The sequence below is a fragment of the Schistocerca nitens genome, chromosome 8 (assembly GCF_023898315.1).
Source record: "Schistocerca nitens isolate TAMUIC-IGC-003100 chromosome 8, iqSchNite1.1, whole genome shotgun sequence".
NCBI classification, from domain to species: domain Eukaryota; kingdom Metazoa; phylum Arthropoda; class Insecta; order Orthoptera; family Acrididae; genus Schistocerca; species Schistocerca nitens.
The window spans coordinates 285,656,492-285,800,670 of NC_064621.1; the positions used below are offsets into that span (position 1 = coordinate 285,656,492).

Genomic DNA, 144,179 nt, shown 5'->3' on the forward strand with positions numbered 1-144,179 from the left:
CCAAATTTTTTAACATGGTACACATACCGATCAACATTATTGTGACACTCCTTACCCATGTGTGACTTTTCAGGGTGCATTCAGCTCTGACTTCACATTTATGGATGCCATTGTGTGACCGCATCAAACTGCTCAGTTAGAGGAGCTCTTGGAATGAGAGAACATTCAGCAAATGGACTGGCCTGCACATTCTCCCAACTTAAGTCCCCTCGAGCACATGTTGGATGTATTGGGGACATGTATTGCAGCATGTACCCATGCACCAAAGACCACCCAGCAGTTGTTTTAATTCAATAATGCCTTTAGTATCATTGAGGTTGCTGGTTGTAACTCTGTGTTCATTGAATCATCAGGTTTGGGCACATATATTGTTTATATATGTAATTACTTTCCCTCATAAATGGGTTACCAAAGAACCTGCTCAACGTAACTTGTGGTAAATGTATTTAGTATATCACAAGAATCTTGGTCCCTGCCTTCGATTCAAAGTGCATATGTTTCCTAATCTACATCTACTAGAGTGAAGTATTCCTTATTAATCTCACATGATTAGGGAAAATACAATATTTGCCAATATTTATTTGTCAGTATTGCACCACTTCAATACTTCACGTGCATAGTCTATACAAATATATGGTTACAATTTTGGGCCTGCCTCAATGATTATCTTCACTAATATTATCTAGCATCATGACTCTTTATTTATTTAGAGTTTACTGTGTTCTCCACTGCATTAAATATGTTACCACTCATGGTATTCAACCCTTCTTGTTGGTACTAATTCTGTTCAGAATTTATGAAATTGGCATCATTTATTTCTGGTGTTGGCCAACTTTCTATACAAAGCATTGAGTGCATGTTACTAACATGAAATCAATAACTGAGAATAGTTGTGAGAGTGGGAACTTAACCTACCTCATTCACTTGAAGAGATATATCCCAAATAAGGTGAAATATGAGCCCTACTTAAGCCAAAAATCAACAGCTTTTTAGCACAGCCTACATTAATTCCATCCTAAAGCCTGTAAAGATTCTATAATATAGAAGAAACATGTAAAGAATGGAATATTAGTAAATTATCCATGCAAGAAACAAGATTGCCAGATGAGGGCACCATGTATTTTGGAAATTAGACTGTTGAAAACCAAAATATACATAAGAATCTTTCAAAATACTCTGCACATTGGGAAACTAAGAAAATACTGGATGACAAAAACTGCATGGATGTATCCATTATATAAGAAAAAACAGAACTGATTATAATAATTTATGATTTCTAAAAACAAAGATGATGTGACTTACCAAACGAAAGCGCTGGCACGTCGATAGACACACAAACAAACACAAACATACACACAAAATTCAAGCTTTCGCAACAAACTGTTGCCTCATCAGGAAAGAGGGAAGGAGAGGGAAAGACGAAAGGATGTGGGTTTTAAGGGAGAGGGTAAGGAGTCATTCCAATCCCGGGAGCGGAAAGACTTACCTTAGGGGGAAAAAAGGACGGGTATACACTCGCACACACACACATATCCATCCACACATATACAGACACAAGCAGACATGTGTGGATGGATATGTGTGTGTGTGCGAGTGTATACCCGTCCTTTTTTTCCCCTAAGGTAAGTCTTTCCGCTCCCGGGATTGGAATGACTCCTTACCCTCTCCCTTAAAACCCACATCCTTTCGTCTTTCCCTCTCCTTCCCTCTTTCCTGATGAGGCAACAGTTTGTTGCGAAAGCTTGAATTTTGTGTGTATGTTTGTGTTTGTTTGTGTGTCTATCGACGTGCCAGCGCTTTTGTTTGGTAAGTCACATCATCTTTGTTTTTAGATATATTTTTCCCACGTGGAATGTTTCCCTCTATTAATTTATATCATTAATTTATGATTTCTCTTCTTCCTGAGCTATCCAAAATTCTATCTCAATGTCTCCTGGGCAAGTACAACAGCTTGGATACAAAACTGGTGAATATCAGGCAGATCTAAGACAAAAAAAATTTTATCCAAAACAAATTTTAGTTTTGAACCTAACAGTATAGTATAGCTTATTTTTTCATACCTCATATTTTACAATGATATTAGACACAACCTCTATGAACTACAGATCTTGCCATTGGTAGGGTGGCTTGTGTGCTGATAGCCATACTCCAGATCTAACCACAACAGAGGGCTATCTGTTGAGAGGCTAAACAAACATGTGGCTTCTGAAGAGGGGCAGCAGCCTTTACAGAAGTTGCAGGAGCACCAGTCTTGATGTTTGAGTGATCTGGCCTCACTGTGATAGTACTATGAATGGCTGAGGGGAGACTACAACTGTAATTTTTCCCAAGGGCATGTAGCTATACTTCATGGTTAAATGATGATGGCATTCTTTTGGGAAAATATTCTGGAGGTAAAATGGTCCCCCACTTGGATCTCCGGGCAGATCTACCCAGAAGCATGTTGTCATAAGGAGAAACAAAACTGGTGTTCTGTGCATGAGAGCATGGAATGTTAGATCCCTTAATTTCACAGGTAGGTTAGAAGATTTAAAAAGGGAAATGGGTAGGTTGAAGTTAGATGTAATGGGACTTAGTGAAGTTTGGTGGCCAGAGGAACGGTACTTCTGGTCAGGTAAATATGGAGTAATAGATACAAAATGAAATAGGGGGAATGCAGGACTAAGTTTAATGATGAATAAGAAAATAGGAATGTGGGTAAGCTACTCTAAACAGCATAATGAATGCATTATCATAGCCAAGGCAGACACAAAACCAACACTCACCACACTAGTACGAGCTCCACTGATGGTGAAGAGGTTGACGAAATGTATGGTGAGATAAAAGAAATTAGTCAGATAGTTAAGGGAGATGAAAATTTAATTGTGATAAAGGACTGGAATTTGATTGTAGGAAAAGGAAAAAAAGGAAATGTTGTAGGTGCATATGGACTAGTGGAAAGGAATGAAAGAGGAAGCCGACTGGTAGAATTTTGCACAGTGCATAATTTAATCATCACTAACTCTTGGTTTAAGAATCATGAAAGAAAGTTGAATACACAGAAAAGACCTGAAGACAACAGAAGATTTCAGATTGATTATATAATGGCAAGACAGAGATTTTAGAACCAGATTTTAAATTGTAAGACATTTCCAGGGACAGATGTGGACTCTGACCACAATTTATTGATTATGATCTGTACATTGAAACTAAAGAAATTGCAAAAAGGTAGGAAATTAATGAAATGGAATCTGGATAAGTTGAAAGAACCAGAGGTAGTTGAGACCTACAGAGGGAGCATTAGGCAGTGACTGACTATAACAAGAAAAAGGAATACAGTAGAAGAAGAATGGGTAGCTTTGAGAAATGAAATAGAGGAGACAGCTGAGGATCAAATAGTTAAAAAGACAAGGCCTAGTAGAAATACATGGATAACACAGGAGATGTTGAATTTAATCATTTAAAGGATAAAATAGAAAAATGCAGCAAATGAAGGAGGCAAAAGAGAGTACAAACATCTAAAAAATGAGACTGACAGCAAGTGCAGAATGGCTAAGCAGGAGTGGCTAGGGGACAAATGTAAGGATTTAGAAGCATATTTCACTAGGGGAAAGATAGATACTGCCTACAGGAAAATTAAAGAAACCTTTGGAGAAACGAGAAGAAACTGTACAAATATCAGGAGCTCAGATGGAAAACCAGTCCTCAGAAAAGAAGGGAAAGCTGAAAGTTGGGAGTACTATATAGAGGGTCAATACAAGGGAGATGAATGTGAAGGCAATATTATAGAAATGGAAGAGGACACTGATGAAAATGAGATGGGAGACAAGATATTGCAAGAAGAATTTGACAGAGCACTGAAAGACCTAAGTCAAAGCAAGGTGCCGAGAGTAGACAATGTTCTGTCAGAACTACTTATAGCCTTAGAAGATCCAACCATGACAAAACTTTTCCATCAAGTGAGCAAGATGTATGCAGCAGGTGAAACACCATCAAAAATAATGTAATAATTCCATTTCCTAAGAAAGCAGTTGCTGATAGGTGTGGATATTACTGAACTAGCAGTTTAATATGTCATAATTACAAAATACTAACACAATTTCTTTACAGAGGAATGGAAAAACTGGTAGAAGCAGACCTCAGGAAGATCAGTTTGGATTCTGGAGAAATGCAGGAACACGCAAGCCAGTACTGCCCCCTATGACTTATCTTAGAAAATAGATTTAGGAAAGTCAATCCTAAGTTTACAGCATTTGTACATAGAGAAAGCTTTCGACAATGTTGACTGGAATTCTCCCTTTGAAATCCTGAAGGTAGTAAGGGTAACATACAGGGAACAAAAGGCTATTTACAAGTTGTAAATAAACCAGGTCAAAGTTATAAGAGTTGAGAGCAGTGAAAGGGAAGCAGTGGTGAAGAAGGAAGTGAGACAGATTTGTAGCCTATCACTAATGTTATTCAATCTGTGCATTGAGCAAGCAGTAAATGAAACCAAAGCAAAATCTGGAGTAGAAATTAAACTACAGGGAGAAGAAATAAAAAACTCTGCGGTTTGTTGATGGCACTGTAATTGTGTCAGAGACAGCAGAGGACTCAGAATGGCAGTTGAATGGAATGGTCAGAGTCCTGAAAAGAGGATAAAACATGGACAGCAATAAAAGCAAAACAAGGATAATGGAATTTAGTCAAATTAAATCAAGTGATGCTGAGGAAATTAAGTAGGAAATGAGATACTGAAAGTAGTAGAGTTTTGTTATTTGGGCAGCAACATAACTGAGAATGACCGAAGTAGAGAGGACATAAAATGTAGACTGGGAATGGTAAAAAAAGTACTATTGAAGAACAGAAATTTTCTAACATCGAATATAAATATAAGTGTTAGGAAATATTTTTTGAAAGTATTTTTATGGAGTATAGTCATGTATGGAAATGAAACATGGATGAGAAACAGTATGGACAGGGAGAGAATAGAAGCTTTTGAAATATGATGCTACAGAAGAATGCTGAAGATTAGATGGGTAGACCAGATAACTAATGAGGGGGTACTGAACAGAACTGAGGAGAAAAGAAATTTGTGGTACACTAGAGTTTTACCAGTCTGACTAGAAGAAGGGATGGGTTGAAAGGGACGTTGTGAGACATCAACAGATCACCAATTTAATATTGGAGGGAAGTGCAGAGGGTAAAAATTGTAGAGAAAGACCAAGAGATGAATACAGTAAACTGATTCAGAAGGACGTAAGTTGCAGTAGTCATTTGGAGATGGAGAGGATTGCACAAGATAGAGTAGCATGGAGACTTGCATCAAGCCAATCTCCACACAATAACAACATTAGACGTGTCATGTTGCCAGTTTTATACAGAATAAACAATGTTTTTAGAAATTTGTCATTGATACATAAAATAGTTATTTTGTAATAATAATGCTAACCAATAATCAATAATAATACACAGTTATGTGTAAACACTAATAGTTTGCATTAAATTATGCAACAGTCTTACAAACATAAGGAATGTCTACAACGTTAGGTGTTTTTGCCATGCTACTGGTACTTCATCTAAGCCTACTGACTTTTCATTTTTTAGTTTTTGAACAGTTTTATTGACTTCATTCTTTGTGGTTGGAAGTAACATTATTGTATTTAGTGCAACATTATTTACAGGTGTTATATTTGTTTGTGGGAATTTTTGCTGTAACTTCTCTGCAATACTTGAAAAATGCTCATTTACATAGTTTGCTAAGTGTTGTGGATCATTTATCACCTTATCCCCCTCCCTTAGCAGTATGTTATTCTGCATTTGTTTGCCTCTCCCTGTTTCCTTTTTTATAACATCCAAGACTGCTATGCTTTTATTCTCTGCATTATATATTATTTTGTCCTTAAATGACTTTTTTTGCATCAGTCAGCACTTTCCTATAGATTTTTTTGTATCTCTGTTAGAAATTTAAGAATTCTGGATCATTGCAAATCTTTTTCATGGATCTGAGGTGTTTAAGTGTTTGGGAGGACTTCTTAATACCTGCTGTTATCTACCTGTTTTTGTGAGATGTTGATACATACATGAATACTTTTGGAAATGCCTTTTCAAAGTTCAATTTAAACAATGTGGAGAATTTAGAGAATTTCATATTCACATTGGTTTCCTTGTACACTTCATCCCAGCTTTGTTTTCTAGTTCTTTTGAAAAATCTTTTATTTTGATTTCTGATAGATGTCGTTTGTAGGCATGTAGTTTAGGGAATGATTTTATGCCTGATTTTACTGTTGTTATTTGACAGAGATGGTCTGATAGTCCAAAATCTTTTGCAGCCACATCACATTTTTCCCTGTCCATATTTGTGGCCACATGGTCAACTACTAATGCAGTCATTGTAGTAACTCTTGTTGCACTATTAACCAATAGGGACATGCCAAAACTTTGAAGGATATTTATGAAGGTAATTACTATTAAAAACAGTCTTGATCACAATTTATTTAACAAGGTGACCGGTTTCAACCACTACTGTGGTCATCTTCAGACCATTGAGTAGGAACCTCTTTCTGTTGAAGAATCACAACAGAAAGAGGTTCCTACTCAATGGTCTGAAGATGACCACAGTAGTGGTTGAAACCGGTCACCTTGTTAAATAAATCGTGATCAAGACTGTTTTTAATAGTAATTATCTATAAGACATTGATCACTGCTGTGCCCATAATGTATTCAAAAGTAATTAGTTTATGAAGGTGTTGCTGGATTCATTTATGATATTAGTGCTGTTAATGTCCCCACACAGAATTACATTGACCTTTGTACTTGGGACTTTATCAAGAACTTCTGTTAATTTATTGAACTAAAGTGTCCACACTACCACTGGAAGATCTATACACACACAAAATGATTAATTTCTTAGTGATATCAAGTCCTGTTAATTCAATAGCTGATGTTTCAAAGTGTTTGTCTTCACTTACTGTATTGAGGTCATGTCTTGATTTGAACTGTGTTCCTTTTCTGATATAAATGCATGATCCTCCACTCCTTGAAGTAGTTCTGCAGTAAGAGTTTGCCCTTTCATACAGTGATAGTACATGTTGGATTTCTGTGTCTCTAAACCAGTGCTCAGTAATACAAACTACTGTGCAGTTCAAAGATTGGAGCTCGACTTCTAATAGTTGTACTTTATTTTTTATTGATTGCATGTTTTTATGGAGAATTTTAAGTCCGTGAAATGCCCCATGTTACTCTTTCCAATGGTCTGTTTTTCCTTGTGACATCTGGTATTTGTGATATTTGAAGTGTTAAAATCTGTCTTGTGATGATTGTTTCAGTATTTATTCAGCTGCTGGAGGTACTCTTTAGGCAGGAGAACCAATTGTCTGGATTTATCCTAAAAAAGACCTACTTTCCCTACCTATGACAACAGGTATTTGACCATGTGTGGCCTGAGATCCACCTCCTATACTTTCATGAATCAGCTGTACCAATCTTCCCTTATCAGTCCTGTTTAGGTGTAGGCCATGCCTAGTGAAACCCATCTGTTGACAGTCCCGATGGTTACCAGAGAAACATGAGCAAAGTTGGCTGTCCTCAGAGCCATCCTGAACCCCACACTGATTCGCCTCACAGCTACATCAATGTATGGTTGATCACAATGCCAGAACAGCTCAACAAAGTGTATGTTGGTGCTATGAGTCAGGGAAGCTATCTTGTCCAGGTCACCACCTATGTCATATGCCCCATCCCTGTCCAAACTGTTTTCCATCCCACCCTCTATCACTACATGGTCCTCTTTTGTAAAGTCCTTACATAAAGACCCTAGGTCCTCTATTACATGACTTAGCCCTTCATTTGGCTTGAAGATACTGGTGGCCTGGTACACTGCCCCTAAACTTTCCTGCAACTGAGAGCCTACACCTTGCCCATGGCTAAAACCTAGCAGTAGCACTTTCTTCTTCCTAAACTTTGTACATGAAGATCTCTGTTCAGAGGAGCTGTATCATTTACTTCACTGTGTCATATTTATCATTAAAAGGAGTATTGTCTCATAAATGTGCAAACTTAGCACAGTTAATATCTAAAATTTTTTGAATTTATTTTTACATGATTCCTGTGGTATTAGTTTTGCTAAGCATTTGAAGCTTTCTTTTGAAGTCTTAAAATTCTTTTACTCTGTAATCTGCTCCTCCCCATATTGGTGTACAGTACAAATGCGTGCATAGTTAAGTCCATAGTACATTTTAGCAATGGTTCTGTGCCCACTATATAGCACAGATTTTCCATTAAGAATGCAGTTCACTTATTTTTTGACAGATTATAACGATAGAGCCTTCCCCAAGACTATAATGAAGAGACTTATACCACTTTTTTTTGTGTGCATCCAGGTGGCTGTCGGACGAGTCAGTGCTTCCCAGGGACTTGTATGTGTGTCTTCATAAATATAAGTTTGCTAAAACACTTGTGAAAGCATATAGAATGTTCTGGAAGGACTTATATTATCATGATTGTCAGGGGATTGTTGTCATTAACAAATTTATGCACAGGTGCTGAGTTAGATGTTTAATCAAGAAATTGAAGTGTTAAATATCTGGTGGCAAATATTAAGAGGCTGTGGAAATGTTGGCATAACTGGTTGACGTCTCTAATTACCTTAATTGCAGTTGATTGGTGGGTTTACACAGTGAACATCATTATCTTGAGAAACTGCTTAAAAGTTATTACAAAGTGATGTATTTTCATTTGTTATCTAATTTTTGTCCTCCTCTGTAATTAATATCCTTTGTAATTACATTTCTACTTAACTCTCCAATTGTTTACATCACACAACTTTCCATTTTTCAGAATTTAAGGCCTTATTTGTAAATTTTACATATGTAGTCGGATAAAGCATAAGATTTGTACTGTCATTGAATGTTAGTAGCTAAATCCAAATTGTAATTAATTACATAACTACAATAATACAAGAGACATTATTGTAATTAAAGCTCAGATTGACTTTTTTTCTGTTTCAGAGTACAGGTAATACTAAAAAATTTATGTAACACAATATTGTATTTTATACTGTATTCGGCTGTAACATCAGTTTCTTTACATTTTGTAAATTTTAATTGTAACATCAAAATTGTACAGAATTAATCATGGGTTATTTTGAAATTTATTGTTAAAATTCTATATAAAGTGATGCAATGAGTCTGCAAATTAGTTGATGAGTAATTGTTTTGTCAGTCAGTCAAAGACATCTGTGCAGTATGTCAGTCAGTGTTTTTGTTAACATGATGAGTATGCAGTTCAGTTGTTAATAAATTTTGTGAAGTTGGAAACTGTTATATTCTTTCATCAGATGAACTCCAGGCAATAGAAAGTTAAGTTAAATGTAACGATGCGAGCAGACCATTATAAGATCTTATCCATGTAGTTTTCCTATGTCAGAAATTTGTCCACCTCTACTCCAAGAAACCTATTACTATGCACATCTTCTAAATCTGCATCCCTGATACTCAGAATAAAGTCCTCTTGGATATTAGATCTGCTTGTTTCACATTTTGTACACATTGTTTCCATCCTGTTGATCAATAAATTTGTTTTCTCTAAAATACCAATCTACCATTCATACATTCTCACTGGCTCTCTTTTCTAAATCCTTAAACAATATGTGTAATGACACTCACAAAGGTGTAGTTCAATGCCTGTGCTTTTTATAATACTGTGGAATTTTTTTAAATTTTACTTACTCCATACTGAAAATGAATATTTCTTTGAGGACTGTGCATAAATTATACATATTTTTCTTATTCGGTCACTCTACTATTTAATTAGCATGAAACATTTAGGAAGTGTGCTGCCACCCTAAGATGCCTTACATTAACATTTCACATGTGTCAGTTTGCATAGGTTGACAATTTTTCATTATTTTATGGTCTGATAATAACATTAATAATAATAACAACAATAATAATAATAACATAATTCTGTGAACCCACTATGCTGTTGTAGCAGGAAGAAATGTGATACTCCAATGTGCCATGTCCCAGATGGCGGATAGGGGGGCCATTACCAACTTCCTGGTGGTCTTGAACGAAATGAAATGGCTCTCACAGACCAAACACACAACAACTTCTACAGTTAACAACTGTAGTTATAACTCAGAGCTTGCACCATACAAGGCTGACCATCTTTGAAAGTCAAACATGGAAGGAAATTTTATAAGTTAAAATGCGTCATTTTGCAATGAACAGTCAAGACCACACTCAGATAAGGTGGACAGTCACTTGAAAGATTACTTAGATGTTTCAGGGCAGCTGAAAATACCCAACACTGACAAAAGATCAAAATTTAGACTCAAGACAGGGTAGATTACATTGCAACACGCAACATAAACACCATCATACAATCAGCGAAACTCAAAATTTTGACAGATAAAATAGACTGCAAAGGGATTCTAATAATTGGATTACAAGAAATGAGAAGCTCTAATCAGGTACCAATAGAATCAAAATGATATAGAATTTATATGGGAATGTCAGGAAAAAGAGTAATGAAGCAATGTCCACAATTCGGAATAGGATTTGTGATCAGTCTCAGAGTAATTGAATCCATAATAGAATTTAAATCACAATCTCACAGGCTATCAACACTAACTATAAAAGCAGAAAATGAAATATACACAATCATAAATGTCCATGCCCTAACTAATGATAAAAACTGTAAGAAAGAACAAAGAGAAGATGTGGATGAATTGTGGGAGCTTTTAGATCAAACAACAACAAACATAAATAGATATCATACCAAAATTTTAATTGGAGATTTTAACACCCAGTTATGAATAGAAGAAAGATATTGAGATGTAATAGGGAAATGGCCAGCACAAAGAAATACAAAGAGGAATGGTATGAGACTGGGGGAATTCAGCAGAAACAATGACTTGATCTAAAAGTCAAGAGAAGACCAAACAAGCTCAAAACGTGGAAACATCCAGGCTGTAAAAAAGGAGAATGGCAAATGGACCATGACTGTATGGACACAAATTACCACAGGGAAATCTACAATGTGAAAGTTCTGAGAGGGACAGATACTGCATCAGATAATTACATGATAAAAATAAATTCATCCCATCGACAAAGAAAAAAATCCCAACCCAAAAAGAAGAGAACCAGTGACTTTAATACACTGATAAGTAATGAGGAATATGAAGAACAAACAAAGAATGTAAAAATAACAGATAATCTAGGTGAAATAGTTCCCCAGATGAAACAAATAGTTGAACAGGTAGCCTAATAAATCCAAGGAAAAAATACCAGTGGTGTAACAATGAGATGATAAAAAGTGGTAAATAGACACCAAGCCAGGTTAAGACATCAGAGTCATAAAACAGAAGAATCACACCAGGAACTCACAGAAAAAAAAGAATATAACTCAAACAATAGTAAGCAGGGTTAAATGCCTGCATCAAAAAGATATACATCTTATGATAGAAACAAATAGTGAGAGAACAAACACAAAGGAGTACTACAATGTTGATGTTAAAGGATAAAAATAGGAAGATGGCCCATGACAGTACAAAAAATACAGAAATTTCAGCAGAAACATGTAGTAAATTGCAAAGATCCCCTGTAACTCCTTCAAATAAACACAGATGCCGCTATTAAAACGCCAGCAGAAAATGTAAATCCACCCATAATCAAGTCTACAAAGTTCTGACAGGGCTCAAAAACCACAAAGCACATGGAGTAGATCAAAAATTTGTGAAACTTTGGAAATATGCAGCAGAAGCAGTGAGGGTATCATTACACCTACGTATAGTGAAAAATACTGCCTTAACATTGAGCTACAGCTATAATCCAGCTATTATACTAAAAAGGGTGTAAATCAAATCCAAACAACTATAGGGGAAATTCCCTTTTGGGTACCACATGTCAAGAATTCTATACAAGCATTATAAAGATCAGCTTGAAGTGGAATTAGGAGAATACCAAGGAGGATTTAGACCTTGCAGAAGGTGCCCAGAACAGATAATCACTTCGAAATTGGTAATGGATTATTAAAAAACAAGAGAAAACAATTCGTAACATTTGTAGACTTCATAAAAGCTTATGATTGTATCCACAGATCTTAAATGACGAAGATACTAAGGGATTTTCGTCTCCATTCCAAATTAATAAAAATTGCAACTTAATTCTAATGAACAGCAAATCTAAAGCAAAGTCCAGAAAGGAAGTGTCTGAGCCATTTATGACAAAAACAGATTTAAGACAGGAAGATGGTTTATTGCTGCTATTTTTCACCTGTGCTCTGAAGTACATGATGAGGGAATGGTATAGGAAAATCCTAAAAACATAAGAATTGGAACCAAGAAAGACCAGTTAAACTTAAATTGCTTGGGATTCGCAGATGACTTAGTGTTACTAGCTAACAAAATTTAAGAAGCCAGAAATCAATAACAGGTCTACAAAATATAACACAAGAAATGGAACCCAGATATCATACAGAAAGATTGAGATAATGGTAACAGATCCACTAGTAATCAACCACAAGATAGTAAGTAACAGGAAAGTAAAAATAGTGAAACATATTAGATACCTAGGAGAAATTATAACATACAACTTGGATGACAAAACTGCACGGTAAGAAAGAACTAACAAAATGATAAAAGCTCAAAAATTAACATGGTCTACATACAAAAAAAAATCTGTCTTTTAAAACTGAATTAATACATTACCAGGCAGTGGCTCAACCAGAGGTGACATAAGGAAGTGAAACCATTTTCAGTCACCCAGAAAAAGAGAATCGACAAAATCTTTAGAGAGAAGAAAAACTAGAACCTGCATTTAAAAAAAAAAAGAAAAAAAGCTGTAAAAGTAGGAGTAGAAGAAGAAGAAGAAGATGATAATAATAATAATAATAATAATAATAATAACTCAATCACATTTTGAAAACAACAGTAATGCTCATAAATATAATACTAGAAAGAAGAATCATTTACACTATTCATCACTCAGCCTTAGTGTGGAAGGACAACAACTGCATCAAGCTGTCTGCGGTGAATGTTTACACATTAAAGAGCCTTGTCAACTCTGGAGATGTATGACAATTAACTGATGTGACACCCATATCAGATCACACATTGTGAACTCTTTGGATTATGAAATTACCTTCTCAGTTACAATAGCAGTGAGCTTACATGAGCATGAACCATTTGATAGAAGATTAATTTTGGCAGACTGACTGCTCACAGTATTGCAGCATTGACAATGCATTAATTCAATGGAAAACAGTAATCTGCTATGCCTTATCCAAGATACAGGCCATGAATCACAGCAGCTAACAGCCAAATGGCACTGAGCACTTGCATACAGCTCCGGAAATGTTGTCATTCCCATCTGCATGGACAACCACCTTCACTTGGCCAAAACAAATAGACAGCTGGTCGGCAACAACATTCCACCTGCTTAAAAAACATGACCACACCACTCTCGGTTTCACACACATTTTGGCAATAAAGTTCACAACTGTAAGACACTCTACGATTATTCAAACAGGAAGAACAATCATCCAACCAATTCAAGTTGCCTGCTGCCTCAACATGTAAGTCCATCTTATCTTCATAGTGCTGGACTGCACATCCTATCAATATTTTCTCATTATCATGAGGTCTAAGGTGAATGTTATTTCAGCTGGTCTATCATGGGCAAGAAAAATTTTATTTGGCTTCCAACTCCACATGGCAAATTATTCACATGTTGTAGGACATGGAGCCACACATCAAACCTTAGACTTTGGTTTAGAAGACAAGTCGTTTTGGAAATTTTTCATCACTGATGTCAACAAACCAATATTAGGGGCTGACTTTCTAAGATGTTTCCACTTCTGTCCTAATTTATCTCTTGGAACTCTTTTTCATCACAGCAACAGATGTTTTTTCAATGGATTATCTGCTCCCCAACATCCAGCATGAAACTAATGACTATGGACATCAGCTTGCAGATTGTCAATTCATTTGACACATACAAACACTATTGACAGAGACTTCAATGCTGCCTCTCATTGACACTGGAATTACAATGTACTATCCAGCAATAGTTCGACATATGACAGGGAACGCTTTGCTTTTGTGAAGAAAACATCACAATATGTGACAAAATTTGCTCATCAACAGACAAGCTTGCTACTGTGCATAGATACCTGAAACAGTTCAATGAGGAGTGGCCTCACCATCCTACTTCTCTCTTCACGAATAAGTCAGTGAGAGGGGAGCAGATGACAGCAGACATTCACATACCACTGGAGCAGCCTGCAACAGCTCCATCAGCTCAGCAAGTACACAAGCACCAGAAGAGGAATGCACTTGACTGACCTGTGTTTTTTCTGCCTCATATAATCCCCACGTGAAGTTCCGTTAGAAAGTTATCAGTAATGGTGCAGTTCATATAATGAACACCACACCAGTTCCTCAAGTCTGGCACAAAGCATGCAGGCTGGCTCCTGACAGACTCCACATGGCTAAGTTGATAATATTGGAGTTATTGCAAGCTGGGATTGTTAGGCACTCCAATAGTCCTTGGGCCTCACCCATGCAGCTCACACCAAAGGAGGACGGGATTTTTAAACTATGTGGTGACCATTGGGCACTCAAGTCCCACACAATACACTTGTCCCAAATACTTTGCACAGTATTTGGCAGGTGCCTCAGTTTTAATGTATTATATTGTAAGAAAGCATTTTTACCAGATCCCTATGAACCCCGACGACATTCAAAAGATAGCAGTCATCATCCCTTTCAGACTGTATGAATTTCTTTATACACCATATGGACTTAAAAATGTAGCACAAACATGGCAACTTGAGTCATCATAAATTATGATAAACGTCAGTAGAGATAATCTCAAGTTACTGTCCTAGGTCATTTGGTTTCCAGCAGTGGTATGTGGTCCACACCTCAACATGCCAAATTGATACAGTGCCTGCTGTAACCACAAACCTTTTATGACTTTCACCGATTTCTCAGCACAATAAATGTTTATTGTAGAAATGTGCATAATCCAGCTACCACACAGGCACCTCTTACATACATGTTAAAAGGCAAGCACACCTCAGGCAAAAAGACTGTTCACTGACCTCCACATCTACATCTACATCTACATTCATACTCCGCAAGCCACCCAACGGTGTGTGGCGGAGGGCACTTTACAGGCCACTGTCATTACCTCCCTTTTCTGTTCCAGTCGCATATGGTTCGCGGGAAGAACGACTGTCTGAAAGCCTCCGTGCGCACTCGAATCTCTCTAATTTTACATTCGTGATCTCCTCGGGAGGTATAAGTAGGGGGAAGCAATATATTCGATACCTCATCCAGAAATGCACCCTCTCGAAACCTGGTGAGCAAGATACACCGCGATGCAGAGTGCCTCTCTTGCAGAGTCTGCCACTGTGATGAAACGCGTCGCTCTTCTTTGGATCTTCTCTATCTCTTCCGTCAACCCGATCTGGTATGGATCCCACAGATGCTACAAACATTTGACAAAATTCAAAGACTGGCTTTCGCAGGGTGTAACCATGGCTACCTGACCACATACTTACCAACTCACTTTCACCACAGATGTGAGTGATTTCATGATTGGTGCTGTCTTCCAATAGTCAATAGCAGGCACACAACAACCACTGTGTTTCTTTTCCTGAAAGATGACAGACTCAAAACGTAAGTGGTTGGCCTACAATAGAGAACTGTTGGTGCTGTACAAAACAATATGGTACTTTCAAGACGTCATTGAGGGCATACCATTGACAGTTTATATGGATCAGTACTTCCCAGTGGATTATATCTGAAATCATGGAAAATATTGTTGTCCTCGGTGCTTCTGCAATTTGAACTTAATTGCACAGTGCACAACTGATGTCCGACATTTGCATGGTGCAGACAATGTTGTAGTTCATTTCCTTTCACATATAAGTGCTCTTTCAGTTGGTACTGATTTTGATACCAGGTGTAGAAGTATGAAACTGGAATTTCCCTATAGATGGTGATAGCCATCAGTGTAGGGCCCATGAGATTGCGTGTGCTGCACCACCTGGTTCCTGTAATGGCTGACAACAAATGTCAAAATGCAGTAACCCAAGTTCCACACATCAGTATCTGTTTCAAACTCATAGAAATGTCAGTTTTTGCACCTACAAACTACGATTTGTGGACAGCATTGGTTTTCTGTTATCTTTTGAAGAAAACGGCTGCAGAATCACATCAATTGCTTGTTGAAGCTTTCAGCGAACATGCTTTTGAGAAAAAATAGTGTTTTGAGTGGATCACAAAATTTAAAAGTGGTGATTTTGATGTGAGAAGCAAAGAGCACTGGAAACCACCAAAAAAGTTCAAATACATTGAATTGCAGGCCTTATTGGATGAAGATGATACTCAAACTCAACAGGAACTCATGGAGTAATTGAATGTGGTGAAGAAAGCCGTTTCTCTTTGGTTGAAAGCTACGGAAAAAGTGCAGAAAGTGGTAAAATTGGTCCCACATGAAGTAAATGAAAGCAAATCGAAAGACCTCTTGTGAAATACTGTTCACCAGATAGAAAAGAAAATCATTTCTCCACCGAATAGTAAAAGGTGATGAAAAATGGATATATTCTGAGAATCCAAGCATTGTAAATTATGGGTGAATCCAAGCAAACTATCGATATCCACTGCAAGACCAAATTACTTTGGAAAGAAGACATTGCTCTGTGTTTGGTGGGTCCAGAAGGATGTCATCTATTATGAGCTGCTAAAACCTGGTGAAACTGTTAATGCTGATCACAACCAACAGCAAATGATCAATTTAAATCAAGCATTATGAGAAAAATGACTGGAATAAGGAAAAAGCCAACACAAAGTCATATTGCTCCAAGGTAACAGCCCATCATACACAGAAAAACTGTTCAGCAAAACAATCGAGGTATTCTGTTGGGAAATACTAGGGCATGCAGCTTATTCTCCAGGCTTGGCTCTGTCCAATTATCATCTATTTGCATCAGTGAGATACTCTCTCACTAAAAAACACTTCAATTCATATGATAATGTACTAAAATGGATCACTGACTGGTTCGCTTCTAAAGAAGAACTGTTTTTTTGGAGTGGCATTCATAGACTGCTGGAGAGGTGGGAGAAATGTGTAAATATAAATGGAGATTATTTTGAATAAATTATTGTTTATGAATTTCAAGCAACATATGTGTGTTTATTGCAACCAAATTCCAGTTTCATAGTTCTACACCTGCTAAGGTTGTGACAGCACAATTAAGAAATGTACAGCAATAGGACCTTCAGCATGTCAACACTATATGATTGTGCATTGAAAGCAGCAAAGTCCCTAGTTCTTCAAATAAAGTAACATCTGATGTCTTCCAAAACCTGCTTTGTCCAGTGGTACCACACACCTCAAGATGAGCCATTTTTGAGAAACTGGGGAGGGGGTTATAGAGAGAGAGAGAGAGTGCACTTAAAAATCATGTAACTGTTCAGCTTGTTGCCATCCATATTTTTCACTGGGAAGATGTACTATTATAAAACTGACTCACCTCACATCATAGCAAGAGGTCACAATTATGATTGATGGACCACAAAGATAATTTATAATAATAGTAATAATAATATACATCCAAACTATCAAACAGTGCCAGTATATCTGGACGGTACATTTGTGACACACATAAAAGAGCTGTGCCTGAAAAATCTTTAAGCATTGAAAAATATTTAACTTTCATCAATAATTCACCCTCAGTAGTCTTATGAATGGCCACCCTCATGTTTGAAAATGGTGTGCAACAGTCACTAGTATGGCTTCACTCATTGGACTTCCTGAAATTCCCTTACGTTGTAAGAGGTGGAGTAGGAAGTGACAACAAGAGACTTATTCTGTTTTGCACACTGGAGCAACTCTTTATCTAAATTCATTAGTAGCACGAAATAATGACCATCTTTCGTGCACCGAAAAAAATTCAAAGATATACTTGTCTCAACCAAAGACCAACTGGGGCTGCAGACACTGGGCATTCACAGTATTGAGTGCAAATGTGGGATGGTATATATTGGGCAGACACAAGGATGTATCTCCCAGCACTGTACTGAGCACATCAGGAACGTACGACTAGGACAGACAAACAAGTCTGCAGTAGCAGAACATAGAATTATCAAGCGACATGCCTTTGAATTAAAAAAAAACGAAGAAGCTGTGCAGCACCAACGGTTTCTGGGACTTGATCTTCAAAGAGGAAGTGGAGATACGTCTGCACAACAATTTAGAAAACAGAGATAGCGGTTTTCAGCTCAGTGCAGCATGGAATCCCACAACTGACAAAATACGTCAGGAATGCTGGTCCACGCTGCGGTCGCCTCCCCCCCCCCCCCCCCACACTCCCCCACAACCGATGCGATATCCCCTTCCAGAGGAACGTGATTAGCCGGCCTACAGTAGTGGATGATGGCCAAGCAGCTATATAGATATGCAGAACACAGCATCCCAACACTTTGCCACAAGATGACGGGTATGAAACTCATTGAAACACTGTGACAAAACGACACCACCACTCAGCTGATAACCCGAGAAGAATTCATCAGTGGAATATGCTGAGAAAGACTGCAATCGCATACATCACACCTCTATGAGGAGGATGTCCAGCACACCTGCAAGATGCTGCAGAATCTACAAATCAAGAAGGGAAGGCTGCTCAGCAGACTAGCCTTCTTGCTAAGGTGTCGGGATAAGGAAGTGATGCCGCAGTTTGCAAACTTGCGGCATCCTGTCAACACGGCGAGTACAAAATGCATATTATGACAGGCTGGTTCAGCCTTAGTATGGAAACACATACGTGTTACCAGAATGGAACTCAACAAATACGCCAAGGCTTTGCCCACTCACCACCTATACCTGGCTTCCACTCTCCTGGCACACACCTGGGCGTGGCTGGATGGCAACACGTACACCAGCTGTGAGCTCCACCAGAAGAAAGCCACCAACAGACAGTGCCAGAAGTTCCTCAGACTTCCGGGCAGATGTCAACAGGAAGAGAAAGCCAGAAATATTAAGACCGTCATCAACCTGACAGAGAGAGCACTGGATGGGCCAACAATCTCCGTGCTGTCGAAAGGCCTGAATTTTGCTCTGACTCCAAGAATGTTACCAAAACTTGACATCATCAGCAACGTAGAACAAGCCATACATGGACTCCCACTGAGAGCAGCTGAGGAAGCAAGGAGGGAGACCAGCAGGGTACTCGAGAAAACAAGAATGCCAAAGAACAACATTACAGCAGAAGAGCGCAAGGCACTGTTGAACCTTCACGATGACATGGGTATAGTGGTCTTAGCAGCAGACAAAGGGAATGTGACTGTCCTACTGAAATCAGAAAATTACTGGCAGAAGATCGACACCTTACTACCAGATCCTGCATACAATGAAGTGGGGAAAGACGCAACTGCTTCTGTTACACGCAAGACCATCAATCTTCTCAACAGAACAGCTCACGACTTGACAGAAACACCATCAGGAAGCTTTACCCTCAAGCACCGGCTCCACCGCAACTGTATGGCCTCCCAAAGATCCATAAGGAGGATGTCCCACTATGTCCTATATTGAACACCATAAATTCTCTAACGTATGGTGTAGTGAAGCACCTAGCACAGCTGTTAAAACCACTTGTGGGTCACTGCCCTCTCCATGTAAAGAACTTGACAAAATTTGTTAAGGTACTCCAAGGGTTATGCCTGGACAAGAAGGATCTACTAGTCAGCTTTGATGTCACTTCTCTTTTCACCAGGGTGCTGCTGGATGATGCCTTAGCTCTACTTGAAGATCACTTCGATGAGGACACACTCAGACTCTTTTGTCTTGTGTTAACCACAACGTACTTCAAATGTGGTGGGAAATTTCATGAACGAACAGATGGTGTTGCAATGGGTTCCTCCCTGGTCCCAAGTATTGCCAACTTGTACATGGAGCACTTTGAAAATGTGGCACTGAACACTGCCCACCGTAAACCAAAGGTGTTCTACAGATACATAGACAACAATTTTGTAGTGTGTCCCCATGGCAAGGAAAAACTACAGGAGTTCCTATGCCATCTGAATGGCATACATGACAGCATCAAATTCACCATGGAGGCAGAAGAGAATGGCTGCCTTTCCTTCTTGGATATTTTGATCAAGAAAAATCTGGACAGTTCATTGGGACACTCGGTCTACAGGAAGAAGATGCACACAGACTTATATCTCATTGCTTGGAGCTGCCACCATCCAGCACAACATAACTCAGTACTGAACACCTTAGCACAAAGAGCCAGATTGATCTGTGACAGCGAGAGTTTGCCACGTGAGTTAGCACATCTGTGGGAAACCTTCCATAAGAGTGGCTACACCAAGAGACAAATAAGACATGCCTTGCGTGCAGACAAGAGGCAGGAAGTGAAACCAGAAGAAGACAAAGCAAAACTTATGGTGTTTCTGCCGTTTGCTGGATTGCCAACAGCCAAGATCGCAAGAATATTAAAGAAGCATGAAATAACGACCATCTTCCATGCACCGAGAAAAGTCAAAGATATATTTGGCACAACCAAAGACCAACTGGGGCTGCAGATGCTGGGTATTTACAGTATTGAGTGCGAATGTGGGATGGAATATATAGGGGAGACACAACAATGTATCTCACAGCACTGTACTGAACACATCAGAAATATAAGACTAGGACAGACAAACAAGTCCGCAGTAGCCGAACATAGCATTATCGAGGGACACACCTTCAAATTCGAAAAAAATGAAGAAGCTGTGCAGAGCCAACAGTTTCTGGGACTCGATCTTCTAAGAGGAAGTGGAGATATGTCTGCACAACAATTTAGTAAACAGGGATAGCGGTTTTTAGCTCAGTGCAGTGTGGAATTCCACAACTGACAAAATACATCAGGAACGCTCCGATCTGAAGGCAGTGGCATCTGCAGTTAGATTGGATAGACACCGAGTCTTGATGCTGGTCTGCGCCACGGCCCTCCCCCCACCACTTCCGACACAGTACTCCCTTCTGGATGAATGTGGTTGACAGGCCTACAATAGCGGACGACTGACAAGCAGCTTGATAGATATGCAGAACACAGCATCCCGACACTTCACCAGAAGATGATGGGTACGAAACTCATTGAAACGTTGGAACAAAATGACGCCACCACTCAGCTGATAACCCGAGAAGAATTCATTAAATAAACCACAATTCACATTGATCAAAAAGGCTCAGTCATGGGTAAACCGGGTGGTGGACTTCAGTTTGTTGGGAGAATACTAGGGAAATGCAATCAGTCTACAAAAGACATTGCTTACAAATCACTCATGGGATGCCTTCTAGAATATTGCTCAAGTGTGTGGAACCCTTACCAAATAGGTTCAAAAAATGGCTCTGAGCACTATGGGACTCAACATCTTAGGTCATAAGTCCCCTAGAACTGAGAACTACTTAAACCTAACTAACCTAAGGACATCACACACACCCATGCCCGAGGCAGGATTCGAACCTGCGACCGTAGCAGTCCCGCGGTTCCGGACTGCAGCGCCAGAACCGCTAGACCACCGCGGCCGGCTTACCAAATAGGACTAATGGGGGTATATTGAATGTTTACCAAGAAGAGCAGCATTAATAGTCACGGGCTTGTTTGTCCCATGGGAAAGTGTTACAGACAAGCTGAAGAAATTGTACTGACAGACTCTTGAAGACAGATTTAAACTATCCTGAAAAGCCTGCTTACAGAGTTTCAAGAACCACTTTTAAATTATGACCCAAGGAACATCCAACAAACCCATATGTATTGTTCCATTGGGATCATGTGGACAAGATTAGAATAATTACAGCATCCACAAAGGCATTCAAACAATCACTCTTCCTGCACTCCATACGTCGGTGGAACGGGAAGATATCCTAATAACTGGTACAATGTGACATACTCCCTCCCAAGCACTTCATGATGGTTTGAAAAATATAGATATATGTGTAGAGATAGGTTGAGTGTGTGGTAGAATACTACTTTATGAGTTGTGGGTAAGGATGTCGCTCATTTTTGGGCATGATGATAGTCAATGCCCAGCTGAAGGACATGGTTTTTCTTAAAGTGTCTACCAGCATTTCTGAGAGTAAAACAAACCTGTGACCACCGCTGCTCCCATTCTTTGTATATGTTGAATATCCCATGTTGAACCACATTCTAGCATGAGTTGCACAAATATTTTACAGGCAGTTTCCTTTGTAGACTGCCTGCATTTTCCCATTACCTTACCAATGAACTGATGTCTTCCACCTGCCTTACCTACAACTCAGGCTATATGATCACCCCATTTCACACCCTGACAAATTTTTAACCACAGGTCATTGATACTGTATTCATAGGGTACATTTAAAACAAGTTGCATGTGTCTGTAAACTTCCCAAGCTCTGATGGGGATCTGTGCAATTTTTTCAGATATTACTTCAATACAGATAACTGAATTTGCTTTGGGTTTTGTGAGAGATCTTTCAATAGACCGTCTACCCTTTTGATAGTAACATGCATTTCACTTAACATCTCTTTTTAGTTCACAATAAGTGTAACAAAATATTCAGAGAAGAAAAAATTAAAAACATAGAAACAACAGTTCCTCTCATGGTCTTTAATACTGACACCTTTCCCTTCAGCAATCAGTGCGAGAACTTTACTATGAGGTGCTACCATCTTGTGAAATCAAAGACTGCTGTTACAAGTGGTTAATTCAAACTTTACACGTAACAGAATGCACCCTGTAACGGCTAGCCCCGGTTACCTCCACAGCTGTTTTTAATCCAAGTGATTTCCCAATAATTTGGAATTTTTAAAAACTGATATTTATTCTTATGCATTGACAAGAAATCAATATGCATGCAAAAATGCAACTATCAAATAACTTATTGTATTATTTTCAATTTTTAAATGTTTTGTATTTAAATTTTCAGTGAATAAACATTGACAGTGCTTGCAAAGAAGTTTTGACTTGCCATTGCAGATTCTAGACAGAACATGCAAAGTTACAGTGGAATGAAGGAATTTTATATTGAGTACTAGTATTATGTAGGACAAAGGTGTAGTAAAACTTTATTCCACAGTCATCACCTACATCTGGAAAATTTTTTTTGTTCAATGTTATAATACTCACCAATTTAATATATTAACAAGTATTTACAAAATAAGTACATATGGGATTACATTACATGTTTTTGTGAATAATTCACATCTTACATAATTATACATTAAGTACAGATGAATTTCAGTTTAAAAAGTTGTTAAATTTGACCTTTCAGTATGTAAATTACAATTTATTAATGTCACAATTCAGCATTTTCCTCTTCAGTAAGTGCATTCTAAGTTTATCACAGATATTATTCATTCAAATCAGAAGAAAACAATTTAATACAGGCGGTCTGAGCTGTAAATGAGGATTTGTCTCTTTGGTACTGTTAATTTGTGCGTATTTCAACAGTTCCCATAGGCCTTTTAATTACACTGGAATGATTTTTGGTTATGACACTTGAAACAGGAAACTTGTCTCCAAGTGTTTGCGTTGATAGTTGGCAGCTGCAAAAATTTAAAAAAAATTAATTAAAAATCCAAAGAAGTGGCTGCAGTACATTGATATAGGCATTAAATGTCACTTTTTTTGGAACACTAACATTTCTGACCAATGTGTTTTTTATTAGCTGTCTTGTCTTGAGATTGCTGGAGAGATTGTTTTGTTGAGAGGAATGCTGTTCACCATGTGACAAAGCAGTTTGGCCCCCACCATCCTACCTTGTCTTTTATAGTCCTAATTACAATAGCTGGGATCAATACTAGTTATTTTTCTTTTCTTGTTGTTATTCTTCCGAAAAATTTTGATGATGGATTCCATTATCTGACCACACAGTATATGAATTTACAAACTAATGTAAATTACTTTCCCCTTTGGAACCTATTAGTTCAGATTATGCAGTTCACTGTTGTGAACATTTTGTATTAATGAACATTTTGTATTAAAAAGTTTTGCTGGTAAATATATGTTTCAAAAGTTTTTGTTCTAGACAGCATCCATAAAAATCTAGTGAGCTAATAAATAGATTCAGAAAAGTTTATTATCTATGAACTGTAGACCAAGTTTTGCTCAGTTCAAAGACATGTTTATTTTATCTCAAACCTAATTAATTCAGGAGATGTAATTACTAAAGATTTCAACTAGCCCAAACTTTCAGCTGGTATTGTGGCAAAACCACTATAAATTTCTGGAATATTTTAACACAATATTGATGGGCTAAATTTTCTGAACCCAGTGACATCAATAACAAATATGTAATTGCCATAATTAAGAACTGCATGACATTTAATATTCAAATTTTAATAATCACTATCGATGCCATACCTAATAGTCAGTAACTCCCATAGTATAAGTATAACTTGGTTCTGTATATTTTAATAGCTACTGCTCACACAGATAATCTGATAAACAAAGTCTGGCAGTAATTATTACATCTATTTAAAAAGGAATAATTTGACCCAGGGAAATTTCAAATAATAATCAAATAACCAAAATCACATAAAATTCTAGCACGCAACAGTATAAGGATAAAATGCATGCAATTCTGTCATTATGCTTCTAGTTCTTCTTGGAGTTAAATCTTGGTCAGTATGTAACTTGCTCCAGAATTTCAGTGTTCTCTACACTGTGTGTTCCACTGTTGTTGTTTGAACAGGCCTCAGGCTTATTCAACAATATGAGCAGTGACTATTACAATCAGCGATAGACTTCTCAAGTAACGTTTGTAAACATGCCACTGTACCTTAATGAACTATTATCATCATTGCGTTTGCTTGTAGACAATTTCTTGATCTGCTACAGGAGACATTACTTTTTGCACCTATTAATTCATGATTCTTATTCTTTTAGTGGAATATAATTTAAAGTTATACATCATATATGAGAACAGAGAGACCTGCACAAACATTTTTGACCTGTAATGGGGCCTGGTTGATAGGAATCAAATTCCATAAATAAATATGTGAAATGATTCTGTGTGAACATTTAAAAGAACTACTGGACTTCTTATTTATTAAGAGATACAGTCCTGTCACAAATGTTTTTAGCTAAAGCACCAGTGTCACAACTACCAAGAGGCAACATTAATCTACAGGTAGGTCCCCCTCTGGTGACCCATTCGAGGAACAATATTAGACTTGATAGAGTGTTTGTTCGTGGACTCGCGAGTACTGCGAACAGTGTGCAGAAGTGAATTTTAATGGAAAGTGACACTAGTGGTATTTACATATGTTTCTTTAGATGAGTAAGGAGGAATACAAAAACTGAAATAGTGTTTATGAACAAGCGAGTGCTGAAAACATAATGTAACAAAGTGGAATATTAGTGGACGTTAACATTGATGAGTTATTGTGTAAGAAACACTTTGCTAAGGCACTTTATATGGGAACTTATGAAACATTCAGGTGAGTGTTAGTGGAGTGTACACTCATGTAGAGAACAAGAATATGACTGAGTAGAATGAACAGTGGCTGGAACTACGTGACAGTTTTGGACGGTAACTGCAACTGGATTGTGAGGCAGAACAACAGAAGAGGACCATGGGAATTATGAATAACCAGAACGGTCTACAGAAGAAGGAATGTTAAATACTGGAGCGTCTGAAAGGGCAATCATCTTGAAAACTGGACAAATCCTGTGTTTGGTGTGCTGTAACATGTGGCACAACAGATGATACCGGACAGTACAAATGAATCTAGTGGTGGCATCACTAAACTCATCTGGTAAATGTATTTAAAAACTATTTCAGTAATTTAATCAGTGTTCAGTTTAACTCTATAAAAATGTCTGATAAGGAAAAAAGTGTCAGTGATAACCAAATTGTTGTTCATGATGAAGGATATTGGTACAATAGTATATTGGTTGTACCTAGTTTTCTCATTAAGTCAGAAATTTTAAACGATACTGAGGTAGGTAATGAAATAAGTTCTGATGACAGTCAAACCAATAGTACAATTTAGAAATAAATTGCAAATGCTTCACCCACTAATGGTAAAAATGTAATTAATATTGAAAGTAGCTATGAATTGATACAACCTTCTAATGTCAAGCAAGAACCTGTCAATGGCTACTTGCTGTTTGGTAAAATTAAACAGAACAAAATGGTGGTCTGGATAATACCACAGAAATAGTAGTAGCTGTGATTAGTAATTACAAATACGGATGAACTGAAAGGAGAATTAAATTCAAAATTGGGTGAAATAAAAGGGAGTATTGGTAGTATGAAGAAAGAGCTGGGGTTTGTGACTGAAAATTTAACAAAATTTGACCAAAGGGTTACTGAAGTAGAAAGTAATTGTGAGAGCTGATTGAGTGAGGCTTGTGCAGGAACAGATTCTAAATTGGAGGAAGAAGCCAATCATTCTAAAGTTATTAAGTATAACAGGACATCCACCTCTACCATGACATTTTCTTAACAGTAGTTGTCGATACCAATATTATTTTTGGAGTTTTTGGAAAGGTCAGTATTAGCTCAGTTGCTTTTCTGAAAACTTTCATATAATTTTATACACAGTGTATTATAGTTAGAGCTAAATTTTATGTAAACTTTTGTAGTCTTGATGTTTTAATCAGTAAGTATTTGTTATGAATGTACAATTAAAATTTTTTTGACACACTTAAAATTTCTATTATTAATTACACAATACTGTTCTGGTTACTATGTTTATTTCTGGATTCGCTTATGAAATAATAATTAAAAGTAATAATGTAACAGAAACTAGTAGAAATTCATTTCCTCTTAAGAAAAATTGTACACCCTTCGCAGTATTGCTATTTCTGCAGTGTGTGAGAGTCATAAGTATGCCTCTGATGTGATCAGATGTATTTTTTTGTATTTTTGTGTGAACAATGTAATTTAGGCTTTGTTAACACGGAAAATCACAAGACTGAGTGGCATACTAAAATGTGACAAAATATATTTATGTAAAAACAAAAATTCCGCAACAACAATCTTCTAATTTATTTAGTTCAGTTATACTGTGAGGACCAGAAATGTGAGAATTTCAGCTTCAAGAATCAGATGCCTAAACAAGTACAACTGGAGCCAAGTCAACATGACAAGCTAAGTAAACTAGAAAGTTTATTTTGTAATCTTTGTCCTCTCAAATTTTTGTAAAAGACTTAGTTTAATGTGGACAATAGCTGCAAAAATGGAAGGAGGGGTGAGATTACATGTGAGGGCATCATCTGTGATTAACTGACTAATAATGAGGTTTTGTTGGTTGCAGAAATTGTTCTATTTTGTTGATTTTTTAACTGTTTGGATGAATCAATTTTCGATCACATGGAGCATCACTGAAGGCTGTCTAAGAAAGGATCTTTATACCAACAGTGATAATGTACTACCATTAATGATGGATTGGATTGAATGAAAGTGAAGAGCACTTTATAACTATAAGCAGGGACATCAAAAAGGAAAGATAAGTACAAACTATCTCTGAAATTAATTTGTTTGTAGACTCATGTGGTTGTCAACAAAATGAATAGGGATGAAAGCAAAAGTGAAGTAGAAATGAAAGCTGCAGGAAACAGTCAGGAAATGTTTGAGCTGAGTGAAACTGTAGTCAGCAAAGAAACAGGAAAGACTGATATTTTGCAGTTAATTTTGGCAAAATTATAGGAAATCAAGAGAGATAACAATAGCAAATTTAGTGCAGTTAATGATTAGTTAACTGAAATAAGAACTGAAAACAATAGCAAAATGGACAGAGCACAAGATCAGATATGTCAACTTAGTAATCAAGTTTAAGAGTTAAAAAATGGGTTGTCAGAGGGGTTAAAATGTGTGAATAAAAGAGTTGATGTTTTAGAAACTAAATTTGTTGTTTTAGAAAATGAGTTCATTGCTGAGTCAGTGAAACAGTGAGAGAGTGTTGATGACATCAGAGTTGAACAGAAGGCTGTTGCGGAAAAATTGTGTGACTCGGGAGCTACAACCCAACAAAATGTCACCAGTTTAAACCAAAAAATCTTAAATGTAGAAAACAATATGCAAACTAATGTAACTGTTTTAGGTCAAAAATTTCAGCAGTTCAGGAAGTTCGTATTAACCAAAATCTGAGTGCAAACAATGGTATTACATAGCCCAACACTCCTATTAAAAGTTTTCCATCAGATAATTTACATCCAGTGGATTTTCTGCACCACTGCAGAGACAGCTTTGTGTCAGGCGTGAAAGACAATCAAAAAATTAAATTTATTAAAAGAGTTCTTGAGGGCAAAGCTCTGTCATGGGTAAATTTAAATTTAAGTCAGTGGGAAACATATCAGAGTTTTGAGAAAAGTTTTTTAAACAAATTTTGGTTGAAAGTAGAACAGGGGAGAATAAAAAATCTGAATTTTTGAATGTCCTAATTACAGGAATAGGGATGACACTTTGAAAGAGTTTTTTAAGAACCACCTTAAAAAATTAGCACATATTGACCAACCATTTGACAAAGTGACCTTGATTGATCCACTTGAAAGGAGATTACCAGAAAGATTGCTAATCACAGAAACAGAGGTAATGGTAACTTCCATCAGGATCAAAGTGTCAATAGAGGAAGAAATTCTGAACAGCAATAGGATAGGAATAATGGGAATAACCACTGGCATTTTAATAGAAGAAACAATCATAGAAGTAACTACTCAGGAAATGGCACTTTGCCTCAATGAAGGTCCACAGTTTTGGGATGAGGAAACATAACAAGCACAGGACCCATAAGTTACACTTGCAATTAGATAGTAATAACAGTGTTTTTGATATGGCACATTTATCTGAAATTGAACAGAAGAAATATCAGATTTCTCATATATATTTTGACGAAACATTTTGGGATACTATGTTTAATTATGGTGTTTTAAGTGCTAATCACAAACCAGAATGTGAGAGTAGTGAGAATTTTGGTGTAGTATGTACTAATGATTTCTTCTCATAGGTGGAAAATAGTGTTGTTGATGTATGTAAATCAGGTGATGACTGTATATTATTTGGACTAGTTGATATTTTTTTTTATGTAGATGTGAATGAGACCTGTGAGGTAACAGAGGTTGCTAAGTCTGAGGCTGGTGGCTTATTGAAAATAAAGGTAGGTAAGGTAAGTGACTTTTATTTGTTGTCTACAACTAATATGTGATCAGAGACAATCAGAATAAAAGAGAATATTTTATTCCATATAAATCTTAATCCAGAGACGAAATTAAAGGCATATTAAATTTTCTGAAAAGGAAGCTATGGACTGCGAAACAAATTCACCGAGGCTGAAGTTTCTCTGTCCACCCTGCAGTCACACTTCCAATAAAAGCTGACTTTAGTGTAATTGTTGTTATACAGTTCTCTCAGGACTTGTAATGATCCAAAGAAACGACAACACTACAAACTTTACTGTAGCATTCTCAAGAAGGTTATAAATAAATCTAAAAGTATGTGCATAAAATCAGAAATTGAAAGCTCAGAAAATAAAATTAAAACTATATGGAATGTAATAAAGAGGGAAACTGGCAGGACAACAGGGAACATGTCTCAGGTAGAGATTAAAACAGGGGACAGTATCATAAAGAAACCTGAGTTGGTTGCAGAAATATTTAATAACCACTTTTTGAGAGCAGCAGAGAAGACAGGCTGTAATGGTTCTATGGAAGAATCATTGTCCCTCCTACAGAAAGCAATTAGCAACAGAATCCCACAGTTATCCTTACCTCCAGTTACTGTAAGCGAAGTCATAAGAGTAATTAGATCATTAAAAAATAAAAATTCTGCTGGTGTGGACAATATTTCTAGTAAAATACTGAAACACTGTTATAAATTTGTTAGTCCCATCTTATGCAACATATACAGTGCATCCCTACAAGATGGGATTGTCCCTGACAGACTTAAGTTGGCTGTAGTGATTCCTCTCTTTAAAAAAGGTGATAGAAGCATTGTTACAAACTATCGCCCAATATCCCTATTAACTACCTTCTCGAAAATTCTAGAAAAACTCATGCTCAGGAGGATTGTAGACAATCTCAACTTCCACAGTATCTTAAGCAAAAATCAGTTTGGTTTTCGTGCCGGTCTTTGTACTGAACAGGAAATATTCTCTTTCAGCAACCAAGTTTTGGAAGCCATTAACAAAAAAATGTCTCCAGTGGGTATTTTTTGTGATCTTACGAAAGCCTTTGACTGTGTAAACCACCAAATTCTTTGGAAAAAGGCAGAATACTATGGTTTAGGTGGTACTGTTGGCTTGTGGCTACAATCATATCTACAGGATCGGAAGCAGACTGTAATGCTAAATGGCTCTTCTGGAGAACCTGCCTCGTCTGAATGGGGCACGATAACATGTGGTGTGCCTCAAGGCTCCGTTTTGGGCCCACTGCTTTTCCTCATCTTTATTAATGATCTTCCTCTTTGTTCTGAGACAAACAGCAAATTTACCCTGTTTGCCGATGATACCACAATTCTAATTGACGATTTGATTGATCATGATCTTGAATAAACTACAAATACTGTTTTTAATGACATCTTAAATTGGTTCTCCTCAAATGGTCTCTCACTCAATGCAGATAAAACTCATTCTATGAGGTTCCATACATCACAAAGTAATCCCGATGAAATTAAGATAAAATGTAGAGATCAACCAATACAGAAAGTTGAAGATACAAAATTCCTGGGTGCTTACATAGACAGTAAATGTAATTGGTCAGTTCACATTCTTCATCTATGTAAAAAACTTAGCTCGGCAACATTTGCATTACGGGTAATTTCTTCAGTGGCTGAAGTTGACACTATTAAGGTTGCCTACTTTGGCTACTTCCACTCATTGATGTCATATGCTATCATATTCTGGGGGAACCAACCACTTGCAAAAAAAGTTTTCACCATCCAAAAAAAAGCAATCAGAATAATGTGTGGGGTCCATCAGAGACACTCTTGCAGGCACTTGTTTCAGAAGATAGGTATCCTAACAACTGCCTCACAGTATATTTTTTCCTTGCTGACCTTTGTGTGCAAAAATTATTCCATCTACCAAGACAACAGTAAATTCCATGGTTATAACACCAGAAACAAAGACAATCTACATTTCGAAATGAAACATCTCACTCTGGTACAAAAAGGAGTTTACTACTCCAGCATTAAGCTGTTCAATGCTCTACCACTACATATCAAATGTGTTCATACAGAACTGCCAAAATTTAAACAAGTTCTCAAAGATTACCTGACAGAGAAATCTTATTATACTGTGGATGAATATCTGAAAGAAAATGTATACCATCACTAAACTTATTGTGTCTATAAGTAGTTCAATTGATTTTATTGTGCATTTGGTCATTAGCACACTTTTTGTAACAACAGATTGGCTGTACATGTATTTACTCTTGTAGGCCTAATATCTGATTTAACTTTGTGCTCTTATCTTTAACCTTTATTTGAAACTCCTTTTTCTGTTAAATGGTTGTTATGTTATCTAGCTGACATTGTATCTGTTACTGTATTTATAGTATGTCTTACTTAAAATATGTACAATTTGCCATTGAATTGCCCTTGTATTTATTGTAAGTTTAAATTGAAACCTGTACAATTTGACACGTTCCATATCCTTGTGATTGACTCACTAACTGGATCTACGGAACAAGAAATAAATAAATAAATAAATAAATAAGTGGTGCATTACCTGCAGAAGTCAGGGTCAAAGAATAATCCTGTGGAACATTCTCTAGTATTTCTACATTTGCAGGAGCATTCATGTGAATCCCACACTTCGATATTCTGCTGACTTTTACATTTCTTTTCTTCATCTGTATTTTGGCATGCACAGGCACATTCATTGGGTACATATTTCTGTAATTTGCTGCAGTCCTAGAAGCACAGAAAATACAATGAATATTTGTTACATCAACTTTAGTTAACAAAAGACAGGCCATTACAAACATGCAAAGGTAATATAGTCTGTTTGGAAAGTGAAGAGTGAGCAGTTAAGTCCCAATTCTCTCAACCACGTCATGTCACAAGGAACACATACAGACAGTTTCACAAAGTTTAAAAGTGTGCCAACACACATGCAGACATGCCTAGGTAATTTTTATTTTCCACTAAAGACATGAACACTATACAGAATTGTTAACTGACATAACAAGTGGAAAAAACACCCATGAATAGAATTCACATAAATTACCACATGCTTTGCACCACTGTCCTACCAGATAGTGATTCTTAATCCTCCTGTATGGCAGTAGTTGTGTTCTGCCAGGAAAGACCACAACTTACTCTTCACAAAAAAAACTATAATGAACATTAAATGTGGAGTTTTTTATTTTATACACAATTGTCACAATTAATGCTACAGTTGAAAATGGGCTCCAAACATTTTCTTTCTGCAAAAGTTAAAATAATATAATGAAATTAGGAGAGTACCTTTGAATAATTTTGTTTCTATTAATGTAACTTAAGCAAAACTTGAGCAGATTCAAGAGTGTTATCCTGCCAACAGAAGGAAAACACTACCCATCACAACATATCTCGCCCTTTATATTGTACCATACTTCTCTCTCTCTCTCTCTCTCTCTCTCTCTCTCTCTCTCTCTCTCTATCTATCTATCTATCTATCTATCTATCTATCTATCTATCTCTCTCTCTCTCTCTCTCTCTCTCTTTCTCCCCCCCCCTCTCTCTCTCTCTATCTCTCTCTACCTAATTATCTCCACTCATTTCTTTTCATCCCATACTGGAGCTACACTGAAGGGCCAAAGAAACTGATGCACCTGCCTAATATCATGTAGGCCCCAGTAAGCATGCAGAACTGCCACAACACAATGTGGCAAGGACTCATGTAATGTCTGAAGAAGTGCTGGAGAAAATAGATGCCATGAATCATACAGGGCAGTCCATAAAACCATAAGAGTGCAAGGGGTGGAATCTCTTCTGAACAGCATGTTGCAAGACATCTCAGATATGCTCAATAATGTTCATGTCTCTGGAGTTTGGGGTCCAGTGGAAATGTTTAAACTCAGAAAAGCATCCCACAGCCACTCTGTAGCAATTCTGGATGTGTGAGCTGTTGCATTGTCCCGCTGGAATTGCTCAAGGCCATCAGAATGCCCAATGGACATGAATGGATGCAGGTGATCAGAAAATATGCTTACATACATGTCACCTGTCAGAATCATATCTAGACATATCAGGGGTCCCATATCACTCCAACTGCACATGCCCCACACCGTTACAGAGCCTCCACCAGCTTGAACAGTCCCTTGCTGACATGCATTCATGTGGTTGTCTCCATACACATACACGTCCAGCTACTCAACACAATTTGAAGTGAGACTCCTATGAGCAGACAACATGTTTCCAGTCATCAACACTTCTATGTCAGTGTTGACAGGCCCAGGCAAGATGCAAAGCTTTGTGTCATGCAGTCATCAAGGGTACACGAGTGGGCCTTCAGCTCCAAAAGTCCATATTGATGATGTTTTGTTGAATGGTTCACTTACTGCCACTTGCTGATGGCCCAGAATTGAAATCTGCAGCAATTTGCAGAAGAGTTGCACTTCTGTCATGCTGAATGATTCCCTTCAGTCATCGTTTGTCTGTTCTTGCAGGATTTTTTCCTGGATGCTGCGATGTTGGAGATTTGATGTTTTACCAGATTCCTGATATTCATGATACACTTGTGAAATGGTCATAAGGGAAAATCCCTGCTTCAGAGCTACCTCAGAGATGCTGTGTCCCATCACTCACATGCTGACTATAAAAGCATGTTCAAACTCCCTTAAATCTTGATAACCTGCCATTGTAACAACAGTAAATGATCTAACAACTACACCAGACACTTGTTGTCTTATATAGGTGGTGCTGACCACAGCACCATATTCTGCCTGTTTATATATATTTGTATTTGAATACGCTTGCCTATACCAGTTTCTTTGGCACTTCAGTGTATATTTATATCAAGACAGATTACAGTCCCTTAAAGTCACTTATTTTACAGATTTCAAATAACAGTATGAATTGGATTTTATTTTATTCATACCTTCTCTTTAATTATACAGCTGCACTTGCATTTAAGGTGCCGTTCCACAGCAACAACTTCTTTACGGTGCTGCTGTAAAAATTTTCCACCTCTGAATTCTGTAATGTAGACCTGTAATGATAGAATATTTATATAGATTTTTATTTGTCAGTGATTACATGTTTGCTGTAAAACAAACTCTTTGTGGGACAAGAGCTATGCAGCATGCTCAGAATACAACAATTGTTTTATTTCTTTGCCACTTGTTTGTGATTAAATTTCAGAAAAAATCAAACAAGTATTCTGTATGTTGCAGTGGAGCAATACTGCATTTCAGAATTTGTTGTTACTTACTTGGCAACTTCAGCTGTGATATGATTTTTTTTTGTACAAACTGTAAGCAAGTAAGATTCAGTCCAAGCTTTCATTTGCTGTAGATTGTATCACATCTGTGTGTGTGTGTGTGTGTGTGTGTGTGTGTGTGTGTGTGTGTGTGTTTTTCCATTAATTTGTATAGATAAGTTATAATCTTAAGTCTTGACATTCTTTTTAATTTTTCACAAATTTTGAACAAGTTCTACCAATGTCCCATACTAAATTCTTTCAGTTTTATTCTAAGTGAGATGGGCGGAGATGACAAACCTCTGGTCACTTGATTTGTACTTGTTGACAAAGGCGGAATATTAAACGGGTCCCATTTCATTACCCTCCAGCAGCTTTAGCTATTTGTGAATTTTTCATTAAAAGTCTTTTTTGTTACTAATTGTCTCAGTTAAAAAGCAGGTCAATTCACTTGAAAAAACAATGCATTAAAAATTTTACGTTCTGGGCCATGTATTTTCCTTTTCTACATTTTTGTGACATTTAACAGAAATTTATAGTTTATGTTAAAGATGCATCTGTGTCAATTTTTGGTCTTTTTTATTTACCATTATCTCATTACGGACAATTATAATTCAGTTAACATAACCAGAAGGAACTTTTTTCTTTTTCACCTGAAAATTTACTATTTCACTGTTTGTTGGTTGACAGCTGAGCAGGCTGTGTCTGCAACACCCTCCACATCTTTCAATCCGCATACATGGTGTGTGAACGACCTCAAATGGATTGTTATTCTGGTAGAGCTGCACTATCTGGAGCTCAGGTTCACACACTGCTAGTTTAGCATGCTGTATTGCCTCTGTAAAAAGAAAATTAATTCCTTAGCATGAATTAAATTCCAAAAATAGAAAACTTGTATAATGAGAGAGAGAGATAGCCTTAATACTATAGTAATAAAACATTATAAATCACTTATTATATTTGGACTCCCTACATTTACATGATTTTATTAAGAAATCAATATTTTTAGTATTTATATAGACAACTGTCACTTCACTATGTATCACCAAAAGAACTGATACTATCTTCATATAGTTAAGGCTAACTGGTCATTGACCTTCTTCTGTGCTGGATTGCCCAAACTCTTATGCGACTCAGTAAGATTGTCTGCGGTGAGTAAAGAGTGTAGTGGACAGGGGCACTAGGAATGTAGTGTGTGGACATTAAGTTGGGAAAGTGAGTCTCACGGAGAGCATGCAAGGGATAAATCCCTGTAGTCACCCTATCCTCTGTGCCTCAGTGGCTCAGATGGATAGAGCATCTGCCATGTAAGCAGGAGATCCCGGGTTCAAGTCCCAGTTGGGGCACACATTTTCAACTGCTCCTGTTGATGTATATCAACGCCTGTCAACAGCTTAGGGTCTTGATTTAATTATCATGTCAAACGGGTACCAGTTGAACCAGCATGTTACGTTAAAATTCAGAGAAGGCCAGAAATTTGAAAGCTGAGAAAACAATGTGTACATGGTCTTAAAGAAACAAGACTCAAGGTTGGATTCTCTAAGGTAGAGAATAAGTTTTCAGAAAGTGAGCCTAAGCTTCCATTTTACCATACAGGTAAGAAATTCCCCACAGTACGTGTACAATAATGCAAAGAAACTTATAAATAGTGCCCAGTGAGTGCCTCTTAGTAGGTATGAAAGAGGAAAGGAGACATAGAGAACATTTTCATTTTGGTGCTTCAGATTTATTTTATCTTGGGCAGTACCAAGTAACTTTCCTTGTGCAGTGAGATTAATGTAACATTGTGCAACAATTCTAAATGGAAGAAAACGTTACTGCCTGATTCTAATTATTAGCTAGACTATTGATTCTAAGGCTTTTATATATTAACATCCAGAAAGACACTCTAGTAGGGCCTAATGTTGTTTGTAAACACATAGATGTAATAAACATGATCAGACCAAGTACTTGATGACCAACTTAAATGCACAACAATGAGGCAATTTGCGTGAAATATATGACAATGACAGAAGTTACAAGGACCTAAGGACAGAACAGAAAGCAGCATTCAATGTTCAGCTGTGGTGAAAAAAAGTTTAAGAAGGTGGTATTGTCATGCATTTTTTGCCTCACAGAAAAAGTGTTAATAACAATGTAATAAAAAAATCTGTCACTTTTTGAAACATTTTGCATTTTACTCACTTGCAAGTTTGTCATCTTCTAAAATTGATTTTCTGTCAACTAAAGGCTTGGCAAGCTCTGTGTCATTTTCAATTTCACTCATCCTCCTCATGAAGCCGAAAAGCATCTGTAAGAAAACAAACACAAAATTGGTGTGATATCTATTTAATTTCAGCAATATGAAATGGATAGGGGGGGGGGGGGGGGGGAGAGATGATCCTATAATCGGGGAACCATTTATTTTCCATCTACTCATATGTTTATAGTAAAGTAGCAAGTTCATCGTGTTTTCTTATTCAGAGCAAGTATATTTTGATGGAGCAGGATCATATTACTTATATCAGTCATGCAGGGCCAGATACTGTTGCTAACAGTGGGATGAAGTGGAAGACAGTCCTATCCAGGCCATGTAATCTTGGTGTAACATGTCAAGCCAAGGTGGTGCTGTTTGCCAATCGCAAGTTCAGGAGTTCACTAAATATTATGAATAGTACTGAGAAAAAGTGTTATGTTTGCAAAAAATTGTATCATTTACTGAGATAATGGGTGTCTTACATGCTGTGTGTCAAAAGTGACGGAAAAATGCAAGGAGAAAACTGTAAGACCCATCAATAACATGAGAAGCAGAGCCAGTCCTTCTTACTATGAATACATGCAAGAAACATGAGAAAACTTTTCTTTGTGTAAAAAAAGTGTGATGAAGGGTATTACATGCTTCAAATGCAAGACAGTGTACCACAGTAGTGGTGTAAGCACTGACTCCAAACAGAAAACCAGGTATGTGCCAAATGTGATGACTTATACCAAAAATTAACAAACATAGATTGCATGTTTTAATTGATGACATCATCTATTTAAAACAAAAAAGAGTATTATTTAAGCAATGAAATGATAGTGGTGTTAAACTGTATGCTTTGTGTAACAAACCAAGTGAACATAGGAAGTAAGTGGACAGTATATCACATCTTGTAATGGACACCTGGAGTCATGAAAATAAAAGCTTTATCAGTAGTATTTGTGGAAAGTGCAAGAAAACAAAAAACAAAAAAAAAAACAAAAAAAAGTGGCATGACCTGTATCAAGTGTGAAGCAAAGTTTCTCTTTTGATGTGGAAAGGTAGATCCATCATTGAAAGTGGACAGAAACTTTGTGATGGAATGGAAATGTAATACACGCAGAAATATATCAAGCAACAGGCCTAATATTCCTTTAAGAAACCAAAATTATGTGCTTAGTGTTGCCAGTGATGAAAGTACTTCTCCACAATCTAATGAAGGGACATGACCAAGAAATGCTGCAGTACAAAATACTCACTAGTGTCAATGAGTTACTGAAAAATCAGATCGCTTGAAGACACATATAAATAAAGTTAAACAGATACCATATGCCACAGCGAAGACTTCTCATTGTTTAGGGGCACTTATGATTTTTGCTGATAGCAATGGACATGGAATGGCCTCACATATTAATGAAGCACCAACTGTGAGATCCATGAGTTTTATTAAGGCTGGGGCCTCCCTATCAGAAATAAGTACACATATACACACAGAAGAAATTGCTAAGTTGTCATCAAACAATTCATAGCCATGGTTGGTGCCTCTAATGATATATACATAAACATGAAACACTCATAGCTTACTGGGAATTAAAGAAGTGGCTGCATCATCTGACTGCTACAAACGTTCTTTTTGTGAACATTCCACTCCATAATAACCTACCATGCTAGTCCTGCATAAACAAGGAATTAATGCTGCTAATGAACGTTTGCCAAGTGCATGTAAACATTTTAAAAATGTCACAACTGTAGACATCAGTGTGGATGGGTCCCAGATTCCACACTATACACTCCATTGGAATGGTCTTGGAAAGCAGCTTGTGTCACAGTAAGTACTTTAAGAAACTAAAAAGATCCATCTTATATCCTATTACAACTAAGATAATGTTAGGCTTCCAAAAATACTCTGATGACAAAAACTTTTCAGGATAGAAACTCCACTGACCAGCCAAGCATATATCATAAACAACATGGCAAGTAATTGAGAGCAGAAAAATCATCAACCAAAACCAGTGCATTCATAGAAAAAAAATCAAAATTTTGTATTTTCTTTCAGAATATGCAAAACTTAAGGAACAAAAGTTCAGAACTACAAATATTTTAGAAAGCCTCACAAGAATTATAGATTTGCTTTGTACTTCTGAGCATTGGGTTTAAGATGGTAAAGCTGCCTATTTTTACTTTACAGGCTTTCAGGTGGTTAATCAATTTTCTAGAACTAACAAAAAGTGAGGTGTCTGTCTAATATTTTCTAGAGATAATGTAGAATGTATTCCATTAATTAAAACCCAGCATATGAATTGTGAAAAGTATTTTGAACATGTCGCTGTAGACATTAAATCTCTTAATTTTTTAGTTATATGCATCTACAGACCACCTGATGGTGACATAACAATTTTCACCTCCAAACTCAACATGTTACTACAACACTAAAGTTCAAAATACCCCAATATAGTTTTCTGTGGAGACTTTAATATGGATTTCTTAATACAATCCACTGCTTCCCAAAAGATAGTCAAAATGTTTGCAATGCTATAACATAATAAATATAAACAACAAACCTACAACAACAACTAATACCAGCTACTCTGAGATATGTTTTTTTTTGTTACTACTGACATGTGCCGTGCTCACACACTAGACAGTATCTCTAATGGTAAATCATATCACAACTGCTTTGTACTGAGTATGACCACACAAGATGAAAATAAGCAGACAGAAGCTTTCCAACACACAAATGAAATACCAACTGGCAACAAAAACAATGTAGCATACCTCACACATCTGCTCCATAAAGTTTACTGGAAGGATGTCTATTGTGATAACAATATTGACAGTAAGGTTCAAGAATTTATGAGTGTCTTGCAACACCGCTATGAAGTGGCATTCCCCTTCAAAGTTGTAGCTAAGCAATAGACATCCAAAATGTGTAATAGTAAATTGCTAAATCAGGAATACAAACCTCTTTCTGAAATAAGAGATTGCTATATGCCTACAGTAAAACTGCAGACAGCAAATTATTCCATGACTATTTCAAACAGTATAAAAGTGTTCTAAACAAGGCAATTCATGAAGCAAAGAAAATGTATAATCGGCAGTTCATCATTAACTTGTAATAAATCAAAAGATATGTGGAAACTGATAAACAAAACAGTTGGCAAAAAAGGCATAACACTCATTAACATGCATTAAAAATGAAGATGGTGTTATCACTGACACTAAACAGTTACGTGAAATATTCAATACTCACTTCATTAACATTGGCAACAAACTCTCTTCTTTAATCAAGATACCTGCATTTATTTGTCACTCAACATCAGTGGTACTCCTACAATCATTTTTTCTAGATCCAGTCACATCAAGTGAAATATGCAATATTACAAAGCAGAAACCACATAAACATTCCTGGTATATTTTATTCCCATTTAAAACAAATCTGACATCCTGTTTGTGACCCACTGTCAAATATAATAAACTAATCCTTATTGTCAGGTCAATTTCTTAGAATTTTTAAAGCAGCTAAAGTTGTTCCTCTGTTTAAAAAAGGTGAAAGGAATGATGTACACAACTACGCACCTGTCTCCATCTTATCAAGCATATCAAAAGTCCTTGAGAAATTAGTACATGACTGTGTTATTAATTTCTTGGAAAGTAATTGCATGCTGAGTCTCCACCAGTTTGACTTTCAGAAAGGGAGATCAATAAATGGAGCACAATATTCATTTAAAATGAAATCTACAGTGCACTCAATGAAAAAGAAACACACACACACACACACACACACACACACACACACACACACACACACGTGCGCACACACAGCAGATGTCTTCCTTGATCTGACAAAAGCTTTTGATTTAGTCAGCCATGAATCACTGTTGGAGAAACTACTACATTATGGAATTGACTGCTTTAGGTCCATCTTTCCGACAGAGTACAGGAAGTAGTAATCACCTCATAAATGTTGAAAGTGCTCAATCAATGGAGCAAGTAGTAAGATGAGGCATTCCCCAAGGTTCCACACTTGGTCCCCTTTTATTTCTCATATTTATCAATGACCTGCTCCAAAGCATTCAGGATTGTCCCACAGTAATATTTGCTGATGACTCCAACATACTGGTTTCTAATCAATGCCCTCATCAACTCAACACCAAAAACTGTAATCTGGTAAAATGGGTAAACAAAACCAAACTTATCATAAATAAAGTTAAAATAATCTATATTGATTTTCACTGAACACAAAAGATATCATCTCTGATAGATATCAGGATAGAGAAATAACCCAAAATGCTTTGTAGTGAGGACAGATGACACACTACAGTTGGACACACATGAAGATAAATTATTGAACAGGATGAGCAGTCTCTGTTATACTTTTAGTATTCTAAGTAATGTCTGTGACATGGAAACACTAAAATATGCCTACTTTGCATTGTTGCACTCAATAATTACTCATTGCTTTCCTTTTTGGAGCTCCTCACACAAGAAGATATTTATTATGCAGAAACTAATAATTAAGGCAATAAAACAAGTGCCCCTATCCTTCACCACTAGACATTTCTTTAAGGAGCTCAATATCTTGCCAGTACCTTGTATCTATATCCAGTGTGTTTCATCCATGAAAAGTTCCACATGTTTACAAAGAATAAAGATGTTTACCACCACAATGGTTCAAATGGCTCTGAGCAGTATGCGACTTAACTTCTGAGGTCATCAGTCGCCTAGAACTTAGAACTAATTAAACCTAACTAACCTAAGGACATCACATACATCCATGCCAGAGGCAGGATTCGAACCTGCGACCGTAGCGGTCGCTCGGCTCCAGACTGTAGCGCCTAGAACCACACGGCCACTCCAGCCGGCACCACCACAATGCTCAGCATTCCAATGGCATATTTATAGTTGATCAATGGCTACGTACATGGCACAGTAGTGCAAGGCACAAGGAAGTTCTTATGCACAAGGAGATACCTGAAAATGTAAAGTCTCGGCAGAAAAGATTCGCATTCAAAATAAAATCAATGATAAAGAAACACTGCTTCTATTCTGGAAAGGAATTTATGAATACTAAGCTAAAATAATTTGTGTGATGTACTTTAATATGTGTGTTACCATTTCAATTGCACTTGACTTATTTGCCTCACTTAACAGATCTAACTGTTGGTTCCTTGTTATGACTTATCGGCACATATGATAACATAATGTAAATATTGTTTACAGGTATTATTCTCTGTAATCTTTATCTGATGACTGTATGTGAATATATTACAAGAGTGATGCCTACCTATGAACTAAGTCTAATATATATAACAGTATATCTTAAAAATGTTTATACTTATGTATGCATGTAACTGAATAGCTCAAAAATGTATATGTTTATGTATGCAGTTAATTTAAATGTGACTTGCCCTATACCTATGTGTTATAACACAATGAGGTCTCTGGGATCAAATCAAATCAAATCAAATCTTTGCTTAAATCATTTTTTTGTTAACCTTGTCAGGCATAACTGTTTCAAGGACACACATAGGGAGTGAAAATTTTCAACTTTATTGAAATCTCCCAGAATACTATACAGCTGCAGGAATACTTAAGGATCCTATTCTCTGGTCACAAGATTCACACCTATCTAGAATCATCCTATCATTACTTTATTTAATGCAACAACATTCTCTTCAGCAACTGATCAGTAAAACAATATCAAAGTTTAAATTATTCACGTCACATTAGGAACCACTTATGTGTGGAAAAGTGACCTGTATAATATTTTATTATAGCCAATTTTAACTTGTAATAATATTGAGACAAATGTCACTAGGTAACTGAAACAGCACTAGATGTGATAGGCATGGTCTAGAGTTTCAGCAAAAATCCACTAGATGTCACTACGAGGGCTGACCTGGAGGATGCAGCCAGCCTTGCGCAATATGGCGTCTGCGCAACAGAAGGCGTATTGTGTTATTGAATTTATTTGTACTCTATCAGTGATTGCAGTTTAACGTGTGTATATGGGGGCTCAAAAACCCTCATGAAACAATTGAACATGAACGTGATTCACCAAAAATTAATGTGTTTTCTGCTGTTTTGCAAAGCAAGGCTTATGGACCCTACTTTTTTTTTGGAAGAAACCATAACAGGACAATGATATCTTGCAATGCTGCGGAACTGGTTATTCCCACAACTTGACTCTGACAATTTCCTCTATCAGCAAGATGGAGCACCACCACACTGGCACAACAACATGCACAATTTCCTCAATGCTGACTTGCCTCAACATTGGATAGGGGTACAGGACCACGAGACCAGGCTTTACACTCTTGGCCTCCTAGGTCCCCTGACTTAACACCATGTGATTTCTTCCTGTGGGGAGATGTTAAACAATGTGTTTGCATTCCTCCCTTACCTTGTGACATTGATGAACTAAAAACCAGAATATCAGCTGCTGTAGCTTCAGTGACAGAAGACACCTTACGCCAAGTTTGGGATGAATTCAGCTATTGGCTAGATGTTGTCCATGCAGCCAGTGGGGGACATATTGAACATTTATGATGGATTGTTATAAACTTTGTGGCATCAGTGTCTCCTTAGAGTTGACAAGACTAAGTGGTGATGGTTGTCCCAGTCAGTATGACATGGAACAGCGCCCGTCGCTCACGACAACGCCACCCTGTAATTAGTAAGAACACACAAACTCCTCACATGGTTTGGTCATATTTCAGATACCATCTTTTGTGATTAATGTCAATATTTTGAAAGAGCAGTGCATCAGAATGTGTAAACTGCTGTTGCTACTTCACAGATAAACATGGCAATTGCACCACTCGATGACGCGATGATTCCCTTGACCTGAAATGATGACCACCAGTTTTCTTTTGTTGTGAGTCCGTGACAGACTTTCAGCTTGTGTGGGCTGGCTAATTGTATTTCTTCTTTTTATTATGCCCAGTTAGGTAATGGATGTTGAATATTAATAGTATTAAGTCTTGAATCTTCAATCCATCACCCAATTCGTGGCCACATTATGGAATTGCGAGGATGTTAAGTTAATAAATTGTTATACTGTCATCAAGAAGTCGCTAGATCATGTGTTCAATAACTACATGACGTAATTCCAGAGATAAAATTTACTTAAGCAATGTTCAGAATGCGTCATAATCTTGGGACAAATCAATGACTGTTCACTGTTAAATAAGCATGAATTCACTTTTCACTTGAGACAGCAAAGGACTTGGAAGAGCAATTTCTGAAGAAGAGAAATTTGTTAACATTGAGTATAGATTTAAGTGTCAGGAAGTCGTTTCTGAAAGTATTTGTATGGAGTGTAGCCATGTATGGAAGTGAAATGTGGACGATAAATAGTTTGGACAAGAAGAGAATAGAAGCTTTTGAAATGTGGTGCTACAGAAGAATGCTGAAGATTAGACGGGTAGATCACATAAATAATGAGGAGGTATTGAATAGGATTGGGGAGAAGAGAAGTTTGTGGCACAACTTGACTAGAAGAAGGGATCAGTTGGTAGGACATGTTCTGAGGCATCAAGGGATCACCAATTTAGTATTGGAGGGCAGCGTGGAGGGTAAAAATTGTAGAGGGAGACCAAGAGATGAATACACTGAGCAGATTCAGAAGGATGTAGGTTGCAGTAGGTACTGGGAGATGAAGAAGCTTGCACAGGATACAGTAGCATGGAGAGCTGCATCAAACCAGTCCCAGGACTGAAGACCACAACAACAACAATAGTCTAATAGTGAATTAATTTTCACTAATACACATGATAATGTCTATTCAATTATGTAGTCAACATGAAGAATTAAATTTTGAATCCAATTTTATTGTTCCTTGTAATTAATTGTCCCTACGCTGAGCACACACACCAATTTCTCACTCAAGGAATTGCTTCCATTTGCATCAGTAATCCTGTCATCGACGACAACTTCTGACAACTCGGTGCAACTGTATGTTCTTCATGAATAAAAATCTCTCAGTGTACATGCCGCGTCAGTTCAGGATAAAACTCCAAGCTTTCGACCACTACCTCCATGGTTGTCATCAGGGCTAAAACTGACTGTCGTGAACTAGCGAGGCTCCCACTTTTATATGCAAAGGATGGCTTCTGATTGGTTGGGATACATCATAGCAACAGCGATATGGCGTGTAGTGAAGTGGTGCCCTCTATTTCCATAGATGTAGTTTCTATCCCACGTTGCTTGCAGCACCATCCATTGAATCAGGAGGTAAAGTGTGGGAAGCTTTTCTCTGCGATTTTTCTTTATCCAGTGCTCTCTTCCAAGTGTTGCTAAGTGCATAGCCATTGTCTTTGTTAAAGTTATTATCGCTAAGTCTAATTTCGACTGCTTCCCGGATCACAGAGTCCCAGTAATTCGATGCATGGGCTATTGCTCTGGTTTTTTCAAATAAAATCTTATGCTTGTTAAGCAGGCTATGTTCAGCCACTGCTGATTTTTATTCAAGAAATACGTCGCGAAAGACTTTGTAGCCGTATGTTCTTCGTGTTTGCGTTTGTCTGTTACCTACTCAAGACTAATAATTGTTTTTATGTCGGCGATCTTCCTTTTTCAATATTCTTGAATGTTCGTGCTTATTCAGTATCACAAAGGCTAAGTCCCATCACAAACCTCACATGATTTAATTTCATCACAAGTCTCCATATCTCATTATCTTGCTAACGATAAAGATGACTATGCTTTAGTATGACTTCTGAATAATGATTCAGTCTATAATGCAAAACTTTCAAACTTCCAATTAGCTTAAAACAATCTAGTAGCAGTTACATGAATGCCGCTATTGCAATAGTACTAGAGAGCAACTAGATAGCAAATGAAGCTAACATTTCCATTTTCGTGTTACATTGTAGTCACATCGAACTTCTATTCGATGCAGCTACAACTCTCTTCTGTGGTAAATATTATCTTTGGCCAATTTACCATATGGACTTTAAACTTTGTTATTAATTATTTTGCAATTATTTCTTTGATGTTTTTGTTGTGTATCCTATCATATTCTTTCATTCAATCTCATATCATGATACATGTTATTATTCACATGACATTCCTGTTGATCAAATTATCACAAGTGTAAATTTTGTTGTCAGTAGCTGCTGTCACTGTCAGGATGACTAATTTTCCTACTTCTTTTACAACAAAGGGTTCTTTATTAGGGTTTCTGTAATTGGGGTGTTATAACTTCTGTCTTTTCTGAGTAATTTAGTATGCAATTTGTTGGAGTTAAGCCTTTCTTCCTAATAAATAATTCTATTTAAAATTGGGTCATTCTTTTTGGAACATCCTGTATTGGAGACATCCCATAACAAATTATAAACAGCTCCAACTAATAGTAATAGCTCCATCTCTGCTAAAATGTACACATAGGTAGGATGTGACTTTTTCCACGTGGAATTTCCCACTGAAGAATATTTTAACATTATGTATAATCACACTAAAACTGATCTATCAATCTAAATTAATTTTGATGCCAATCACAACCCTGACAAGATCATTCAAACATCTTTGATCTAGATTCTTTTCAAAAGAGCTGCTTGAAACATCAACATTCCTCACATGAGCACTGTTTCATGGACTCTTTTAAATATGCACTGCTGGCCAGCTATTCAAAGTGACATTTTGAAACAGATACAATGTGTCATGAACAAATCTGTCAGTTTTAAGACACTGCAGAAATGTTACATTACAAACTTCATCAGGGCAACCTGTGCCTTAAAGGTATTTTGTGTAAATTTCAGTGTTTTTACTGTTTTATATGCCATCAGTGCTGAAAAGTTGAATAACTGTGAAGTGTGAGACATGCTTTCCCTTGTTATAAGACAACATTAATTATGTTATATACTGGTATAGAATGAGTTGTCTTCTGGAGCTCATGAGTCAGCTGATTTAAGCACGAGATTTAAGGGTGAGATGTGCTCATATATTGAAACTTGGTATGTCTGATACTTTGTAAATCTGGTGCATTTAAGGCATAGGTTGTGCTGATGATGTCTGTAATGTAACATTTGTGTAGTACCTTGAAACCGGTAGAGTTGCTTGAGTTACAACTTAAATGTTTTGAAATTAAGTGTCTATACATTTCAGTGTACTCTGTTGCATAAAGTTTAATACTGGCAATATCTGTCTTCACCTTACTGTTCTCAAGTTCTAGAAATCCATATTTAGAAGAGCCCATGAGACAGTGCATGTGAGGAATATTGATGTGTCAGTTAACTCTTTTGTATAATTGCATATAATGTATCATTTTTTAAGGTTCCTGTCATGGTTGTAACTGGTATTGAAATTGGTTGTTAGTGGTTAAGAACCTAATCAGTGAAGTCACCAGCCCCTTGGTCAACAGCATTCATTTGCATTTAGTGATGTCCACCACAAAGTTGATCATTTTATGAAAGCATGTAAGAGTCAAAATTGCACTGATTACATTGATAGCAGAGCTGAGAAGTAACTTAAAGGGAAGTAAAAGTATGTAGGTTAGTGTAGACAAGGGGTCTCTCAGGGCTCATCCGTGGCAAGAAAAACCCTACCATATCTGACTGCACACCAACCCAGTTAAGAAGGGTGTCAAGTGTGACAGAATGAAGAATGCTTTTAACTAGGAAAGTCACAATAGTAAAAGTGAGGATACTAAAAACTTAATGGACATTGGTTGGACCATCAACAATAAAACTCAAAGGGAGAGAAATAATGAGGTCAGCAGGAGCCAGAGGCAGTCTGCTGTGGCTCTGCATGTGATGGGGACCATCATTCATGCAACCATCTCATCACCTCCAATATGTTTTCGGCACAAGAATTGTTGGGAGTAGTAAGTGTCTGGGGATTGTGAGGGTGTAAATAATTATGGACCTTATTATAATCTACTAATGGCACAACCATTAATCACAGCATCTCATCAGTAACAGAGAAAATGAGCTGCATCCAAATTTTGCAATCATTATTTGACAAAATCATAAACTAGTATTGATTTACAAAAGAGAGACATGATATCTTATTCTAAATGCCTTCTTGCTGAGAACTTTACAAACAATAGATGTTGCCTCACATTAACATGAGAAACACAGTTAATCAGCAGACCTATGACTGATTAATGTACAACTGTAAAGGATGATGATAAAGAAAGGCTGCTATGTCCAAGCTCAGGAAAACTATTTCAAAACTAAAGCAGCACATACACAGAAATTCCCAAAAGCTTAAATAATTATGCAGTCCAAATGTAATGTAGGAACAATAAATGTCAAGCAGTGCAGAGAAGGCCTATATGTTGCTGGAATATGGAGATAACAAAAATGTTCAATAGTTGCAGGAACACTGGATCACAGGCTAAATATATGAAATCCAGCCACCGGACTCAAGCTTAGCAGTGTTTGCTTAACATAGCACACTCTAGGACAGAGGTGTATTTCAAGACAGCCCACCTTGAACTTGCAAAGGAACTGCCCCTAAGCCAATCATACACAGAAGCACTGGATGAGATAAAATTAAAGAATATCACAGCCTAAGTGCACAGCTGATGTTCCTGTCTAACACAACTGGGACATCTCAGTGTGCCACCATGCAGGGATGCACACCATGGGTTGAATTCACTTGTCTACAACCAGTCTAGCCTTCACAGGAAGGCTACGCACTGTCTGCCCATTCAGAACAGAAACCAATGTCATTGTGTTGATAATAAGCTGACACTAGCTCAGACCTGACCTCCACACTGGGCTACCCCTCTGCTAATCACTCAACTTGCAGCTCCATCTGTACTGTCCGAGCACCGACATTGGTTTCCCAACTTTCTTTCTTCCTCGCTGGCTCTCCACCAACTGATGTCCTTCCTCCAGCTGCTTTACAGGCAAACTCCAGACTGCATGGATGGCCCTGCTTACAGCACAAGGAACAGCTCCTGCTGCCTGTACAATGGCTCAAGGCTGCCATCCCATTCGGTCTCCAGAATGAAGTGCACAATGTGCTGACACTAACTGTCCAAGACTCAAATACTCTGCTTGGTTCACCTGCAGGTCAATCCAACGCTCATCCAGCTGGTGTAATGGTCAGCCTCTCCTCCCACCAGCCCAAGCTATCTCACATCAACCAGCCCTCTAGGTAGATGCAGTGCCACATATCGTTCAACACTCCTAGCAAGTGGATGGGTATTTGAATGTGCCATAATTCATGCCACATAGTCAAAGCTTTAAAGAGGGGAACAGAATCCACAATTCAATGAAGTGCTACCCATAAAATGGAAAATAGGATATAGCAGGCAAGTGGATTAACTTTATCTAAAAGTAATTAGAACAGCAAAAGAGAGATCACTGCGGCAACTTGCAAATGAGGTAGGATTAAGGCTTGAAGATATCCCAACCAACCCACCCAGCCCTGAAAGAAGTTTAAAGTGTTATGTAAGAAGAACTTTCACAAGGAAACAGAGAGCTAGTGCAACTGTTTGCGAGTTGTCAACTAATGTTAGAGGCAAAGAATCTAGTAGATCATGTTTAGCATGGAGGGCCAGAAGGAAAGAACATTCCACCAGGGTATGAACTACCACCTGTAAGGCTCCACAGCCATAATATGGCAGTGGCTTATTACAGAAAATAAAACAATGAGTTAATCAGGACAGAATGTATGCTCAGATAGCTGAAGTGGATAGGGTAATGACTACTTTAGATAATCAGGAAATCTGAGTTTGAGTCCTGGTCTGGCTTAAATTTTCACTTGTCACCATTGCATTTATTTCGGTGGCCAGTTGCAGCTGTGTTGGAATTTCTCTTTCTCCTTGTATATATGACTGCAGGAGCTTGAATGGTATCTGTTCTTCTGGACATATTTAGAAGAACCAACACATCACATAAAAAAGGTAAATCAATTATGTACATTCCTGGCAACAAATGTTTCTGACCGGCTGGAGGTGGAAAAGCATATCCTGTCCTACCTTTGGTTTTGGAGCTATTAGTGTAAATAATGGTAGTATCTCTGAAGAACTGAGAGGAAAGACACTGGAAGTCCACTGAAACTATGCCCTTGAAACAAACAGGTCATAATAAGTGGTCTGGTTACTGAAAAAGATGGGTGGGTGTGGCTAAACATGGGAAGAACGTAATAAGGAGATAAGGCTGATGTTCCAGCAAAGTGCCTCGAGGCCCATTCAACAGGTAGTCCAACCCAGGCTAGGCATTGGGTGTTACTCTCCTTCATATGCAAGACAAATTGGTAAGTTGGATGACTAGGAAGTTGTTGGTTGGTGACTGCATAAGTAAGCAAGAGTTGGTACTGCCAAAACTGAATAATTTGCCAATGACGCTGTCTGTGGTTTAGTTCAGAAGACACCACTGGTTAGTCCTACTCAAAAATGATGGACTGGGTGCAAAAATTTCTAAGGCAATGGTACCAATGAGTTGTAAACTTGTCTACCATAGCCCCATTGGGAAGAAACTAGGGTGTGGAGGAGAATAGTGTCATCTACACACAAAGAGATGTAGACAAGGAGGCAGAGAGTGTTAAACGTTCACATCGTCCAAGTGCTGAGTTCCCAAGTAGAGATCTGGGTCAGGTTGGATCATAGAAAGAGATAGAAATGCATGTCCCATGGTTTCATGAAAGATAATTGCAAGCGGTGGAAAAGAGTCCAAGTGGAGGCCCTTCAGGTGGCATTCTGCTGAAGCTGCAGATTGGGAGCTATAGAAAATGCAATTTACTGACACAGTGTTGTTGGTGACCAATGGTGCTGCAGAGGCCATTAGCCCATCAATGCTAATGAGGAAGAGAGGAACAATCAGCGTGGAGCCCTGTGAGCTGCATGATGTACCAGTTCCAACCTGAAACAACTGGTGGGATAAAAACTGGCTAATTAATGTGTATGGGGAACCTTGAAAGCAAGTAAAATGTAATAGCATCAAGCTGCAATGTATGGCTTATACAGATAAAAAAAGACTGCAATGAGGTGTTGACATTTAGAAAAAGCTTAAGGGATTGGTGTTTCCAAACTAATCAGCTGGTCAGTTGTGAATCCTTTCCTAAAGCCAGACTGGCCCCATGATTTGAGAAGCCAGCATAATCATTGGGCTGTCATCCTTTCAAGTAGTTGATAGAGGTTGTTGATGAGAAGACTGATTGGTAAGTGTTGACGGACATTGGGTTTTCACCTGGTTTAAGGATTGGTTTGATGATACTATCTAACCACTGCAAAGGGAAAACACCTTTTAGCCAAATATGGTTGAAGACCCATAGTAGATTGAGTCTTTGGTTAACATTCTGATTTTGTATAATCTGATTATGAATTGAATATGGGCCTCGACCTGTATTGTGTGATGAGTCAAGAGCCTGAAGCAGTTACCACTCAGTGAAAGGTTCATTGTATAATTTGGTGAAGTGAGCAGAGAATGAAAGAGGACTGTCTTCATTTTGTCTTATTCATTTTAAAGGTAGCCAAGTAAGAAGAGGAAGCTGACACTGCCATAAACTGGGTCACAAAAACACATGCATTGGTACAAATACCACCCTAGAGGAAGAGACTTGAAACAGTTATCTTTGGTGATCCTAAAGGCTACAGAGCTTGGCCCACACTTGGTATGAGGACACAAATGTTCTTAATGATTAGACTTAATGCTCCTAGGATTTGGTCTTAATGTGTTGAATTAGATAGTGAGCCTTATCACAATGCCACTTAAAAGAGAAGGTGATCTGTGAACAATGTAGGATTGTCATTGTCTTTGGTCTACCATGGCACTGGCTTGTGGTGGAAGGGGTCTGTAGAAAGGGCAATAGTTGATGCGGGTGATCTCATCAGAAACATCTCCCAAAACCTCGTTGATGTTGTCTGACAGATAAGAGGTGATGGTGACAGCAGAGGCATACAATGCCAGTTGCCTCTTGAAGAGGCAAATGTAGCAATTCATCTATCAGGCAGTGACAAGGAAGTAACAGGATCACTGGAAAAAGCTAACCATCACAAAGATCATCGTTTAGCAAACTTTGTAACTAAACCATAAGACTGGGGGTAGAAGATCATTAGCTGAGAAAGTGACAGGGCATTGGGGGGGGGGGGGGGGGGTACTCTTGTGGGAAGGACTGCCATCATTGAGAAGAGAAGAGACAGAGACTGGAAGTAAACTGGTAAATCAGAAAGCTCCTGCCAGATAGAGTGGTATTTCTGCACAACATGTGGTGTGTACTGAAATCCTCAAGTAGCAGAAAAAGGGGAGGGGGGAGAGTTTTTGGTTTAATGTGGTCAATGTGGTCAATGTGGTCATCTCAAGGTTCAAAAGTCCCCTGCCTGGAGGTAAATATTATGAAGAGTGATTGCTGGGATAATCTGCATTCTCACTGCTTTTGCCTCCAATGTAGTATGGAGGGGAATGCAGTCACTGATTATGTGCAAACCAATGTATAGATCCTTCCAGATTCTGTCTTGGTGCCGGCAAAGTTCTGAGAGAATTTATGGTAACCTCATTAGTGAAATGTGTTTGTTGGAGAGTAACACACCATAAAACAAGAGGAAATTAGCTGTCATAGTTCCAGCAGTTGACAGTAATGCCCATTGCAGTTCCATTGGATCATCATGTTGAAGGTATCCTGGATAGGTGCTGAAGACCCAGGAGGATAGGTCAAGCCCCAGAATCAATGTCATCAGTGGCATTGGAACAACCTCAATAAACATTGCTTCATAGTCCAATGGCACGAGTGGAGAGGGAGGGGAGGGCAGCGCCTCCAAGGTCACCGGAGTAGCCTTCTCCTAAAATAAAATTGTCTCTTTCACAGCATTTGATGATCAAGGTTCTTGTAAGGGCTTATCCGCTGTGGGTGGAGGAATGAATAACAGTGGGTATGCTTGGAACCCACAATCTGTGGCTAGCTGATACCTGGCCTCTGATCTGAGGATTTCTGGGAGACAGTTACTGAGAGGGAGCCCTGCCACCAGTAGAAGTAAGAGGAGGAAGCAACTTCTCCAGGAAGATGAGGAATGTGGTTCCCAACAATGGTAGAGCCTATCACCTCCATGGTGAAGTTTATCTGCGTGACTAACAGAGGTCAACCATGAGGCAGTAAATACACCAGGTCCTGCAACTGACCGGGCTGCAGTACTACCAAAAGTTGATATTGCAGAGACTGGGTATTAATGATTGGGATTTTTCTTTTCAAGGTTCAAAATATGAGTCCTATGACCTTCAGTTCTCACATTTTGTGTTTCTTGATTAAAGTAACTTTGAGAGGATAGTCATTCCCACACTTGACATTGACAGGTTGTAGTCCCCATCATGAATTTTCATGAAATGACTCGCCACAATCTCCACGAATATGGTTGCATGTACACTGTGAAGACACATGCCCAAAATGTTGGCATTGAAATCACTGCATTTGGGTGGGAAATATGGCTTAACCTTTCAGTAGTGATATGATTATGACCTTCTCTGGAAGTGAATCCCCTTCAGAGCCGCATATGAATGCATTGGTGGCTACCTCAATCTTTGTCTGGCCTAAATGTATATGAAATACAAAATGTTCATATAGTTCATTGTCTGTTTGCAGGATTAACTTCTGGTAAAAAATTAATCGCTGTACATGTTGAGATTCTTATGGGGTGTGGTGGCAATAGGAACATCAACTTATTCACAAGAGATTAACATCCTAGACTGTGTAAGGCTTGTTGTATTCATTAAGCTGGATCCACTTTGCAATTTTCTGAGGGAAGAGAGTTCACTAAACATGTTTTCAATATACTCCTAAAAAACATGTTACTTAGTAGAGAAAAGATCCTAAAGTGCAAACATGGAACTGTGGGGAGTAACTTTCCACAAATCACTTGGTTTTGTTTTCCATCCATGGCATAACTCAAGAGGAAAAATTGTTATTGTTGCAGGAATCAGCACTAAACTGTGGCCCATATATGGAGACTGCTGGAAACTTGTGGCCACCAGCCAATAACTTTGGTAGTTTCATGGCATCAAATATCTGCCATGATGCCACCAACTCTGAATGAGGGCTTCCCCTTGGCCACCACCCAGCCAAAGCAAAGGCCATCTGGTGTGATAGCATGGGTCCAGAGTTCCAGTGCCCCAAGTGGATAGGCACCTACTTGTTGACATGCAGTGCAGGTGAAAGATCAGACATCAACAGTGTGATCTTTACATAGTCACAGGGCTACCAGGTGACCCCCTCCTTCCTCACACCCCAAATGAGCTGGCTACCATGTTGGGTAGTGGATGATTTTCCATACATGGCCTACTCAGACTGTATAAAATTTCTAAAATCTGGAGGTCGGATCCAGATGAGAGGTCTGAACATAGATTAGATATGTGCTGGAATATTAATAAATGAAGTGGGAAACGCCAGAATCTTCATCCTACAAGCAAGCTAGTTGTAAGCAAGGAATCTGTCCTAGAGAATAGGTCAGAGAATAAAATTGCAGTGTAGAGAATAAATAAGACCTGCAGTCGCTTGAGACCACAGACATCTGTAACAGAGTTATGATCCTTCCCAACCTCTCACCCCCACCCCAGTGGGGGGAATGTCAATATTAATTTATATACATTGATCAGTTTTGGTGTGAAGATACATTGAAGATACATAATGGTAAAAGAAAATTTCTCCAGTGGGTGACTACAGGTAGAAAAACTCCACACTGTCCGTGCATGCATTTGTAGCCAAGAAATTGAATTATTCTTATTAGTTGGAGCTGTTTTATAATGTCAGTCACTTTTCCACATGTAAATGGTTTTTAATCTCACAACACTAAAATAGCATCAGTTGGTATTTTCTGCAACCTATCTAAGGCATTTGACTGTGTGAATCACGATACTCTCCTAGAAAAATTGAAGTTTTATGGGATTGCTGTTCTGTTCAGTCAATGGGTAATGTCATATCCAACCAAAAGAAAGCAGACAATTGTACTTAGTAATTCAACCAATGTAGTCTGGCTTTGTAATTTAGACTGGGGAGAAATCACATAGGGGGTTCCTGAAGGCTCACTCTGAGGTCCAGTATTGTTCTTCACATACGTAAATGTGCAGGGTTGCCAGTTTCCCATCATGTGCCTCCCCAAGTGGCAGATTGGGGAAAGTCTCTCAGATATGGGTGGCATCTGGGAACTGAAATACCTGGGGTAGACCAAAACTAGCAACATGGTCTAGTCTGTACTCCACAGGAGCAGCCAACCAAAGGCATGTGTACTCCACATCAGAGTCCACCTTGATAATCAAACTGCCAATCCAACCAGAAGCAAGAGATGATTATGCTTCTCACTTTAGAGTCATGATGTGTGACAATAAGGTAAAATGTTCCAGAGTTAAACTAACCCAACATTTCTATCTCCAGATCACAGATTGACAGAAACAGAAGAGGAAATTAGAAAAAAACTGACTGGAGCATTGTTGGCCTAAGTTAAGTACATCATTGAATTGAAAACTGCCTTCGACCAAATTCAGGAACTCTCTTCTATTACTGTGGTGAACCAGATGGAAAACTAAATGGACTCAGGATTTTAGTAAATAAAACCATAGCAGGCAAGACAGCAGTATTAGAAGGAACTTCAAACAGAACTGCATGTTTGGTCCTTAAAATATCGTAAATGTATAAAATCCAAACAGTTCAAACTTATGCACCTACTTCTAGTCACTCAGTGAGGAGATAGATTTCTTCTGTGAGTGCCTGAAAGAGACCCGTGAAAAAGGAAGAGACTGTTTTTATAAATTTATAATTGGTGACTTTAATGCCAAAGTTGGCATGTACAAGGATGTTGATTCAGTTATTGGCAGACATTTAACAGATGAAAGAAACGACAGAGGTGAGAGATTGGTTCAGTTTGTAGAATGCATGAAAACACCTGTTACAAATATGTTCTTCAAGAAGCTTCCTAGTCACTAATGGGCTTGGAGGGATCCTAAGTTTAAAGTGAAAATGAAATAGAATTCATCCTTCCCAACAGGCTTCAAAGTGTTAAAGATGTCTCTTTGCTGAACAGATACAAAACAAACAGTGATGATCAATTAATAACAGCAAATTTGGATTGAATTTTTTTAAGTTTGATGGGGCCCATCACGAATTCCTCTACTGTGCCAACCTCTTCATTTCAGAGTAGAACTTGCAACCTACATCCTCAATTATTTGCTGGATGTATTCCAGTCTCTTGTCTTCCTCTACAGTTTTTATCCTCTACAGCTCCCTCTAGTACCATGGAAGTTATTCCCTTATGCCTTAATAGATGTGCTACCATCTTGTCCCTTCTTCTTGTCAGCATTTTCCACATATTCCTTTCCTTGCCGATTCTCCAGAGAATGTCCTCATTCCTTAGCTCATCAGTCCACCTAATTTTCAGCATTCTTCTGTAGCACTACATCCCAAATGCTTTGATTCATTCTGTTCCAGTTTTCCCACAGTCCATGTTTCACTACCATGCAATACTGTGCTCCAAACATACATTCACAGAAATTTGTTCCTCAAATTAAGGTCTCTGTTTGATAACAGTAGGCTTCTCTTGGCCAGGAATGCCCTTTTTGCCAGTACTAGTCTGCTCTTAATGTTCTCCTTTATTTATTTATTTATTTATTGTTCCGTGGGACCACATTAAGGAGAAGTCTCCATGGTCATGGAACGAGTCAATACATGAAATTATAACACAATTGTAGAAACAGATAAAATGAAATATAAGAAACATATTCAGTTGCAGGTTGTAGAAACAGATAAAATGAAATATAAGAAACATATTCAGACGACACGTCGTTAGTTTAAATAAAGAAAATCAAGAATGTAACACTGGAATTTGCTTAATTTTTTAGCTCTTCCAGGAGCCCCTCGACAGAATAGAAGGAGTGAGCCATGAGGAAACTCTTCAGTTTAGACTTAAAAGCGTTTGGGCTACTGCTAAGATTTTTGAGTTCTTGTGGTAGCTTATTGAAAATGGATGCAGCAGAATACTGCATTCCTTTCTGCACAAGAGTCAAGGAAGTGCATTCCACATGCAGATTTGATTTCTGCCTAGTATTAACTGAGTGAAAGCTGCTAACTCTTGGGAATAAGCTAATATTGCTAACAACAAACGACATTAAAGAAAATATATACTGTGAGGGCAATGTCGAAATTCCCAGACTATTGAATAGGGGTCCACAAGAGGTTTTCGAACTTACACCACACATAGCTCGAACAGCCCATTTTTGAGCCAAAAATACCCTTTTTGAATCAGAAGAATTACCCCAAAAAATAATACCATATGACATAAGCGTATGAAAATATGCGAAGTAGACTACTTTTCATGCTGAAATGTCACTTATTTCAGATACTGTTCTAATGGTAAATAAAGCGGCATTTAGTTTCTGAACAAGATCCTGAACATGGGCTTTCCACAGCAGCTTACTATCTATCCGAACGCCTAGGAACTTGAACTGTTCCGTCTCGCTTATAACATGCCCATTCTGTCTGATTAAAATATAAGGTTCTTGTTGAATTGTGAGTTAGAAACTGTAAAAACTGAGTCTTACTGTGATTTAGCATCAAATTATTTTCCACAAGCCACGAACTTATTTCATGAACTACATTATTTGATAATGTTTCAATATTACACACAAGATCCTTCACTACCAAGCTGGTGTCATCAGCAAACAGAAATATTTTTGAATCACCTGTAATACTAGAAGGCATATCATTTATATAAATAAGAAACAGCAGTGGCCCCAGCACCGATCCTTGGGGAACGCCTCATTTAACAGTGCGCCATTGGGACTGAACATCATTACCACTCTCAATATTGCGGAGAATTACCTTCTGCTTTCTGTTCTTAAAGTAAGAGGCGAACCAATTGTAAGCTATTCCCCTTACTCCATAATGTTCCAACTTCTGCAGTAATATTTTGTGGTCAACACACTCAAAAGCCTTCATTAAATCAAAGAAAACACCTAACGTTCGCAACCTTTTATTTAATCTGTCCAAAACCTCACAGAGAAAAGAGACTATAGCATTTTTAGTTGTTAAGCCATTTCTAAAACCAAACTGTACATTTGACAGCAAATTATGTGAATTTAAATGCTGCAGTAACCTCGTATATACAACCCTCTCGATAACTTTAGCAAACACCGATGGCATAGAAATAGGTCTATAATTATCAACATTATCCCTGTCTCCCTTTTTATAAAGTGGCTTCACTACCAAGTACTTTAATCAGTCAGGAAACCGACCACTCCTAAAGGAAAAGTTACAGATATGGCTAAGTACTGGGCTAACATACATGGAATAATACTTCAGTATTCTGCTAGATACCCCGTCATATCCATGAGAGTTCTTGGTCTTTAGTGATTTAATTATTAACTCAATCTCCCTCTTGTCAGTATCATGGAGGAGCATTTCAGGTAACAGTCTCGGAACACTTTTTTCTATGAGCGCTATATGATTCCCTGTTGGGACTAGGTTTCTATTTAGTTCACCTGCTATATTCAGAAAGTGATTATTAAATACTGTACATATATGCGACTTATCAGTAACACGGACATTCCCACTACGCACTGATTCTATATCCTCGACCTGTCTCTGCAGACCAGCCACTTCCTTTACGACTGACCATATGGTTTTAATTTTATCCGGAGACTTAGCTATTCTATCTGCATACCACATACTTTTTGCCTTCCTAATAACTTTTTTAAGCACCTTACAATACTGTTTGTAATGGGCTACTGGATTTAGATTGTGACTGTTTCTAACGTTTTGATATAATTGCCACTTCGTTCTACAAGATATTCTTATACCTCTAGTCAGCCACCCAGGCTGCCTGTTTGTGCTAGTACCCTGTTTTGAACGTTCTAACGGAAAGCAACTTTCAAAGAGCACGAGAAAAGTCTTGAGGAAAGCATTATATTTATCGTCTACTGTATCAGCACTATAAACATCTTGCCACTCTTGTTCCTTGATAAGGAATGATAATTAAATGGACACCCTAGCTGCAAACAGGCATTGATGTACTTCATTGGGGACATGTTGAAAATGTGTGCCCCGACCGGGACTCGAACCCGGGATCTCCTGCTTACATGGCAGACGCTCTATCCATCTGAGCCACCGCGGGCACAGAGGATAGTGCATCTGCAGGGACTTATCCCTTGCACGCTCCCCGTGAGGTCCACATTCCCAACATGTCCACACCACTACATTCGTAGTGCGCCTAATAGCTGTTTGCCCATCATACTCATTACTCGTGGCCGATTAATCTACCAAGTCCCGCATGAGTTTGGGCATAGCGTGTGCGTTCACACAAGAAGGTCAATGGCCGGGAAGCCATATTTTAACTATATATGACGGTAGTATCTGTTCCCGAAAGAACAGTTACCGTGGATGACCATGCAGCTTTGCTAGAAATGAAATGATAATTAAATGGACACCCTAGCTGCAAACAGGCGTTGATGTACTTCATTGGGGACATGTTGAAAATGTGTGCCCCGACCGGGACTCGAACCCGGGATCTCCTGCTTACATGGCAGACGCTCTATCCATCTGAGCCACCGCGGGCACAGAGGATAGTGCGTCTGCAGGGACTTATCCCGTGCACGCTCCCCGTGAGGTCCACATTCCCAACATGTCCACACCACTACATTCGTAGTGCGCCTAATAGATGTTTGCCCATCATACTCATTACTCGTGGAAGATTAATCTACCAAGTCCCGCTCGAGTTCGGGCATAGCGTGTGCGTTCGCACAAGAAGGTCAATGGCCGGGAAGCCATATTTTAACTATATATGACGGTAGTATCTGTTCCCGAAAGAACAGTTACCGTGAATGACCATGCAGCTTTGCTAGAAATGAAATGATAATTAAATGGACACCCTAGCTGCAAACAGGCGTTGATGTACTTCATTGGGGACATGTTGAAAATGTGTGCCCCGCGGTGGCTCAGATGGATAGAGCGTCTGCCATGTAAGCCGGAGATCCCGGGTTCGAGTCCCGGTCGGGGCACACATTTTCAACATGTCCCCAATGAAGTACATCAACGCCTGTTTGCAGCTAGGGTGTCCATTTAATTATCATTTCATTTCTAGCAAAGCTGCATGGTCATCCACAGTAACTGTTCTTTCAGGCCGGCCGCGGTGGTCTCGCGGTTCTAGGCGCGCAGTCCGGAACCGTGGGACTGCTACGTTCGCAGGTTCGAATCCTGCCTCGGGCATGGATGTGTGTGATGTCCTTAGGTTAGTTAGGTTTAAGTAGTTCTAAGTTCTAGGGGACTGATAACCACAGCAGTTGAGTCCCATAGTGCTCAGAGCCCAATTTTTTTTTTTTGTTCTTTCAGGAACAGATACTACCGTCATATATAGTTAAAATATGGCTTCCCGGCCATTGACCTTCTTGTGCGAACGCACACGCTATGCCCGAACTCGTGCGGGACTTGGTAGATTAATCTGCCACGAGTAATGAGGATGATGGGCAAACATCTATTAGGCGCACTACGAATGTAGTGGTGTGGACATGTTGGGAATGTGGACCTCACGGGGAGCGTGCAAGGGATAAGTCCCTGTAGACGCACTATCCTCTGTGCCCGCGGTGGCTCAGATGGATAGAGCGTCTGCCATGTAAGCAGGAGATCCCGGGTTCGAGTCCCGGTCGGGGCACACATTTTCAAGATGTCCCCAATGAAGTACATCAACGCCTGTATGCAGCTAGGGTGTCCATTTAACTATCATTTCATTTCTAGCAAAGCTGCATGGTCATCCACGATAACTGTTCTTTCGGGAACAGATACTACCGTGATATATCCTTGATAAGGTTTACAAAAGTCTCTACAGCAACTGGATCAGCTTTCCTAAAAAGTTGGTAACTATATTTAACATGTGTTGCAGCACAAAAATCTTTTAGACTTAAAATTTGTGCATCATAATCTGAAAGGCCATTCACCATTTTGCTAACAGAATGCCCTTCTAGTAATGACGAATGAATAAAAATATTGTCTATGGTTGTTCTACTGTTCCCTTGCACTCTCGTTGGAAAGAATACGGTTTGCATAAGATTATATGAGTTAAGGAGGTCTACCAGCATCCTTTTCCTTGCACAATCACTTACACAATTTATATTGAAGTCACCACATATAACTAACTTTTTGTATTTCCTATAAAGTGAACCAAGAACCTCCTCTAGCTTTAGCAAAAATGTTGTGAAATCGGAGTTTGGGGATCTATAAATAACAACAGTAAGAAGTTTAGCTCCACTAAATTTAACAGCACATCATATCAAGCCATTGTTCTTGCGGCTCTGTGTTGCCCCTCTACGCATGTGATGTTTGCTGCTACATCCGTGATGACGAAGTACAACAGAATTTGCCACTCTCTTCAGTGTGTTGAACCTATGAGGCGAAACAGATGAGAGCCAGATACTGGAATAATGATAAAGTCTATTTCAATGCTGCATGAGAGATCTCGGAGTATGTCATCTTAACTCTTGCAACTACAATGTATGATCGTACAAGTTTAATGTCCTTTCCGAAGCTGTTAACGACAGCAATACGTAACACAATGCAATACCGCAGTTTCATTGAACGCGGATCTCCACTACAGCACTCCGCCTTGCATTACAGCTGACACCTTTCTTCTGTCTAGTTACCTGCTGACGAGATCTCGACAGAGGACAATACTCGTATTACATGTATAGGCCTCCACAGCTGTTGTAATCGTCAGTACAAAGTAAAAATTTGGTTAAGAGGCCGCATCATCATGTGGTTTTGCAGACCAAAGTTTCGGCAATTGCTGGAAGTGGTCTTTATCAGCGTGACGTACACTTGCAACAGGTGCCGAAATGTTGAAATTGAAAACAACATGGGAACGCCATCAAACATCCGAAATCGATGTGTTGAAGAGTAGAACATATCCCCTATGAAATTTATTTTACACGATTAAAGGGAGCCCGCGATATCTATTGTGCTGAACCAAAGGAACAAGGCAACAAATGTTCTTTATTTTCGCTCTTTTCACCTTTCAGTTGACTATACGGTTTTCAACGTTCGTATGGTGTCCGACTATTGCTTAGCCTTTGCAGCGCGTCACTGTGCAACTGTATACAGAAAAATAGCACTATGTCATCGAGTTACGTAGACAGAAGCATTTCTGTTATAACAATGTGCTTCGGATACCAATGAGAGCAAGGCGATGGCAAAACAATACTTCAAAACTATGAATTTAGGAGCATGGGAGATAGTGCAAAGGTTGGGATGCCAATGTATTATATACATACGACAGAATGAAGTGAAAATAGCCTGCTACCAAGAATGTCGGTGATTTTTTTTTTTACTCAGGGACAGTATTCTCACACTGGGCAGCGATAATATTGTGACAGCCACCGATCGAATTGGTGCATTGGTTTGGACGCTAAACTCTCATTCGCGTTCAGGTGAGGTACAAATCCCAGTCTGTCTACCCAGATGTGGACTTCCCATGGTTTCCGTAAGCCGCTTAAGGTGAATGCAAGGATGGTTCCTCTGCAAAGGACACCGCCAACGCCTTCCCCTTACTTGTTCAATCGCAGCCCATGCTCTGTCTATAATGACCTCGTAGTCGATTGGTGATAAATACCGTTGTCTAAATTTGAATCTACATAGTCTCACGGCGTAGTAGTTGATCCATAAAGCTACTTGAATTCAGCACCAATCAGACTTTGTCCTCTGCTAATATTTCGGCTGTTGACAATTCAGCCGTCTCGGAGCGAGCAGTAAAGACTGACGGTAACGCCTCTGTGTCTAGTTTTATCTCGTGAAGGCACCACAGGGCTATGCTCGTCTGGCTTCCAGAACGGCTTAATGATTGACTTTTATGTTTTGTTTCCGTATTATGACTGTTGTCTGCAATCTGTTAGCGCCTAGATGTCTGAGTATGGAGAAAGATCTTATCTCAAGCGTCGGGATAACGTGTACCTAACAGATGAATGAGATGGCGGAGCTAAAGGGAAGCCTCTACATTTGGGTTTTCAGGCCGAAGGTTAAAGCGCACCCTCCACTTCGTTCACCGGTAGTACGAACCAATGCGCATGCGCGTGCGTGTTTGTAGCTTACAGGCGCTCAGCGGCAAGATTGGCAACGCCCGTACGAAAATTAGTAGGAACGAATGTAGTAAAATGGCTACACATTTCGTCAAACAAGAAGGAGTAATGCAACAGAGTTATACTCACTCACTAAATACCGAACTCACTGAAGGCCATCCACAACAAGCAAGAAAATAGTAAACGCAGTACCACAAGGATGACAGATACGCTACTGTGACGCCCAACTTCCGGTCGACAGGGGAACAGTACCGTTGTATAGGAGACCTAACTACGGCAGTGCCAGATTCCTGTTTTTTGCGGATTTTGAGGTGGAGGTGTTATAATCTACAATTTTTAAACGTCATCTTTTGGAGGCACGTGGCTGACACAACTGTACTATGGCTCCATGGCGAGGACAAACTTCATTAATTCTTGTACCATCTGAATTCCATTCATGGGAAAATATTTGCCATGAAGCTGGAAAAGGACAGATGCCTCCCTTTCTTGGATGCCTTCATTCACCGGAAAAACCGATGGCACCCTGGAATATGGTGTTTTTGGCGAGCCGACATATACGGATCTGTACCTGCTAGTGGACATCTACCATCATCCCGAGCAGACTGATAGTGTCGTTAACACTTGTAGATAGGGCAAAAACAATCTCTGATAACGACTATCTATGGGAAGATTCTGACACCTTAACAAGTTTTCCGGAGCTAACGGCTATCCACCATGGAAAATCAGTAAGACTACGCAGTTCAAACTGAAATTGAGTGTCCCATCTCGAAGAAGCTGAAGAGATAAGGTTCAAGTCCATAGACTTCCTACAATTCGTAGTGAACCTGCCTCCTAAAGTACGTCGTATCTGTATTACTAAACGGCTAAAATGTGCACTCGTTCCCAGTTGCATGTTGCCTATCTAACAGCTTCCAGGGGAACAAGAATGATTTTCAGTATTTCATTCAGTTATTGACCGAATTTAAAAGTTTTAAACGCTGTGATAAGCTACTCCAAAAGATATAATCTTTCGCTAACGGTTTAACACATTAAGTCAAGTATTTAAGTTAATAACACTTTGATGCAGCGTAAGTCACGGCGCGCAAATTACCCAGACTACAGTCGTCGCATATTTTGGAATGAGGGCACTTAGCGACTGCCGACAAATTTTACACATAATTTCAAAACTTGTCGCAACTTTCTCGCTGACACACCCAGTTAAAAATGAAAGGAAAAAACGTTTATCGCTTGCTACCTTTTTTCTGTTCATGCAGTAAAACTTCAGCATCGGGCATGACGTTTTAAATTATTACTTCATTACTTCTAACTATTCGAGTCACATTTTGCAGACAGTACCCACAGAAACCACAAAATGTACCTCCTAAATTATATCATTTTAAGACACACAATTCAACAAGAGATATGACGTCAAAAGTATTTGTATATAGGTATTCAGTTCTTTAAACACTCAGGGTAGGGGTTAATCGTCCTCTCTAAATATAAAGCCAAGATTATTTTTCTGCCAAAGCCACCTCTACGATGGATTACTTGATTTTGTGGAAGGCAGGCGTGTATAAAATTGCACAATGTGGTGTGACATATTTCGAATGCATCTTACGTACAGTTCAAGAGTGCTGCGTGGAACATCGGGGCTGCTATAAGCTGGTACATCTGCAATGGCCAATCACCGTATTCAGGCAGGTCACGCTATGAACTATAAGAACGTCCAGTTTTTAACATCGATTTCATCCTTATGGGATTCGGTTTTATGGGATGCCGTTGAAATACTTTCGACGAGTGACTCAATCAATCGTGATGATGGTTTCCTGGCAATAGTTAGCCGCTCATGGACAGCGGTAGGCCTACTGTTCCCTCGCGACCGCAATTTGTAACAACATTCTTAATAGAGGGCATCACGGTAACATAAACATCTGCCGTGTACGCTTGCGCTATTTGCTCACCATGTCGATATCTAAGGTGGACGGGAATGCTTTATTTACTATTAGTCTTTACGGCTAGCTCCAAAAATGGCTGAACCGTTTGCTTACTGGCGGAATATTAGTAGAACATAAAGTTTAGTTACGGCTGAATTATCACCGTTCGTCGATCTCGCAGTCTACCATCTTTTGTACTTTGACGTCCTTGGCGATACTTCGACAGCGATCTTTTGATGCTGTAGATGTATGTGACAAATGAATTCGACTCTATGTGTGAAGGACTAGAAAAGCTTATGAACCGTTAGCGGATGTTCGAGGGTGGGTTATTGCCTGAGGACTGGGGACGAGTATCACGGAAAAGGTAAGAATGTTTACCGTGTTGCCGCCACTGGTGTCTGTTGAAAGCGTACAGTATGATTTGCAAAGGAAGTATGTGTGAAATCCGAAGTCTGACGTCAGAAGTGCTGTCGGATTACACAGAAAGTCGATCTTAAGAAGTCACAAAAACAAACACTAATCGACGGAGGACTTTCAGCTTATGTAATGTGTCGCCTTGTTAATCGGAATGTCTACCAACGATGTCAATGGTACGACGTCTCTTAAGTTGGTCACGGACAGTTTGTATGCCAACATGCGGTCCATTATTATCTCGCTCAGACTTTGACTATGTGCGTCATCTCGAACGTCTGGTATCGGTTATCTACCGTGTGAGATCTGACAATAGTGGTTTCGTGACTCATGCTCAACACACTAACTGAAGCAACCCCGTACTGTGGTTGCACCAGCACACCAGAAAGTGGCATCATCTGCTTGCTATTCGCCAGCTCAAAACAGGAAGAGGACAACAATCAGTGGTAAAGCTGTCACCAACCTGAAGTTTTATTTGAAAACATAGTACTTTACTAGGTGTGGTTCTATTTTCACATTAGCAGATTGCTGCCAGTGGTGATAAATGACAGACTGGTGATCGAACCCAAGAGCTGTGGATTTTTGGGGTGACACTGAAAACGTCAGTGTTAGCATTCTGGTCTCGTTAAACTACAGGCTGAGCTGCTTAAAAAAACTAAAGCTCTAAATACATCTTTGTAGTTACATAAAGTGCTACAATCAATAGTATTCAAGTGCTTTGATTGTAAAAATCTTCCAACTCTTGTAACAAAGCACCTTAAGCAGTTTGTTTCACGTTATTAAATTGCTTTCTAACCCCTTTTCTGCCATATTTTCCCTTCTGTATACTACATTAAGTTAGCTTATGTTTCCATATGTGTACAGCAATCGTGACAGCTCTCACATATCGGATGACAGATGACAAACCCCACTCTGGGGTATACTGTTATTATATCTGTATCCCAGTTTGGGGTTTGTCAACTGTCATCCGACATATGAGAGCTGTCACGGTTATTACACACATTTTCACGCAATTTGGGTGCATAGATCCTGACAAATCAGTACCCAGAACAACCACCTCTTGCCGTAATAATAGCCTTGATACGCCTGGGCATTTAGTCAAACAGAGCTTGGATGGCGTGTATAGGTACAGCTGTCCATGCAGCTTCAACACAATACCACAGTCCAAGAGTAGTCACTGGCGTATTGTGACGAGCCAGTTGCTCGGCCGCCAATGACCAGAAGTTTCCAATTGGTGAGAGATCTGGAGAATGTGCTGGCCAGGGCAGCAGTCGAACATTTTCTGTATCCAGAAAGGTCCGTGCAGGACCTGCAACATGCGGTCGTGCATTATCCTGCTGAAATGTAGGGTTTCGCAGGGATCGAATGAAGGGTAGAGCCACGGGTCGTAACACATCTGAAATGCAACGTCCACTGCTCAAAGTGCCGTCAATGCCAACAAGAGGTGACCGAGACGTGTAACCAATGGCACCCCATACCATCACGCTGGGTGATACGCCAGTATGGCGAAGACGAATACACGATTCCAATGTGCGTTCACCGCGATGTCGCCAAACACGGATGTGACCATCATGATGCTGTAAACAGAACCTGGATTCATCCGAAAAAATGACGTTTTGCCCTTCGTGCACCCAGGTTCATCGTTGAGTACACCATCGCAAGCGCTGTTGTCTGTGATGCAGCGTCAAGGGTAACCCCAGCCACGGTCTCCGAGCTGATAGTCCGTGCTGCTGCAAACGTCGTCGAACTGTTCGTGCAGATGGTTGTTGTCTTGCACACGTCCCCATCTGTTGACTCAGGGATCGAGACGTGGCTGCACGATCCATTACAGCCATGCGGATAAGATGCCTGTCATCTCGACTGCTAGTGATACGAGGCCGTTGGGATACAGCACGGCGTTCCGTATTACCCTCCCAAACCCACCGATTCCATATTCTGCTAACAGTCATTGGATCTCGACCAACGTGAGCAGCAATGTCGCGATACGATAAACCGCAATCGCGATAGGTTACAATCCGACCTTTATCAAAGTCGGAAACGTGATGGTACGCATTTCTCCTCCTTACACCAAGCATCACAACAACGTTTCACCAGGCAACGCCCGTCAACTGCTGTTTGTGTATGAGAAATCGGTTGGAAACTTTCCTCATGTCAGCACGTTGTAGGTGTCGCCACCGGCGCCAACCTTGTGTGAATGCTCTGAAAAGCTAATCATTTGCATATCACAGCATCTTCTTCCTGTCGGTTAAATTTCGCGTCTGTAGCCCATCATCTTCGTGGTGTAGCGATTTTAATGGCCAGTAGTGTATATAGGACAAACAGCGAGATAATCGTTCTCATCGGATTAGGGAAGGAAGCCGCTAGTGCCCTGTCAAAGGACCCATCCCGGCATTTGCCTGAAGCGATTTAGGGAAATCACGGAAAACGTAAATCAGGATGGCCGTACACGGGATTGAACCGTCGTCCTCCCGAATGCGAGTCCAGTGTGCTAACCACTACGCCACCTCACTCGGCAGATATATATAGACACAACATGAAAACATAAATTGAATGTAGATTATAGAAGGGAAAGTATGACAGAAGAGATTAGGAAACAAAGAATTCAAGCTATCTCGTTACCAAATGCAAGGTAAATCAGTTCAGCGGGTTCGTAAAAATAAATAATAAATATGATGCAACAGTTTTTCAACCATCTCAGTGTTAATCACCTGATATATCCTAAAGTACATTCAGTGGTATATGTGAACACTTTATGCAAAGGGTGTTGCGATCGCAAATACAGTTAGTAGTAAAGAAGTAAAAAAATGAAAACGTCATACATGAGGCTAAAATTAACGTAAGCGATAATTATTTTTCCTTTCATATTTTGTCACAGAGGGGCGGGCATCAGAGAGGACTAAACGGCGAGATCATCAGTTCCGCGATTCAAAAGTTACTTGCGTAAGATAGTGGGGAGGGGTGTAACTGTGAAAGCGAGGAAGTTAAAACACACACAGTAGAGGCATAAATAAAAGGGTATGCTGAATCTAAAAAACTGGAAAAACAGAAGGATAAAAAAGCCGTCTTTGCACGGGGGAGTGTTCATGGATCCCAGACCTAGAAAACAAGAGAGGCCCCAACTACAACGAACCTGCCCCTGCTCTAGAAGTAAAGCAAAACCTTATAACTGAAAATAAAAACCACTTTCACGTAGGAAACAGAGGACCAGTTCAACCATCCGTCAATCGTCTGCTAATGTTGATGACAAGTAATCCGCAAGCCTATACCTAGTACGAAGGTCCAAAAGAAAGCGACATTCCATCAACATGTGGGATACCGTCAGCCTGGCTCCCAAACACATTGTGGGGGTGGCTCGGTATGCAAGAGGAAACAATGAATAAGCTAAGTGTGACCGATGCTAGACGATATAAGACAAGTGGACACCTTCAGAGAGGAGCTGAAGGAAGAACACCAAACTGCATTGGAGTTGCACTGTATCTCTGGAGAGGGTAATGACAGTAAACCAACAGCATCGAAGGAAATAATGAACTGTGTAAAATTCTCATATTTGCAACCGACATACTTTTTTCTAGGATAATAAAAGAGACTTTGAAACAAGTACAAAACCAAATATTTAATGATTGTGTAGAAAAAGATTGTATTTTAAATCTAGTAAACTCTTCCAATTTCAAATTATAAAATCTACAGTAGTATACATGTGGAGGCCTACATATTACCACAGTTTAAGAATTAGATGAAATTTTCTGAGAAGACTTTTCGTAATTAAACAAAGTAACATGTTACTCTTCAGACATCATAAATGTTGGACAGCGTGACTTTCCCTTCTCCAAAATAAAAAGCGCTAAAAGTATCAAAAACAATTGGCAAAAAAGGACTTCGCCCTCCATCTGACATGGAATGAAAGATAATTTCAAAATAAAAAATTACAAAACAGTGTAATTCGCTTAAAAATTTCATTGCTGCTTCAGTTACATCTAGAACAGATAAAATGCTCTGCCTGATAAGAAAAGGGCCCCTATCGAAAGTATTTCATACAGTTTACTTTATTATGTACTGTATTATTATTTTTGTTGTTGTCTTTCTATTTTTGTTCGACTAAGGAAGAGAAAGCGTGAACAATATGGGTGTGACACGATTCCTTCCTATGATATCCTTATCTAAAAAGTAATTGGAAGAAAGACTGAGAATTCAATGTAGTTCAGGTGTTTGATTTGCGGAATAAAATTATGTGAGAAGTCATTAGTGTTCAAAATCACGTGTGCGTTAATACTGGAAATATCACGTTTTAGCAGTCTAATAACTAAAGACGTCTTGCTAGGGCAGTGCCGCGCTGCAGGCTAAGGAGACGCTCGGGCTCGTTATTCAAACCACCACTGATGCTGTCACTGCAGCAGTGACGGAAAAAATACAGAAAGCTGTGGAGGCGAATGCGAGCGAGATCCGTGCACTGGACACATCGTTAAAAGCAAGTGAGGAGAAAGCACGACTACTCGAACAGAAATTGATCGAGAAGTCGGACGAGCTCGAACAATATCAGAGACGCAATAATCTGAGACTGTTCGGCATTCCAGAGAGCAGCAGAGAGAACACAGATGAACTAGTGATAAACCTTGTCCAAGAAAAGCTAGGCGTGCAGGTGACTCTGAGTGACATTGGCAGAAGTCATAGAGTGGGTCGTAGGTCGCCAGGTTCTACAAAACCAAGACCTATAATAGTGAAATTTGTGTCATATAGGAAAAGATCTGAAATCTTCAGAGCAAAGAAGAATCTCGCGAAGTCGGGTCTGACAGTACGCGAGGATCTGACCTCTGAAAGACTAAACATTTTGAAGAGCGCGATTTCGAAATTTGGGCTACAGAACGTATGGACAAATGACGGCAGGATAATGGTTAAGACCGAAAACGAAAAGAGAACAATTTGCAGTGTTAATGAACTCGAAAGCCTGTGCTTTAGAAGCGAAATCATGTCTAATCTTGCTGCCACTAACATGTATGTTTATATTGTTTACACTGTCAACCGTAACTTAATTAATGTATTATCAAATTTTTCGTTTCTCCACATAACTATTTTTTATCTCTAATTGTTTTCTCGTGTAATTTTGTTATTATTTGTATTATCAACTTTTCGTTTCTCCACATAACTATTTTCATCTCTAAATGTTTTTCTCGTGTAATTTTGTTAATTATTACATAAGGTAGTCTCACTTCCGTCTTTAATTAGCAACCCACCATCATACTTTAGTTGTTATCCTCATAAGTGCAATTAACATCACACTCTACCGTAACGTGCAGATTACTCCCGTTGTGTTTAGTGAAATTCCTTCCCCTGCCAGCCCACGGCTACTTCCAGAACCGTTGCAGACCTTGCTGACCTTGGCCGCAGATCCTGTTGCCTCCCCAGGGACCCACCCCCTCCCCCTCACGGCCGCTTTCACGGCACAGAATTGGGAGGACACTCCCTCTCCCCTCCCCCCCTCCTTCATTCACCTTCCGCATTCCTCATGCCAGACCCTCTTGTCACCGCTAACCACGACCCGCAAACACCTGTCGGCACTCGGCAGTTTCCTCGGGCAATCAACACCCGAGCGCACCAAGCCACATATTGTACATGCAAATGTCCAATCTTTACCAGCTCACTTCGACGAGTTCAAATATATTTTTCAAACTACTGATATACACGTAATACTTTTGTCAGAGACTTGGCTCAAACTAAGTATTCCTACAACTTCCGTAAACCTAGATGGCTATATCTTTCTCAGGCACTACAGATGCAACAGACGAGGGGGCGGAGTAGGGGCGTACATACGCTCTGATTTATCACCTACTGTACTACATACATCCAACAACAATGTAGATAAACAAGAGGAATATGTGTTCATAGAGATCAAATCCCTTAACAGAAAGTGCTTAATATGCGTCCTTTGCAAACCTCCTAAAGTAGGTGGGTTAGCCTGCTTCGAAACTACGCTCTCTAGTCTGGAATCGTCATATGAACATGTAATTATAGCAGGTGACACTAACATTAATGTTCTGCGCTATAGTCCTTCCACTGGGAAATTTAAGAGGATGCTTTCTTCCTCAAATATGACGCTACTTCAGCTGGCACCTACTCATCACACGACTGCCAGTCCTACTTTCATAGATATATTCGCAACGAAATCTCCAAACAGAATAATCCGCACCTCTCAAATATCTGCACCTAGCATGTCTGCGCATGACATTTTCATGACGTATTCACTAGAATGTCCTAGAAAGAAACAAAAACTGTCTACATATCCAGACTTCAAACACATAAATTTGCCTGAACTCGAAACTGAGGCACAAGAAATAGTTTGGGCGACGGCCTCTACTCCCCTCATGGACATAAACGACAAACTCCATGATTTCGCTAGCAAAATTACCAAACTATATGACAAATATGCTCCAATAAAGACCAGAAAAGTAAAAAGGAAACCTGCACCTTGGCTGACTGATGAACTAAAAAAGCTCATGAATCTCAGAGACGCTGCACATCGAGCATACAAGATACACCCTACACCTGAAAATCATACTGTATACAAGCAGAAACGGAACATAGTCAGTCAAGCGGCGAGAAACGCTAAGCTCAGGCATGCCCGTACATTAGCTGACAATAGATGTTGACCAGCTATGCTGTGGAAAAATCTCCATAGTCTTGCTTTAGGAAAAATAAAAGTTGCAGAAAACCCCATGGTCCCAGCTGAAGAACTAAACCGATTCTTCACATTACCTACAACCACAATTGAACCGCAAAAAAACAAAGAATCATTCATTACTTCATGGGGATGAACGTCTGTAGCAAAGAAAGATTCTATCTACAGCACGTCACTTGCAATACTGTCAAGAAAGCCATAATGCGGATTAGATCAGCATCGACTGGACGTGATGGCATCACTATCTAGATGGTAAAACTTATTATTGATCAACTACTGCCCTCTGTAACAGACATCACAAGTGTTTTCCCTAAGGCCTGGAAACGGACAAATTAAGCCACTGCCTACAAAGGAGATCGCCACAGCACCCTCTGACTACCGCCCCATCTGCCTTCTTCCTGCACTATCAAAGGCCTTAGAATATATAGTACATGACCAGCTCACCAACTACCTAACTACTAACAACCTACTAGACGAATACCAATCAGGTTTCCGTAAACATCGAAGCACAACATCCGCACTGATAAAGATGACAGATGACCTGAAACTTGCCATGGACAGACAAGAAGCGACTTTCATTTGATTCTTAGATTTCAGCAAAGCATTTGATACTGTCGAAGCCGGCCGCGGTGGTCGTGCGGTTCTAGGCGCTCCAGTCCGGAGCCGCGCTGCTGCTACGGTCGCAGGTTCGAATCCTGCCTCGGGCATGGATGTGTGTGATGTCCTTAGGTTAGTTCGGTTTAATTAGTTCTAAGTTCTAGGGGACTGATGACCACAGTAGTTGAGTCCCATAGTGCTCAGAGCCATTTGAACCATTTTTGTTACTGTCGACTTCGACATCTTACTAGCCAAACCTATCGGTCTAAATTTCTCACCAAGTGCAGTGCAATGGTTTCGCTCATACATAAAGTCTCCGTCACCAAAGCGTCCTGTCCAGGAATATAAAGTCACAATGGCTGCAGGTAGTGTCAGGCGTTCCCCAAGGCTCTGTATTAGGTCCTATACTCTTCTCTCTGTATGTCAATGATGTGTCATCGGTTCTGACCTATTGCAAGTATCATATGTGTGCTGATGACCTTCAGTTGTATCTAAGTGCGAAACCAAGCAATCTTAAGAAAGCTATTGAAAATTTCAATACTGACCCAGATGCACTATCAAAATGGGCACAGGACATAGGACTAAAACTAAACCCATCTAAAACCCAAGCGGTACTTGTTGGTCACTCTAAGCTCATTAGCCCAAAACATCGGGAATCGGTACCATCTCTTATCCTAAATGGGACAAATATTAACTTCTCTCCCTCAGCAAAGAGTTTGGGAATAATAATAGATGAAAATCTAAATTGGACAGAGCACGTAACTGCAGTGTGCAAAAAAGCTTCAGCATCCCTTAATGTCCTAAAAAAATATAAAAAACTCTTCCCTTTCGATCTGAAAAAGAAATTAGTACAAAAGCTTATACTCCCAATCATTGACTACAGCGATATTATCCTACAAGGCCTCTATCAAGAAAATTCGCGACGTCTGGAACTGGTCATGAATGCCTGCGTCCGATATATCTGCGACGTTCGACTTTTTGATCACATTTCACCAGCATATGCAAAATTGTCCTGGCTGTGTGCAGACAAACGCAGAGATTTCCATACACTCTGTCTCATCTACTGCCTCATAAATGTACACTGTCCCTCATATCTCTCCTCGTCCTTAATGTTTATGTCGGAACAACATGACAGAAACAGACGTCCCCATCATAATAAAATCCTCTCTGTTCCACTGCATCGCTCAGTCACATTCTCCAAGTCCTTTACAGTAGCGGGAACCCGTCTCTGGAATAACCTCCCTCGTTATGTTAGAGAACTTAAAAAAATGTCCGGCTTCAAAAAACAGTTAATGACGTATCTACTTAACCAACAGTAATGCCTTCCTCTGTACATGAATGCGCTTCACCTCATTACTTCCCTCTTTCCCCCTCCTTAAATCTCCCTTCCCCAAAACTCGCTTTACTAGTAAACATCTACTTTACACACCAAGATATTAATGTACATCTGCACAAATCTTCATTACTATTGCCAATTTTTCTCATGTTTGTCATTATTATTTGATTTTGTTTTTTTACTGTTGTTATTATTGCTTTTATCATAATTTTTATGTATAGCACCTGTTGTAAAAATACTGCCATCATTTACTTTATTAGGTCTTAGTCATTACTCTTTATTCATATTGTCACTAGAGTAATCTAATTTTCTTATTTAAACTATTGTCATGAAGTAACTCTGATGTGTGAAATGCTGCATGTGTTCTCTGGAATAACCTCCCTCGTTATGTTAGAGAACTTAAAAAAATGTCCGGCTTCAAAAAACAGTTAATGACGTATCTACTTAACCAACAGTAATGCCTTCCTCTGTACATGAATGCGCTTCACCTCATTACTTCCCTCTTTCCCCCTCCTTAAATCTCCCTTCCCCAAAACTCGCTTTACTAGTAAACATCTACTGTACACACCAAGATATTAATGTACATCTGCACAAATCTTCATTACTATTGCCAATTTTTCTCATGTTTGTCATTATTATTTGATTTTGTTTTTTTACTGTTGTTATTATTGCTTTTATCATAATTTTTATGTATAGCACCTGTTGTAAAAATACTGCCATCATTTACTTTATTAGGTCTTAGTCATTACTCTTTATTCATATTGTCACTAGAGTAATCTAATTTTCTTATTTAAACTATTGTCATGAAGTAACTCTGATGTGTGAAATGCTGCATGTGTGGAACACTGGTCCGGTGTAAGAGAGGGCCTTATGGCCCTAATCTGATCAGGTTAAATAAATAAATAAATAAATATTTTCGGTTCTTACAAGGCGACCACACCTGCTCGGCATCACCAATTTCGTCCAGATCTATGGTATAAGCAAGAAATGACCTGAAATGAAAGTGACAGAAAAAGGTACGGCCAAACTTTCAGGAAACATTCCTCACACACAAATAAAGAAAAGATGTTATGTGGACATGTGTCCGGAAACACTTAATTTCCATGTTAGAGCTCATTTTAGTTTCGTCAGTATGTACTGTACTTTCTCGATTCACCGCCACATGTGTGGGCTGACGAGAATCCGCACGCAATTGTGCAATCACGTCATCAACACAGATTTTCTGTGAACGTTTGGGCAGGCATTGTTGGTGGTATCTTGATTGGGCACCATGTTCTTCCACCTACGCTCGACGGAGCGCGTTATCATGATTTCATACGGGATACTCTACCTGTGCTGCTAGAACATGTGCCTTTACAAGTACGACACAATATGTGGTTCATGCACGATGGAGCTCCTGCACATTTCAGTCGAAGTGTTCGTACGCTTCTCAACAACAGATTCGGTGATCGATGGATTGGTAGAGGCGGACCAATTCCATGGCCTCCACGCTCTCCTGACCTCAACCCTTTTGACTTTCATTTATGGTGGCATTTGAAAGCTCTTGTCTACGCAACCCCGGTACCAAATGTAGAGACTCTTCGTGCTCGTATTGTGGACGGCTGTGATACAATAAGCCATTCTCCAAGGCTGCATCAGCACATCAGGGATTCCATGCGACGGAGGGTGGATGCATGTATCATCGCTAACGGAGGACATTTTGAACATTTTCTGTAACAAAGCGTTTGAAGTCACACTGGTACGTTCTGTTGCTGTGTGTTTCCATTCCATGATTAATGTGATTTGAAGAGAAGTAATAAAATGAGCTCTAACATGGAAAGTAAGCGTTTCCGGACACATGTCCACATAACATATTTTTTTTCTTTGTGTGTGAGGAATGTTTCCTGAAAGTTTGGCCGTACATTTTGGTAACACCATATATATATATATATATATATATATATATATATATATATATATATATATAGAGAGAGAGAGAGAGAGAGAGAGAGAGAGAGAGAGAGAGAGAGGGGGGGGGGGGGGAGGGGGGGGTATACAGGGTGTCCCATTTATCTTGACCACCCTAAATAACTGTTTGTCCAGATGCAAAGTGCAAAATGTTTCAAGCAAATGTTCTTAAGCCGTCAGGGGGACATCAGCATGATTGCCTTCGATGTAGCTTGTTTTTTACAAAGATATGAACAGCGGTATGACTTTTTTAAATGGAACCCTGTCTTTTTTATTCAGCAATTCATTTCCTCTCCTAAAGCCCTAATCAAAAATGTATCACTGAAACACAAAGTTATTAATTACATAACATAACATTGACGTTGACTCTCCCAGTGCTTAGGGCAGTTACTCGGGGTAACGGAATATATACACGTGCTGACGTTGACAGAGGACAAATGTAAACATAAGTAGAATGCACACCCGTCATTCCGTCAACCATCGTCAGTTGAAGATCTGTGTGTGCTGGCCGCTGTGTCCGAGCGGTTCTAGGCGCTTCAGTCCCGAACCGCGCTGCTGCTACGGTCGCAGGTTCGAATCCTGCCTCGGGCATGGCTGTGTGTGATGTCCTTAGGTTAGTTAGGTTTAAGTAGTTCTAAGTCTTGGGGGCTGATGACATCAGATGTTAAGTCTCGTAGTGCTTGGAGCCATTTGAACCATTTTTGAACCAAGAGCTGTGTGAGTAGAATGTACACCAACGAAGAGAAGACAGAAACGCTCCCAAATATTTAATACGATATTATTAAAAGGAAATGCCAGTAAGGTTAGAATTTTACATCTCTTCAACATTGGTATCACAAAGATAGAGGAAACAAAGCGGCAATCTCCTGTTTATGAATCCACCCTGTGGTGATGTGGTAGATCCAGGATGTCCTGACAGGGGTACCACATTCGCTCCGCCCACCAACGGTCAGTAACGCAGATTTGAAAAGGGTGCGGCTCATGGCGTTCTGTGTCTTTTGTAGAAAGGGTCGGTCAGCTGCAGTCGAGATTTGGCAGCTGCGGGCAAGGGCCGAATACCTTCTGTCCCGGGGCAAACTGATATTCGTGTTTACCCCGGCTCCTAGCACTGTCTGCTTGCAGTGCCGCTAGCAGGGACGCTAACGAAATGCTGACAGCAGACCCGGAAGTCGGCCTCCTTTTGGAACGAGAAGAAAACTTCGCAACAGCTTTGAATGTGGGCTTGAGCCATTTTGGCTCTCATAGTGATTAAGTCTGTGTGTGTGTGTTTTATCCTCTTGGAAGGTCATTAGACAAAATGTTTCTTCGGGTTTGGTAAAACAAACTTTTATTTACGGACCAACAGTGTTAAAATTCACTTACGGTTACCTTCGGCAACTCGTGGTTGTGCGGTAGCGTTCTCGCTTCCCACGCCCGGGTTCCCGGGTTCGATTCCCGGCGGGGTTGGGGATTTTCTCTGCCTCGTGATGACTGGGTGTTGTGTGCTGTCCTTAGGTTAGTTAGGTTTAAGTAGTTCTAAGTTCTAGGGGACTGATGACCATAGATGTTAAGTCCCATAGTGCTCAGAGCCATTTGACCCATTTTTTCCCCTCTTTTCATGGTTTTCTTATATCGCATCTTCCGCACGACTCTCTCGGCAAACAGAAGGAATTCTGTTGTCTCTGTTGAGCTGACAATGATAACACACAAGCGTGACCTCGAAACAAGAAAGATGTGGCAAAGCACTAAAAAAGAAAAAAAGAAAAAAAAAGCACTGGAGTGGCAGACGGCACAGGAACGAGTTCCAGATATTCGTCCGGCCGGTCACATTAAGGATTTCCATGTTTCCTTTGGATCACTCTAGGCGACTAAGAAGATGGTTGATTTATGAAGACAATACTCGATTTTCCTATCCCACGCTTGTCTAAATCTGAGCTTGTGCTACGTTTTTAATGATTTCCTTATGGCAGTGAGTTTAGCTTTCCTTGCTTCTTTCAGTTTGAAATGGACAAGAGACCGCTTACGTAGAAAATGGCTCTGAGCGCTATAGGACTTAACAGCTGAAGTCATCAGTCCCCTAGACCTTAGAACTACTCAAACCTAAATAACCTAAGCACATCACACACATCCATGCCCGAGGCAGGATTCGACCCTGCGACCGAAGCGGTCGCGCGGTTCCAGACTGAAGTGCCTAGAACCGCTCGACCATTCCGGCCGGCGCACTTACGTAGAATTTTCGTCGAATGATCTTGCTATTATAACGAGGGTCGTCCCTACTAATATTGCCATTTTTATGTTTTTTCTGTTCACAGCTCGAAATAGATCAGTTTTTCATAAATAACTTCCCCATTCAAACTGAAAGTACATAAAATTTCCTACAAATTTCACTATTTAGGATTATTCCTTCCAGCGAACGTTGGGGGTCGACCGCTAGTTGAAAACTGATGTATTTCGCCTGTTTCCGCAAAAACGCATTTTTCTATCCATAACTGTAACTCATTATCAAAGGCTGCAATTTAGTCTTAAATTTGAGTGGATTACATCACGAGGTCAGTAAACCGCAGCTGCTTAGCCTCTCTCGCCACAGTTCAGAAGAATGATTCAAACACAGCAAATATCGATAGGGACTACAAACAGCTGACGACCAGATTTCAGGCGCCCGGCGTGACTATCAAGAGCCGATCACTTTATGCGGTACAGATCGGATAAATATTTCCATGAAGGTCCCAATCTTGCAACTGAAGCAAATAATAGTGTATTCCGAGGCCGCATTTCAAGAAGGCTGTATAATGGCTACCCATTCTTACATTAACTTTTACTTACTTCCTTCGCTTCTGCGGAGATAGAACAAATACTGAGAAATAAAATGTTGTTTCAGTGATGATAAAGAGTTCATTGCTGTAGGAGGAGCGTAGAAATCACGTATTTGCCATCGCCCACGAAGATGTTGAAAGTGTAAACTTGATAACGTGTGATAAAATATCAATATTTACAGGAATGTGCGGTTTAGGACACAAACGATGTAGGCACCTTACGTCTATCAGCACTCATCCTGAACTGAGATTTTCCCAAATCATTTCAAACATTATCGTTGCTATTGTATTTGCTAGTACAATCTTATTTTCGTTTCGACATGTGGATCTCCATCGTTTTATTGTTCTGGTCATTCAATTTTAAAATTCTGGACGTGTAATGACGTTTGATCTTCATGTGTTGTTGACCTACATCCAATGAAATTAAAAACTTAAATAAATAAACGTTGTCCGAATTAAGATTGTCCTGAGGCCAGCTTGGAGCAGAGTAACAGATTCTATGTACAAAATCATTACGGCAAAAGAAACGCTTTAGGACGATCGCTACCAACGATCTATTACATGCAATGCAGACTATTGGTGATTCGACGTTGTAGAAAAGAGTGTGATGCTTCTGTTTAAACATTCGACTGCTGAATTTGCCCACAGGATAAGCGCATATTTCTCATTACATCTCCAATTTGCAGAAGCACATAATCGAACGTCGACCCTAGAGGACATTTTGATGTTTAGGATGGGTGTATATCGTTGACAACAAGATTCCATCGATTCTGAGACCGTTTAGATTGCGTGACCCACTATAGAACAGTTTATTGTCATACGAGTCTTAAACATGTTGCTGACAGAGGAAAAGATACGCTAGAGCAAATTGTCAAATCAGACCCTTATGGAAACCCAAGTTCACATCATTTATCCGCCTAAAAATGCACACAAAGGTTGCCAAATATGTTCTGGTTCCCCAAATGTATTGTTCTAAATAAACTTAGTATAATCAAAAATAATCATGTGAAACACAGAAAAAATTTTGGGCTGCAAATTCAACAAACCTAACTCGAGCACTGATTCCTCACGAACGCTTTACATGTAGTTTGCAGTTAGCCAGTCGCGTAGGGCATAGAAATTTAGGCAGAAATTGGGGAAATTACTGCAGATTGCTTTGTAAACGTACGTTGTTAGTTACTTATCCCCTGGTACTGTCGGATGAGTTGTCCGAGTGTCGGCCTCTGGTATCTAAGTTCAGTTGTTAAAAGCCAGTTGACATCTAGTACCAGTACATTTTTCTTCGAACTCGAAATCCATCGCACGCCATGTCACACAAAAAAATGTCTCCGGGAAAGCTTAAAACCTCAGATTTCGCAGCCGAACTTACAGTATAACTAGAGGCACGAAGGCAAAAATAAAATTCTGACAAAAAGACCATTGTATCTTCACACGGTACCCGGTTCGAATTGATTTCTTGTATGATTGTTTCTTGACCTTCCGTGGTTCTAAAACTGTTATTTTTTTTACTGTTCTTGTTTGTAATTAAATCTCACTTCCTGTCACCGAATTAACTTATAATGTATTATGTTGTAACTTTTTCCGATTAGTATACGAGTAATATTAGAATTTAGAGCTTTGTTTTGGACAGAACGTGTGAACTGCTAAGACTGATCTTTCTTCGTGGGTCGAAGGGAGGGGTTGGGGTGACGGAAGAAAGTGTACCTTGTGGAGCCGGCACTGTACAGCACAACACTACCCCCACAGTGCGAAAAGTAAATTATTGCACCTATTTGTGGCTGGAAGTTACGTTTACATTCTAAACACATCCAACACAATATTGTGATAATGAATTTTTCCAAGTTATTTACCAAAACACTCATCACCCATATTGAGAGCTGCATTGTAACGCACTCGTGTTTATTTGTATCTATTTATCAGTTTCGAAAATAAAGGCTGACACTTTTTTTCCTAGGAAGCTCTTATTATAGGCGACAACGAAAAACAGTGCCAAATCAGGTAGCTAAAAACCTAGTTTTTACGGACCGTGGTAGGTTTGCATTACAATACTTGGGGAGAGGTAGCTTTTATTAGTTCGAGTCCCTTCTACCTGTACTCACACTACATTTAGTAATAGATGTTTCCATTTTTATAGCTAGCAATAGCGAATCACTTGATTAGTTTTGTCAGTAAAGCTGATCCATTTACCTTGACTCAGACACCTACAGAAACAATGATCACTTGAAATAAAGATTGCTTGACACGAAAGCCGCGTGGTCTTCATTGTACGAATAGAGTATAGATGTTCATTACAAACGCAAATGAGCTCGTCTTTCAGAATTAATTATCCCGCTGTACTTTGTAGAAGTAATAAAAAAAGTACCTCCGACATTGTAAAAGCCATGTCTATTTTTTATCATTTTCTTTCGATATTAACATATTCGCTTAGCAAGGAGAACGTAAACACCACTGGCGCTATATTTTGTCGTACACGAATATCACGAAATTTGTAGTGCTGGAAACCAACGTGATATTTACCAAAAACAACCTTGGCAAAATCAGAAATACTTCGAAAATATGCAGACAGGCGACACCTCTGGAAGTAAGTGGAAATGTGACAAAAATTCTACCACTGATAACGTTTTAAGTCAACAAAACGAAACGTGTATGAAACTATAAGCTATTTTTTTAGTACATGCATGCACAGATTTTAAATACCTTCGATAAACGTCGGAGCGGAATTTGACATCTTACACTATAGATCAATCTGTTAGCAGAATCTTCACTTCAAAGCTACATTCATCGCCTTTGCCAACTCATCAACAAAATTATCACCTTTCAGTGATTTCAGTATTTATTTATTAGAAATGTGCTGATGTGAATATAATTTCTCACATTATACAAAGTAAATTTATAAAAAAAGCTCACTATATGAACCTTCCTTTGTCTTATTACTGTCATGTCTGTAGTAAATTATTTGCATGTTACCGCTATCTGACAGGCAGTCTTCGTCTAGCCAAGACGCTGTACATCAGCCAGTTGGCGGACAACTGTCACACAGACACTTCCTTGTTCCTGATATGGAAGTTAGAAATGACATCTTGTTTACATCCACTCAGGGGCGATGCAACAATCATTGCTGTCGATCGTTGTATACATGTGCGGGAAAATGGGCACTGTAACGATTTGTGATTAGTGATTGATGTCAGTTTACATAAGCAACTAAGATTTTCCCTTTAGGTAAGGTACTTCATATTATCACATAATTTAGCATTTTTATTGTGTCACATTTTAATATTTTCCCGTTATGCCTATAGGATTTTTTATTTCATTAGGGTGACTTAGCTCTAAAAATACGACGTTGTGTACTGAATGTCACAAACCGAGAAATATTTTAGATTCGTATGTGTTTCAAATGAAAACTCGAGTGTTGAACGTATTTTTTATTGTACATTTTTTTGCACAATTTTGTGTGCTTTTAGATCTGAAGATGGTTTGGTAATGAGCCAGGAACGGCAATAGCCGATATAGGCAATCAGTAAGGAAAATTTAAGGACTTGACATAGAATTTTTATCCACTCGTGTTTCATATCACATTCAGCCTAGCCTAGACCTTGAGTTAACAGGCCTATCCGTCACCACAACTAAGACTTTAGAGGGAGGGGGCCAGCGTAATGTAAACAGCTGTAAACGTGAAGGACGTAACCGAAAGGCGTGAACGATAACCACGACCGTAACCGCATCTGTCGAAGCGCCGCGTTCGAATGCAGCAATCGAGTGGAAATGGAGCAGAAAATACACTCCTAACAGCCGGTATGTCCACCTTTGGCGCGGTAACAGCAGCGTTGCGGTATGGAAGCTGTGAGGCCTTCTTAAGTCGCTGGAGGGAGTTGGCACCACATCTGCACACACAAATCACCTAATTCCTGTAAATTTCTGGAAGGGGGACAATGAGGTCCGACATCACTTTCAATTCCATCCCAAATGTGTTCGATCGGGTTCAGATCTCTCGAGTTTGGGGGGGGGGGGGCAGCATATCAGCTGTAACTCGTCAATGTGTTCCTCGAACCACTCCATCATACTCCTTGCCTTGTGACAGAGAGCACTATCTTGTTGAAAAATGATACTGCCGTCGGGAAACATGATCGCCATGAAGGTGTGTAGGTGGTTTGCAACCAAAGCACGATCTCCTTGGCCGTCATGGTGCCTTGCACGAGCTCCTCTGGACCCATGGATGGCCACGTGATGGTTCCACAGAGCATAAAGGAGACGCCGCCAGTTTGTCTCCGTCCCGCAGGACAGGTGTCAAGCAGCTGTTCCCCTAGAAGACGACGGATTCGCCCCGTCCCGTGGCACGACGAAGAAGGTATCGGGATTAATCAGATCATACAACGCTCCGCCACAGCGCCAACATCCAGTGCCGATGGCCACGTGCCCATTCAGTCGTAATTACCGATGTCGTGGTGTTAACATAGGCACATGCGTGAGTCATCGGCGCCACAGGCCCGTCGTTAGGAGTGTTAGGTGCACTGTGTGTTGAGACACACTTGTACTCTGCCCAGCATTAAAGTCTGATGTTAGTTCTGCCACTGTTCGCCGTCTGTCCTGTTTTACTAGTCTGCCCAGTCTGCGACGACCCAACCCCACGACGTCTGGACATGCTTTCACCTTGGTTTCCCCACATGTTGAAGACACTCACCACAGCAGTCCTACAAAACCCGACAAATCGTGCAGTCTCCGAAATGCTTGTGCCGACCCTCCGGACCACCATAATGTGCCATCCGTCAAACTCAGATCGCTCGCGTTCCCCATTCCGCACGTGAACACAACACTCAGTGATATTACCTGCATCGTGCGTGTGTCTAACTGGCACGTGACGCTGAAATCGCCTGGACCGGTTTGTATCGATAATAGGTCGAGGGTCAAATTTTCTGGATGATCGGCACATATGCTAGTCGGCGCGGCCTTTAGCGCTTGCATACCTGCGTTGGCGGGTGTCTTGGAGCCTCGGTGTTCGTCGTCGATGTGGTGGTGATGCGCGGTATCCTGATGCCCCGTCGCCTGCTGTAGCCCTGCCTGGCGAACTCTGCCGCGTCCACCACCTGCAGCAGCAGTAGCAGCGCCGTCGCCACACAGAACGCTGCCCTGGACTCAGTTGCCACCATCCTCACCGGCCGACTGTCGAAGAGATACTGAACATCAGCCGCGGCGCACCAGCAAACAAACAGACATGACCTCAGAGCTTGCGAGACTCCGGAGACCCGGAAGTGACGTCAAAATCACGTGTACGTGTCCAGCAGCGCATTTTGAGTACGGCTGAGTTTACAGTGGCTCCGATAACAGTTGCTGGACGCTGTCACCAGAGGTCGTCCGCTAACATCGGCCGACAGTACATCCGATCCCTTACGCCAGTTTCTCGCGGTATCAAGGACATTAGGCTGGATTAGGTTAGAGTCCATTTTCTGTATGAATTAGGTTACGGTGTAGCCTCTATGGGTGGGGTGGGTACCAGGACACCTCTGCGCTTGGAGAAGAGCGCTACATTGCTGCTTTTGCATCTGAGTTTTTGCTATTAAAAAGACACCGAATGCACCTTACTTTGCTACATCTGTCTCGAAAATAACGTGACAAGTAGCGTACACTATGCCCTCAGTTATTGGAATAAACAGACAAGTGTTTCGAATACATGATATTAAGGGAGAAACGTTCCGTTACAAAAATGGTTCAAATGGCTCTGAGCACTATGGGACTTAACAGCTGAGGTCATCAGTTCCCTAGAACTTAAAACTACTTAAACCTAACTAACCTAAGGACATCACACACATCCATGCCCGAGGCAGGATTCTAACCTACGACCGTAGCGGTCGCGCGGTTCCGGACTGTAGCGCCTAGAGTTCCGTTACATATTCGAGGCGATTCATGATGACCTTTGAAAAGCAAGGTTTTGCTGTATTTATTTGAAATTGTGCAGATGTACTTCAATTAACCTTCACTGCCATTCCACAACGTATGGAAGACAAGCATAAAATTTCGAATAAGATACTCAGAACATCTGAAGCACTGAAATGTGGAAACACAAACACTATGTATGCAAACCACTTCGTATAACAGTCACCACTTTACTGGTATTAAAACGCTAAGAAGCAGAAGTAATAATCGGTAGACAGCTATTGCGCACCTACTGCAGCCCAAAGAAGATACACTACATTAACTAAAGCGGTGCGCCACGCTTCTCACTTGAACGAATTATTTTTGGGGCTACAATTACTTAGATTTTGCGTATTTGTGGTTCCCAATAACCCTGCGATTTCAGTCCATAGATTCCGAACTATGTCCTGATTATGATATTTTTCATCCTCAGGACGCCACAAACTCACTCTTTCTTGTGATAAACTAGTCAGCTTCTCACAGTGCATACTTTCTGTGTAAGAACGTCGGTCGATTTGACTGAAGAAAATAAACTGATTTGAATTTCATCGATTGTTGTGCGAACGAAGTCTCGAAGTTCGGACTATGAAATCGGCTACAATGTGTTCGCGCACGTAGTAGCGTACTGATTTGAAAAGATCTGCCGTCTTCGGCCGATGTCGGTAATCGGCGGAAATCCACTGTGCCACAGTGACTGCAGCCTAAGCTGAGCTTGACACTGACACCGCGACCACCTTGTTCCTTGCGAGAGTGATCCCCGGAAATCGCAGAAACAACTTCTAACTATTTCACTCGCAGCAATTTGGTCCAGTTGGCGATGTAAGGAAGACAATATATATCGTTACAGATGCTTCCATTAGGCAGAAATGGAGTATATAACCACAAGCTTTTCTTAAGAAGGTAAAGCAAAACAAATTTCCCTGAGAATATGAATTTATTATGGTGATTACAGCTAAAAATATGCGAAAGACCTGATCATTCTTGTTTCGTACGTTCGTGCTCTCTGTAATAACAAGGCTGATGTCTCACTGTTGTGTTAGAGATATTTGACGATAAATAAAAGTAGTTTACAAACTGTCAGAAGCTGGTGTGCTGTGGACACTGTACTGGTACCAAAATGTACTGATTTTATGGCATCTATTCTAAGGAGAGGGGGGGGGGAGAGGGAAATTATACTGAAAATTACTGTAGTGAAATATATTCTACAGGATAGAATAGAATTCCAGTTACAAACGGGCGACGATATACTAAAATATGCATGATTCTTTAATTAAAATATGTTTTGTTTTAAATAACGGCGCAAGCCTTGCTACGGATGTGAGCCGCCTTAAAATATTACACGTCAAATGTTTGCGTGATCTGTAGAAAAGCTAAACGCTCAGGATATCTTTGATAAACATAAGCATGGAAAATGTTGTTATTCGTGGATGTCGCATGGCGAAATGTTGTTGTCTCTTCGTAAGTAAACGTAAATTATTTATTATTTTTTACCTCAAAATATTGTTTTTGAAATAGTAATCGATCGCCGTGAAGCAACAATGACTTTAAAAAAAATGGTTCAAATGGCTCTGAGCACTATGGGACTGAACATCGGAGGTCATCAGTCCCCTAGAACTGAAAATTACTGTAGTGAAATATATTCTACAGGATAGAATAGAATTCCAGTTACAAACGGGGCGACGATATACTAAAATATGCATGATTCTTTAATTAAAATATGTTTTGTTTTAAATAACGGCGCAAGCCTTGCTACGGATGTGGGCCGCCTTAAAATATTACACGTCAAATGTTTGCGTGATCTGTCGAAAAGCTAAACGCTCAGGATATCTTGATAAACATAAGCATGGAAAATATTGTTATTCGTGGATGTCGCATGGCGAAATGTTGTTGTCTCTTCGTAAGTAAACGTAAATTATTTATTATTTTTTACCTCAAAATATTGTTTTTGAAATAGTAATCGATCGCCGTGAAGCAGCTGATAGTCCACAAGTTACGATAAATACTGCAAATGCTTTGAAATTACTAATATATTCATATAAAGCCTGTCAAAGACAAATTATTTATACACCATAGGTGTTTACGTCTGAGAGAAGCTGTGAAAATATTAAAAGAAGTGTTACTGCCGGTAATGGCGGCCAACAATGACTTTCAAAAAAAAAAAAAAAAAAAAAAAAGAAATGGTTCAAATGGCTCTGAGCACTATGGGACTGAACATCGGAGGTCATCAGTCCCCTAGAACTTAGAACTACTTAAACCTAACTAATTTAAGGACATCACACACATCCATGCCCGAGGCAGGATTCGAACCTGCGACCGTAGCAGTAGCGCGGTTCCGAACTGAAGCGCCTAGATCCGCTCGGCCACCACGGCCGGCCAATGACTTTCATTGGCGCGATCTTCCCACGCTGCTGCAGTCACTGAAAATTAGAAAAGATACTGCTTCCTGCATGGGAAGGAACTGTTTACTTTAATGAAACGTAATAGCTCTTTCTGTAATATATTTTAACGCTTATTAAATTATTACAGACTTAACAATGTTCAATGGCCGAACGTTGTCCGCATTTCAGAGCAACAGACACCTAATAGCGAATTCTTTTTCTTGTAAAATGATCAAAAAATGAAATTTCTGAATACACAGAACAAAGAGTGTTTTAATTGTTAAACATTTTCTATGCCGAACTTATCGACAATATTCTGAAATTAATTTGTAGTTCCTTTTTGTACGCACGCTTCTGTCAAAGTCTTTGGGTATATTCACAAGTATTTCAGCGAATACAAATGTTCAATTTATTTGATGTCATCACCAGGTATCGCTACAGCACGAACTCTTGCTCCATGCAGTTTAGACTGATGTTGAATCTGTTACCCCAGGTCATATAAAATGGTAGATAACCCCCATGAAGCTAATAGGCTACTTGAAAAATCAGCTGCCGTGCACATCGGAAAGCGTTATTTCGTTAGTTCCTGATTCATCAGGGGCCTTGCCTATTGCTTATGGTTGGAGGACTCAGGAATTTCAGTTGTATAATTTACTTTGATGGTTTCTGAATGATAAGAGTTTGATCTAGTAAAATAATATTTATTCAAATAGTAGGTAAAATTACACATAAGATACAAATGTCCAATTATAAAGCAAATTGAGGACGAACTTACATAATTAAAATTGAACAATGATAAAAAAATGAATGGTTGTTAGGGTCGCCACCAGCATGATGGCATAAAGGACACGAGTCATGTTTTCAACTGTGATTGAAAACCTTACAATTACCCAGAAAAGGTATGAGCTCGAATAGAGCATATAACATATTAATGAATAAAGGAAGAATCAGAAAGAAACATCACTTGGCAGGTGAGCTTCAATGAGTTAACTCGAGAGCGAAACAAACGTGAGTGGTTACGAGAAAAATTACCTTCGCAGAAAGAATTAGATTGCATACAAACTTGCACACTGGGGCGTGAAGCAATCAAGTTAGGGAGGCTAAAAAAATGGAAATAGGAATTAACTTCTCTTCCCTCAATACATCGCGATATCCGAAGCCTGGAGTGTGCACTGCAAATGCTATTTACCGTGACTACCAGGGAGATTGTTGCCCAAAGGTCAGGTTGCGCTGAACTGCGACCGCTACTAACCGTTGATAGGACGAGCCGATGTGATGAGGTTGCCAGTCGCGGATCTCATAATCCACCTGATTACTCGCCGCGGACGCACGTAAGTTCAGAGAAAAACATCGAAGTCTTGGCAGATGGCTGAAGTCAAGAAAAACTTATATGAGCGCAGAGTCCAGGGTAGATTCACCAAGCAGAAGTTCGAATGAGAATATCCGTACGAATCCTAACACGACTATGAATGCCTCCCAGTTTTTGGTATCCTTTCTTCAGACTTCGGAAAGCGCTATTACGTCTTTTCTAGCCAGTCCCAGAAAGGACCTAAGTGCTCTTCTAGTCGGGAATGTGAAAGTCCGTTCCTTAGCTTCCACCATGAAGTTAAAATTTATCTGCCAATGAGACAAGTTTATATGGAAATGGGAGATGAGTGTCGTTCCGTTCCCACGTCCAGGCTTGTTTGTTGGAAATTCGTTGGGCTCCCACACCGTTCCCATGGGAAGGGAAATTTCAGGCACACTAGTGACTATATATTTTGCTTGATGAAACGTGCCTGGGGATGACACACAGCAGCATAACAGCATGTGGACGACTGAAGACCGCACCCGAAGTTTACTAACTAGGTTCTCACCCCTTCCACAATTGGTTTCCCGTTCAGCTGTTGGGGACACCATTCTTCCATTCCCCCACTCATTGTTCGCAGAAACTTATTGTTAGACAAAAGGATAATCCCTGCAAAGACTTATCCGATTTCGCATGTGGTACATCAGCGTGGGAAACTGCACTTTAAATGCCCGGCCGCTCTTCCAGAAAGTGCGAAAGTTCCTCCTGTTTCTGTCCCAGCGAAAAGGAGATTCCCTGGTCAAGACCAGATGGGTTTAATGCAAGAAACTACTACAAAAATGAAATTTTAAAGCCTTGGGTTACCTACATTGCCAAACGCTACCTCCCAGCCACTGATGTAAACAACACGCAGCCGGCCATGGTGGCCGAGCGGTTCTAGACGCTACAGTCTGGAACCGCGCTACCGCTACGGTCGCAGGTTCGAATCCTGCCTCGGGCATGGATGTGTGTGATGTCCTTAGGTTAGTTAGGTTTAAGTAGTTCTCAGTTCTAGGGGACTGATGACCTGAGAAGTTAAGTCCCATAGTGCTCAGAGCCATTTGAACCAAACAACACGTAAAACTGACTCAGAAAGTAAATGAAGCAAGAGAGTCTCCTATGCAAATTCAGTATGCAAATAGGATAAAACGTGAGGAGAAAGGCCTGAAGCAGGCCACCACCTCACAAAAATATATAATAGATTTTATCATGTAACCTATGAGATGGGTTGTATGTCTGTTTCACATTTGATTAATCATATTTTATTGACCTTATCTTCTTGCTACATAAATCTTTGAATTGCTTCGCATATGTCTCTGCAGACATCAGAAGCTACCTCATATACAGCAGCTACTGAAATGCAAAACAGTCACTATCGTAAATGTCGCCAGTTGCTGCTTTCAAATTTCCTCCTCACTTGTAATGAGATGACAGCAAAAAACGTCAAACTGCATACGTCGAATGCCAAGCTGAAACTTCAATTCATTGCTTAGTGCACTACCTCCACACAGTTCACGTTTACGTGCATTTCCCTACACTTTAGTGGAACAAATCGTACTAAAGTGAAGCGTTTTGGAAAGATCTATAATGTGGTGTATCACTAAAACTGCGTATTTTCGTAATACGCAAGTGTAAATAGGGAAATCACCAAATATGGCGTACTAAGCTAGTACAAAGACGAATACGATGTGATTGTTGATCCCACAATATGTTACAAAAGGCGAAGATAAGAAAAAAATAAAATAAAATGCAGCTGGACGCGAACTTGTTTTCTTTGGTACTGTAACTCGACGTCTTTATTTACACGGTCAGATGACCACGTGACACGATCACCATTATTATTGAGATTAAGGCGTCCTGAAGGCTTTTGTTCCCATTGTGTCGTTAACTGGTATTTGCTTTAGTGGCGTCCCCTGTAGGTGTGAGGGTAGTGCGTCAACGTCTGAATAAACTTAAGAAATCATGATATTAATCTTAATTAGTATAAAGTACATTATGTCTGTGATTTTGCTTGATAATACACTCCTGGAAATTGAAATAAGAACACCGTGAATTCATTGTCCCAGGAAGGGGAAACTTTATTGACACATTCCTGGGGTCAGATACATCACATGATCACACTGACAGAACCACAGGCACATAGACACAGGCAACAGAGCATGCACAATGTCGGCACTAGTACAGTGTATATCCACCTTTCGCAGCAATGCAGGCTGCTATTCTCCCATGGAGACGATCGTAGAGATGCTGGATGTAGTCCTGTGGAACGGCTTGCCATGCCATTTCCACCTGGCGCCTCAGTTGGACCAGCGTTCGTGCTGGACGTGCAGACCGCGTGAGACGACGCTTCATCCAGTCCCAAACATGCTCAATGGGGGACAGATCCGGAGATCTTGCTGGCCAGGGTAGTTGACTTACACCTTCTAGAGCACGTTGGGTGGCACGGGATACATGCGGACGTGCATTGTCCTGTTGGAACAGCAAGTTCCCTTGCCGGTCTAGGAATGGTAGAACGATGGGTTCGATGACGGTTTGGATGTACCGTGCACCATTCAGTGTCCCCTCGACGATCACCAGTGGTGTACGGCCAGTGTAGGAGATCGCTCCCCACACCATGATGCCGGGTGTTGGCCCTGTGTGCCTCGGTCGTATGCAGTCCTGATTGTGGCGCTCACCTGCACGGCGCCAAACACGCATACGACCATCATTGGCACCAAGGCAGAAGCGACTCTCATCGCTGAAGACGACGTCTCCATTCGTCCCTCCATTCACGCCTGTCGCGACACCACTGGAGGCGGGCTGCACGATGTTGGGGCGTGAGCGGAAGACGGCCTAACGGTGTGCGGGACCGTAGCCCAGCTTCATGGAGACGGTTGCGAATGGTCCTCGCCGATCCCCCAGGAGCAACAGTGTCCCTAATTTGTTGGAAGTGGCGGTGCGGTCCCCTACGGCACTGCGTAGGATCCTACGGTCTTGGCGTGCATCCGTGCGTCGCTGCGGTCCGGTCCCAGGTCGACGGGCACGTGCACCTTCCGCCGACCACTGGCGACAACATCGATGTACTGTGGAGACCTCACGCCCCACGTGTTGAGCAATTTGGCGGTACGTCCACCCGGCCTCCCGCATGCCCACTATACGCCCTCGCTCAAAGTCCGTCAACTGCACATACGGTTCACGTCCACGCTGTCGCGGCATGCTACCAGTGTTAAAGACTGCGATGGAGCTCCGTATGCCACGGCAAACTGGCTGACACTGACGGCGGCGGTGCACAAATGCTGCGCAGCTAGCGCCATTCGACGGCCAACACCGCGGTTCCTGGTGTGTCCGCTGTGCCGTGCGTGTGATCATTGCTCGTACAGCCCTCTCGCGTGTCTGGAGCAAGTATGGTGGGTCTGACACACCGGTGTCAATGTGTTCTTTTTTCCTTTTCCAGGAGTGTACTTCAACTCAAGTGTCCACCGCCAGCAGAGCCCCTGGCAGTATGCAACACGCTAAACTTGAGCTAAGGCGTTAGCACGACTTCGCCGCTAGATACTTGCGCATGCGTCAGCTCTGTCCACGGGTTGCCCACTCCGCAGCCAGGACGTTTCGTTTGCCAACGAATCGGCGCATTGCTGGCAGGCTGAATGCTGTTACGTTACGTAATCTTGTTTCTTCCGTACGTGTAGATTGCTGTAGTTTTGATACAGGTTGTGAAAAACTGTGCAAAAACTATTACAAGCCTTTCCATTACTATCATACACAGAGAAGAAACAAGTTATTGACAACTGCAGACCATGTCCTATCTTGACAGTATCAACGCGTGTAAAGGCAAAATATTGTTTCACTGGAAAGGGATCTGTGAATCATTTTCGTAAGGAGTTGTACGAGTTATCAGACTAGTTTCGACGGATTTCGTTACTGGACCCGTCCGTTATTTGCTACAAAGAAATTTATTTGGAATAAGCAAGGGTATTCTGATTTAAATCTTAACACTGCAAAACGGATTGAGCCTGAAGTTCATCTTTCTACTTTTTTAACTTACAACAGATTTATTGCACGCCCTCTTAAATCTGACCCTCTTTTGAGTTCTCAACGAAGGGTAGAACTGCACAATGAGAAAGTAAGAATGAACAGGGAAATTCTGAACAGATTTATTCACGCAGTTTGCTATTTAGCGAAACAGAAACTACCCTTTCGAGGCCATGATGAAAATTCACAATGTACGAACAAAGGAAATTACATGGAATTTCTTGAAATTACATGGAAATTCTTCTTGCAAATGTCGAGTTTCATCATTCGCTGAGAGAACATTTAGTAGCGTCTACGGTTTTCCACGACACATAGACAAGCATTCAGAATTATTTAATAAATGCAGTAGTTAATGTTTCGAGAGAGCCGCGCGGGATTAGCCGCGCAGTCTAAGGCGCTACAGTCATGGACTGTGCGGCTGGTCCCGGCGGAGGTTCGAGTCCTCCCTTGGGCATGGGTGTGTGTGTTTGTCCTTAGGATAATTTCGGTTAAGTAGTGTGTGAGCTTAGGGGCTCATGACATTAGCAGTTAAGTCCCATAAGATTTCACACACATTTGAACATTTTGTTTTGAGAGATGAAATCTGCAACGAAATTAAAAATACGGATTTTATGGCTATTATGCTTCATTAAACACCAGATGTAAGCAATAAATAACAATTATTAACTGCGTTCCGTTATTTTTCAGTTTCACAGAAAAAAGTAGTGGACGATAATGGAACAATATAACTGTAGGGATAAACTAATTGCCCGAACCTATGATGACGCTGCTATCATTAATAGCCACCTCGATGGACCCCAAAGAAAAGTTTTGGAAAAAGATCCTGCGGCTCTATTTATGCACTACTATTCTCATGTAATGAACCTGGTACTTCAAAAATCATAAGAATGTACGAAGGACCTCAAGGCATTTTTTTCTGGTCTTAAATCACTGCCTACATTTTTCCTCATTCTTCTGAGAGGTTACATGAGATTTCAGCGTTCATGTCCCGAAAACTACCATCATTGTCCATCTCTAGACTTATTCATACAGTCTACGAAAACAGAGGAGCATTGATAATGTTTTTAGAATATGTTAATGAAAGTAGAAAGTTTGGCCATATTATTGCAATGACCGCAAATGGATTTTGTAGCTTCCTGAAGGATTTCCAGAACATATTTCTAATATGGGTTTATTCAACTTACTTGCTCATTCATATGTTTCGTTTAGTAGATTTCAATCTAAAAGCAGTCACATTTTGTATGCCACTACGAAAACACAGAATTTCAAAAGAAAATGAAAAAGGAAAGAAAGAATTTCGAAGCAGTGTGGTCCTCGTTTGTTACCTGTGGAAAATTAGGTGATTCAAATAAAAAAGAGAAAACTGAACATTGAAGCACAGCAAGCTAGTTTCAGGTGAATTTATTACGAAATTATTGATAACATCAACAATCAATTAAAGATTAGATTTGCAGAGTTTGGAAAGCTGGAGTACCTTAATTTGATAAATGCATTGAAAAAAAGAGAGAATTGTCCAACGAGTTATTGTGTAAAGTGAACAACATTTATGGCAGTGTTTTCAATCTCCAGAACGAACTTCGTGTATGGTATGTTTCTAACGAAGAGTTCGACAAAACACCAATTCAGATTGTAAATTATCTATTGGAGATGAATTTAATGAGTGAATTTACAGAAATATACAAATGAGCATTGATTGTCTCAACAATTCCTTCCACAGCATCATCTGTCGAGAGATCAATCTCATCATTGAAGAGGGTACACACCTACTGCCAATCTACTCAAACGCAGAACCGGATGAATAATTTAAGTCTTATATCCAACGAGAAATAATTATTTGCCAACTTATGTGAGGACAAATCCAGCTTCCGTGAAGCAGTACCTAAGAAATTGATGCAGAAGGAAAGATGGATGGATTTTGAGTTCAAATAATGTTATTTAGACTTCCTCAGTGCGTTTGGTTTCTTCATTTATTTTAGCTGTTAAAATTACATCTACTTTTTTGGTCTAATTCTTCTTCATTGATAATATTTCAAAATTATTACGAACGCTGTAAGACCTCCACATGTATGTTTTATATGCCGCTAGCTATGGGATACACATGGCACCACCATACACCCTTGGTTCGTTCGTCCACCCCTGCACTCCGCAGTCAACACATCTACTGGAGAAAGTGACACACATTCTGTAGTCGATGTGGTATCCAGCATCAAAATAAAATTCTGGTGACGTTCACTTCAACTGCGGAGATGGACACACGCTCACAATGGCACTTTCAATGAGAAGATGGTGGGTGGCCCAATAGCGACGCCAACTGACCAGCCGATGTTCATCATAGCGAATCCTGAGAGCTGCGTACTTAGCTGTTGCTGTAGGAAGAATACGACACTTAGCAGCACAGACTCGCACACTCATCGTCGACATCTCTTTACACGCCGCGGTTCAGTTGCTACAGGTTCCTCCCTCGCTGCGTCGCCTTCAACTGACTAAGGAGACTGCTGACATGTGTTATATCATATTTTGGCTTGATTGTAGAGCTGACGATTCACATTCATCAAACAGCTTCACAGCTATGTCTTCCGTTCATTTAAATAATTCTATCAGTTATGTAAAATCATCTTTTTTAAATAATAATTTGTTGGGAATTCAACTGTTTTCAATATTTATTTATCGCTAGTGAGAGAGTATCGATGTCCATACTACATTGTTGTCTCAACCAAATATCATTAATTTTTGTAGTTTTACTGTAGGCATAAGTTTAGACTTAAGAACAATAATCTTGCGTTCCAATGTTGAGAAATCTGTTGTCTATATGGGTTTGGTTGCTTTTGTGCATTTATTTCATTTTATTTATTTATTTGTACTGAGAGTATGTCCTAGATACACATAGAGCCCATCCTGTATGTTCAACTCTGCTGGAAACCGTTTCGTCTTTGTCTTATTTTATTAATTATACAGTGACAATCTGCGTTACTGCATTAAAGGGGCCAGCCATGTGGATTTCTTAGTTAAACTCATTGTTCTTTATACATGTCTCCAAGAATCGAAACACCACCGCGTCCATTTAATTTATTTATAAACATGTCCTCCCTTCCGTGATCAGTCTGGGCCGCAGTTTTTTTTTTTTACCTACGCTGGGTCATGACTCGGGAACAAGTTTTGCGTTTAACGACACAGCACTGGAAGCTTCGCAGCATTTAACGTTATTTGGCCTCGCAAATTAGTTTCCTCTGATTTTTACAAAAAGAGGGCTAATGTGTAAAGCATGACAGAGAATTCTTTGCCAACGCTTTAAGATACAAATTAGGAGATGCCACTGCTTGGTGTTCTGTTGCTGCTTTCAGAAGGTTTCATGTAGGTGTAATATTAGTTACATCCTTTGAAGTACTTTTTGCATCTGTATTCTGACAGATGTTACACACACACTCTTGCCCTTAGCAAGAAGCACAAACAAGAACTTGGAAAATCACAGAGCGTGTTCAACCCATGGGTTGTTCGTTTGAACCCTCCTCCAAAATGAACACACACGGTTTCATCTCTGTCACCAGTACAGAAGAGTTCAGCTCACTTAGTTAGCCAGGACGTGGCTTCAAAGCTAAGGGCCAACCTTTGTTAAGATGCCAGCCTCGCATCGCTAAGTTCTATATTTAAGGCGAGCTAACCTAATCTCCCGCACATTACATGCTGAACTGCATAGTGACGCTGATTCAAGAGATGTGTATGGGAGTATCTCCACCCTGCACAGGTTTCAAGTATTGTACAAAAGAAACAGTTCGACCCACCACAGATATAATTTCACCTCCTCAACACCCTCAGACATCCACTATGTTACAGAGCGACCTGCTGTCAAAGCTCCCTTTATATATAGGCTACTCTAAAGGTCCAAGATGCCGATACTTCTGCTCATGTGACCATGACGTCACTTCTGGTCACGTACGCTAAATTTGCTTGTAACTGTAAATTCCTAGCGCAATTGCGTTATTGTTATGTATGTGCGTGCGTCGGTTTCCCAGGGTGGGTGGGGGCTGGGGGGGAGGGGAGCGAAGGGGTGGGGGTGGGGGAGCTAATGCAGGGTAAGTCTGGGATACAACGCAAAGGTATATCCACCACGTGTTACATCCAGGACAGGGTTCGAAGGCGAATCCACCAGCGATTTGTCTGGGACAGTGTCTGAAGGTGGAGTCACAATCGGTACGTCCAGCATAGGTTTCGAAGGTGAATCCACTGATACCATGTCTAGGGTGGTGCCAGGAGTTGTATTCACCAGCGGTAGGTCCAGTCTAGAAACTGCCTCCCCCCCCCCCCCCCCTGAGAAACCGATACACATACATACAGAAAAATAGCGAAATTGCGCTAGATACCACAGTTCCAAGCAAGTTTAGAACGCGTGAAGTTATTATCACGTGAGTAGAAGTGTCGCTATATTGATTTGTTCGAGTATGTCCGGAAAATACGTATAAAAGTTGAATAATGTCTTTATGTTACAGGTTGCAGTCACCGCCGGGTGGGCTACTGCTGTAATCAATCCCATCAACGCTCAGTTCGAGTCAGAGCACTCTGCGTGAAGGTGGGAGTGTGCGGCAGCTTGTTGACAGTTACCCTTTTTCACCTGCCGTCGGCATTGAGCTCTCTCTGATTGTGGAACAGCGCGTCAACATCAAGTGTCTTGCAAAGCTAGGCAAGAATGGCCTCGAGATTTTTGAGTGTTTGAAACAGGTTTACGGAGACAATTCTCTGAAGGAACCAACCGTGAACAAGTGGTTAAAAAGGTTCCGGGATGGCCGAGAAGAAGTGAACGATGACCCTCGCCCAGGACGCCCGTCGACATCGAGTTCCGATGCAAATGTTTAACGAATTCGGGCTTGTGTTCTTAAAGACCGTAGATTGACAGTCAGAATGATTGCTGACGAGCTGTCAATCGCCAAAACAATCGTTTACGAAATCCTGACACAAAAACTTGAAATGACGAAATTGTGTGCGAAAATCGTACCGAACCTCTTGACGCCAGAACAGAAAGCAAAGAGGGTTGAGTGCTCTGAGGATTGGTTGGAAGCAGAGGAACGAGGCGACTTTCTCAACCGAGTCATCACTGGAGACGAGTCCTGGTTTTACGAATTCGATGTGGAGCTCAAATCTCAAAGCAAGGAATGGAAACTAGCAGGAGAACCGAGAAAAAAAAAGTCGCGAAAATCAAGGTCCATTGTGAAGACAATGTTGATTGTTTTCTTTGATTCTAAGGGCATTGTTCACAAGGAATTTGTCCCTCCCGGCCAGAGAGTGAACGGAAATTTTTACGTTGAAGTACTGACACGTCTCAGAGCTCGTGTGGCCCGAGTTCGACCGGAGTTGGCAAAAGGGGGCAGGTGGATCCTTCATCACGACAATGCGCGCTCGTTGTGCGCGAGTTTTTGGCCAGAAGCTCAATCACCGTGACAGATCATCATCCTTATTCACCCAATTTAGCCCCGTGTGGCTTCTTCATGTTCCCGAAATCCAAATTGGTGCTTCGGGGGCGGCACTTGGGAGATGTGGAAGCCATCAACGCGGAAACGACACGGCAACTGAACAACATCACAACTGAAGACTTTCAGCAATGTTATCAACAGTGGAAACGGCGTTGGCAGAAGTGTATCGCGTCTCAGGGCGGGTACTTTGAAGGAGACCATATTGTAATACCTGAATAATTGTAATATATATATATATATATATATATATATATATATATATATATATATAGAGAGAGAGAGAGAGAGAGAGAGAGAGAGAGAGAGAGAGAGCTTTGAAAGCAGGTCGCTTCGTGACATAGTGGATGCCTGAGGATACGTGGTGGAGGGGGGGGGGGGGGGGGCGCGGGATCTGTGAAATTCATGAAACGTATTCACAGTTACGAATGTGAACAACAATCATCATCTGTATAAGGGAATGACAACAATGAGAATTTGTGCCGGACTGGGACTCGAACCTCGATATCCTACTTACTGCGGGAGGTCGCCTTATTACCATTTTTTTTCTTTGCATTTAGACGGGGCGAGCGTCGCATGACACCCATTCAAGTCCGTCGTTGATCTTTTCGCTCTGTTTTTATATTACAGAGGACAACCAGGCCTCTGACCAAAGACGTTGAGCTACCGTGCCGGCTATAATCTTCTCTATATCGTCCCAATTTTAGTTGTGTACTGAAGTAGCGAGTGCGATCATTAGGGTATCCGAACACATTTCACGTCCAGCCCCAAACTTCTATATGTTATCAATCGTGTGTTTACAACCTCCACTTGTCCATCCACTATGTATATTCCTGTGCAGGGAGGACATTTTTTAATTGAAAGTCACATACCAGATGTTGGCGAATAAATACGATATTGCAATGCCCGTGTCGTTCAGAATTATGACACAATGTTGTTTCGGCAAGTACACAATGAATGTACGAGTGCAGGTTGTATACTCGGCTGTCGACATGTGGGAGCTTGGGTCCGCCCGTGAAGCGTGCTAGAATAGCCTTATAATGCCGGCACGGTAGCTCAATGTGTTCGGTCAGAGGGCCGATAATCCCCTGTAATAAAAAAACAGAGTAAAGGAATCAACGTGAAACTTGAACGGATGTGATGTGACATCCACCCAGAACAAACGAAACTGACAATACCGAACAAAATTATAACAAAAAAATGATAAGGTGACGACTCACGATAAGCAAGAAATCCGGGTTCAAGTCCTGGTATAGCACAAAATTTTCATTGTCATCGTTCCATTATGCAACTGATAGTTTTCCATATTAACAGGCTCAAATGGCCCTAAGCACTATGGGAGGTCATCAGTCCCCTAGAACTTAGAACTACTTTAACCTACTTAACCTAAGGCCATCACACACATCCATGCCCAAGGCAGGATTCGAGCCATATTAACAGCTGTGAATACATTTCATGTATTTCATGACGGCTATATCACCACAGTGCCTGTTCCTTTGGAAATGCATGCATGAGCAAAGGAACATTGCAGTGTACTTCTCAACAATACATGCAGTGCAATATCGTTGTATTTGTGAAATCGTATTTGTGGCGAGTCAAACTACATCTTTTGTACGATACTTGTAACCTATGTAAAATGGAGATACTCCCACATTCATCTCATGAATCAGCATCATTATGCAGTTCAACATGTCATGTGGAGTATATTAGCTTACCCTAAATACAGAACACCCAATGCAAGGCTGGAATCTTTCAAACTTTTAAACAACATCCTGACAAATTAAGCGAAGCTGGATTCTTTTATACCGGTGACTGAGACGAAACGTGTGTTTCCATTATGGATGAGGGTTGAAATATTCAGAAGAAACAAACAACAAATGGGCTAAACATGCTGTGTGATTTTCGAAAGTCGTCTACATCTACATCTACATCCATACTCCGCAAGCCACCTGACGGTTCTCCCTTCTATTCCAGTCTCGTATTGTTCGTGGAAAGAAGGATTGTCGGTATGCCTCTGTGTGGGCTCTAATCTCTCTGATTTTATCCTCATGGTCTCTTCGCGAGATATACGTTGGAGGAAGCAATATACTGCTTGACTCCTCGGTGAAGGTATGTTCTCGAAACTTCAACAAAAGCCCGTACCGAGCTACTGAGCGTCTCTCCTGCAGAGTCTTCCACTGGAGTTTATCTATCAACTCCGTAACGTTTTCGCGATTACTAAACGATCCTGTAATGAAGCGCGCTGTTCTCCGTTGTATCTTCTCTCTCTCTTCTATCAACCCTATCTGGTACGGATCCCACACTGCTGAGCAGTATTCAAGCAGTGGGCGAACAAGCGTACTTTAACCTACTTCCTTTGTTTTCGGATTGCATTTCCTTAGGATTCTTCCAATGAATCTCAGTCTGGCATCTGCTTTACCGATGATCAACTTTATATGATCGTTCCATTTTAAATCACTCCTAATGCGTACTCCCAGATAATTTATGGCATTAACTGCTTCCAGTTGCTGACCTGCTGTATTGTAGCTAAATGATAAGGGATCTTTCTTTCTATGTAGTCGCAGCACATTACACTTGTCTACATTGAGATTCAGTTGCCATTACCTGCACCATTCGTCAATTCGCTGTAGATCCTCCTGAATTTCAGTACAATTTTCCATTGTTACAACCTCTCGATATACCACAGCGTCATCCGCCAAAAGCCTCAGTGAACTTCCGATGTTATCCACAAGGTCATTTATGTATATTGTGAATAGCAACGGTGCTACGACACTCCCCTGCGGCACACCTGAAATCACTCTTACTTCGGAAGACTTCTCTCCATTGAGAATGACATGCTGCGTTCTGTTATCTAGGAACTCTTTAATCCTATCACACAATTGGTCTGATAGTCCATATGCTCTTACTTTGTTCATTAAACGACTGTGGGGGAACTGTATCGAACGCCTTACGGAAGTCAAGAAACACGGCATCTACCTGTGAACCCGTGTCTATGGCCCCCTGAGTCTCGTGGACGAACAGCGCGAGCTGGGTTTCACACGACCGTCTTTTTCGAAACCCATGCTGATTCCTACAGAGTAGATTTCTAGTCTCCAGAAAAGTCATTATACTCGAACATAATACGTGTTCCAAAATTCTACAACTGATCGACGTTAGAGATATATCTATAGTTCTGCACATCTGTTCGACGTCCCTTCTTGAAAACGGGGATGACCTGTGCCCTTTTCCAATCCTTTGGAACACTACGCTCTTCTAGAGACATACGGTACACCGCTGCAAGAAGGGGGGCAAGTTCCTTCGCGTACTCTGCGTAAAATCGAACTGGTATCCCATCAGGTCCAGCGGCCTTTCCTCTTTTGAGCGATTTTAATTGTTTCTCCATCCCTCTGTCGTCTATTTCGATATCTACCATTTTGTCATCTGTGCGACAATCTATAGAAGGAACTACAGTGCAGTCTTCCTCTGTGAAACAGCTTTGGAAAAAGACGTTTAGTATTTCGGCCTTTAGTCTGTCATCCTCTGTTTCAGTACCATTTTGGTCACAGAGTGTCTGGGCATTTTGTCTTGATCCACCTACCGCTTTGACATAAGACCAAAATTTCTTAGGATTTTCTGCTAAGTCAGTACATAGAACTTTACTTTCGAATTCATTGAACGCCTCTCGCATTGCCCTCCTCACACTACATTTCGCTTCGCGTAATTTTTGTTTGTCTTCAAGGCTTTGGCTATGTCTATGTTTGCTGTGAAGTTCCCTTTGCTTCCGCAGCAGTTTTCTAACTCGGTTGTTGTACCACGGTGGCTCTTTTCCATCTCTTACGATCTTGCTTGGCACATACTCATCTAACACATTGTATGATGGTTTTGAATTTTGTCCACTGATCCTCAACACTATCTGTACTTGAGACAAAACTTTTGTGTTGAGCCATCAGGTACTCTGAAATCTGCTTTTTGTCACTTTTGCTAAACAGAAAAATCTTCCTACCTTTTTTAATATTTCTATTTACGGCTGAAATCATCACTGCAGTAACCGCTTTATGATCGCTGATTCCCTGTTCTGCGTTAACTGTTTCAAATAGTTCGGGTCTGTTTGTCACCAGAAGGTATAATATGTTATCGCCCCGAGTCGATTCTCTGTTTAACTGCTCAAGGTAGTTTTCAGATAAAGCACTTAAAAAATTTCACTGGATTCTTTGTCCCTGCCACCCGTTATAAACGTTTGAGTCGCCCAGTCTGTATCCGGCAAATTAAAATGTCCACCCAGAACTATAACATGGTGGGGAAATCTACGAGAAATATTTTCCAAATTATCCTTCAGGTGCTCAGCCACAACAGCTGCTGAGCCATGGGACCTATAGAGACATCCAATTACCATGTCTGAACCTGCTTTAACCGTGACCTTCACCCAAATTATTTCACATTTATGCTACTTGCGAAGGGTAAAGATTTTGTGAATAATATCTGACAGAATATGGATGCAAAAAATTACTGCAGAGGATACAGTTTATATTAAAACTCCATCAACTCCAGAACACCGTGTGACTATGGGAGCTTCTGACAATGCTCACCTGTGTAAAATCTGATTCCAGGAAGAAATGGGGGTGTTATTCTTTCCCTGCAGACGTACTGCTGCTTGTGTTAAAAGCATACATACCCTTTCCTCGTGTGCTGTGTGACAGAGACCAGTTTTAGTCACAAGAAGAGCATTTTTGACGAAAGCAACAATGTTGTAAGAGATGCAATTATTTTATGATATATGTATTATACATTGGTAACACATATGGTGAAGAATAAAGCATTGTCGTTAAAATACATTCTTTTGTTGTCTTTTCCTACATCAAGCACATTTACGTCTGCTCTTAATACACTGACGGAAAAAAAATCGTAAGACCAAGAAGGAGCGACGTAAACGAAAGTTGGTAGATGTCTACATCTGAAAGATGATGTCTATTCAAATTTCGCGCCAGCCTCATAAGTGTGGCGCTATGAGGAGGGCAAATTAGGTTTGCTTTAAATACACGCTGTAATGGTCGTGAGCATTAGTATGAAACTGGACGCAGTGCATTGATATTAGTCAAGAACGCCTTTAAGGCGACAAAGACGCCAATATCAGCATCTCACTGAGTTTGAACGTGGTCGTGTAATAGGGCTACTAGAAGCTGTATGTTCCTTCTGCGATACTGCAGAAAGACTTGGCAGGAATGTAGCGACTGTACGTGATAGCTGGCAGCGGTGGTCACGAGGATGTACAGTCGCAAGAAAACCGGTCTCGGGACAGCCACGTGGTACTACTGAGAAGGAACACCATCGTGTTCGATGTATGCCTCTGGTGCTTCGTACAGCACTTGCAACAGCAATTTGGGCAGCGGTTGGAACCATAGTGACACAACGAACTGTTACAATCGGTTATTTCAAGGACAGCTCCGAGACAGATGCCCTGTAGCATGCATCCCACTGACCCAATACCACCGCCATTTGCGATTTCAGTGACGCCAAGTGAGAGCTCATTGGAAGGCAGGTTGGAGGCCTGTTGTGTTTTCTGATGAAAGCTGGTTCTGCCTCGGTACAGTGATGGCCGTGTGTTGGTTAAAAGCAGGCCAGTTGAGGGCCTGCAACCAACCTGTCTGTGTGCTACACACACTGGATCTACATTTGAAGTAAGGTCTGTGGTGCGATTTCGTATGATAGCAGGAGCACCATCGCGGTTATCCCATGCAGTCTGACTGCAAATTTGTACGCCAGTCTGATGATTCGACCTGCTGTGCTGCCATTCATGGACGGCATTCCAGGGGTTTTTTTCCAACTGGATAACGCTCGCTCACATACCGCTGTTGTAACCCAACATGCTCTACAGAGTGTTGACATGTTGCCTTGGCCTTCTCCGTCACCAGATATGTCTGCAATCGAGCACATATGGAACGCCATCGGACAACAGCATCATCCACAGAGAGCATTAACCGACCCTGTACTGACCGACCAAGTGCAACAGGCATAGAACGTTTGCTTCCTTGCATTCAACATTCCGGCGATTACTCCGGTTGTTAATGTACCAGCATTTCACATTTGAAATGGTTTATCTCGCACTGACTTTATCCTATGATCTTACAATGTTAATCACTGAATTATGTTACCTAGACAAATGTATTCCCGAAATTTCATTATCCTACATTAATTATTTTTTGGTGTTGCGACTTTTTGCCGTAACCGTATGACAGCAATGATAACACTGTGATCTTAACAAATCTTGACCTGCGTTGAACAACCGTGATTCTTTTTTTTAGAGTCGAAATATAGAACTGACAACAATGTCACCGTTCTGGAAGACTCTCGTCTTAATGGAGCATTTGTTCATGAAGGCAAGGAGTATTCTACACAGTATCAGAAGGCCGTCCGCTGTGACCGAGCGGTTCTAGGCGCTTCAGTCCGGAACCGCGCTGCTGCTACAGTCGCAGGTTCTAATCCTGCCTCGGGCATGGATGTGAGTAATGTCCTTAGGTTAGTTAGGCTTAAGTAGTTCTAAGTCTAGGGGACTGATGACCTCAGATGTTAAGTGCCATAGTCCTAGGAGCCTGACAGACGTCTGGCAACTATGCGACAGTATTTCGTGGTTAATTGTTTTTGTTTACTTTGAATTCTACATTTATTGCATCCAAAACATGTTGGGTAGGTATATCACCTTGCATTGAACTGTAGTTGATCTTAGAATGAATGAGTGACCGAAATCACAAACAGCACATCTCCATCTCAATGCTCCCGCTGTCTCAAACAAGACAGTACCACAGATCTACTCTCGCTCCACTGCAGCATATGCCGCTTCCTCGAGACGATGTATGTGCATGACACTTTAAAGCTTTAGGAATATGCTCTGCGATGGCTCTCGAGCTGTTAATTTTAACGTAGCAACACCAAGCACTATGAGTATTGATGCAATAACAGTGCTGCTGTCGAAGACAGGAATCCCGAGACAGAATGAGCTGTACTCAGCCATCTGCTGCCCCTCGACATACTCCACTCTATCTGAACGAACCCAACCTTAATATCTCACCGCACATTCTCAATTTCCACTGTAACTTTGCGGTCACTGCCTGCTATCTGCTATCCCGACATTAACGCTCAAACACCCGTATGTGGTTAAACGAAACCTACTACTGAACAGTAACATCGATTCGACAGCTCAATACTACGTAGTAGCTGTCAATCAGTCATGTGAGTCCACATCTGTCCGTGTTACTCTGGGATGTGCAGTGCGGTGAAGACACAATTCTGCAGTACGATAGGGGTCACTGTGCGGCTGGATCTACCTTTCTCTATAGAAGCGTTCCAGCCATTGCTTTTTCCACAAGTCCAGTATAATCATATAGCGTTAGGGTGGTGGATAGTTTGTTTTAAATGAAAATAATCCTAGTACATATATCCATATTTTATTGTTAAATAAAAAAGTTTTTAAGGCTAATACCCTTGTAACTTGTTAGATTACCACAGTGTGGTGGTTGTTAGACTGATATTTTTACGTGTGTCTTCCTCAAGGAGGTGGCTATTTGTGGAACACTGGAAAAAAATATTTAAAACCGTACATAGCAGTGGTGTGCTAACAGAAGATAAATTGCAGAGATTTTTATATATTCACGGTAAAAGCTTCACGTGCGTCTTCTCGAAGAGTAGGTAAAATTACCTCAAAACGGTAAACATTACCAAACACACTCAGTTACTTAAGGGGCATGAACTGTGATGGCATTTGCAAATTCATATTTATATGTCTTCGTAAGAAATCGGTAAAATATCCACAAAACAAGCAGTTGCGTTCATTTTCTTGATAAACTGGCCAAATTAGCCACGAAAATCATATTTACATGCATCTTCTTAAAAAGTGGGGAAAAATCTGTACAGTAGGAATGAAAGGAGGGACTTCTTAAGAAATCGATGAAAACGGTCACGAAATCAATATTTATGTGTATCTTCTCCTAAAGTGGAAGAAAATAGCAATGAAACCCATATTTACGTGTATTTTCTGTACAAACGGGGGGGGGGGGGGGGGGGGGAATCATTAAAATGGCAATGAAATGTGCATTTTCTTAAAAAATGGGCATAAAGTAGCCACGAAACCATAAATGCACAAAATACACTACTGGCCATTAAAATTGCTACACCACGAAGATGACGTGCTACAGACGCGAAATTTAACCAACAGTAAGAAGATGCTGTGATATGCAAATGATTAGCTTTTCAGAGCATTCACCCAAGGTTGGCGCCTGTGGCGACACCTACAACGTGCTGACATGAGGAAAGTTTCCAACGAGGAAAGTTTCCAACCGATTTCTCATACACAAACAGCAGTTGACGGGCGTTGCCTGGTGAAACGTTGTTGTGATGCTTGGTGTAAGGAGGAGAAATGCGTACCATCACGTTTCCGACTTTGATAAAGGTCGGATTGTAACCTATCGCGATTGCGGTTTATCGTATAGCGACATTGCTGCTCGCGTTGGTCGAGATCCAATGACTGTTTACAGAATATGGAATCGGTGGATTCAGGAGGATAATACGGAACGCCGTGCTGGATCCCAACGGCCTCGTATCACTAGCAGTCGAGATGACAGGCATCTTATCCGCATGGCTGTAACGGATCGTGCAACCACGTCTCGATCCCTGAGTCAACAGGTGGGGACGTTTGCAAGACAACAGCCATCTGCACGAACAGTTCGACGACGTTTGCAGCAGCATGGACTATCAGCTCGGAGACCATGGCTGCGGTTACCCCTGACGCTGCATCACAGACAGGAGTGCGTGCGATGGTGTACTCAATGACGAACCTGGATGCACGAATGGCAAAACGTTATTTTTTCGGATGAATCCAGGTTTCGCAACATCGCGGTGAACGCACATTGGAAGCGTGTATTCATAGTCGCCATACTGGCGTTATCACCCGGCGTGATGGTAAGGGGTGCCATTGGTTACACGTCTCGGTCACCTCTTGTTCGCATTGACGGCACTTTGAACAGTGCACGTTACATTTCAGATGTGTTACGACCCGTGGCTCTACCCTTCATTCGATCCCTGCGAAACCCTACATTTCAGCAGGGTAATGCACGAGCGCATGTTGCAGCTCCTGTAAGGACCTTTGTGGATACAGAAAATGTTCGACTGCTGCCCTGGCCAGCACATTCTCCAGATCTCTCACCAATGGAAAACGTCTGGTCGATGGTGGCCCAGCAACTGGATCGTCACAATACGCCAGTCACTACTCTTGATGAACTGTGGTATCGTGTTGATGCTGCATGGGCAGCTGTACCTGTACACGCCATCCAAGCTCTGTTTGACTAAATGCCCAGGCGTATCAAGAGCGTTATTACGGCCAGAGGTGGTTGTTCTGGGTACTGATTTCTCAGGATCTATGCACCCAAATTGCGTGAAAATGTAATCACATGTCAGTTCTAGTATAATATATTTGTCCACTGAATACCTGTTTAACATCTGCATTTCTTCTTAGTGTAACAATTTTAATGGCCAGTAGTGTAGCATTGGGTGCCGAATATTCGCGAAAACTAGGCCAAGACTGTGTGCTATATTATGCTGGAAATTTTGCAGTATTACCTAAATTTACAGATACGTCTTGATGGTGGTAATATCGCTCGAAGAAGGTTCACAGTAAGAATTACAATCTCGGGGACGCTAAGGAGCGGCGAGGCATTAGTGGGGGAACAATCAATATTAGCACAGAGGGGGTGGGGTGTCATTATTTTGGGTCATAAATTACTATGACTAAAAATGACAGTGGCATTATAAGCTAAAAGCATTGAACAGCTGAGTAAACATAAACCAAGGCCGCCATATTGCCCATAAATTATAATTATCGTGACCTTTGTTGACGATTAATTGTGGCCTAAATAAACAAAACAAGTGATTCATAAATTCATGCACTATTTCAGTATCAATATTTACACTTTGCAGTTTCAGATTTACAGTATTAATCTCTGGAGTAGGTCCTTATAACTGTCATCATGCATACTGTTTAGTCTGCTGAGTTGGTTCATTAAAGCTGAAGCCTCATTTCTCACAAGTGGTTTTTCAAACATATTATTGGCAATATGTGTGAAGGCACAGATAGCGCCCTCACAACTTTCATATAGACTTAAACATGCTTTCTCTCTTGCTGACCAACGTGTTTTTGATAAAAATTTTACCATTTTGCTTCCTGGTTTCAAAAAAAAAAAAAAAAAAAGAGAGAGAGAAGTTTATCCTAGGGCTGTGTAGAAGCAGAGAAAAATTATAAAGCTTTTGCACTGCATTGAAAAATGAACATGCTTCCCGACAACAGCTTGCAGCACTAGTGCTGACTAAATTCAACGAATGTGCTGCACAAGGCACATAATGCGCTTTCGGGTTTCTTTCTTTAATGCGTGCCTGCAAAACAGTGTAGGTTCCTCGCTGAGATATTGCTTGCGTTGTCATACGACTGGCATCTACAGTCGGTAATATCAGTGGAATTCGTAGACAGGACTTTTAGTACAGCCTCAGCTAAGTTTACTAACTTGTGTCCCAGGTTTGGTAAAAACAGAAGGAAACATGCAACAGGTGCACCATTCTCGTTCACATATCTTAATATGAAACATAATTTATCAACATCTGAAATGTCCACAGTAGAATATACTATTATAGAGAAATATTTGGCCTGTTTTATTTGATGATAATTCTTTTTATCCGTTCAGAAAGAAGCTCTATTATTTCATCACAGATTGTTGAAGAAAGATAACTTGTATGTCCCTGGCCTGGATTTCCATATCGTTCAATGTGCTCTGCGAGAAAAGGATCAAACTCGGCAATAAGTTCAAGATACATCATAAATTATGTAATGAATGGAATCTTTCAATGTGTCCACGTGGGGAAGGTCCACGACTTGATAGTTTCTTCACTACTGCAAACACCGTTTTAACACACTGCGCCAGTACATATTCTCTGTCTCAACATATGACCTGAAATGGTTATCTATTGTTCCAAGTGACTTTTTTGTTGTTAAGATTGATAACTCAGAATTTTTGTGTTCAAGTGAATTCTCATGATGAGATAAAATATTAGAAATATTTTTCCAATCTGCAATACCATTAGTAGCAATCGTGGCCTTACCTCCAAAAAGTTAACTTGGTGCACAAAAAACAGCACTAGTGCTACAGGAGTATACTAGAAAATCACACAAAGTTGATTCACCATTTAAAAGTTTACGGTAAAATAAATTTTTGTTCAAATATCTGGTTTCATCTCCTATTGATCTTCTTGAATTAGAAAAAAATCACCATTCCAATTCTGATTAATGCAACGCTGTAAGAGAATGTCGATTGTTAATTCATTGACACACCATTCTGCAGGATCATCACTAATGAGGTTATTTCTTTTCGTAATGTCTGACTCGACACTTAGTTTTTCGTGAAACTCGAAATCTTGCTTTTCTTCGTTTTTAACTTATGTTTCGTCTGTATTTACGCCTTTTACACCATCTGCAGTGCCAGATGGTTCAAATGGCTCTAAGCACTATTGGACTTAACATCTGAGCTTATCAGTTCCCTAGACTTAGAACACGTGAGGCAATACTGACCCTACGACTTATCTTATAAGCTAGATTAAGGAAAGGCAAACCTACGTTTCTAGCATTTGTAGACTTAGAGAAGGATTTTGACAATGTTGACTGGAATACTCTCTTTCAAATTCTGGAGGTGGTAGAGGTAAAATACTGGGAGCGAAAGGATATTTACAATTTGCACAGAAACCAGATGGCAGTGAAGGAAACAAAAGAAAAATTCGGTGTAGGTATTAATATCCATGGAGAAGAAATAAGAGCTTTGAGGTTCGCCAATGACATTGTAATTCTGTCAGAGACAGCAAAGAACTTGGAAGAGAAGTTGAACGGAATGGACAGTGTCATGAAAGGAGGGTATAAGATGAACATCAAGAAAAGCAAAACGAGGATAATGGAATGTAGTCGAATTAAGTCGGATGATGCTGAGGGAATTAGATTAGGAAATGAGACACTTAAAGTAGTAAAGGAGTTTTGCTATTTGGGGAGCAAACTAACTGATGTGGGTCGAAGTAGAGAGGATATCAAATGTAGACTGGCAATGTCAAGGAAAGCGTTTCTGAAGAAGAGAAATTTGTTAACATCGAGTATAGATTTAAGTGTCAGGAAGTCGTTTTTGAAAGTATTTGTATGGGGCGTAGCCATGTATGGAAGTGAAACATGTACGATAAATAGTTTAGACAAGAAGAGAATAGAAGCTTTAGAAATGTGGTGCTACAGAAGAATGCTAAAGATTAGATGGGTACATCATATAACTAATGACGAGGTATTGAATATGATTGGGGAGAAGAGAAGTTTGTGGCACAACTTGACTAGAAGAAGGGATCGGTTGGTAGGACATGTTCTGAGGCATCAAGGGATCACCAATTTAGTATTGGAGGGTAAAAATCGTAGAGGGAGACCAAGAGATGAATACACTAAACAGATTCAGAAGGATGTAGGTTGCAATAGGTACTGGGAGATGAAGAAGCTTGCACAGGATAGAGTAGCATGGAGAGCTGCATCAAACCAGTCTCAGGACTGAAGACCACAACAACAACAACAGACTTAGAACTGCTTAAACCTAACTAACCTAAGGACACCACACACATCATGCCCAAGGCACGATTCGAGCCTGCGACTGTAGCAGCAGCGTGGTTCCGGACTGAAGCGTTTAGAATCGCTTGGCCACAGCGGCCGCAGTGCCAGAAATATCATCCCTACTACACTCCTGGAAATTGAAATAAGAACACCGTGAATTCATTGTCCCAGGAAGGGGAAACTTTATTGACACATTCCTGGGGTCAGATACATCACATGATCACACTGACAGAACCACAGGCACATAGACACAGGCAACAGAGCATGCACAATGTCGGCACTAGTACAGTCTATATCCGCCTTTCGCAGCAATGCAGGCTGCTATTCTCCCATGGAGACGATCGTAGAGATGCTGGATGTAGTCCTGTGGAACGGCTTGCCATGCCATTTCCACCTGGCGCCTCAGTTGGACCAGCGTTCGTGCTGGACGTGCAGACCGCGTGAGACGACGCTTCATCCAGTCCCAAACATGCTCAATGGGGGACAGATCCGGAGATCTTGCTGGCCAGGGTAGTTGACTTACACCTTCTAGAGCACGTTGGGTGGCACGGGATACATGCGGACGTGCATTGTCCTGTTGGAACAGCAAGTTCCCTTGCCGGTCTAGGAATGGTAGAACGATAGGTTCGATGACGGTTTGGATGTACCGTGCACTATTCAGTGTCCCCTCGACGATCACCAGTGGTGTACGGCCAGTGTAGGAGATCGCTCCCCACACCATGATGCCGGGTGTTGGCCCTGTGTGCCTCGGTCGTATGCAGTCCTGATTGTGGCGCTCACCTGCACGGCGCCAAACACGCATACGACCATCATTGGCACCAAGGCAGAAGCGACTCTCATCGCTGAAGACGACACGTCTCTATTCGTCCCTCCATTCACGCCTGTCGCGACACCACTGGAGGCGGGCTGCACGATGTTGGGGCGTGAGCGGAAGACGGCCTAACGGTGTGCGGGACCGTAGCCCAGCTTCATGGAGACGGTTGCGAATGGTCCTCGCCGATCCCCCAGGAGCAACAGTGTCCCTAATTTGCTGGGAAGTGGCGGTGCGGTCCCCTACGGCACTGCGTAGGATCCTACGGTCTTGGCGTGCATCCGTGCGTCGCTGCGGTCCGGTCCCAGGTCGACGGGCACGTGCACCTTCCGCCGACCACTGGCGACAACATCGATGTACTGTGGAGACCTCACGCCCCACGTGTTGAGCAATTCGGCGGTACGTCCACCCGGCCTCCCGAATGCCCACTATACGCCCTCGCTCAAAGTCCGTCAACTGCACATACGGTTCACGTCCACGCTGTCGCGGCATGCTACCAGTGTTAAAGACTGCGATGGAGCTCCGTATGCCACGGCAAACTGGCTGACACTGACGGCGGCGGTGCACAAATGCTGCGCAGCTAGCGCCATTCGACGGCCAACACCGCGGTTCCTGGTGTGTCCGCTGTGCCGTGCGTGTGATCATTGCTTGTACAGCACTCTAGCAGTGTCCGGAGCAAGTATGGTGGGTCTGACACACCGGTGTCAATGTGTTCTTTTTTCCATTTCCAGGAGTGTACTTGAAGTCGAACCAACAATCCGCCCGGGGTAGCCGTGCGGTCTCAGGCGCCTTGCCACGGTTCATGCGGGTTCCCCCCGTCGGAGGTTCGAGTCCTCCCTTGGGCATGGGTGTGTGTGTGTGTGTGTGTGTGTGTGTGTGTGTGTGTGTGTTGTTCTTAGCGTAAGTTAGTCTAAGTTAGATTAAGTAGTGTGTAAGCCTACGGACGACCTCAGCAGTTTGGTCCCATAAAACTTACCACAAATTTCCAATTTCGAACCAGCAACATTTTTTGCAAAAACCTTATTTACTCTGCCAAGCGTTTTTAGATCATTGGCTTCTCGTTGTCGCCCTTCCTTCGATAATTTCCGAAATGCCGTCCCACTTAATTTTGCATGTTTGCTTTTTTCACTGTTATTCATGTTAAGGCACTTATAAAATTGTCAACCAACAGTCAGAACAAAAGCAAAAATTGTAAAAGGAAAGAAAGAAAGACTGTATCCAGTTCCAATCGTACTACACCGCACATGAGCACAAAGCTTTTTACTTTAAACACAGCACACGAGCACAAAGATTTTTCCTTTAAACACGGAGCAATGAACTGACAACTCGGATTACCCGACGTAGCTGTGCTATGAAAGAACGACAATGCAGAATAATTTAATTTCGTTGATGCCTGTTTCTCTGTTGTCAGTGAACAGTAGAAGCACACCTGCCGGCCGGAATTCGTCTCGTAAAGAAAACAGGACAGTCCCATTCTTGGCTTCTGTTTCCCGCGTCGCCGGACGCAAATGGGGCGCAAATGTATTCTGAATATTCTTGACACTGTCTTTTTAATTCAAAAAGCAAATATTTTTTGCAATTCCGTGTAGTGAGGTGTACTGGAGCGACTCTTATCCCACTTATTCTTTTAGCATTTTAGCGGTTTCTGTGGGCAGAGAAGACAGACTACAGAGTGTAAGTAGTCCTGTTGGAAGTTGATGTGGTGCGTTGTCATTTGTGTGAACACTGCTCTTATGTCTGCACACAAATGCACCTTTTGTTCCAACATAAAATAAAAATAACCTTTCCTCGAAGGAAAAAAGCTTATTTAACAAGTTTAATATAAAATTTGCAATGCCACGTAGTATTCGATTGCACAAAGTGGGAACTTTGGTATCGTGCAGGCTGCAGCGCAAGACATGAGACAAGCGGAAGTTGGTTTGTTCTTCTTTTTTCGCCAAAAAGTAACTAAGTAAATAAATAAATAAAATTTTTAAACTGTTGTGAAGTGTTTTTAACACATTATTAGATATTCTGCTTATGTTGTTTTCGTATAAGCAGGTGTTTAAAAATTTAAAACATTCCCAGTATCAAAACGTTTTGTTAAACGGGTGTCATTAAACCAAAGACCACAGAGCTTTCACATTAATTACAGTAATGGCGGTTTGACATGACACTTGACACTTCCCCGTAATTTCTACAAGAAATTTAAGTAGACTCGAGTTTTACATACTGTACACACATATTACAGTATATAAGAAACAGCTGATTGGTTTATCCAGGCGGCTAAGAATGGCCGGGATTGGCGACAGACATGCACCCGTTTAAATGCTACTCTTCCTATAAACTCGTCCAAGCTCTGGTCAGCCTTCCGTCGCCTTACTGGAACTAAACCCTCCCCCTACTATCCTCTTCTCCATGATAATCAACCCTTCCCTGACACCCTTAGTAAGGCCAATCACTTTGCCTCCTACCTCTCCGATGTCTTTCCCATCCCCGACGATACCCAGTTCGATTACTCCCTCTTCCCGGATGTCCGCGATCGAACTGACACCTCTGTCCCCCCCCCCCTCCCCTCGAACCTGGTTTCCAGTACTTGGACAACATGGCACACACAGAACTCAATGCCCCTATCACTACACAGGATCTCATTGCTACACTCCGCACAAAACACAACACCGCTCCTGGTCACGATCGTGTCACCTACCGCCACCTTCGTGAAGCTCCTGTCTCTTTCCTCTCCACCCTGGCCAGGCTCTACAATGTAGTCCTGTCCACCGGCTACTACCCCGACCTGTGGAAAACGTCCCGTATCCTGATGTTCCTTAAACTGCCGTCCGCCGTCTCCTCCTACCATCCCATCAGCCTTACCTCGGTCTTCAGCAAGGTCCTGGAATCCATCCTCACCCGCCGCATCCACCAGCATCTCCACTAGCACCGCCTCCTTCCCGTTACCCAGTGTGGCTTTCGGCCGTCCTTCTCTTCCGATGACCTTCTCCTTCACCTCACTCATCTCCTTTCCGAACAGCTTAATTCTCGTCACTCCGCTGTCTTCCTCTCCCTGGACCTCGAACGTGCCTATGGCCACGTATGGCATTCTGGTCTCCTCTTCAAGCTCCAAACCTTCGCCCTTCCTATTAACTACGTCCGTCTGATCGGCTCCTTTCTTTCCCAACGTCCTTCCTACGTCACCATACACAACACGGATTCCTACACCTTTTTCCCCTCCGCCAGTGTGCCCCAGGGTTCCGGCCTCTCCCCTCCCCTCCCCTCCCCTCCCCTCCCCTGTACCTCTTGTATACGGCGGACATGCCGCCGCCTTCACCCCCCATCCACCTTCTCCAGTTTGCCAATGACACCGCCTTCCTTGCCCTTGCCCCCACCCTGCAGCGCTCCCAACACCTTCTCCAATCCCACCTTGACCGGTTCACCGCTTGGTGCAACCAGTGGTTGGGAAGGTCAATCCTTCCAAACCCAGGCGATCATAGTAGGCAAAACCATCCCTTCCTTCCACCTCCTCGATTTCTATGTCAGCATCTATGGCCGTCCTATCGCCCTCACCCCCACCCTTAAGAGCCTCGGCCTCACCCTAGACCGTCGCCTCTCCTGGACCCCCCATCTCCGGACAATCCAAGCCAAGGCATGCTCCCGACTCCATCTCCTCAAGCTCCTTTCTGGCCGTACATGGTGTCTGGTCCCCTCCACCATCCTCCACACCTATAAATCCTTCATCCGCCCTATCCTCTGTTATGCCCATCCTGCCTGGATCTCCGCACCACCCCCCTACCTTTTACAAATCCATTCAGATCCTAGAACGCCATGCTCTCCGCCTCGCCTATCCCATCCGTCTCCCCTCCCCCACACGGATCCTGTACGACCTAATTCCGTTCCCCCACCTCCTCCTTTTTCTCGAACGGATATGGATCCCCTACACCTCCTGTAAACTCGATCCTCCTCACCCGCTTGTCTCACCCATCCTCTCCCACCCCCGCACGCTGCCATGCCTGTATTCCCATGTGCCCCCTGCTCTCCATCTCTCCACCCTCCTTATCCTCTCCCAAGGTGGCTTCCGCCAGCTCCCCCTCCCTGATGATGCCCTCCACCCCTCCATCTACCCCTCCTACCAACTTTTATCCTCCCTCCCTCTTCCTGTGTTTGTTCCTTTGGGCACCCTCCCTCCCTTCACTCCCCCTTCCCTCCCTCCTCCCTTTCTCCTCACTCCTCCCCCGGGCTTCCCCCACCCCTGTCCCTCTACTCCTCCTCCCATCTCCTCTGCCATTGGCATCTTTGCTCTCCCCTCTCCCTCCCCCTCACCCTTCTTTTCCTCTTGGCAGGTCCCCGGACTTGCACACGTTACGTGGACATTCGCACGCCGGAGATCATCGCCATCCGTTTCTCGTGTGTGCCATCGTGTTTTGTGTTTAGTGTTCACCGCCACGCTCCATTGTTCACATGTGCCTTTGAAATCATCAGCGTTTGTGCGTCGTGTCAACAGTTTGTCGTGTGAATTATCGTCGAGTGTGAACGGCTTCATGTTTTTTATGTTACTGTGTCTACTGTTTTTTTTGTTCAAACTCGTGTGTCTTCTATATGTTTTACCATTGTTAACTCTTGGGCTGAAGAGCGGCGTAAGGTGCTGCTGCCAGCCTACCTGTTGTTGTACGGGTATCAAAATCACAATAAAGAAAAAAAAAAGAAAAAGGTTTATCCAGCTTTTCAGGGGTCCCAGTATTTTCATGGGGAAAATATGGTATGGTTAAGTAGAAGCTGACAACATTCTCGGAATAATAACGTTTCAAACATTGTATTGTAGATTTCCGTCCTGACAGCTTGTTTCAAAATAGTTTGAACAGTCGTGAAGATGATACCAGACAGAAACCCAATGTTAAATTTCTATTCAGTCACCAAGTAAACTATGTACATTTCCAAGCTTGTATTGTCAGACTTTGTTCTTAAGGCTTACTTAAACTAGCGAGTTGTTTAACAATATTAAAATTTTTTGTCGTTTTTAAGCACGGTTATTTCAAAACGTAAAAGGTTAAAATGAGTAATGAGCAAAAAACACCGCTCCCCTTAAGGTGCCGCCCCGAGATCTGTGCCTAGTAAACCTGTATGTAAATCCGCCACTGCCTTGCTGTGGTGGATGGGCTTAAGCAACTGTATCACACCTGTACACCCACATACACTGAGTAGTACAGTTTGTTCAACATCAAACGTACACCTTAGGCACTGTTGTATGAGTCGTCATTTCTAGTCTATCACTATTAAATTGTGATGCTTACTATTTATTTTTCTCCTGCCATACGTTTTCCCACTTCTTAGATAATATTCTGTTGCAATTTGACGTCATTCTGACCAGTGGTGTTATTTCTACAGCCGTTTGAAAGTTTAACTTTAATGACAATCACCCTGTACATGTACTGGCAAAGTCATTTCAGCATACTGGTATTGTCCCTGATACTTCATTAAAAACTTTTTTGTTTTGCCCTTTGGAGTGTAAGGGCTTGTTAACAATACCCGCAGCCCTATCCTGTACTGCATTAGTTTACTAACACTTAGTCCATCAAAATTTTTGTTCTTCCAAACCCTTACTGGTGGCACAATTTCCTCTTTGCCAAACTGCTCTTAACCGTTTAGCAAGCTGTTTTACTGGTTCATCTTTTGCCTCTCATTTTAACTGAATCACATCAAAAGGTGATGGCATTTTCCACCCATACACTACTTTGCATGGTGAAAGACCTGTTCCTGTGTGAACTTTCAAATTTTGTGCACTCACTGAAAAATTTAAACAAGCAACCCAGTCTACATGCTGGCTATTCATGTAATGGGTTAGCATTTTGAATACCGTGCAGTGAACTCTTTCCTTTCATCCATTTGCTTGTGTACAGTATGTAACTCATTGATTCACAGTGAATGGCATAACTGTTTCATCAAATCAGACACAAAGTTAGTCCCCTGATCTGTGATTACGAACTCTAGTACGCCAAATTTTAGTAACAAGTTGTTTACCATTGCCTATGTGACTTACTATGTTCCTGATTAGAACTGTGACCATTATTAGATATCTTGAAAAGTCATATATCATTATGATACATATTTGTTAGCAGCTGCAGTTCTGTTGAAAGGTCCCAGAACATCTGATATGGTTTTCCAGCTTCTGGTAACATTTGTAACAGTATTTATTGATGACTTAAATCTGTTCTTTGTGCACACAAGATGCAGTTTTTGATGTACTTCTCTACATCACTACACTGTGTTTTCTGCCAAAGCTTTTCTGTTACTTGTTTATCGGTTGTCTTACAAAATGAGGATGTGTTTTAAACAGTTGACATTCTCTGTCAGCTGCCTGTGCTTTTTTTTCCAATCTGCTTGACTCCTATCTAATGCCCATAATATCGCTACTGTCCACTTAGGGTATCTGAATTCATAATCAAACTCACTCAATTTGAGTGACCTTATTGTTAACTGACTTGAAAGGTCTTTTAGGTCTAAATACCTCTTCAAGGACGCTTGATATGTTGTCACTTTAAATTTCCAGCTGCACAAACAACAAAAATAAGATATTCCATATATCACTGCCAACATCTCTTTTTCAGTTATCAAGTAATTTCACTTGGCCATATTCAACTGTCTAGATGCATATGTTCCTTTCCACTGCAATTCTGAGTCAGAAAACAGCCCAATGCACTGTTACCAGCATCACAGGAAAGTATGAATTCCCCCTCTAAATCAGGGAATATTGAAACAGGACCTGATATCAGTATTTCCTTCAGTTTTTGAAATGATTCCAGAAAATTCTGCAGTCCATTGAAGCTTAACTCCTTTCTGAAGTAATTGAGTTATCGGAACTGTGCAATTTCAGCAAATCCCCTTATAAATTTATGATAATAGTAACATAATTCAAGAAATGATTGCAACTGCTTTGTTGTCAGTGGTGTTGCAAAATCATGCACAGCTTAAGTGAGACAAGGATTCATTCACACTTCCTCTTGACTGATAATAATTCTGAGGTAATTAACTTTTGTTTGAGCAAAATGAAACTTCTTTATGCACCGAGCGAGGTGGCGCAGTGGTTAGACACTGGACTCGCATTCGGAAGGACGACGGTTCAATCCCACGTCCGGCCATCCTGATTTAGGTTTTCCGTGATTTCCCTAAATCACTCCAGGCAAATGCCGGGATGGTTTCTCTGAAAGGGCACGGCCGACTTCCTTCCCCATCCTTCCCTAATCAGATGAGACCGATGACCACGCTGTCTGGTCTCCTTCCCCAAACCAACCAACCAACTTCTTTATGCTAAGTGTGAGACATGCTCTTCTCAGTTGCTGAAAACTTTGTTCAAGTGTTTAATTCTACATTTCTTGAAAAAACTGTTGTATCATCTAGATATACCACATATATCTTCGGCTTCAGTCCATGAAGTATCCCCGTCTAACGAATGCTGGAATGTAGCGAGAAAATTTCTTAATCCAAACGGCATCCTGCGGTATCGATAACTGAGGGTCTTTGAATGCCGTTTTAGATCTGTTTTCTCTAAATACCTCAAGTTGGCGATAACTAGTTCAAAGATCCATTGTCCAAAAATATTTACATCATCCCAAGTTGTCCAATGTTTCAGTTACGTTCGGCACTGGATATGCAATTGTTATAGTGTGTGTGTTAGGTAGTGGTAGTTGTAACAGAATCAGTATTCTTGATACTATTGGATGGCATTTTCGCACAATGGCAATATTGGCTGACTGGAGATTATTACCATGTTCGATAATGCCTTCAGTTAGCTGTTGATCATAAATGCATCTACCAGTGGTTACAGGCGCTTTGATATTCTATGTGCCTCCTTATAGACTGGTGTATTATCACCTGTTGGAATACAATGTTGTGTTATGTGTGTTGCTGGCAACAGACTATCTGAGTTTAACGAGTCTGAGTATTCTAATGGCAATGTTGCCATGGTTTCCTGTTCACCGTCTTTCAATGATGAACTTTGGCATGTAGTGCAGGTGCATTGACAGTCTGTCTGAGGCTGTGACCATCTGTTGACCTATCGATATCGTCCTCATCAAGTATCTCTAAAGTTGCTGTTATTAATCCTTTCTGGAGAGACATTTCATCCATTCCAAAATTATCCAGGCTTACCAGAACCATAAGTTAGTCAATTTCACTGCTTATGCATGCTGTGCTTATGCATATAAAACAGTGCCTTTTATCTAATGCTTCATTTTTCAGTAGTGGCACAACCACACACAATACTCATTGTGGTTCACTGACCCACCAGTACTTTGCCCTGCAAAACTATCTTCAGTGCACATGTTTGAAGTGCAGTTGGTGACACATTGGCAATTGGTGTACATAACCTGTTAAATTGAAACATTGCTGCTGCTGCACATATTGGAAATGAATTTCTGCTTTGTTCAACTATCTGCTGTGAAAAATTGATTTTGACATGATGCTTATTCAGGAAGTCAAATATGAAAATTACATAATATCCCTGTCCCACAGTTGGCAACACTTCCATGTGGTCACAAAATCTTTTAATTCCTATCTCAAAGAAGAGCTGTGTTGTCCCCAATGACTCCATGTCATTATTTCTTACTCCATGTAATCTGTATCTTGGAGTTTCTTGCGCTGCCCATGAGGTCTAGACTAACGATCAACATAGATGCATCAGTGTCTAGCAATAATTTGTTTTCTCTGCCCTGCGCTAAGCTGATCAAGCAGCAATCTTCTTTGTATGTGTATTTGAACTATTATTGTTTACTGGGAATGTTTCCAAATGGATGAAACATTCCTGTTTATGTTTAATGTTTGCTTCTATTTGTTTTGTTTCTTGTTTCTGCATTTGAATGCCTTGTGCACAAAACATTCACAACTATAACAATGTGGTTGGTGACATTGTGCCTTTAAATGTCCTTCATTCCCACACCAATAAAACATTCTTCTATGAAGTAAATATTCACGGATCATTGTGTACTTTTGTGGCATTATCAGTTATCTGCAACTGCATGGCAATGTGAAGTGCTGCAGCTAACTCATTTGGACTTCCCTATAGAAAGACATCTTCAGCCGTATTTCCACTTCCTTGAACATGACTCGTATCACTTCTGGATTTTGTGCCAAGTCATACATCTGTGTGTCCACTTTTTGAATTATATGAGAAAAGGCTTCAACAGTTTCATTGGCTTTCTGTATTAATCGCCTCAACTTCTCTGTGGATAATCTAGCACTGTTCTGTAGTAAAATTTGAAATCTTCCTGGCGAATAAACTGTTCTAAAAGATTTCAGGCTTGCAGCCGGTCATCGTAAACTTCATTGCATGATATTTCAGCTGGACAACTGCCAGCCATCTTCAGGTGAGCCCAATGAGGACTGACGAAGACGTTCTCCACTTCATCTTATATAGTGCACTGATAGTTCTGCTGCACATGTGTTGTAGTTGCAGAGACAGAAGGGTCGCACCACCCAGTGACAGCGCCCTCGCTGGTGGAACTGCAAACTCAGCTGCCATTGGCATTGTCGCTGGCCGCGGCTATCAAAGTCTTGTGGTGTCTTCGTCTCGAGCAAATTTCGGAGATGACGGGATTCAATTGATAACCACTGTCACGGTTCATTAGATTTCCTGAAATGTGTATTTCAACGGATTCTTTGATAATGGAGTCCCAAAAAGTTTTTGCTGTGGCCAAAATCAAAGTTTTGTCATACTCCATTGAATGTCCATTAGAAATACAATGTTCCGCAACTGCAGATTTACTGGCTTGCAGCAGGCAAGTGCAACATTGATGTTCTGTACAACACTCGTCCACTGTACGCGTTGTCTGTCCTATGCAGGCCATACCACATTGACACGGTATTTCATAAATTCCCGCCTTCTGCAGTAACAAATCATCCTTCACTGATCCCAGCAAATCCGAAACCTTAGAAGGCACATGAAAAACCACTTTCATGTGAAAATTATTAAGAATCCTCGCTATCTCGAAGGAGATATTTCCAATGAAGGGAAGAAAAGCTAGGGACTTGGCTGGCGCATTCTCCTCTTTATTCACTTCCTGGTTCCTTGCTCTAGTAGAGAATGCCCTGTTAATTTGCCAGGTTGAGTATCCATTGTCTCTGAACATCGTCCTTAAATGTGGAAGTTCCTTAGGCAAATTCTCTGCATCCGACACTGTATCTGCCCTGTGCTCAAGGGTTTTAAGTACACTCATGGTCTGGGATGGGTGATGGCAACTTGAGGAATGCAAGTACAGATTAGTGTGAGAGGGCCTACGATAAACAGAATGTCCCACCGAGCCATCACTCTTCCGTTTAACTAAATCATCCAGGAATGGAAGGCAGCCATCTTTCTCTACTTCCATTGTAAATCGAACTCCATTAATTTTTCTTCTCCATGGGGCCACATTATGAAAGTATCATTGATATATTTTTTGGAGATTCTGTTTATCGTTGGCCCACTCACACTGATTTGTACTTGCATTCTTCAAGTTACCATCACCCATCCCAGACCATGAGTGTACTTAAACCCCTTGTGCACAGGGCACATATAGTGTCAGATGCAGAGAATTTGCCTAAGAAACTTGCACATTTAAGGACGGTGTTCAGAGACAATGGATACTCAACCCGGCAAATTAACAGGGCGTTCTCAACTAGAGCCAGGAACCGGGAAGCGAGTAAAGAGGAGAACGCGCCAGCCAAGTCCCTAGCTTTTCTTCCCTTCATTGGAAATATCTTCTTCAAGGTAATGAGGATCCTTAATAATTTTCATGTGAAAGTGGTTTTTCATCCACCTTCTAAGATTTCGGATTTGCTGGGATCGGTGAAGGTTGATTTGTTACTGCGGAAGGCGGGAATTTACAAAATACCTTGTCAGTGTGGTATGGCCTACATAGGACAGACAACGCATACAGTGGAAGAGTGTTGTACAGAACATCAACGTTGCACTCACCTACTGCAACCCAGTAACTCTGCAGATGCAGAACATTGTATTTCTAATGGACATTCAGTGGAGTATGCTAAAACTTCGATTTTGGCCACAGCAACAACTTTTTGGGACTCCATTATCAAAGAATCCGTTGAAAGACGCTTTTCAGGAAATCTAATGAACCATGACAGTGGTTACCAATTGAATAATGCATGGAATCCCGCCATCTCCAAAATTTGCTCGAGACGAAAACACCAGAAGACTTTGATAGCTGCGGCCAGTGACAGTACTGACGGCCGCTGAGTATCGCAGTTCCACCAGCGAGGGCGCTGTCACTGGGCGGTGTGGCCCTTCTGTCTCTGCGACTGCAACACATGTACGGCAGTACTATCAGCGCACTATATAAGACGAAGTGGAGAACGTCTTCGTCGGCTTTGTTCGGCTCACCTGAAGATGGCTGGCATTTGTCCAGCCAAAATATTGTGCATTGAAGTTTACAACAACCGGCTGCAAGCCCCAAATCACCTAGCACTGTTCTGTTTCCAGTACCTCTGCTGTAAACCCTCTGCTAATTGTGATTCCTCAGTTTATCCCAGAATATCTGTTGATTGAACAGTTCACAGGTGTACTGCCAGCCAATAGTGTCAAACAGGCATGATATTTTTGCGATCAGACATGTCCTCATCATCTGTTGCATTGATGTACTGAGTGTCTGAGGCCACATGGTCGACTTATACCCCTCTCACCACAAACCGTTCTCTGCGTGGTCTGTGTCAGAGGGTGCACATCAGCAGTCACAGGAACACTTGCATCAATATCTGGTAGTGTCGATGTAGTTGCTCTGTGCACCCTGGTTGCCAGGTCGCTAAGTGACTACTGCCTGGAGCAGCAGAAGAGCTGAATTGTAAAACCTGTCAAGCTCTGTCGAGAACTAAGACTACAAAGTAAAAATTACCACAAAAGAGAGGGCAGTCATTCTGAAACTGAGAGAGTGCTCTCAGATCATTATCTTACCTGCTGACAAAGGCAATTGCTATTGTCGTTCTCTTCCACAAGGACTTCGCTGAGAAGATGCAGAACCTGCTAAATGATGACATTCAGATGAGATTAAGGCAGTACTAAATGTACCCTCCTCCTCCATAGATCCTTGAGCTGCTAACCTAATAACACCCTTCTCCAGAAAGATAACAGAGGAACTGGTAGTATTCATAGATGATGTGTTATCCATAGCCAAACTGAGTAATTAGTTAGATGGAACGAGTCTGCAGTCAGTCAGTCTATGTCTAATGGGTGAGGCTAAAATGTATGGGATGTATCATGAGACGCATAGCAAAGCATGCTCTTTCAAATAATTAGCAGAGGTTGAACAGACCATGGGTGTACTGCTTGTCCTACATGGAGATCAGTACTGACCCCACCTAAGAGAAGGGTGCTTCTCAAGGAATCAGATTTACTAGAGGGGGTCATTAAGAAATTCTCACCACCAGGACCTGTACTGCCAAGACTTTATGGACTCCCGGACGTATATGAAGATGGGCTGCCATTACACACCATATTCAGCAACATCAGAGCTCCTATATATTTAATTATTTCAACGGATTCTTTGATAATGGAGTCCCAAAAAGTTGTTGCTGTGGCCAAAATCGAAGTTTTAGCATACTCCACTGAATGTCCATTAGAAATACAATGTTCTGCATCTGCAGAGTTACTGGGTTGCAGTAGGTGAGTGCAACGTTGATGTTCTGTACAACACTCTTCCACTGTATGCGTTGTCTGTCCTATGTAGGCCATACCACATTGACAAGGTATTTTGTAAATTCCCGCCTTCCGCAGTAACAAATCAACCTTCACCGATCCCAGCAAATCCGAAATCTTAGAAGGTGGATGAAAAACCACTTTCACATGAAAATTATTAAGGATCCTCACTATCTTGAAGAAGATATTTCCAATGAAGGGAAGAAAAGCTAGGGACAAGCACAATATCGGACATGTTGCCACCATCTGGTGTACTGACAAACTGAGCTCCTAAGGGCATGTGGCTGACTTATATTCCCTTCCAACGAAATCCATTCCGCGCGCGCGAGATAACCACTGTCACGGTTCATTAGATTTCCTGAAATGTGTATTTCAATGGCAACATGTCCGATATTGTGCTAGGGACTTGGCTGGCGCGTTCTCCTCTTTACTCACTTCCCGGTTCCTGGCTCTAGTTGAGAACGCCCTGTTAATTTGCCGGGTTGAGTATCCATTGTCTCTGAACACCGTCCTTAAATGTGCAAGTTTCTTAGGCAAATTCTCTGCATCTGACACTATATGTGCCCTGTGCACAAGGGGTTTAAGTACACTCATGGTCTGGGATGGGTGATGGTAACTTGAAGAATGCAAGTACAAATCAGTGTGAGTGGGCCAACGATAAACATAATCTCCAAAAAATACATCAATGATACTTTCATAGTGTGGCCCCACGGAGAAGAAAAATTAATGGAGTTCGATTTACAATGGAAGTAGAGAAAGATGGCTGCCTTCCATTCCTGGATGTTTTAGTTAAACGGAAGAGTGATGGCTCGGTGGGACATTCTGTTTATCGTAGGCCCTCTCACACTAATCTGTACTTGCATTCTTCAAGTTGCCATCACCCATCCCAGACCATGAGTGTACTTAAAACCCTTGAGCACAGGGCAGATACAGTGTCGGATGCAGAGAATTTGCCTAAGGAACTTCCACATTTAAGGACGATGTTCAGAGACAATGGATACTCAACCTGGCAAATTAACAGGGCATTCTCTACTAGAGCAAGGAACCAGGAAGTGAATAAAGAGGAGAATGCGCCAGCCAAGTCCCTAGCTTTTCTTCCCTTCATTGGAAATATCTCCTTCGAGATAGCGAGGATTCTTAATAATTTTCGCGTGAAAGTGGTTTTTCATGCGCCTTCTAAGGTTTCGGATTTGCTGGGATCAGTGAAGGATGATTTGTTACTGCAGAAGGCGGGAATTTACGAAATACCGTGTCAATGTGGTATGGCCTGCATAGGACAGACAACGTGTACAGTGACTGTTACACACCTTGCAACGTTTCTAGTTGCTTACTTAACTTATCATTACACAATTTCTGCTGACCCTTATCCTCTAACAATTTTGATAGTTGTATCAGATTGGCTAAAGTATCACTCATATTAGCTGAACATGTTTCTAGCACCTTTGTGCAATTTATTACTACTTTTACATTCACAAAACTAATATGAAGAAAACACTTCCTGTTTTAAAAGCAATAGAAAAACGTAATAGACATAGTCACACCCAAAACTCATACCAATAATCTTAACCAATCTTCTGATCGTTGGCCAGCGACTCTCAGTACAACTGTCTGCTGCACAACCATAATGCCTATGTGACAGATCTACAGGTTCTTCAATTGAGAAAAGTCACTTTCCACATTGTATACCAATATCCATGTCCAATCCCAGCCATAACAAAACAACAAAATGAAAAAGGCCCATAGCAAATGTTATTTGGAATCACCGCATTATGGTCACACCTGAGGCATGTGAATGCCATTCAAGAGATCAGATTGTTGTTGCTGGTGCTGTGATGTCCTCCCCTGGTTCATCAATCACTCCTGGACAGCAGTGTCATATTGGTGTCACCCAGAAACCACTTCTGATGCTAAATAGTTGGGGTGCCTGGCAGAGACATCTCTACATTGTCAAGATGGTGATGGGGGACCTGTAGAGCATCTTTCAGCTCTAATGTTAAGATTTATTGGTTCAGATTTACACTTCAGTGTCTGCTCATCAGCCTCAGCTGACACCTCATGCTAGAGAAATGGTGCAAATTCGATGGCCTCCTGTTGGCTTGGCTCAGCTGGTTGCCAAGGCCGCTACTCCAGCAGGTCTGCTGAAGTTTCGCGGGCTGCCATTTGGTGGTCAGCAAGTGAAGTTGTATCATGAGAGTGTGCATCACACTGCTTATAGCATCGTTGACTCCACCCTGGAAGATGATCGTGGTTCACAAAGACCCATCAGCATGTACTGCACTGTCAGAAGTCATGTAGTTGGATGATCCTGGCCCCACTGGACAGGTAGGCCCCGGTGCCTAAAAGTGCCTGCAGTGATGATCAGGAACAGCGGTACCATATGGCCCTCTCACCCAGTGGTGGTGGTGGTGATGTGAGTCTGGTAAGCACTGCGAAATTGACTGGTGTTGGAAGATCCTCAGTCTCCCTGTCATTGATGTGATAAGCTGCAGTCAACATGAAGCCCAATTATTGGCAGGTGTTTTATTTCAGACGCAACAACACATTTTAGAGACCTGCCAGTGTCGTTAAAAACCAGTAACAGCAGAATGAGAACTGACAACTAGTAAAGATGCACGCCACATTCCATTATAACCCCATACCAATCTCCATAAATACCCCAGTCCTCCAGCTATCAATTCAGTCGGTAATTATGCAGTGGCATGCATGCATTGGATGACCCAGCACTTCTCATAAACATGCTGTTTGCGCTTCCTGAGAGAGCAACATCAAGTAACTGTGACCTGCCAATAATTGGACTTCATGTTGATTGCAGCTTATCACATCAATGACAGGGAGACTGAGGATCTTCCAACACCAGTCAATCTCGCATTGCTTACCACACTCACATCACCACCACCACCACTGGGTAAGAGGGCCATACGGTACCGCTGTTCCTGATCATCACTGCAGGCACTTTTAGGCACCAGGGCTATCAATATGCCTCTCTCTTGTGATTGGTACCAATGTAGCAACGTATGCTCATGTATATGACCAACTCAGAGTGTCAATTGTTTCTTTCCAATGCATTGATATGCCATCCACTCTGCCTGGTGTCGCCTGTGGCTGTGCTAATGTGAAGTCCAGAAAAATTAATTTCCTACCCTTTTCTGCTCTGCATATTGTTGAATACCTTATATCTTTTAACTTCCTTCATTGGAACAGATGAATGATTCATCATCAGAGGAAGAACAAAACTTTTTTCCGAATGCTGATCCTTTCTAATTCCAAAATGCTCAAACTGGATGTGAAACATACAGGCAACTTTGATAAGCAACAATCCCTAATTTAATAGGAAAATGTGCGTTTTGAATCATATATAGGAACTCACACATCATTCCTTCTCTTTGACTGATGATTCACAAATTCAGCACAAGGTGTGATAAAAGTGTGTCCCAAGTCCCTTTACCTGGAATCATGGGTAGTATTTTAAATTCTGGGCCAATCCCACTAAAAACTGTGTGGATAGCAACACTATATATAACCCAAACGAAGTTCATGATACCATGAACCCACAGAGTTCTAAAACCGGTACCAGGAATTTCAATAGACCCATCCAGCTATAACAAAGTCTGTGGTACACAAAACCAAACCTTGTCCATATAACTAATATTGAAAACAAAAATCTCAGCCATTTAGGTAAAACAAACCCCATAATACCTATTAATCACAGTACAATGTAATTACCAAATAAGAACAAAACCCAAAAAGTCAGAATAAATTGCATTAACACCAATTCTGATATACAAAATTACTACACAAAAAATAAAAGCATAGAAACTTATCAACCAATACAGCCAACACACAAATCTAAAAATCAAGTGATAGCAAAAATACGTCATCAACACAATCTTTCAAACGGGTAGCATAGACTTCTCAAACCAGGAACGCTTCTGGATAGAATGTCATATGTTGTTCACCGACAATACCACATATACTGGTCCTTGGACTGAGATGCAGCAACTTCGGTCAATATCTTACCTTTTCCACAAACCTAACACTTCACACATCCGGCGATTAAAGTGAATAACTATAGGGATTTATCATGGTCAACATGTCGTCCCCCATTACAGCCTGTAGGGACCTACTTGTGAACTTTGTTATCATTTATTAATTTATCCTTTGATCCTGTTTAGAAATACATTGGATATATCAACATACATTTGCAATGACAGATACAGGGAAAATTACAATTTGAGCACATATATTATTATTTTACAATAGATTTATACACAATAATTAATTAAAACACAGGAAAAACAAACTAACACTAATTTAATTTACTAGACATAGTCAACTAATTTCAATTTCTGCTGCAGTACTAGGGTGCTGAAGAAACACAAGAAAATTTTCATGTTTATTTTCCACTGTTACAGTATACATAGCACAGTTCTAATGATATCATTTCAGTACTGCAAATTCTTTTCAACTAGTCTCACAATATCCCCTAACATTGGAGAAACATGCTGTTTTTAAACTGTTTTGAAAACTGGTAGTGCTTTTATATTTTTTAAACTGCTTGGTAGTCTGTTGTATAATGAGTGCCCTGCAGCCCGTTGTAGTTGGATACTGTTTATGTGATAGTCATCTTTGACTCTTGTGCTATAATTGTGTAATTCTCTTTTTAGCATTGGTGTACAATTTAATTTGAGATACATGATAGTTTCAAATATACTGTCAAGATTTATATTCTTTCTGTTCATATGCACATTTGCTGCCCTGCCTCATGTTACTATACAGCACAATAAATGTAGGCTTACTATACACCGTGGTTTTTTTAGTACTGTCCAGATAATGTCTGGTGTTGCAAAGGTTTCCATCGCATTCTTAAACATTCCATTATGTCTGGGCCTCTCTCCGAGCAAGCACTGAAGTCAATGGTCAGATGTGACTGCCATTACTACAACTTCTCACTTACTGTTTGTGATTTGGCAGCACAATAGGAGCAAAGTGTTAATGATGTTTTTGGGAATAAAGTAACTCATCTACATGTTCTTCATCATTTCTCAATTCCTTCTTAGTCTGATCATTTACCAATATGCAAAAGAAAGTCTGCGTTTAATGTTACCTTGCAATAGATATACCAATTTTTGAAACTGCATAATGACACTAACAATAAACATGTTTATTGCACACTATGTATTGGAAAATGTTCTGTCACACAAAGGAAAGGGTGAAGTTAAAGACCACAGCTAAACACAGGAGTGCTATTAATGCCACTACATCACAAAACATATGAGCTTTCTTTTTTAAAGCCAAAGATGGGAATTGTAAACTGGAGTCTGCTGTTAAACAGGCTATGCTTTCATTCCCCACAGCTAGATATGAAGTCAGTTTCAAAACATCTATAACAACAAACTGAACATAGAATTAAATCAGCAATAAACACCACATTGTACTAATAATTCTAAACTTAAAAATGAATCTATTGCCCATAACTGCCAACATCAAAATGACTTGCTTGAAGCTCTTTCAACATTATTCTCACAAACAGCCCTCCACAAGTCCAATGAATCACTAACACCACCCGAACACAATCTATGGACAAATATTTCACACTAGAGTGTGACACCACATACTCCAACTTGCTGTCTGCAAGCATAACCTATTTCACATAATCCACACCGCAAAACTGTCACACACCACCACGCTGTAAGGTCACTTGTCACAGCAGACAGATTGAACTGAAAACTTCAGTTGAACACCTCCTCCCCCCCCCACCCCGCCCCCAAATCAAATTTGATGCAGAAGAAATTTTCATATGGCCATCTATCGCTCCGTGTGTTCTCTGGGCAATACATTTTAGATTATAATGCATGTGGTTTCATATGGCTGCCAGGTCTATACAACTTCATAACATTGTTAAGATCAAAAATGGCACACCCATTCTATAGTTTTCATACAAGCAGCATACATCAAAAATTAAACATATGCCTGTATTTATTCTACTGTGAAGTGTTCAAATGTTGAGCAACTTGCATACCTACTGACAGCAAACTAAACAGCTCCCTGCCTTATCCATGCTTAATCCTATCTTACTTTGTATATACTTTTTTCTGTAATGTATCTGACTTGTATGATACTGTAAAACTGAAAGGTGTAAGGACAATAAGTAAAGAAATAAAATAAGTATTGCTCAGAAATTCATCAAAAGCAAAGAGAGGAAGGGGGGACCTATGGTTTAAATTAGCACATCATTTAAGTTCTGGATTTATCAGTTAAAAATAAGTGCAGTACTGGATTAGTCAAAAAGATTAAATTCTCTCATTTATCATGTTCTTAGATTCCATTGTGAATATGGAACAAGTCAATGCATACCTCAAGCAATGAGAAGAAGCTGACAAACCAATCTAATGTAATTACTCATAACTGTATTGCTATATACTATTTGTGTTTACACATGATCAAAGTGACATTCATTTCCACATTGCATAAATTGAACTATGAGGGTGAACCTTCAGCAATGCAGAGCGAGTTAATGAATAGATTAGCAAAGAGAGAACTAAAGGCTGCACTGATAATTAACTCCTGCTCAACTGCTACCAACTATTTGTGCTCACTCAAATAATTTTACTTACTGTTTAGAAACAAGTTGTTAAAGTAGGAAACAAGGCTCTACTTTGAAAAAAGCAGCTGTTCTCTGATATACCAGAAACTTTTGTTTACTTATTATCTGAAGCATAAATGTTATTTTTTTCACAAATTTCAATCATAAAGTTTAGTTGCACACTTCAATATTCCCTCCCCCACCAAATCAGTCTTCTGAAACACCACAAATTCCTCTTCGATCTTCATGGCACTTACATCCAAAATACTCATTTACTTTGTTCGATATATTTCAATCTGTTTCCCCAACAATTTTCACCCTCTATCTAAATTTCATAGCATACCAGTTGGGTAAGTCGATAAGAAATGTGCACACCTAGTACTGACAATGGCACTGGGGTGAGTTCTCTTTTTATACACACACATTAAACATATTTATAATAAGGACAAATTACAACAAGCACCAGATTTTTTTCTATTCGTGGTTTTTCTCACTAGAGGGGGGAGCAAAAAATTATCCGGACATTCCCTAGAGTTTGTAGTACTTTTCAACACATTTTGCTCTTGCTGTATACAATGATAATATGTTTCACAAGCATACATTTTCTGTTTTTCTTCCCAAAATATCTCCATGTCACAAATTTACTGCAACAAAATTACTTGCCATGAAAAACAGTCTCTCAAATTATTTTCATCTGCCTTGTCTAAGGAAAGACAAATTTTGGAGACAGACAGACCTAGTACACAAAAGTTTAGAATATTTTGTGGGAATAAGAGTACTGAATATCATCATTTACATAAAATAACCTTTATTTCACTCATTAAATGCTTCACTGCTTACAAAACTTCCAACAATGATTCATGCTTACAAATACAATTAAGGCCTTAACAAAACATCAATGAGATCAGTGTTCCTGTAAGCCACAAACCTCTCGACATTCATATCACTATTGTTAATCTATCAGAGTTTGCATGGGGTTACAATTAACTCCTGATCCTCTTAAAACAACATAGAATATCAACGTCTCAACAACATATCCATATATGCACCAGATAAGAGATCAGTTTCTTCAACTCCTAATTTCCTCCTAATATCTTCAGCCACCGCTTGACCTTCTTCAATGCGCTGGTCTTCGGTAAGAACAACCTGTACAGTGAAGAGACACAATTAATAGTTTTTCAATAAACCTGCTCTGATACCTGAAAAATGATTGCTGTATTTGATTGCTTTCTTTGTTAAACGAAGTCTTCACAACTATTTGTTTCCTTATGTCCCTCAACATGATACATGGCAGTTGAAAGCTCGTTAAAAGTACTTTAATGCTATAAACTTCTGTTCAAATGAAGCATTATATACTTAACATATTAAAAAACCAACCTCCAACTCCATAAATTTTCCTAAGCCAAAGACTTCATCAACGTGTATTCTTGTGTTACCCACAAGGTAAAGCCTTCGAGTTTTCTTTACAGTTCCTTTAATTCCCAATGCTTGAGCCAATACTGGTCCTGGGTTCGAACCAGGTGGAAAATCAACTCTCGTGTACTCAGATACTTTAGGTCCTTCAGTATCTGCTCTCTCGTAACATATTAACTGTGATGTTCCATCCTACAACGCAAACAACACAAAAAATGAATTATTTTTCTCGAAAGTAATAAGTGAACGGTAACTTACCGCTTAGCGAAATACCTCAAATTTTCTAAGTTTCAGTCTTCCTCGAGGCACATTATAAAACGTATCTTCCTGTTTTATAACTTCGCCTTTGGAGTTACTAAGCTGTTCTGCCCTCGAGATGAGTTCTGCGAGGTTCCTGACTTTAGCTTTTATCTCTACGTTCCTCATCTCACCGAGTAGTAGCCAACCACTCCACCAAATTAACAAAACACAGCGTAGCTGCCCACGGAATAACTAAGTAACAAGCTGTTTACAGAAACCGCTCGCCGAACTTAAGTTGTCACCAAGGAAATTCAAACTGAAAGAATCACGGAAGAGCTCTTCAGTAAACACATCTTTGCAGATATTGTACATTCACCTGTACACATGCAAAGATATTATAGCATACAGAGACCGATGTAACTTGCGTCTAGGGGACGCCAAAGAATTGGCTTTGCTGATTGGCCCCGTCGTGCCATAACGTCGTCTCCTACACCAGCCAATCTAGATCGTTGCTACTTTCTGAAACGCGCTGTTCTTTAAACGAGGCCATTCGTCTGTCGATACATTGTGTCGCTAACTCGTTATAGTACTTCACTGTTGTGTGTTCTAGGCCTATGTTTATAATGGCAGATTCCAACACGTGTTTTGTGTGCGATAAAGCATTTGAGCTTCGAAAAACTTTATACCCGCACATCAGGAAAATGCACGATGTAGAGCCAAATACAGAAGGTAAGATTAAGTGCCCACAAGACGACTGCAGCTATTCCTTCAATACAATGGCTAGTTTGAGAGCACATGTGGAGGAAACAGCACATGGTTTGAACTGCGGATGAAAAGATTGTATTCCAGTCAATGGACTGTAAGAAACACCGCATAATAATAAGTTTTCACTATTCAATAGTAGGATCGTTTCTGGTAAAACTATAGAATTTCGTTCTTTGTGAATTCAGTAATCTGGTGCAATGTTGTACTGCAAAGTTTCTTTCAGTTCACATGAAAGGATTATTTGTATTAACAGCCTAGTCTTAGAAGACATTTAAGTCACAATCATTGTAATCCGCAATGGGTAATTAACAAACCTTATTTTTACTGTCCATAAATTGTGAAGAAACTTTTTCTTCGTATCGCTCAACGCATGGACCCCAGATTTGAATCCAGTTTAATGTGTAACAGATTTCTCTTAGCAAAAGGAACAATTTAGAAATACCGGGAGATAGTGAGCAAAATCTAAAGCTGTGGGAAGAAATTGCTGTCACTTGTTAACTCTCGCTCCACGAAAGGAGGTCAACACTGTGCCAGCAATGAGAAGATGCCAGTTCAACGAACATCTAACAAATAGAACTTCAGTCCAAAAAGTGTCTTTGGTAAACCAACCCTGGCTGAAAAGTCGTAAATACGGAAGCGTCCGATCCCGCCCGTCTGCTTTGACCCATGACGTCACAAATATGGCGGAAACAAAAACAAACACACACACTTTCCACAAGTAGCCTAATGACACTAACGGGACAAGCGCGGGAAATGGGGTGTTTTGGGTGGGGGGCAAACTAAATATAAACAAATTTAGACGCCTTGCGTAGTTACAACGTGTAAGTGAAGACAGCCATGCATGAATACCCACCCACCTCCCCAGGGGTCGTAACCCCTGCAACCCATAGAAGATAAAGATGCTTCAGTAGCTGATTAGTGTTTTTTGTCTTTTAAAAAAAAAAATCTCACGGGATAGAACGAACAGATCAGAAAGATAAATATAATAAAGTAAAACAGAAATTGGAGGAAACAGATAATTAAGATAAGTAATAAGTATTTTTAAATTTAAAAAAAAAATCTCACGAGATAGAATGAACAGATCAGAAAAGTAAATAAAATATGATAAAACAGAACTGGAGACAGCCACACTCAAACCAAACTCCACACCGTCATGACATCACACACGACAACACCCTTACGTCACGGGTCAAAGCCGACACGTGGGATCGGACGCTTCTGTCGACCCGAAAAGTCAAATGTTGCTAGTGCTTTGGTGCAACCTGACAGTTAAGTGTTGAGTGTACACGTTGGCTTTGATCACACATACTCTAAGAATTAAATTTATCTGTCCTACAGTTGTGTGTGCATGTTTGGGTATCATGGTTTATAGGCCTACTGGGGAAACTCGCCATGTAAAAAAATGAGTAACGCATCATACTTGGTACCTCAGGGTGATGTGGAAATCCGAGTGTACTTAATAAAGAAAATGTCACTGTTTGTGTGTTTCTTTTGACTCATTTATCCTATTGCATATAGTTAACAAAATGTAACTGAAATATCTACTAAACTGTAACATTAATTGGACTACGTACATAGTCATTTCAAATGGTTTTGCTATTTTTCACCAGTAAAGTATGAGTATTTACCAGAATCCTACAGTACAAATGTTTTCCAGTTGACAACTGAATGAAGTCTAAAAGCAAAATTTGCTTGGACAAGCTGAAAATTGTTTATTCAGTTCCAGTTATTATTTTTTATATTAAAACAGTTCCCGAGAATCTATTTTGCTGACTTTCTTGGTCTAATTTTCTATATTTAACATGTCAGTTATGACGTGCTTGGTGATGGATGTTTTGTCACCAGGCATATGGCATCAGGTGTGTGGCTTTTAGTGACAATACTGCAGTCGATGTGTTAACAGCTTTTCGGGACCTTGAACATGAAGTATATGCATCTAGAAGTCTTGTTTCAAAAGTGCAGCCAAAATTCTAATGTCTGTCTGAGGAATTTTCCTTTAATGGAATGTTTTTGCCCAATAATTCAACACCAGCCACAGCAGAGCCATCTGCCATGGCTGCTGGCAACTTTGTGACATTTAAGGGATAATATACAAAAGTGGGCTGTGCAAGAAGTTCAAACTAGTTTTCTTTGGTTAAAGCAATTAAAATCAAACTTGTGAAGCATGTTGAAAATCACATACTCCTCACCATAATTTAAATGTTTACATTGAAATGGTTCTGACATGTGCATAATATATGGAAATGTTATATTTTTTTGAAACCTTAAGAACCAAACTCATTGGTTGAATTAACATATGAGTAAACCCATCACAATAGCACTATGTTATGCATCAGTTAGCTGTAGTTACAGGATAAGTAAACATGTACAGTAAACTTTTCATATAAATTTTATTATAAAGCTTGCAAAGGTTATAGAAAAGATGGTCAACAAGATAAACTTGTGTAGGCATCATTGTAAATACATTTTTACTTCAAGAAAGCTGAATCAGATAATAATCTCAAGATGCCTTAAATTGCATGGCACATCACCAATCAAGTATTTTCTGTTGGAGAAATAGTCTGGTTTTTCAGAATTTTTTCATTTGTTCTTGTAAATAACCTTGTATCAAACAGCTGTTTTTCTACGATCAATCCATTATTACATGCATGTAGTTTTGGTGACCCAATGGCAGCCATCTTAAGGCTTTATGCAAACCACCAGATAAACATGTCTGCATCGTTGGTCTCCATTGTGCAGGTCCCAACAGTTTTTTATTAGATTCTGTGAATGTCTCCTTCAGTTCCATGTGGAAGCCTCTGACATAAAAGTATTATGATAATTTTATTAAATGCTTTCTTGCTGTGTTGACCTATATCAATGGTGACACAAGAAAATTTTTACTGGATCTGGATTTGAACCCGTCACTCCTGCTGTCAAGGCAGTTGCACTGACTACATCACTACCCAAACACAGTGCCCATTACGACTATGTGGATTACCTCAGCAAGTCTCCCATCTGACCCAAAATTCCATATGTCACTACTACTGCAGTAGTACCCTCACTACAGCAGTCCATCTCACTCGCCGTATCCATGAGATATTCCTGCAAGTGGCTCCGAGTGTATGAGTGCATCTGAACTGAAGAAAGTTCCCCAATGCCAGGCTATGTATAGATACAATTGTATGCATGGTGACTGTTCTTTCGGCTCTCTGAAAGAATGGATACTGTGCATATAATTGCAGAAATATAGCTAGTTGTCTTATGACTGAGGTGTCCACGTCAGTCTGAAGAAGTCCGTGGAATCTAGTAAAAAACCTGGTGGCACCTGCATAATGCAGACCAACTATGTGATATATTTATCTGGTGGTTTATGTATAGCCTTAAGGTTAATGGGATGCCGAAACTAGTTGCATATAGTAAAGGATTTATAAAAAGTAAAACAGCTGTTTGGTACAAGGGCCGGCCAAAGTGGCCGTGCGGTTCTAGGCGCTGCAGTCTGGAACTGCGAGACCGCTACGGTCGCAGGTTCGAATCCTGCCTCGGGCATGGGTGTGTGTGATGTCCTTAGGTTAGTTAGGTTTAACTAGTTCTAAGTTCTAGGGGACTAATGACCTCAGCAGTTGAGTCCCATAGTGCTCAGAGCCATTTTTTTTTTTTTTTTTTTTTGTACAAGGTTTTTCACAAGAATTTGAAGCCAGCTGCAGTCCTATACCCCACCTCTGATGGATTCACAAAAAGAAGAAAAAATCATTCATTGCCCTAAGAATTTCTCCAAAAATATTACCCGTTACATGGAATGACCAGATGCTGCATTCAGAACAAGAATTTTGGAGACCTATGCAGGACCAATGCCTGGTAAGTGCTAGATCAAAATATGACCTCTTCCAACACCTCTTCATTTTCTACCTCGTTTTCATTTTCTTCTTTTTCACCTAACTCTGAATTACTGTCATGGCTGCTATATAATCCGGATAACGGCCCAACTCAGCGTTGTAGCTGGTTACTTTCTGTAGAAGAGGGCAAAAGGAAGACAGAAGTCCTAAATTTTGCATTTAAGAACTCGTTCACACAGGGTGATCATACAGACACACTTGATTTTGCCCATCACACAGACTGGCATGTGATTGAACTTGAACATGGCATCAGAGCTCACTCCCCAAAATTTACAAGAATTAGGGGACTTGTGTGCACAGATGTGGTGCCAACTCCCTCCAGCGACCTATCAAGGCTTCGTTGATTACGTGCAAAAACGCATCATCACTGTTATCCGTGCCGAAGATAGACATACCAGCTATTAGGTAGATAGTCAAAAGGTTCTGGTTAATCAGTGTGTGTAGCTGTACTTAGTCAAGGATAGACTGTAGCCATTCATCGAGTTGATCACTTATTATCATTTCTTTATGAAAATATAACATCGTTTCAATCTATAGGAACAGGAAACAGTTCGCTAGAGAAATCCCACAAGCAGTATGGTGGGGTCAGTCTGGCCCCAAACTTACCTGCTCTGAACACAACCACTTGGTTTTACAGTTCAGAGTGCAAAGTATGCACACCTAAAGCACTACAATTTTACAAGCATTCAATCTAAACATAAACAAAATTCCCTGGCATCCGTATTAACCCACCACACTGGTTGTCGGTTAGATAGGCTATGCCAGATGACTTGTCAGACATTTGTAAAAGAAAGAAATGAAGGTAGTTAACTGAGGTGATGGAAAAAAAGAGGCAAGTGAAAGTAAAGAGTAAGTATCATTGAAGTAAAAATGCACTTGAAAATTGCATAAAGGAATTAAATTTTGTGAATTAATTGGAAAATATTTCAAAATCTTGCAGCGTACAGAAACAACTAACGTTCAGTTTATATAAATATTAGTATTTGCCTGAATAAACACTTGCATAATATTGCACATACATTTTCAATAAAAAAAGTTTTGGTTGCCAGCAGCTTTTCAAGAAGTAATGTATCTTATACAAATTCACCCCACCAAATACAGTAATAAATTGTAAAGTGAAAGAGTTAAAATGATTGTTTCGATAGTTTTCTGTAAAGTGATCGGAATAATGGTGGTAACCCATTCTACAGAAATTCTGTAAGTGCTTCTTAGTATTTCAGCAGGTTATATGGTTTAATGTTTTATGTACTTTTAAATTATTCATAATTTAAGTGAACACACTGAAAACAGAAAAATTCTAATAATTCAGTTAAAAATAAATACAAGCTGAAACACTAGCAGGACCATGAAACACAAAATAAAGATTGAATTTCCATGTACAATGTACCATTATATCTGTATAGGAAGTTACTTTTATTTTTAAAATAAATGCAAAAGGAAATAGTGTGCAAGGATTAAATAATTATGGGTAAATCACCAGAAAATGTTATGCAAACAACAGTATATGTTTTAGCCACTTTTGATGACTAATTAGTAATGCATTTCAGAGATTGCCCATCATCAGAATATCTGTCCAGAAACATCACAAAATATGTATGACACATTAAGCGTACTTAGATTCATAGAAAAATAAGTTAACATACCAGAGAAAAAAAACTTTACTTCAGAGTATCATGCCAAGTGTTATCTATCATAACTTCGGAGCTCTCAACTCACAGCATTCTGCCATCACATAATTAGCTGTTATAAGATACCACTAACTGACTTGGTTGTAGAAGTGCTGAGTTCATTTGTCATATTTTGACAGATAATTAACAAAACTCAACTGAAAAACCATAAAAACAGTACATCATGCTAAATGATTTTTTATTCCTTTAGGAAAACTAATAATCACAATTGAGAGTGCAAAGATCACATTGGAACAAAAGTACAGTATTAATACAGGTGGTATGGGCAAGAGACGGAGGGAAGGGAAGGGACATGGGGGATGTAGTGAGAGGCTTCCAAATTAATCTCAGCTTATGTAAATGAGAACCAGCAATCTCTGGTATTAATAAGCTTAAAATACGGAATAGAGGCTTACTGTAAGTCTATTAGGTATTGCGCATACACATAATAAGTTGAAGGTGAAATTTCTTTAAAGTGCATAAACAGGTTATTAAATCATTCCAGCACTTAGATAAGAACACACAATATATTCAATATAATGTTATTCAAGTGGGGAGAAGCCATCTGCCTCTGTCAAACAGTAGTAAGTCACATATTTAGCTTTTTTTGTTTGTTTTCATAGTGTAATTCTTAAGTAGGATGGATAGGGTATGTGTTGGATACAATAGGAGCTGGCTGCAGTTCATGATTGGCTGAAGGTGCTTTTAACTATGGTCAGCTGTCTTCAGGCTGCTGTGTTCAGGTGTAATGGTGGCGGAGAAACTGGTGCATTGCTTGGAACAGCTCAGGTATCATTTGTTTCACCATAGCCTCTGCTGTTGAGGCACCTTCTAGTGTATCTGATGTGGTGGGTCTGCCCTGACCATAGGGTGAGTGGCAGTCGGTAATACATTTGCATCACTTGAGGCAAAGGATCAACATTGAGATAGATCATTGGGACGGGGGGAGTGGCCTGCACATGGTAAAGTGAGCATTCATGATCAAGGAAAGATGTAAGCAGAACACGGATTAAAGGGTCAGTGGAAGGAGGGTTGGGGCATGGAGGTGTACAAAATAAGAGCAGAAGAGAGGAATATCTTTGATTGTGGAACGACACTCCAGAAAATACCCTCTATGTTTTGATGGCTATCAATGTCAACACTAATAGGTAAATTTGGATATCATCTTATAATGATTGATATTGGCAGTCATTAGGTGTAGTATGATGGTCTTTGTGATACTAGTCTGTTCTGTGATTTTGGAATCAGCTGAAGGCATTTTTCCTTCTACACTTGTTTTGATATTTGAATTCTTTGCAGTATTAGGCATGTAATATATGTATTGGCTATCTATGCAAATTCCCAGTTGGAAGTAAGTTTGCTATTAATTCAGATAGAACACTACTGTATAAATTGGGATTGTGCCTATGACACGTAGTCCGTAGTCTTGTCATAATGCTGTGACATAATCTCTTCTGGATTTGTATTTATTATGACTCAAAAACCCCCCCCTGCCCCCACCATTTAGTCACTATTTATTTTACTTATACCCTTGACCATACCTCCTCATCTTCCCACTGCTCTTTCACAATCCCCCCCTCCCTCCAAACAAACATTCTGTATATGAAATTAGGTCAATTCTGTTGAAGAAATCAACTGCCAAGTCATGAGGACAAAGACACAGCATGGCTTCCAATCTGTGGTGCAATGGGTAAGTTAGAGTGTAAACAGGCAAGGAATCAGATGAGTCTTTCTGTCACCAAGGAAAATTAAAGAAAGGTTGTGACCTGACAAACATACTCTCAGGCTCAGTGTACCAGGGATTTATAATATTCCTTGTGAGTATGGTATCAGTTATGTGGGACAGCCTATACAAATTACTGCTAATTGCTGTGTTGATCATCATCTCAAGCATGAAAAAACGAAAATCAGCAGTTTCCGAGAACTGTTTAGTGAGTAAATGCAAGAAAGCCTTTAAGCAGATGAGGATCTGGCCCATATTTCTAGCTGTTGGGTCTCTGTAATTCCGGAAGTAGCTGAAATTAGACTGTATGATCACAACAATATACTCACTGGTTATGTAATTATCAGTTTATTTATTTGCTATCTTCTAATACAAGAACAGATCACATGTTGCACACGAGGCAGTATATATGAATATAACACAATAGTTTCACACAATTTCAAATTAATTAGTATAATTAAGCAATGCATGGAAACATGCGCGTCGGAAAGAAAAATTACAGAGAAAAACTTCACATAGTTCACCACCTAGTACAAGTGATGACACTGCAAGCTATGCTGGACAGATTGCAAAAATGTGACCTATGGATGCAGAGGGTGTTGCTTTAGCATATGCTTTCTCCATGATGTAAATTAGCCAACTGCATTGTGTCCACTGGGCATAAGTGTGAACCTCATTAATTTTGTGACAGTCAGACTTGGCCCCTGACGATAGTGATGGAGGCAGTAATCAAAAGCATGGGATTCTATTCAGATTTAATGTGGAATCTTATGAGAGAACTTTTTATCCACGTGAGTAAGATTATTGTGTAAAAGCGATAGTTTGACATCTTACAGAAGCCTCCTCATTGTCCTTGAGTTTTACACTCTCATGTCAATGTATTAACCCCCTAATTTTATTTAGTGTTCATAAGAAGTGTGAATTTAGGATTATTTGTGAAATTAAATGCCATAATACTTGCATAGTCTGTTTCTCTGCCTGGGATTTAGAATAGAAATTTACATTGTGGTGCAAAATCAGAATTTTATCCGTGATGGATGGTGCTGATCTCCGTGACTGTTCCTTTATTTAACACCCTGTAGTCTTAACAGGTTGTTGGCAGGCATCAGACAGAAAACTGGAAACCCCAGATATTAAATAAATGTAATTACTTCTGAAACAGTGATTGACTGCCATATGGAGTTCTGCTCCACAAACAGCCACTGCCAATGGGTCTGAAGATGACCAAATAAGTGGCCGAAACCAACGCGGAAAAAAAAAAAAAATCAAATTGTGTTCGAGAATGATTTAAAGTAAATTATCCAAAATAAATATAAAGTAAAAGAGTATTTCATTAGCCTCGCCTCCTATAATTGGGTCGACAAAGCGTCCGATCCCACGCATCGGCTTTGACCCATGACGTAAGGGTGTTGTCGTGTGTGACGTCATGACGGCGCGGAGTTTGGTTTGAGTGTGGCTGTCTCCAGTTCTGTTTCATCTTATTTTATTTACATTTCTGATCTGTTCGTTCTATCTCGTGAGATTTTTTTTTATTTAAAAACACTTATTACTTATTTTAATCATCTGTTTCCTCCAATTTCTGTTTTAGTTTATTATATTTATCTTTCTGATCTGTTCGTTCTATCCCGTGAGATTTTTTTTTTTTTAAAGACAAAAAACACTAATCAGCTACTGAAGCTTCTTTATCTTCTATGGGTTGCAGGGGTTACGACCCCTGGGGAGGTGGGTGGGTATTCATGCAAGGCTCTCTTCACTTACGTTGTAGCTACGCAAGGCGTCTAAATTTGTTTAAATTTAGTTTGCCCCCCACCCAAAACACCCCATTTCCCGCGCTTGTCCCGTTAGTGTCATTAGGCTTCTTGTGGAAAGTGTGTGTGTTTGTTTTTGTTTCCGCCATATTTGTGACGTCATGGGTCAAAGCAGACAGGTGGGATCGGACGCTTCCGTATTTCCCTATAATTAATCATAATGTTTGGACTCAAGGATGCATGTACTGGATAACAGTAATGTTCATATTAAACAGATATCAACTTCACAGTTATATGAACAGCTGATGGTGCTCTCTAAAAATTATAAAATGGTGTGTATGAACTATTAGAGGAAACAACAGTTGAGTAAAAAAACTGTTTCTAGCTTTCTGTACTCGTAGTTCCTTCCTCTGGGAAGATCAATACATTTGGGAAGACTGGGAATGAGGGGAGTGTCGCTCAGACCAGAAGTTGAGAGAATCCCACCTGTATTGAACACTGATGCAATTCATTCTGGAGTACCACTTGAATTTTTGGGATCCCCACCAGGTCAATTTAAGGAAGAAACCAAGCAGTTCAGAAGTGGGCTTCTAGATTTCTTACTGGTAGGCTCAATCAACATGCAAGTATTATGGAGATGCTTCATGAACTCAAATGAGAAAACCTTGGACAAACATGTTCTTTACATGGAACACTATTGAGAAAATTTAGAGAAATGTCATACAAGGTACCCATCACCACATACCGTATTGTAGGTAGCAGACTAGGCCCTATGCTTGTACTAGAGAATACGGAAAAGAACTATGAGTGAATGTCTAATACATTAAAACATACGGTATCACTCTGAAACTTTGTGATTTATTTCAAATGTTTTGTTACACATTTCACTGTAAATGATAAACTGTGGTTACCAGTGACCTACATCTATAACAGTCTCACGATTTGGAGATGTGAGTATTGTCTAGACCTATTAATCTATTAACTATACAAACTACTGCTAATTGCTGTGTTGATCATCATCTCAAGCATGAAAAAATGAAAATCAGCAGTTTCCGAGAACTGTTTAGTGAGTAAATGCAAGAAGGCCTTTAAGCAGATGAGGATCTGGCCCATATTTCTAGCTGTTGGGTCTCTGTAATTACGGAAGTAGCTGAAATTAGTATAATTACGCAATGCATGGAAGCATGCATGTCAGAAAGAAAATTAATCTAATTCCTCATTCAGCATTGTTTATCACAATGCCATATGAACATAACCCGGATTCTGAAAAACTAGACAAGGTGTAGGAAGACGCAGTTCGAGCATAACACTAACATATAGTTCCTTGTTTACATAACAACGACCAAAATTGAAGCATAACACATACTTTGCCAGGAGCACAATATTGGGACCCCCCCCCCGGAAATCTATTCTATGGACTTGTCTATAATGTTGTCTGAGGCCTAGGTTAGTTGAAGGGTGATAATTTCGTTAGTTGTGGAACTCGTAAAGATTGAGTGCGGGATAATTGTTGTGGTGACAAACGGACATATGGCATTGCCTAATATTTACGTTTGCGTTATATTTGAAGGTAAATATTTATCGCACTTCTCGCAATAAAACGTAAAAGAACAAGGTAAAATCGAAAAATATAGTTAATGAATAAGCATTCAAAGAATATTTTGATACATATTACGAACAATATCATACGTAAACTGCAGAAAATGCAAGGAATATGTATGTAACTTTTACATATATTTGGTCCGCTTTTCCGCATTTGCCACAGCTGCAACCGGGTTAGTCTGTCACCGCATTATCGATTATTCGCATTCGAATCAGGTTTTTACATTTAATTCCCATAAGTTAAGCTCCATTGAATAATCTGGACTTATTTGACATTCCAAAATGACAGCTGTGGGCAATCTACATGTAATTTATAAACAACAGGTGAGCGACGTCGCTAATGTCAATAGAGCCAAGGTACATAGAATAAAATAGAACTCATTATACTTCTTGTCACCAGGCGGCACTGCTACACACGTTCTGTCTCCCTGATGACGTCATGAGACTCAACCAATCAGCAGACCCAATTCTCTGGCGTCCCCTAGACGCAAGTACCGATGTAAACAGTTATTGTGTGAAACTGTGAAGTGTGGTGTGCTCGTGATGTTCCAAACATGGTGAAGGTGAAAAGTAAACAAAGCTGCATTTCAGTGATGACATTCGCTCGATTGTTGTTCGAAATCGACTAGGATGTACTTGTAAGGAGAAGACTAACCAGTGTTATTTGAGGGATTCGCTGCGTTCAGATAATTTTAGATCTAAGATACAACACTAGCAGAGAGGAGAGGAGGGAACGAACTATATGTTGTTATTCACATGTATCACTTAAGAGATCTGTATGATGTGTGCATGGCAGAGGTTTGGTTCAACAATAGTGGAAAAAAACATACGCCTGACATATAATTTACTCCATGAGAGATGCATGAGAATATGTGCCGCTCTGAGCACTGTAAAATCACCACATTGCCGAATTCACAAGGGTAACAATCAGACTCCAGTTGAAGTTATGAGCAAGAATGTGTCTCTTAGATATTTAGCACATTCTGCAGACACTGATGACAGGGAATCAGATGAATTTAGTGAACAGGATGATGATCCAGACTATGAAAAACTTAAGGAAATGAGTGAATCTTTGAGAAACTTCTTGTATCCAGATTCTGAAGACCCTCTGTTGCTCAAATTGAAGACCTGTATGTCAGTACAGGAAGTATTTAATATTATTAGA

General features: G+C 40.3%; 3 protein-coding genes and 3 non-coding genes across 8 annotated transcripts in view; 2 read left to right on the plus strand and 4 right to left on the minus strand.

The window, feature by feature from the left end:
• Positions 1 to 23,175: 23,175 nt before the first annotated feature.
• Positions 23,176 to 83,371, minus strand: LOC126198423 (uncharacterized). Its single transcript, XM_049934727.1, has 6 exons — positions 83,181 to 83,371; positions 36,532 to 36,637; positions 35,001 to 35,185; positions 34,027 to 34,137; positions 31,672 to 31,856; positions 23,176 to 23,544 (listed from the first exon to the last, which is right to left on the minus strand). The coding sequence occupies exons 1-6, from the start codon at positions 83,361 to 83,363 to the stop codon at positions 23,427 to 23,429; spliced, it is 888 nt and encodes a 295-aa protein (XP_049790684.1). The 5' UTR covers positions 83,364 to 83,371; the 3' UTR covers positions 23,176 to 23,426.
• Positions 58,534 to 58,608, minus strand: Trnat-ugu (transfer RNA threonine (anticodon UGU)). Its single transcript has one exon. It is a non-coding gene; the product is annotated as a tRNA-Thr (tRNA).
• On the minus strand, positions 58,974 to 59,048 carry Trnat-ugu (transfer RNA threonine (anticodon UGU)). Its single transcript has one exon. It is a non-coding gene; the product is annotated as a tRNA-Thr (tRNA).
• Trnat-ugu (transfer RNA threonine (anticodon UGU)) lies at positions 60,066 to 60,140 on the plus strand. Its single transcript has one exon. It is a non-coding gene; the product is annotated as a tRNA-Thr (tRNA).
• A 47,401-nt stretch (positions 83,372 to 130,772) lies between the features above and the next one.
• LOC126198424 (uncharacterized) lies at positions 130,773 to 132,006 on the minus strand. The gene is made up of 3 exons (XM_049934728.1): positions 131,668 to 132,006; positions 131,359 to 131,586; positions 130,773 to 131,127 (listed from the first exon to the last, which is right to left on the minus strand). Exons 1-3 carry the CDS (start codon positions 131,818 to 131,820, stop codon positions 130,999 to 131,001), a joined length of 510 nt encoding a protein of 169 aa, XP_049790685.1. The 5' UTR covers positions 131,821 to 132,006; the 3' UTR covers positions 130,773 to 130,998.
• An 11,467-nt stretch (positions 132,007 to 143,473) lies between these two features.
• The window catches only part of LOC126198422 (FAST kinase domain-containing protein 1, mitochondrial), a 41,059-nt gene continuing 40,353 nt past the window's right edge, over positions 143,474 to 144,179 (plus strand). Inside the window, exon 1 of one of the 3 annotated variants that reach the window (XR_007540072.1) lies at positions 143,474 to 144,179. This exon is cut by the window's right edge and continues 460 nt beyond it. Coding sequence is in view for 2 of the 3 variants with exons in the window: in XM_049934726.1 (XP_049790683.1) it covers positions 143,793 to 144,179 (387 nt within the window). In the remaining variant the exon portion in view is untranslated. The other 2 variants (XM_049934726.1, XM_049934724.1) reach the window with 2 other exon arrangements.

Excerpts from the sequence above, each read along its gene's own strand:
- LOC126198423 (XM_049934727.1), bottom strand. The coding sequence starts at position 83,363 with ATGGTGGCAACTGAGTCCAGGGCAGCGTTCTGTGTGGCGACGGCGCTG. Across the intron at positions 36,638-83,180 it reads CAAGACACCCGCCAACGCAG|ATGCTTTTCGGCTTCATGAG; the intron begins GTATGCAAGCGC and ends GTTTTCTTACAG. Across the intron at positions 34,138-35,000 it reads GTGAAATAGTAAATTTTCAG|GTCTACATTACAGAATTCAG; the intron begins GTGAAAAAGAAA and ends CTATCATTACAG.
- LOC126198424 (XM_049934728.1), bottom strand. The coding sequence starts at position 131,820 with ATGAGGAACGTAGAGATAAAAGCTAAAGTCAGGAACCTCGCAGAACTC. Across the intron at positions 131,587-131,667 it reads TGAAACTTAGAAAATTTGAG|GATGGAACATCACAGTTAAT; the intron begins GTATTTCGCTAA and ends TTTGCGTTGTAG. Across the intron at positions 131,128-131,358 it reads GAAAATTTATGGAGTTGGAG|GTTGTTCTTACCGAAGACCA; the intron begins GTTGGTTTTTTA and ends TTCACTGTACAG.